Below are 144,179 nucleotides of genomic sequence, written 5' to 3'. Positions count from 1 at the left end.
GGTCAATCCAGGAGGAGACAGACTCAAGTTAGGGAGACCAGGTAGGAAGCCACTGTAATGATTGAGACTGGAGAGGATGATACTCTAGAAAATCAGGAGGAAATATTAAAAATTCCTCAACTCTCCTGTCTTCTCATGCCTCCAACAGAGTCAAGCAAAAGAACCTTGAGTCCCCAAGGACTTTTGCTCTTGGCAATGCAGTAAGGCCTAGCATCTGTTTCTCGAGCAGCCAGTGGCTAGAGTTTGCCAGCGTCCGAGCGTCCTCTCATTGGAGGACCCTGGGGCACAGGCCCTCACCTGTTTCAGAGTCCACTGCGGGATTCCATGTGCACCTCCATCATCTGCTAAGTAAGTCTCCCTTCTCCCCAGTACAAGCCATCTCCGCTCTGGCTGTTAGAAAGGGGCCATGCTCGCGGCCTGCTGGGCGCACTTTGGCAGAGCTGCAAACACTGCAGAAATTAGCGAAGATGTGGTCAAGGCAGTGGAGATGCAGGCTCCTTCTTCATTTGAAAGTGAGTGAAGACAAACTATGGCAGATACTTTTCCCAAAAGCCAGTAGACCTCACGAATCCTCAGGGGTTTGGTCGCATATTCATTTTTTATTCGTTGCTTTTGTCAACTGATACAGCTCAAAGAACTCAAGTTCCGCGACCAGGAGCAATAGTTCCTGCCGGACTACCGCCCTGTGGCTTCGCTGCCCTGGTTGGTGCTGAGGAGAGGCACCTGGTGGGTTGGTAAAGGGCATGGACTCCGTAGCACACAGATTTGGCTTTGAATCCTGGCTCCGTCACATACTATAATAAGATTTTAGTCAGTTACCTTACCTCTCCGTATCTGTTTCCCCTTTTGTAAAAATGGGCACAGCAGTACTCACTACAAAGGGCTGCTGTGAGGATTAAACATTATATTCTAGGGGGAGCACTTGTATACAGCCTGGAACACGGTCATCGCACTTGGCTGGTAGACACCTTTTGCAGGACCAGCCTGCACCAGGTCCACCCTGTGCCTCTGGGTACGTTACACCAAAGAAGCACACACACTAAGTGCCTGCTGCTGGTATGGCTGGAGGCTTGCGGCAGTGGTACACAATGATCAGAGGATGGAACTCAACTGCCAAGGTTTTGAATCCCAACTACTTCACTACCTAGTTCTGTGGGATCCAGCAATAACATATCCTCTCTGTGCTCACTTCCCTCATGTGCAAAATGAGAGTAATAATAAGTACCGCCTCATCAAGTTACAGTGAATAAATGAGATTCATCCAGTACTGCATGCAGTTGAGAGTTTATTCATCCTCGTTGCTATTCGGTAGTACAACGGTGAATACTCTATGATTTACTGATCCATTCTACTCTTCTAAGTTTATTTACTTATTTTGAGACAGAGACAGCATGAGTGGGGGTGGGAGGGGGGCAGAGAGAGAGAGAGAGAGAGAGAGAGAGAGAGAGAGAGAATCCCAAGTTCGATATGGGGCTCAAACTCACGAACCGTGAGATCATGATCGGAGCAGAAACCAAGAGTGGAGCTCCTAACCAACTGAGGGGATCCTTGGGACACTAACTTTGGAAAGTTCTGCCTAAACAGTTACAAGTTGGTTCCCCCAAGCTCGACTGAGTTAAGAGCCCTCACCACACGCAGGTTCATCCCAGGATGGTTGTTCCTTCTGCAGAACCCTTCTCACAGCTTCCGTATTCAGGCTTTTCCGATTTCATCCCTGCTTGATGCGCACACAGAGCTCAGTTCCTCCATGGGTTTCCACAAAACATTCACCTCGCACTATGTATTTAATGAATTAATCAGCTCACCCCAAAACTTTAAGGGGTCCCCCTGAACAGCCTTAAACCATCTCTTTGCCTGCTTAGCGTCCCTCTTTCCTTCTCTTCCCTGCAGCTTCTATTGTGGCCAGCAGTTTCGTTTTCTTGTCTTTTCTAGACTATTTCTGTCTCTTAAGCTCCTTAGGGGTAGGGGTCCCACATTTTATTCCACAGGGGATATACCAAGAAATTTCTTGACAAAGGTGGGTCTCATCAAGAGAAAATCTCAGCCTAGCTACACAGAGAATAAAATTGTATCTATTACATTACATAATAAATATTTTATACAAACATGGATGAAAATTTTTGACCTGGTTTGGGAAGTATTAAGCTGTCTGTCTTCTTTCTGTCTCTTTCCCAAGATCTTATAAGATGCAGGTCGACCCCCAATTACACATTTTTTTTTGTTGTTGTTCTTTTCTCCTACAGTTTATCAAGAAGGGCTAAGCTAACTGCCTTCTTGTTTTAGGGACATCATGGAATTTTCCTCAAAGGCACATGGCTTGATGCATTAACAAACCCCTCAAGAAACTGGCTTTGCAAGGGGAATTTTGTCTGCATCTTAAAAGTCAAGTGATGCATTTTTCCTAATGGGAAGCATTAAAGATTCAAGTCTGATTTGGACCAGACACCATAATAATGAGAAAGTCGTCAAAGCCATTTATCACGAAAGAGCTAGAGGGAGGTCAGGTCAGCTGGATGAGACTCTGGGTGACCTGGAGCCTCTCATTGAGGATCTTTTCTGTTCCTCTTGGAATGGGCACATCTGAGCAAAGGTGAGAACCTGTTTGGGGTGGAGGTCAGAAGTCGCACCTGGCTTTCAGTTCTTACTCAGCATGTCCGGACTCAGAGACAGTCAGGGAGTTTATTTATAGGGAAGTTAACAAGGAGAAGAGAGAGGTGTGGGGAAGAGCATACATGGGAGACAGAAGGTAGGCCAAGAGAGTATAAACTGTTTCGAAGCTTCTAGAAATCTGTCTGTGGACCCACTTGAAAAGTTATTCTTTGGTTGCCAGAGAATAATAATAATGATATGGCTAACATTTATTGCATACTTTCTATATACCAGACACAGTATTTAATGTATACATGATAAGGTATTCAACTTTATTAGGTCACCAGAGAAATACAAATTCAAACTACAATGTGATGGCACAAAAACAGACACACAGACCAATGGAATAGAATAGAAACCCCAGAACTAGACCCACAAACGTATGGCCAACTCATCTTTGACAAAGCAGGAAAGAACATCCAATGGAAAAAAGACAGTCTCTTTAACAAATGGTGCTGGGAGAACTGGACAGCAACATGCAGAAGGTTGAAACTAGACCACTTTCTCACACCATTTACAAAAATAAACTCAAAATGGATAAAGGACCTAAATGTGAGACAGGAAACCATCAAAACCTTAGAGGAGAAAGCAGGAAAAGACCTCTCTGACCTCAGCCGTAGCAATCTCTTACTCGACACATCCCCAAAGGCAAGGGAATTAAAAGCAAAAGTGAATTACTGGGATCTTATGAAGATAAAAAGCTTCTGAACAGCAAAGGAAACAACCAACAAAACTAAAAGGCAACCAACGGAATGGGAAAAGATATTTGCAAATGACATATCGGACAAAGGGCTAGTATCCAAAATCTATAAAGAGCTCACCAAACTCCACACCCGAAAAACGAATAACCCAGTGAAGAAATGGGCAGAAAACATGAATAGACACTTCTCTAAAGAAGACATCCAGATGGCCAACAGGCACATGAAAAGATGTTCAGCATCGCTCCTTATCAGGGAAATACAAATCAAAACCACACTCAGGTATCACCTCACACCAGTCAGAGTGGCCAAAATGAACAAATCAGGAGACTATAGATGCTGGAGAGGATGTGGAGAAACGGGAACCCTCTTGCACTGTTGGTGGGAATGCAAATTGGTGCAGCCGCTCTGGAAAGCAGTGTGGAGGTTCCTCAGAAAATTAAAAATAGACCTACCCTATGACCCAGCAACAGCACTGCTAGGAATTTATCCAAGGGATACAGGAGTACTGATGCATAGGGGCACTTGTACCCCAATGTTCATAGCAGCACTCTCAACAATAGCCAAATTATGGAAAGAGCCTAAATGTCCATCAACTGACGAATGGATAAAGAAATTGTGGTATATATACACAATGGAATACTACGTGGCAATGAGAAAAAATGAAATATGGCCTTTTGTAGCAACGTGGATGGAACTGGAGAGTGTAATGCTAAGTGAAATAAGCCATACAGAGAAAGACAGATACCATATGGTTTCACTTTTATGTGGATCCTGAGAAACTTAACAGGAACCCATGGGGGAGGGGAAGGAAAAAAAAAAAAAAAAGGTTAGAGTGGGAGAGAGCCAAAGCATAAGAGACTGTTAAAAACTGAGAACAAACTGAGGGTTGATGGGGGGTGGGAGGGAGGGGCGGGTGGGTGATGGGTATTGAGGAGGGCACCTTTTGGGATGAGCACTGGGTGTTGTATGGAAACCAATTTGTCAATAAATTTCATATATATATAAAAATAAATAAATAAATAAATAAATAAATAAATAAATAAATAAATAAGAGAAAAAAAAATAAATAAAATAAAAGGAAAAAAAAAAAAAAAACTACAATGTGATAATGCTACAAGCCCATTAGAATGGCCAAAACGAAAACATCAAAAACACCAAGAGTTGGTGAGGATATGGAGCAACTGCTAGTAGGGATTTAACTCGGAACAACCACTTTGGGAAACTGGTTGGTGGTGCCTACTCAAGCTGATATCCCCTGAGAAATTCTACTTGACCCAGAAATTGTATCCATAGTTTCACCAAAAGATGATGTATGAGAAATTTCAAAGCGGTACTACTTGTAAAAGCCCCAAACTGGAAACAACTGAAATCTCCACCAAGAGTAGAATGGATATGGGCACCTGGGTGGCTCAGTTGGTTAGGAGCAAATAAAAATGCTTCCTGACAAATTAAATCCCCCTTCTGATCAATAATTTAAGTTTTTTACCACAGTTTACTTAAGAGCTTGCTTTCCTTTGTGCATTAAGGAAGATCCACAGCTTTGCCTCAGCTCCTGTTTAAGCCCTTGAAATCAGCTGCCTTTCCACTCGAAGATATTCATTTTGCACCTGTACTTTTGGGAGGGAGAGAAAAAGCAGCAGTGCAAGAGGCTCACTTCTGGGACAACACTTGTCCCCGTTTTCCTTCTCCTTACCGATGTGCACGCTAGAAGGAAGCACTGATCTCAGGAGGACTGGAGTGCTTGCAAAATCTGGGCCCACTGATCTCTCAGCTAAGATTAAATTGAATATCTTTTCAATAAATTTAACTCAGCCTTTCTATTTTTCTTAATCTTAAAAACCAGTAGAAACAAATATATTATGAACATGCTCTCGTCTCCAAACATTCACTCAGTCTATGGTCTCCTAAATTAGAGCGCAAATTCCAAGCATCAGATCAGAATCACCTTTCATGCTAGTAGGATTAGAATAACACAGTGTAGGGGCGCCTGGGTGGCTCAGTCAGTTGAGCGTCAGACTTCGGCTCAGGTCATGATCTCATGGTTTGTGAGATCGAGCCCTGCGTTGGGCTCTGTGCTGACCGCTTAGGGCCTGGAGCCTGCTTTGGATTCTGTGTCTCCCTCTTTCTCTGCTCCTCTTCCACTCACGCTCTGTCTCTCTCTCAACAATATATAAAGACTTAAAAAAAAATTTTTTTTTAGAATAACGCAGTATAATCCAGGTTTGTTTAGAACAAGATGAGCCTGGATTTTAATTTGAAATCTGGTTGGAAAGTCACACAAAGGCCTTGGTAATAGCCCCTGTGAATGAGGGTGTGAAAGAAGAATCAAGGATCCGGGCCTGAAAAAGTAAAAGGGTGCAGTAGTTACAACTGAGACGGTGGAGGCTGCAGGGAGAGCAGGCTTTGGAAGAAATAGCCAGAGTTAGGAATAGGGTATGTTAAGGAGAGAGTTCTACAATGAAATAAAGTTTGGAAGTCAATGACACAGATGATATTTGAAACTGTGACCAGATGAGATTACTAAGGGGTAATGGCAGGGAGAGAAACGTCTTGTATGTCCGTGGGTGTGCCACATTAACATGAAGTTGGCTGGCCATTAATCTCCCCACACTCCCTCTCCCCAACCTAGGCTCAGTCAATCCATCACAGTGGAAGTTTCGGTGCTACCCCATGAAAAGCTAAAGCTGTGTAGGACAAAGTGCAGGAATTTCAGGCTCCTAGATAAGAGGGACTTGGGCTCAGCTCAGTCACTTCCAAGTGTATTACCTTGGGCAAATCTCTTAATCTCAATGAACCCTCATTTTTCATCTGTGAATTGGAGATCATTACTTCCCTCTAGCATATCTGTGTTAAATAAGTAGAATAAAAATACTTTGTAAAATACTTTATCCTTTACAAATCATTATCATTCATCTCATTATAATCTCTGATAGTTGAGGGGAGAAAATGCTATGCTTCTCTTAGTGATTAGATATAAAATTTAGGAGAATACCTATCAATGTTTAAAATGCACATATCCTTTGATGAAGCAATTCCAATCATCCTACAAATACAGTTGCAGACGTATAAAGATAAATGTGTTAGGCACTGTTAAAAATGAGAAATCTGAAAAAATATGGATCAGTAAAGAAATCATGGTACATTCATACTTTGGAATGCCAGTTGTTAAATATAATGAGAAATTTTACGCGTGTTGATATGAAAACATGCCCATGATACGTATGTAAAATAATAAATTGCAAATAATATATAGAGTATGATCCAATTTCTGTTTTAAATTTCTGTATGTTCATATTGCACATTTTGATATGCACATAGCATAAAGACTAGAACTACTGACAGTGGTCAGTGTGTGTGGCTGAGGGGTTCATGTCCCCTGAGGAATATGACTGATGTTGGAGAGAATGGTATGCACTTGCTCCTTTTTACACCTTGAAATTCTTTGAAGTTTTACAACAAACAAAAGGTATTTTAAAGACATACCCCAAACTAATCCCTGTGCTCCAAGATTCTTAAGAAGGTGGGCGCCCTAGGAACACAGAGCACACACCCAAGTTCAGAAAGAAGGTCTCTACCAGGTTCCTGGTTATATTTCAGTTTTATAAGCCACAGCTTTCTTTCCTCCAGTCCATGTGGTAACATGGAGACAGTTCACTCTTGAGGGGCCCCAAAGGAGGGCCATTTTGGGAAGGAAAAAGGAAATGCAAATGTATTCTGAAAACAGATGGTATCTGGAAGAGAAAGTGTGTTTGGCAGCAAGAAGGAAAATCACAGGAAGAGGAGAGAAAAGCAGTAAAAGAGAAACAGCCAAAGAAGGTGGTAATTAAGTGTGAAGCTGGTGACTTCCAAGGGACTTCTCAGTTTTGGCAAGAGTCAGGCCTCTGGACAATTCTGCTGAAGTGTGTAGACATTGTTTTACATTTCTTTTTTTTATTAAAATTATTCCATTAGAGCTATAGCTTGGAACCATGATATCCTGACACTGTTTGTTACCAAGATTCCAAGTATTTAAGTTCCTGAATAATTTACTTAATTTCATAGTTCCAGGTTAGCCCTCTCATTCATTTTGATATGTTTCCTGAAGTGGAAGATGAAGGGGAGAGTCACTGCTGATGGTGAGAAAGTTGTATACATGCCTCACCACCTCCTAATGCTTCTTCTCTGGGCTCTGGAGCCCTCCGTGGGTCACTGCCCGAGTAGGCAGGACAACGATGATGTTGTGAGATGCCTGTGACAATCAAGAGTCATGCCACTTCCCACTTCATTTATAGTATGAACCAAGATACAAGTGTCTGAAGTGTCCAATAACAAAGAGATTAACTGATGGATTATTTTTGCACTAAATTGCTTGCTGTTACAGCTGCTGAGGATGTCAAAGAGCACCTAGGAACTATGACCATTCCAGCAGGGAACAATTTCAGGGGTTAGAGACCAGCTATCCTACTCAATGAAGGACAGAAGTCCTTATGTCTGTATCAATCTTCCTGTTATACCAGTGACAGTTCACAGACAAGATTACAAAGGACAGGCTTTATATTTGGTCCTAAATAACCTCTTAATTTGAGAAAAACTGAACCAAAACCAAGAATATGTTGTGATTTCTCAAATTATCAGTTCTATCTTTGGTTTAAGATGCATAAAAACCACCAAAATGATGGTCAGGAAATAAGTCTTCTCCTCTAGACATACTCAAAACCTTTCTGGGTCTCATAAACAAAGCTTGTGATACAAATTTGTTTTAACAGGGAACTTTTGGATTACATGAGCTCCAGACATTGTATATAAAAGGGCTGAGGTTCTAGATACTTAATTACCAAGTTATGTTATATGTGTGTGTATATGTACACGTATATATGTATGTATATATATATACAGTACATGTATATGTGAGTATATACATATACATACACAGTACATGGAATAGGAAGTTATTTACATAGTCCTTTCTACCTATATTATTATCTCATTTAACCACCATAAAGGAAGGTAGAGTTCACCTGTGAGTATGTCAGTTGGCTCAGACAAAGATCTTTTTTTAACATAATCACAATGTCTTTATCACACATAACAAAGTTAACAAGTCCTTTATATCATTTAAATTCCCAGATCCTATAAAGTTTCCCCAATTGTCTCAAAATGTCTTTTTATAACTAGTTCATCTGAATCTAAATACAAACAAGGTCTACACATTGCATCACACACACACACACACACACACACACACACACACACACACACACACAGACTCCCCAGCTCTATCCACTAGTAGGGTGAAAGGCTAGGGGCAATGGTATCCAACAGCAATAACACCTGATTTTGGTTTCTAAGTATTACTCTCCACTAAAAGGAAGCAGGGGGAAATGGCTGATCCAAGGGTTAGAGCAAGGAAAGTATAAGATGTGCTCAGGACCTCTTGTGCTAGAAAGTAAGGAAGTAGTCAAAGAATAACGGGTCAGGCACAAAGGTCAGATTGATGGGGCTCAAAATAAATAATGATAGTAACAGATTACAACCCATTAAATAAAATGAGAATCCATTGATTTGCTGATATAAATAAGTGAATACAATAAATGTTGGATGAAGAACAGGATATTTACATATTTTCAAAGTACCTCCTCAAAAAATACTTAATGATTACAAAGGAAAAAGAGTAACTTCACAGTGAAGAAATCCAATAGACTCCACCTGAATAAACTAATCAAAATGAGCATCATCAGTAATGGGACAAATAAAAATCAGATACTACTTGACACAAACGTACAAAAGGACTCTTGCTACAAAGGATGTTATTAATACAAGTGAGCATTTATGTTAATTTCTGAAATTTGATGACTGTAGTGTGGTTATCTAAGAGAGTGTCCTTATTTATGGAAAATGCAAAGTATTTCAGGTATTCAGTATTCAGGGATGAAGGGGCATCAGCTTGGTAACTTCCTCTCAAATGGCTGAAAAAAGTAATTCATTGTGCTATACTTGACATCCTTGGTAAATTTGAGATTATTTCAATAAGAAAAAATTATACAATTAACAAAATACCTTATCTATAGAGAGGATCATATGGTTCTTATCCTTTCTTTTATTAATGTGGTATATCACATTGATTGATTTGTGAATACTGAACCACCCTTGTATTCAGTGACTGATGAATGGATAAAGAAGATGTGGGATATATACATGGTGGAATATTACTTAGCCATCAAAAAGAAAGAAATCTTGCCATTTGCAACGACATGGATGGAGCTAGAGTGTATTATGCTAAGTGAAATAAGTTAGTCTGAGAAAGACAAATACCAAATGATTTCACTCATGTGGAATTTAAGAAACAAATGAACATAGGGGAAAGAATAAGGGGGGTGCAAACCATAAGAGATTATTAACTATAGAGAACAAACTGAGGGGAGGTGGGGTGGGGGATGAGCTAAATGGGTGATGGGCATCAAGTAGGCCACTTGTGATGAGCACAAATGTTATATGTAAGTGGTGAATCACTAAACATTAAATTCTACTCCTAAAACTAATATTACATTATATGTTAACTGGAATCTAAAATAAAAAATTTTCAACATTTATTTTTTTTTTAATTTTTTTTTTCAACGTTTATTTATTTTTGGGACAGAGAGAGACAGAGCATGAAGGGGGGAGGGGCAGAGAGAGAGGGAGACACAGAATCGGAAACAGGCTCCAGGCTCTGAGCGGTCAGCACAGAGCCCGACGCGGGGCTCGAACTCACGGACCGCGAGATCGTGACCTGGCTGAAGTCGTAACATTTATTTATTTTTAAGAGAGAGAGAAACAGTGCAAGCAGAGGAGGGGCACAGATGGAGGGAGACACAGGATCGGAAACAGGCTCCAGGCTCTGAGCTGTCAGCACAGATCCCGATGCAGGGCTCAAACTCACGAACCATGAGATCATGACCTGAGCCAAAGTCAGAAGCTTAACCAACTAAGCCACCCAGGTGCCCCACTAGAATTTAAATAAAAACTTGAAACAAAGAAAAAACAAAAAACCACCTTCCCTCATCAGCTATCTTTTCCTGAACACAGTTCCTACAGGAAAGACAGAATACTTAATTATGTACCTTTATTAATTTTAATTAGCATAGACTCAGGTGTGGTTGAAAGGGCCTTATTATGAATGAGAATCAATGTTCCTGTCACCCCTATCACTTAGGAAATTCCAATTTTAGGAGCTCTGTGCCAGGTACAAGAGCAGATCAAATATATGTATTTATTATTATGTCACAATATCACAATGATATTGACAGATAAGTGACAGATCTGGGAGTCCACTTGTTTTATTCACAAGTGTTTATTTCTCTAATAGAAACATTTAAAAGTAATAAGCACTTCAATTTCTAGAAGCACCTTACCCTAAAGCTAGAGTTGTCAATGTAGTATCATTCACTCTAGTCTCCTAACATTCAAATTTTATTTTTTTCTGATGTAAGAAAGGCTAACCCAAAAACCACTCACCAATGCCAGAGGGAGCTCACACATCCATGCAACAAATTTTATTGAGTGCCTACTATGGGCCAAACACTGTTCTTGGCACTGATGGGAGAACAGTGAGCACTACAGCAATAAACTGCTTTTGTGGAGTTTACTTTCAAGTGGGAAGAACCACAACAAAATAAATATGTAAACTACAGAGTACAAGAAAAACAAAGCAGGAAAGGTCAATACAGAGGGAGATACAATTTTAAATAAACGGTTGCAGGGTGGACCCTACTGAGAGGATGACATTTGAGTAAACACTTGAAGAGAACAAGCCATGTGCTTTTCTGGAGGAAGAGATTTCAGGCAGAGGAAACAGCTTGTGTGAAAATCCTGAGGTACAAATGTGCTTTGAATGTTTATGAAATAGTAAGGGAGCCACTGTGGCTGGAGAGGAATAAGCAAAGCAAAGAGAGAAGAGAGAAAGGAGGTAATGTGAAGGTCAGAGGGGACAGAGCACCACTACAGGCCATTTTAAGGACTTGGGCTTTTACTCATTATGTGGGAAATCATCTGTGATTTTTTGGAAAGAGAAATGACTTTATCCAACTTGCATTTTAACAAGATTGCATCTCTCTGCCTGCTGTGTTGAGTACAGAATGAGGAGGAGCAAGCATAGAGACATGGAGAGACCAGTTAGGAAGCTACTGTAATAACCTAGACGGGAGATGATGGTGACGAAGACAAGGGTGATAGCAAGAAGGAAGGTAAAAAGTGGCCACATTATGGTAGCTTTAAAAGTAGAGCCACCAGGGGCACCTGGGTGGCTCAGTTAGTTAAACATCTGACTCTTGATTTGGGCTCTGGTCACGTTCCCAGGGTTGTGGGACTGAGTCCCCTGTCAGGCTCCACATTGAGTGTAGAGCCTGCTTAGGATTCTCTTCTCTTCTCTTCTCTTCTCTTCTCTTCTCTTCTCTTCTCTTCTCTTCTCTTCTCCTCTCCTCTCCTCTCCTCTCCTCTCCTCTCCTCTCCTCTCCTCTCCTCTCTTCCTCCCTTGCCCTGGCTTTCTCTCCCTCTCAAAAAAAAAACAAAAAACAAAAAAACAAAAAACAGGTAAAGCCACCAGGATTTGCCTGAAGAACTAGAAATAGGTGAGAAAGAGACAACACACCTGTGAAGTCAAAAATCATCCTTAGGTTTTGACTTAAGCAACTAGAAGGGTTGATCCATCAAATGTCATGATGAAGACTGAGAGAAGCGGGTTTGGTGGAAGTTGTTCAAAAGCTCAGTTTTGGACAAATTAGGTTTAAGATGTTTATAAAACATTCAAATGGAGAAGTCGAGTAGGTAATTGAACTTATGGTTCTGGAGTTTGGGAGAATGGTCTAGGCTGGAGACATATAATGGGGCATTGTGGTAGGCAGAACAATGTCTACCCTCCCCAAAATGGCCATGACCTAATCTTCAGAACATATGAATATATTACCTTACCATGGCAAAAAAAAAAAAAAAAAAATCTTCACAGATGTGATTAAGAGTACGGACTTTGAGATGGGGGTGATTATCCTGGATTATATGATTGAGGCAAACTGACTCAGATGGGTCATTAAATGGTGAAAGAGAGAGAGGTGATGAAAGAAAAAGATCAAAAAGATAAGATATTGATGGCTTTGAAGACAAAGGAAACCAGAAGCTAAGGAAAGTAGGCTTCTAGAAGCTGCAAAAGCAAAGAAATGGATTGTTCACTAGAGCCTCCAGAAAGGAAATTGGCCTTATTTTAGCCCAGAGAGACTGTCAAACCTCTAGACTAAAGAACTGTAATATAATAAGTCAGTGTTGCTTTAAGCCACTAAATTTGTGGTCTTTGTTACAGTAGCAATGGAAAATTAATGCAAGCATCATCAATACATAGATAGTGTTTACATTCATAAAGGTGGGATATTAGTGACAGAAAAGAGAAGTCGTAGGACTGACCTTGAGCATATTTGAATATTAAGTCAGGGAAATGAGGAAGATCCAGCAGAGATGACTGAGAAGGAATGGACACAAGCGAGAAGAAAACAGAAGAAAGCAGTGTTCTAGAAGCCAAATGAGGAGTCTGTGTCACAGGCTGCTGAAGGGTCAACAAAGCAGAGGACAGAATAAGGAACCAAAAACAGGCAGCGTAGGGACAGCGTGCATATTCAGGCCAGCTGATACACAAAGAAAGGACATACACAGAAGGAAAACAGTAGACCTTGGTCCTCACCACTCCAGCAGCAGAGATGGGAGAGACACCTGAATGAAAGCTCCCTCCCCACCCCGCGGAGTGCCAATATTTCCACACACAGGGATTCTAGAGTCTCTAGACAACTTGGCCCAACTAGAACCTTGGAAGGTTTCAAATCAGACCAGCACTCTTTCACCTTGGGGGGAGGGAAGGAGTGAAGGTCAACAGCAAGAGGAGGAGAGCAGAAATGAAAAGAACAGAAAGACTTTCAGCTTTCTCTTATAGATCTGCACTACTGTCTCTCCTTTTACCATACAATAGGGTCTGAAGCCCTCCAAGGCCCTAAATTGTTAAAAGGAATAAACCCTGGGGCGGCTGGGTGGCTCAGTCAGTTAAGTAGCTGACTTCGGCTCAGGTCATGATCTCTCGGCTCGTGAGTTCGAGCCCCACGTCAGGCTCCGTGCTGACTGCTCAGAGCCTGGAGCCTGTTTCAGATTCTGTGTCTCCCTCTCTCTGACCCTCCCCCGTTCATGCTCTGTCTCTCTCTGTCTCAAAGTTAAATAAACGTTTAAAAAAAAATTAAAAAAAAAAAAAGGAATAAACCCTAAACCAGGATAATTAACATATTAGCTCAAGACCTGGAACTAGTTTTTTTCTTGGGAAAAAAAAAAAAAAACATGACCTCATCAAAAAACAAACACAGAAACAAAAACACCACATGACCTTCCAGGACCCTGACATTTCATGGCAGCCACAGCTTCAGAAGACCTTCTGTATTTTTCCTTCCTTCACCTCAAAACTCAATTGTCACGTGACCACCCATAATGGTGAAGTCACGCCTGCAGGATTCCTGAAGCCTGAGACAAATATAGCCTGTTTCACACTGCCTCACACTGACTTGTAAATATTTGTTTACCTGTTTATCTTTCCATTAGACACAGAAGTCATCAAAAAGGTGAGGCTATGCCCTTTCATCACTGAAACCTACAAACAGTAATTCATTAACTTCTCATTCACTGAACTAGTAATATGTGTCAGACATGGTACTGTTTTCAGACATCTACTCTTCACAGATCCTGTGAGACAGGCATTATTTATTCCTCTTCCCAGATAAAAAGATTGAGATTCAGAAAGGTTAAGAAACTTAACAGTCATGTTAAGCTGAGTGTGGCAGGCCTGGCCAATGCCAAATTCTGGGCTAAATAATGGCCCCTGCAAATATGCCACATCCTAATTCCGGGAACCTGTGAATGTTACTGCGTATGGAAAATGGGACTTTATAGGTGTGATTAAATTACGGGTTTTGAGGTGGGGTGATTATACTGAATCACCCAGAATGGACCCAATGTAATCACAAGAATCCTTACAAGAGGGAGGCAGGAAATGATATTGAGTAGCAGCAGATGTGGCAACAGAAGCAGGAGTTGAAGTGATTTAAGGAAGGGACCATGAGCCAAGGAAAGCAGGCAGCCTTTAGAAGCTGGAAAAGGCAAAGACACATTCTCCCTTAGAGCCTCAAGAAGGAACACAGACCTGCCAATAAATACCTTGATTTTAGATTTCCGAACTTCAGAACAGAGAGACAATAAATCTGTGTTGCTTTAAACCACTAAGTTTGTGGTAATTTGTTAATGGTAGCAATAGGGAACTGACATGGTGCTCTTTGCCTCTAATCTCCTATGGCCTTTACATCCCCAGGACCTGAGGTAGTCCATGGATATTTGCTAATTACTGAAGGAGGAAGAGTGTCTCTTCCAGGGTGTCTCTTATCTGGCCCAATCTGAACTGACAGGGAGAGTCTAGCCTTCCTCAGGGAGAGGGAGGTTCACCCAGGTACATCTGGGGTGGTATGTGTTTTCCTAATTGGTAAGTTGAATGGATGTGCTAGTAATAATCTGAAGCTCGTTCTATGTCAGTCAGTATCCTTGGAAGACATGACAAAATGCAATTCCAACTTACAGCTGTGATTTAGAGCCACGGCAGTGCTGGAGGGAGGTAGGAAGAGAAGAGGAATTGGCTATTTTTAGGACATCAATTTAGGCTCTTTTTTCCATTTCCTATAATAGTGCATTAAATATCACAAATGATGCTGTGGAAATTATAAGCAGCAAAAAGATGAGCTGAGATCACATTTTATAATCTAATTCCCTAAATTATTTCATGACAAATTGGAGCAAATGCACCAACTCTACCTTCCTCTTTCTCTGAGACCCTCATGGCCCATTCTTTAAAAAAGGAAGATGATATCAATAAGGAAACAGTTTTCCAAATTAATGAATTCAATACACCTCATAGCTTAGCTGCTCAAGAAATAAAGAGCTGGAAATCTGAACACTGCTTTGATTTTGCAGATGGCTCGCCATGCCATGAAGAGTTACTTCCCCCTTCTGCATCCCAGTTTCTCCAGCAGGTTAAAATCCCACACTTTGAGGGTGCCTGGGTGGCTCAATCAGTTAAAGCAACTGGATCTTGATTTCGGCTCAGGTCATGATCTCATGGTTCGTGAGGTTGAGCCCTACATCCGCCTCGGCACAGGCATGGAGCGTGCTTGGGATTCTCTCTCCCTCTCTCTGTCCTTCCCCAGCTCATGCTCACTCACAGACTCTCTCCCTCTCTCACAAAATAAAGAAATAAACATTTTAAAATACAAAATATAAATCCTACTCTTTGAAAGTAAAAACTTCAAAACAGCTTTTGATCTTTCAAGAACAAGCACTGCATAAGCATAAAGATGGTTACAATTTGGGGCACCTGGGTGGCTCAGTCGGTTAAGTGTCTGACTTCAGCTCAGGTCATGATCTCACGGTTCCTGAGTTCAAGCCCCACTTCAGGCTCTGTGCTGACAGCTGGGAGCCTGGAGCCTGCTTCGGATTCTGTGTCTCCCTCTCTCTCTGCCCCTCCCCCCTTCATGCTCTGTCTCTGTCTCTCTCCCTCTCTCTCTCAAATAAATAAAACATTAAAAATACATATATATATATATATATATATATATATATATATATATATGGTTACAATTCCAGCTAAAAGCAAGCATTTAGAACCGAATCTCAAATTCACATATGCTTGTATCCCATAATCTACCTGTAGTTGAGGTAGAAGGTAAAATAAATTGAGTAGACCTAAGGTAAAATCAGTCACTGCCCTCGGTCTAGACCTTATGATTACACTGGCAAACCCCACATTCCCAGCTTGCCTGGTTTTGCAGCCAAAGTTCCCAAGGTTTCTGAATAGCTTTGGAATCTGAATAAATCACACACTAGGGGGCCATTGAGACCACCAGAAACTCAATTTATTTGCAACCTGAGACAGGATTTTATTGCTTCTCAGATTAACAGTTAAAAATGTTTTGCTTTTCTGTCTCAGGGGTGTTAGTTTGATGTATGAGGCAGGAAGATTATTAAATCTTCGGTGCTTCCAAAGATGTAAATTAAACCACAGCACCTCCTTAGCCACCTTCCCTGGATGAGCTGGAGATTTATTATTAACTTGTCACTCTTACATGCTCATCAAAACAAGCAGCACCATGATTAATTACACCTATTTCTTTAAGGATACCTGTCGTTTCAACTTCTTGTGGACAGGATATGACAAAGTCTTCTGATTTCCTTGCAGAGCTAAGCAGGAGGATTTTTAGAGGGGAGAAGAGAATCACCATCCTCTCCTCATCATTTCCATGAATATATTTGAAAGAAATGTGGCAGGTATGTAACTGAATATTGTTCTTTTAGTTTTAAATGAAATTGCCCTTGTCCCTTTTTAAAATTTTGATTATGGAAATTGATAAAAATAAGAAAAGATGAGATAATAAAATAATTAATCCCCACATACACATCATCTAACTTCAGTAATTACCATTTTCTCATTTTTGTCTTTAACACATTTCTTTCCCCTTCACCCTTTTTTTTTATTTTAAATATTTTAAAATAAACTCCCACTGTCATACCATTTTACCTTGAAATACATTAGAATTTATCTCTGACAAACAAGATTTTAAAAAATATATCTGTAATATCATTATACTACTTAACAAAATCACAATAATTCTTTAATACTTCTTCTTTTTTAAATGTTTATTTATTTTTGAGGGAGAGAGAGAGAAGAGCATGAGTGGGGAGGGGCAGAAAGAGAGGGAGACAACAGAATCAAGAGCAGGCTGGAGGCTCTGGCCTGAAAGCCCAGAGCTCGACACAGGGCTCGAACCCATGAACTGTGAGATCATGCCCTGAGCCAAAGTCAGATGCTTAACCGACTGAGCCATCTAGGTGCCCCATAAGTCCTTAACACTTCTTTTTTTTTTATGTTTATTTTATTATTTTTGAGAGAGAGAGAGAGGGACAGAGCATGAGCGGGGGAGAGGCAGAGAGTAAGAGGCAGGCACAAAGTCCAGAGCAGACTCTAGGCTCTGAGCTGTTAGCACAGAGCCCGACACCGGGCTTGAACTCATGAACCGCGAGATCATGACCTGAGCCAAAGTCAGACACTTAACCGACTGAGCCACCTAGGCACCCCCTTAACACTTCTAATATATAGCCCATGTTCTAACGTTCCTGATTGCCTACCAAAAATCCTTCTGGTGTAAAACAAGATCCAAAGTCTACACATTGGATTTGGTTGATGTGTCTTTCACTAACACCTTTTCTCCCATATCCTTTAGAATATCACCAAAATGATCAATATTCTTTCTCCAGGATAAACAAATCCATCCAAACTTAACATAAGCTCCTGGTGAAAGCTCATTCATGTAATATTTTTGAGGACAGGATGATCATTTCTCATTCAAACGAAGAAACTCTGGAGTGAAGGGAGATGCTGTTTATACCAGTGTAAACCAGGACAAAAAGTCACCCTGCCAGTAGTGAGATCAGGAATAAAACAGGAAGATCCGATTTCTAGTTTCTAGATGGGTATAGAGAGCTGGAAAAGAGGTAGAAAGAGTGTCCCTCCCATCCTGATAATTAAAAAAAAAGTTGGCAAACTGTAAGTGAACAACTTTTCCTGCATCCATCAGAGTTGAAGTTGAGGAAATGCCAACTAGTTCCACATCTGAGTTGAGACAAGTGTCTACAGGGAGACAGAGTACAAGCACTTGTTTACTTGGGGCGGTTGAACACTGGGAGGAAGAATTCACTTAGAATTGTTAACAAAATAGTGGAGGCTAAGAATTGGCTGGTGGCACAATATGGAGCCCTGAAGGCTACAGATAAAGGGGAGTTAACACCACTTGCAGGCTTCTCTCTCTATGGATGCCAACATACTCACAAAAAACAATGGCAAGAGTCCGAGAAAGCATCCCTCAGGCTTCAGGGTCAGGCTTCAGGGTGAGGAATAGCAGCTGCTGCAGGAAGGCCATGGAGCCCAGCCCGGATCCTTCTTCTCTCTCTCCCTTATGACAACAAAAACAAACACAAACAAACAATCACTGGTGATGTGGTGTAAAAAACAAAACAAACAAACAAACAAAAAAACGAGAAATAAGTTCTTAATGCCAAGAGACGAAACAATCAACAGAACCAAACTCATATATAACACAGATGTCAGAGCTATCAGCATTTAATTTAAAATAACTTTGGGGGCCCCTGGCTGGCTCAGTCTGTGGAGCATGTGACTCTTGATTTCAGAGTTGTGAGTTTGAGCCATACATTGGTTATAGAGACTACTTAAAAACAAAACCTTAAAAAAAATTTTTTTAATAAAATAACTATGAAAAATATGTCAAAGCCTCCAATGGAAAAAATAGAGAACATTCATTGTCAGATGAGTAATTTTAGCAGAGAGATGCTTACTGTAAGAAAAAATCAAATGAAAATGCTGGAAATGAAAAACATAGTATTGGAGATCAAGATGGTCACTGACAGGTTCATCAGTAGAAGAATTCGTGAAATATTCAAACTGAAAGAGAGAAATGAGTAAAAAATAAAAAGAGAATATAGCATCCAGGAAATACAGGACAACATCAAATGATCTAATGGATATACAATTAGAATTCCAGAAGGAAAAAAAGACAGGGAATTGGGTAGAATAAATACTTGAAGGGATAACGGCTAAGAATTTTCAAAATTAATAACATTTATCAAACTACAGATCAAACCACCTACCAAGATAAATATCTGAGCCAGAGACAGACATATCATATCCAACTTCTAAAAACAAAAAAACAAAGAGAAAATCTTGAAGGCAGGCAAAGGGGAAAACTTTTTAAAGAGAAATAAATATAAGAATTATAACAGCCATCTTGTTAGAAGCCAGGGAAGCTAGAAGACAGTAGAGTGACATTTTTAAAGGGCTGAATGAGAGAGTAACATCATCAAGATAGAGGAGTAGGAGCCTCCATTCCCCACCCCACCCCCAAAAAACAAGTAGACACCTATCTGTGAACAAAAAATAACTCTGTGAGAGTTTAAAAGTCCACTTAAGAGCTTCAGCAACACAACAGAGCAAAAGACCTGAGAATAACCATACAAAAAGGGTAGGAAGAAGTTTCATTCTGCCTGCATCACCCCATCGCCCCAGGCTGGCATTGTTCCGTGCCAAGAGGGCTCAAGAGAATTCCCCTCACTGGTAAAAGGAAGGAAGGGTGAGCTACAAGCTTCCCCAGACTTTGGGAGCACTGCACAAAGAACCCACTTCAGTTGCACCCTGCCCAGAGACCAGCAAAGCTAAGACATCTAGAAATGGCTAGGAACAGAGAACAAGGGCAGGGGCTACGAGTGTCAGCCACACGGTGTGAGCAGCTGTGGTTCCCAGTGGCCTGCTCTGCAGAGCATCACAAAAATCTTCACTTCTGAGGACCTCAACAGCCCTTGCAGATGCTACACACCCCATCCCCAGCTTTCACCACTGCGAATCACATTACAGACTCCAGCAGACTGCTTCACAAAGGACCCCAGCAGCTTTTTGCTACCGAGAATCCAACAGCCAGCACAGCCCCTGCAGACCTCCTGCAGTTTTGCCAGTGAGATTTTCATGCTCACAGATACCAGCTACCACTCACCAGCTCAAGCTCACGCTCTCTCAAAATAAATAAATAAACTTAAAAAAATGTATTAAAATAAATAAAAATTAAATAAAAGATTAAAAATGGGCAGAGGATCTGAACAGACATTTTTCCAAAGACAGAAAGATGGCAAACAGGTACATGAAAAGATGCTCAACATCATTTATCATTGGGAAAACGCAAATCAAAACCACAATGAGCTATTACTCCATACTTGTTAGGATGGCTGTTATCAAAAAGACAAGAAATAGGTGTTGGTGAGGATGTGGAAAGGGAACACTAGTGCATTGTTAGTGGGGATGTAAATTGGTGCAGCCTCTATGTTTTATTCCACTGAAACAGTATGGAAGTTCTTCAAAACACTAAAAATAAAACTACCATATGATTCAGCAATTCCACTTGAGTATTTACCTGAAGGAAATGAAAACACTAAATTGAAAAGATGAGGGGCACCTGGTGGCTCACTCGGTTGAGCGCCAGACTTCCACTCAGGTCATGATCTCACGGTCCGTGAGTTCAAGCCCTGTGTCGGGCTCTGTGTTGACAGCTCAGAGCCTGAAGCCTGCTTCAGATTCTGTGTCTCCCTCTTTCTCTGCCCCTCCCGCACTCATGCTCTCTCTCTCTCTCTCTCTCTCAATAATATAATAAATAAACGTTAAAAATTAAAAAAAAAAAGATGTATGCACTGCCATGTTCATTGCAGCATTACATTACTCACAATAGCCAAAACATGGAAACAGCCTAAGAGTCCAGTGATGGATAAATGGATAAAGAAGATGAAGTATTATTCAGCCATTAAAAAAAAAAAAAAAAAAAAAAAAAAAGGACATCCTGCCATTTGCAACAACAGGATGGACCTTAAGGGCTTTATGCTAAATGAAATAAGTCAGACAGAAAAAGATAAATACCATATGATCTCATTTATATGTATAATCTAAAACAATTTTTTTAATGAGTTCATGAATATAGAGAATAGATTGGTGGTTGCCAGAGGCAGGAAGGTTTTATATATATACAGTTAATAATACTGTTATATTTGAAAGTTGCTAAGAGAGTAGATCTTTCTCATCAGAGGAAAAATATTATAACTACATTGATGAATGTTAACTAAACTTATTGTGGTGATCATTTCACAATACATACATATATTGAATCATTATGTGGTACACCTGAAACTGTTATCATGTTATGTCAATTATATCTCAATTTTTAAAAATAAAGCAGAAATTGATTAGTTAGAAAAAAAAAAGTGAGTAAATCACAACAGCTGGTTCTTTGAAACCTAGTCAACAAAACAGAAATAGTTAACTTGATTTTTAAACGATCAGGAGAAAGCACAAGCACAAAATAGAAACAAGGTCAGAAGAGGAATTTTTTTTAATCATGAGACTACTTTGCACAACTCTATGAAATAAAAAATTTTTAAAGAAAATATAGATGAAATACACAACATTCTAAACAAACGAACTGTGTAAAAAGAAATATGGAAATAGAAAGTCATAAAAGAGCTCCCCCACAAAAAGGCACTAGGCTCAGCCAGTTTCACAAAGAAGTCTACCAAATCTGTCTAGATCAGATGATGTAAATGCTACTTAAACTATTTCACAGCATTGAAAACAAAATGTCTATTTTTATAAAACAAATTTAATATTAATTCCAAAAGCAGACAAACATTGCTCAATAAAATACAACTATAGGGGCGCCTGGGTGGCGCAGTCGGTTAAGCGTCCGACTTCAGCCAGGTCACGATCTCGCGGTCCGTGAGTTCGAGCCCCGCATCAGGCTCTGGGCTGATGGCTCAGAGCCTGGAGCCTGTTTCCGATTCTGTGTCTCCCTCTCTCTCTGCCCCTCCCCCGTTCATGCTCTGTCTCTCTCTGTCTCAAAAATAAATAAAACGTTGAAAAAAAAATTAAAAAAAAAAATAAAATACAACTATAAACCAATCTTACTTATTAATGTTAATGCAAAAATTGTAAATAAAATAGTAGCACATAGGATCCAAAAATCATCATGATCAAGTAGTGTTTGTTCAATATCTGCAAATACAATTAATTATATTAATAGAACTAATGACAAATATATACTGATCTCCACAGATTTTAGCAATGGAAAAACTACACATTTATGTTTTTAAAAAGTCTCAAAAATAGGAATATCTCATTGATATAAATAATAAACTTTAAAAAATCAGCAGCCAATATAATGGGAATACACTAGGACAGCAGTTCTCAAACTATGGTCTTATTTATTTCCCCTTTACACCATGTTAATAGTTTCACTGATGATGCAGAAGCACTGATGGGCAAAATTGTTGGTGCCTTAGCACAAATCAAGGTAGCGGCACCAAACTTCTCTACGTGGTCATTGTATGAACATCAGACATGTTCATTATGGTGGAAAAGAGCTATTTTTAATTAAGAATATCCTTAATAAGGTGGTTAAAAATAATTAACTGGATTAAGTTTTGACCTTTGAGTAGGTGGCTTTAACATTCTAGGTGAAGAAGTGGAAAGTAGGCAGAAAGCACTTCTCCCGCATCCTGAAGTAGGATGGCTGTCACCAGGAAAAGCATTTCTGTGATTGAGTTGCAAACTGAGGATGAGCATTTTTCATGGAACACATTTACTTGGAAGAACTGGCAGACAAACTATACTTATTATATAGTTTATAGTTACAGTTTATAGTTTTAGATATGGATATTTGACAGATATTTCCTACATAATTAATACAGTGAGCTCTCATTTCAAGGAAAACGACAATATTCATTGCTATGAGAAAATGTAAGCATCCAAGCAAAAATTAAAAGTTTAGATTTTTTTCTGATGAGATCAGCAGTGATGTTTAAAAATATGACTTTTTGGATACCGTATAAATCAAATGCATTCAACATTTGCAAGATCTGCATAACTCCATGAACTCATTTTCCAAATAACAAATTCGTGGTGTTACAAAACCACATGTGGGTAAGCAATCCATTCAAAGTGCAAGACAGACCAATGGATTTTAAGAGTACAAAAAGTTCACTAATATAGTTTAAGATTCTTCTTTGCAATCAACTGTTAAGAAACTATCACCTGTCAAATTTTGGATTAGCATCAAAGAATATCCATAAGTACCTGAGAAGGTTATTAAAATACTCCTCCCTTTCCTAATTGCCAATATATTTGAGTCCAAATTTTTTTAAGTACTTCAACCAAAACAACGTATCGCAACAGATTGAATGTAAAAACAAATATAAGAATTTAGCTGTCTTCTATTATAAAGACAAAGAAGACCTACAAAAATGGAAACACTGCCATGCTTCTTTTGTTTTAAATGTTATTTTTCATAAAATGTATTTATGTGAACACATAATAGTTTTATCTTTGTCATTTTTCAATTAGTTAATAAAACGTAAAATGTTTATGAACTTTAGCTTCCGATACAGAATATCTCAACAGACATAACTCTAATGAACAAAAGCTTTTTGGATTCTTCAATAATTGTTAAGAGAGTAAAGGGGTCCGGAGACCAAAAAGTTTGAGAACAACTGCACTATAGACATTCCCATCAAGGTCAGGATGATGTCGAGTCTGGGCAGAAAATATACAAGATGAAACAGGCATATGTTGTGCCAGAAAGTATTGAAGCTATTGAAGACTTTTTGAATTATATAAAAAATATCATAGGTATCAACCTAAAGGAGCCCTTTCCCTCACCCACCCAAGCCAAAATAGGATAATTTGAGCATCGGATGAGAACACTATTTGTAATTTAGTTTAAAAACTACAAAAGTAAGTTAGTTTAAAAACTACAAACAAAAAAAAAAAAAAATCCATTGGTCACCTTTGAAGGTTGCTAAAACATCACCTTATGGTTCTGAAAACTGAGAATGTTTTAAAACATTAAGCACTTTCCCTGAATAACCTACTTCAGGAAAAACAAATAGTGGATAACTTCAAGTACATATTATAAAGCCCAATGAATACTGAAGAAATGTGGTTAGAAAATCACTAAATGGTGGGGGCTGGGCGGCTCTGTCAGTTAATTATCTGACTCTTGTTTTTGACTCAGGTCATAATCTCAGGATTGTGAGGTGAGGCTCCATGCTGGGGGTGGAGCCTGCTTAAATCTCTTTCTCTCCGTTTACCCCTCCCCACTCCTGGCTTCTGTGCTTCCTCTCTCTCTCTCTCTCTGTCAAAAAAATAAAAAAAAGAAAAAGAAAAATTCACTAATTTGCAACCTCTAATAGAGCTAAGTATCAATATTCAATAAATGCTAAAACTATTAAATGAAAGATCAATAGAAAATTAGTAGCATATAAATAAGGTTGACATTTGAATCTGATTAACCTTAATGTCAAGGAGGGAGGCAACTAGCCATTTTGTCCTTTGTGATGTGATAAAAAAGGAAGTACACAATACCACTTGGAATGTTTTCTTGCCAAAAGTAATCAGTCCTCTAGATCTAGCTACCAACTCATAGGAAATATGTGGCTTGGAGATACAAATCAAAAGATGAAATAGCCAAATCCAGCCTGTGGAAACTACAGGACAGTTAACATGGCATGGAAAAGAAAATGTTGGACTGCAGAGTGGGGTGAGGGACTTTAAACAGATAGACTTCAGAGGCACACAAAGCAAATGCAATGTGTCAACCTCATTTGGATCCTTATTTGAACCAACTGTAAAAGGCATTTTTGAGACAACCTGAAAATTTTGAACATGGACTAAGTATTCGGTGATATTAATTTTGTCACATGTGATAAAGTCCTTATCTGTTAAGAGAGATTTCATGAATTTGTTTTAAAGTACTAAAAAAAAAAAAAAAGTGTAGGAGGATAATTCAAGTTCAGCAAAATGTTCGTAGTTATGGAACCTGGCTCAGGGTATGTGAAGGGGTTGTTAACCTGATTTTAATTTTGTGTGTGTTTGAAAGTTTCCTATAATTAAAAAATCAAGTAGTATTCTGGTATTCTGTAGACACCTATACCGACAATATGAAATACAAAATAAGTATATGCCATAGCACCCTGCCCTTAAATTTATAATTCAAGCAGGAAAATGAAAGAATGGAGGAAAAAAAAGAAAGAACAATGTAAGGTTGTTTAGGGTAATGCTCAGATTGAATTATTCAAGCAGTAAGCACAATCACTGTAGGAAGAGATTAATATTACTTGAATTATCTAATAGTTACAGGAATGATGTTTACTCCAATTAAAAAAAAATTCACTAGGATATGTTTATGCTTCTTTTGTATCTTCTCAGCCAGTCTAGTATGAAGACTAATTTTTCAATCTGAAATTCACTGGAAACAACAGAAATTCTCAAAGGCCTAGAGAGTAAAAGCACATCTGTCTTGGCCAGTAAAATAATTTGGTGTTGAATGAAGCACAAGCTTAAATAGCAAAAAGATGTAGATATACATGTAAATAAAATATGTTTACCCACAAAGATCTACAGAATCATTTCAATAAAATGTTCAGCAGAAGGTATAGGAATAATTTAGAGGAAAAGAACAATCTCTACAAATGTTTTCCTTAATTATATCGTGACAAATTTAACCTACAAATCAGCAATGTGGCTGCAATATTAAATAAACGTAATACTAAATGTCTGATAACAGCCTACACTGATGCTGCTGCACCTGGCATACGGAAACACAGAATTACACCTAGTGGGTCTATAAAGATACTCTGGAAAGACAGAAAGATCAACACTATTATGGGTGCAACTTGTAAATGAGTATACAACCTATAAGTCACCATCAGCAGATTAGACTTTTAAATAAAATTTTCACTTGAGTAAAATTAAATGCTAACCTAAGCTCAGTGACAGATAATTTCTAAATATTTTCACTAATAAAGAACAGCTGGCATCTTCACCATATCTGTGGTCATAAAGCAGCTTCACCTCTTCCTAAAACATTCCAGTGTACACTTGTCCTTATCCAAAGGTAAGTTATTTTTTTCTTCTGTGTTGGTCAAAACTAAGAAAATAAAAATAACAGATTGGGGGTGGGAGGCAGAATTCTTTATTCCAAGATTGCTACTTTATACCAAGAATGCATTGATTAGAAGTGCAAAATAAGCAAGAACTCATTATAAATGTCCAGGATTATTGCTTTAATTACATGCCCTAAAACATACCTACATATCATGACTTACTATATGTTGTATCAAGCTTTTAGTTTACTTGCTACATGGCCATTAGGCCAGCTCTAAAAAATGTTTACCATCCAAATAGAAATTCATTAGGGAATACTGAAAGGTTTGTTTTATGGTTAGTTCTGCTCCTAAGATCAACCTGAAGGGTTTTAATCCAGTAAAAAAAAAAAAAAAAAAAAAGAAAAAAAAGGAAAAAGTTGGGGTGACCTATTATCAAATAATAATAGAGTCTCTAGTCTCAATAGTAACTATTCAGTAAACAAATTTTCTGCCAGGCCTTGCACATCTATGTATAATAATTTTTCATCATTTTAACAGAAGATAATATTTTTACATTAAGTCTAAGTTGTGTTCAAAATGTATTAAACAGATAACTAAGGACATTTAAATAAGGCCTAATTATACCAGTTTAATAAATGTTCTTACTTTTTAGAACATAAAAATTAACAAAAAAAACCTCTTATGCTTTAAAATCTTTGTAAGTATGTAAGGCTTTTATAAAAAATGATAACCATTTATTGTTTAAAACAATTTTAAAAACTGAAACTCAGCTCATAGATTTAAGCCACATGTCTAGCTCAGAGCTGGCAATGCAGATCCTGCTCGGGATTCTGTCTCCCTCTCTCTGCCCCTCCCCTACTTGGGCTCTCTCACTCACACAAAATAAATAAACATTCTTTAAAATATAAAAATGTGCTATTTCTTACTTTCACCTTAGAAAGGAAAAATACACTAAATATCAGTGTTACCCTTTTGTTTTCAAATCAATTTAAATATGGAAAAGTATTTAAACAAAGAAAAAAGATTTTGGTTGGGTTTATAAACATTTTCATTTCTAAAAATGTGAAAATGTAAGGGATTAACTGATTTCATTTGCCCGCCACAGCAATATAATTATAATGACCTCAAGTGCAAATGAAAAATAAGGCCTACATATTTTTAAATATCTGGTATATTCTCATCAAAAATATGTAAAACAACAAGGGGTGCCTGGGTAGTTCAGTTGGTTGAGCGTCCGCTCTGTCCCTCACTCTCTGACCCTCCCCAACTTGTGCTCCCTCAAAAATAAAACATTAAAAAAAAAAAGCTAAAATTAAAAATAAAAAAAAAAACAAGTATAACAACAAAAGCATCAATCAACATTTTTTTTCACCTCTCCCTAATATTTTAAACTTGCTTCTCTCATTCCACTCCAAGATCTTTGGAGTAGAAAAAATTTGAATACAAATTTTAATTTTTTTCAATGTTTATTTATTTTTGAGAGACAGAGACAGAGCATGACCAGGGGAGGGGCAGACAGGGACACACAGAACCTGAAGCGGGCTCCAGGCTTTGAACTGTCAGCACAGAGCTCAAAGCGGGGCTCAAACTCACAAGCCATGAGATCATGACCTGTGCTCAAGTCTGATGCCCAACCAACTGAGCCACCCAGGCGCGCCTTTAATACAAATATTTTTAAACAAAATAAAGTATACAAATTCAGATTTTTAATTTATTCCAGAAAATATATTTTCAATGCATTTAAATATTTAAGTAATATTAGGATAATATATAAAAGCCCTCACTAGAATATAAAACTGACTTTTTTCTTAGGGAGGACAAAAATTAATACTGAAGAAATTACATTTATAAGACCTCTTTCTGATCTAAGTCTTTTAGGAAACACATTTTGTGAAGTTTAAATTTTCTGGCTGTTTAGATCTATAAAAAAAAATTTTTTTTTTTTAAAGAACAGTAACTACCTTGATATACAAACCATCCCTCACCTTACTGTCTTCTTGTCATTCATTTTTTGGACAGCATTTTTCCTCCCCTTTTTCTCAAAGAGAAATTCCTCTAAATCATTGGTACCTGTCAGCCACATCAAGTTCAGTTTGAACCTTCAACTCCTATCTCACCTATATAGAGCAAATCTGAATCCAACCAATCAGATGAACAGCAACTGATTCCAAGAGCCAAGTTAAATACCAAAATATATTCTAATAAACACCAGTATGCTATACATCCCGACAGTGATTAGTGTTTAAAAAAGCAAAACAAAATACACACACACACACAACAACAACAACTAAGCATTCAGTACTTATTTGAGACGCTTAAAACAAAGTTTTAATACCAGAACCTGTACCTAGGCTTTCAACTTCATTCAAACGAACTGGTTAAAAAAAAAAACAAAAATAAACTGTGTCATTATATTAGACCAAACCAACCAAGGCATAAAGACTATTAAGCACAAAATGGTTTTCCAAGAGTGATTTTTAATTCTCTCCTAGTAACCAATTTTCTGTCAGATTTTTATCATTATACAACTGGAACCGTTTCCATAAAGTCACCCACCAATAAGAAATTACAATTCTTTTGGAAATCTCCCTCCAGGCCTCCGTACCCCCTTTGGCAAGAACTCAATCTACCCCCTTCTCCTCCCTAAGTATTCAGTTTCTTTCCCGAAGTAGAAATTCCATAAATATTACAATATTAAGAATTAAATTTTAATGAATACATATCAGAGGAAATGAAAGAACATTAACTCCCATTCAAACCTTCCTTAAAAAAAAAATGTTTCCAAGTTATATTTTTAACTTCCCCCATGATTCTCTTTAAAAAAGACGAACACAAAATCTCTCTGCTAATGACTTTATTCATGAATCTATAATGTAGCTCAAAATAGCAAAGAACATTCTAAAAATTCAGATTAATATTTATCAACCAAATACATGAGAGAATACACCTAGTTTTTATATAACACAAATGTCTAAAATGCACATGTGAGAGTACACTCTCCACTTTGTGTAATTTCAAAGTAATGAAGATTTGCTTAATACAGTTTGCCAGAAAAGCTCATTTACGTGGTCGAATACATATAATTTAAAAGCAATCAGACATAACTGATAAAATAACCATCTTACGGTTAATCTTTTAATAAAGTGCTACTTTCATACTGAAAAAAGAAATAAAATCAAAAATTTTGAAATGTTGAATCATCATTATAGAAGTGTTAAAATTTTTCTTTAGGGTTCACTACGTTCATCACATTCATACATCTCCAATATGAGACCTTACACACTATTTTGCAATCTAAAAAAATCCTTTAGTTCACAGATTATTTCCTGGAAGTTAAAAATTATTGGGGCGCCTGGGTGGTGCAGTCGGTTAAGCGTCCGACTTCAGCCAGGTCACGATCTCGCGGTCCGGGAGTTCGAGCCCCGCGTCGGGCTCTGGGCTGATGGCTCAGAGCCTGGAGCCTGTTTCTGATTCTGTGTCTCCCTCTCTCTCTGCCCCTCCCCCGTTCATGCTCTGTCTCTCTCTGTCCCAAAAATAAATAAACGTTGAAAAAAAAAAATTAAAAAAAAAAAATTACTACGATTGCTAAATGAAGCTTTTCGTGATACATGTGTGTATTAGCCACAGTGATTTTTCATTGTTTTAAACATGATCTTTGGTTTGAAGTTGTCCTGGATGGACTAGCTGGATGGCTGTGGTTAGTGAAATATTTATAAAACAGCACACTAGCTTCATTTAAACCACACCAGTAAATTGGGTCAGTGGCCTAAAGGCAAGGAATGGCACATATTCAGCATCTGGCAAAAGGAGTTCCCCGAATCCATAAGTGACGTGGTCAGGAGTAAAGGAAACCGGTGCAGCTGAGGTTTTCACCTCCTTTCATCAAAGACGTCTATCAATTTATTAACAGCATTATCCACTGAGGAAATCAGTTGGGAAAAAATCTAATTTGAATGAAGGCACATGGGTGCAAATCTTAAACAGATAAGTACGACCAACAAAACTGCTTAAATAAGTATGGGTGTGTCCACCCCATCCACCCACACACATCTCACGTCGGAGGTTGAGTTTCATCACTGCATAGACTGCACCACATGGAAAACTCTATGCCTATGGGCATATATATGAGATCAGAACTAGCTGGTGGTTTTCCAGAAATAATGAGACTTTCAATGATGCAAAAGTTGGCCTTTCCCTCAAATGAAAGGTTTTAAATTAACAGCAAAAGACTACAATAACAATGGAAACTGTAAGAAGTCATAAAGTTAAATCTCAGAAAGTTTCAATTTCATAGCTGAAGGCTGCTGATGATTTCTTCTCTCTCTCCTTGAATAATCACATGCAAATGCCTTTTAGCAATGGCAGCATTCAAATCCCACAAAAAATCAAGCAGTGCCCCCTTAAGGAGCACCTCCATTGGCACAAACTGTAAAACCTGCTGGGGTGCATCAGAATTCAGCAAAGAGCTCAACAAGTCATTCACATTCTGCAGATACTGGAAAACTGGATTCGGAAGGTCCTGGTAACCCACACACAGCAGGACTGCACAGGTCTTCAGGGGCTCAGAGGAAGTGGGACAAGAAAATGTGATGAATCTAAAACAATTGTGGAGTACAAAAATCAAACCAGCCATAAATCTCGTAAAACAAGAAAGTACAGGCAAAATCATAGCATCTCCTGTCTGAAGCTGCTGCAACGCACGTAGAAAGCAGTCCAAAAACAGCTGCTGATAAATTGGGTCTCCATCATGAAGCAACGAACAGCTGCAAGTCATGAGTTCCGCTGGTTCCAAGAACTGAACTTCCAACGGTATATGCGTTTTGATGTCACTGAGGGTTGGAAAGCCCACAAGCAGGCACTTTATTCGGTTGCTGGGTTCTACGACCTCCTCATCCTGAAGGCACTTGGTAAGGCTAAACAACTCAGTAAATATCAGTTCTTCAGTAAAAATATGACAAGAACAATAATCCTGCTGTTTGGGCCAGAACTTGGAATCCAAATTCAAGGCTCCTCCTAATGACTTTTCAATTGCTTCATTAAGAGCCTTTAAAATTTCACCATCACAGAAAGGAGAACACTTTACCTTTGGCAGTTTCTTTCCCTCTAAAATATGCCATAAGTGACACTCAAGACTGGAAGCTGTCCCTTCTAAGAGAGAACTCTGCCCAGAATGATACACAGCATGTTCTTCCGCCCAACTATTAAAGTATCCTTTGGCCACCTTATCTTTCCATGAAAGGGTTTCCAGCATTTTCCTTTCATTATAGGTTTTAAAATATCTGTTCCTCTGCCCAAACCGTTTTGTATTTGTACTACAACCAATACTAGATTTTTTCACTAGCCAATTATTTCTGGAAAGAGGCTTCAACTGAAACTTTTCCATAAAATATTGAACAGCACAGTCCCTTAAAGTATTTAGTTTTGTTTGTTCCCCTTTTCCCATGCACTGAAACAGACGAATGTTCTCAGAAATAGTCTCTAGCTGGTATTTATGAAAGAACATACAACATTCTTCATGCCTTTTAAGAAAAGATTCGGGAATCACATGATGGGGAAAGAGAGCTTTCTGGGTCATTTCAGTCCCAAAGTTCAGCACCATCTTAGATAACAGAGGATGGATTGCCTCTCTTCCCTTATAACGGAGACATACCACATAGACTTCTGAGTTTCCTGCCTTGCTAGTAGCAGGTTTGAAAACATGGACTTGGTCAAAAGAACAGTTTAGCAGGTACATCAGGTTTATGGAACAATGTTCAAACAAAGTAAACATCTTCAGAACAAAAGAGCCACCATTTCCAAGGGTCATCAGAGCAGTGACAACTTCACAGTAATGCAAAGAAGAGACTAAAGCTTCTTGTTCACCTGGGTTTCCTTGGCAATCAAAACTCCCATCTGCAGTGATCAAGTGAATGGTAGCCATGTTGCTTATGAAATTCTGAAGTCCAGTCAGATATTTCAAGTTCATGATATCACCGGTGTTATCTGGACCAAAGTACCACCAATGCAAGGTATTTGCTATAAGTCGGTCATCCATAATCATCATAAGATTGTCATTTGCTTCATGGTATGGATTCAAAGTATTAGCTACCCAACTCCAATCACAGGGGAACCGATGGGATTTTAAGTAGTGATTGAGACTAGCTATAAAAGCTCCAGGAGCTTCACAAAGGTGTAGGGAATTCAGTTTTCCATTCTGAAAAGCTTCCTGTGGAATAAGTGGAAAGCTGCACAAAATTTCATGAAACTTACACCACGCTTGAGTACAAAGTTCAGCGTTGACAGATTTTTTCACATGAGAAATTATTTTTCCAGCTTTATTGGTAAAAGCAGTGTGTTCATGCCACTCATCCAATTTCTTGTCACTCAGTAGGTTTTTTACTTCATTTAGGGAGTTCTTCAAATCAAGCAATGCATTAAATTCCATGTGGTCACAAGTGAAAATCTCACCGGGATCTGGTAATTGCCACTCGTTATTAAGTGGCTTGCCATAAGAAAAGTTCTTGGCAAAGAGTTCAAAAATGTCAGCAACAACATCTGGGCTGAATGTCTCAGGACTTGAACCCAGGGGTGGTTTTCTGCACTTACTCATTTTCAAATTAAATTAAAATCTAGAAAAAGAAAACACACAATTAAATGAATCAAATTTATTAGAGAGTGAAATCTCATCCACAGCAAATCGGATCACACTCATGACAAACTACATAAAATGGGAAAGCTAATGTCAGCACATGCTGTTACATAATGAGACAATTTGGAATAAAGAAAAAGTAAAGGCTTTCATACCCAACAGATCTGAGCTCAATTTCCAACTCTGCAACTTAGAGCTACAAAGTAGCCTTGGGAAAATTACATCTTTGAGTCTGTTTCTTATTTAGGGTATCATTTTTTTTAGATAAGGATAGAACATGCTAGCATATAAAAAGCATATACCGAAGAATAATCATCAGTGATGGCAGCTCATATTGCCATATTAATCCATCTAGCTCCTCCCAAAGTTTTCCTCTACCCACATGGCCCCAAACACACTCTCAGACTAAGATTCAGCCCTGAACACGACCTTTGATCAAGCTTTAACAAGCAACTTTTAGCTCTTTTTTTTTTGTTTAAGTTTTTATTTATTTGAGAGACAGAGAGATAGAGAGAGAACATGCACACAAGCTGAGGAGAGGCAGAGAGAAGGAGAGACAGAATCCCAAGCAGGCTCCATGCCATCAGCACAGAGCCAAATATGGGGCTCAAACTCACAAACTGTGAGATCATGACCTGAGCCAAGCTCAAGAGTTGAATGCTTAACCAACTGCACCACACAGGTGCCCCAAGACTTCCAGTTTTTGAGTTCCTTCTGAATCTCACCTCCTTCCAGGAGAAGATTCTACACCTAAACCCAGTACTAATATTGCTACCAGACGTCTCTGCCACCACACATTTATTTACCTATAAGGACTGTCAAATACATCCTTCATCCAGATCTCACACTCTTGCTAAAACATGCACTTTGGTGGTGCCAAATCACTTTCATAAGCCACCTACTAACACTCATCATCATACTGCTTGTTGACTGTGGTGTACTTGACTGGTCAGTCTCTATTCAGTTCAATGCTGAAAGTGAACTATAGTTCAACCTGGCATGTCCATAAACTAGATTCTTGTCTCATCTGGTCAGACAGCTCCATACTTCGACTATATTTCTTCTTGCCATGTAACACACTTTGGGGCGCCTGGGTGGCTCAGTCAGTTAAGCATCCGACTTTGGCTCAGGTCACGATCTCATGGTTCATGAGTTTGAGCCCCACATCAGGCTCTGAACTGACAGGGCAGAGCCTGCTTGGGATTTTCTCTCTCCCTCTCTCTTTGTCCCTCCTCACTCACGCTTTGTCTCTCGCTCAAAATAATCTTAAAAAAAAAACAAGAAAAGTAACACACTTCAATAGAAGATCTTTAAATTGAAGAAATATTCGCAATGAATATACAAATTACAAATAGTCACCCTACATCTTGTGGTCTAACACTAAGAAACCAAAAACACTTGTCCAATGGAGAAGGAAAGAGATATAAGAGAAAGATACATGGCCTGATGGCATAGTGTTGGGTAAAGTCATAAATTCCAGCAGAGAGAGCTATGAGTATTACATAGTACTTGTCAGCTCAATGTTAATCAATAGGTGTTTTAGTTCATAAGTTCCACATTTCCCAGCATATTCAAAAAGAATCTAAATTTGTCAAACAAAAAATTCACAACCATTGTCCCACAAAAAGTCAACATTTGATGATTAAAATGGGAAATAAAGATGAGCTAATGCCACAATAAATACAATAATATCCAGAAGACTGTATTCTATTAGCATTTACTGTGTACTGTTCTTTTGGCAGTTCTTTTATATTTTGTTTAAATTATTTACAATCCTGTCTATTCTACTAGCTTGTAAGCTTCTTGAAGTAACAAGTATCTTCTTAGTCATGTTTGCCACAGTATATTTGCCATACATGTAAATTACAGCTAACAGTCACATGTGTCCATCAATATCTTTTTCTCAAAGCTTTTTTTTCACTGTTAGACGCTGTATTCAGACAAATTTCTGAAAGAAGGCAAAAATGGGGCATTGATACATTCACTAAAATCCTAAATGAAAGCAAATGAAAGTTTATTACAAGTTATTCTATCTTAATTTACACTGTGCTTACTGGAAACTACAACCATGTTTAGACTGCAACTATATTCTACTTTGGAAAAAGTCTGACTTCAGTCATTTACTTCACATATTAATTAATGGCATAAGGAAGCTCTGAAATGTTGCCTAAGATAATACATAATACTTTCACATGAGAAAAACTAAAGTGATTCAAACATTCCATTGTTCCTCCTGACTACACCAGTGGTACGCAAATCAAGATTATGTCTTATATATTTATATATAAAATACTTATCTTGAATACACACACACACACACACACACACACACACACACATAGAACTTGAAAAATATGTATATATGTAAATACTGAATTTTCAGGTCTATAACCCGAACTTTGTTTCCTCCTATCAAATTCCCAGAATCCAACCACTTCTCACCCACCTCCAGATACCAGCTTCCTGATTGTAGACAGTGTCAACTCTCTGCTGGTTTACTGCCATAGCCTTCTAACTGGTCTCTTCTATCTTTGCCTCCTTTGGCTCCCAAATAAATGCCACAGTCCTTACAGTAGTCTACAATGCTCTTGAAGATTTCTGCCTTCCAGCCCCAACCTATCTCTAACCTGATTGTCTACTATCCCTCCAATTCATTCTGCTCCAACCACATAAACTTTCTGTTCACTGAAACACGAGGCACACTGCAACCTGCAAATCCTTTGCACTGGTCAATCCCTCTGCCTGGAATGCTCTTTCTTCAGAGTACCTGCATAGCTAACTCCCTCACCTCCTTCAAGTATTTAATCAAGTGTAATTTTTCTATGAGACCTACCCTGACATCCTAATTGCATCTTGCACTAACAATGGTAAAGGTAAGGATCTTGCTGTACTTTTTTTCTTTCCGTGACACTCTTTTCTTTCTAACATTAAATCTGCTATTGTTTATTACTGTCTTCCCCAAACTAGAATCTAAGCTCCACAGGGCAAGGATCTTTTGTTTTGGTGACTCATGTATCACCCCGAGGTTAGAACAGTGCTTAAGGTACACAGTAAACCCTCTGTGAGTATCTAATAAACAAACGTATATTATACTTAGCACAAACAGCTCTCCTCTAGGTTCCGAATATGAGTCATAAGTTCAGCACTTCAATGCATGAGCAAAAACTTAAAAACAAACAAAACACGTGGTTTACAGACTACAGGAAAAAAGTTTCCAGTATGTGTTCCTCTGGCCCTTCCATTAAGCACTGCTTAGAACTTTCTGCCATCATAGTTCTGCTGAGGGTCAGTATTACCATTCTTAATTTACATATTCGAGTAGAAAGTCATGCCCGCCCCCCCGCCCCGCCCCGCCCCGCCCGAAGCCACAAAGGAAAATACCTGCCTGACACAAACCCCACAAGATCTTATCAACAGGCTCTCTTCAATTAACGCTTACAAAGTAGTTTTACAACTGTTTCTGGCAACTCCTCTTCCCAGCAACCGTGAAAATAATAGAGTGTATCTAGCGCTTTACTTTGGGCCAGGGGCAGCCAAGATCTCGTTTCACCTGATGGGACTATATTCAAGCTATATTCAAGCGGCCCGAGCCCTCCTGACGTGGAAGAACCTCAGTCCCAGGCCCTGCCTCATCCTCTGGAAAGTCGAAGGAAGACCCGGGCTCGGAAGCCGGGTCTTACTCCTTCGCTTACGCCCACCTTGGCTCCCCGACTCTAGAGAGGCAGCGCTTCACTCACTCTCCCCACTCCAGGAAACCATCCTCCACTTCCGCTCCCGGAGCTGCTTCCCGGAACGGTCGCTCGTAGGGTATACGGCGCCCCCCGCCGCAGCGAAGGCAGGTGGTGCGCCAGAAGACAAGGAAGGAAGCCCGGACCCGCCCTCTCGACACCAGGACCCGGAACCCACCTCCAGGCCGCGCCGCCGCGCGTCGCCGGCCGACGACGGCCCGAGAGCCCTGAGAGACGCACTGCGCACGCGCTTCACAGCCGAGTGGGGCTAGCGTCACGCGTCAACGTTACGTACGCCGGCAGCTCTAGCAGTGCCCGGGCCCAGGCTCTCTATAGGTTTCTTTTCTCGCCAAGTCCGGAGGAGAAAAGGCGTCTATGGCAACGGAAACCGCTCGAGGAGGCGGGGCGTCCTTTGGCCCCGCCCCTTCGGTGGAGATGTGGGCGGGGCAAACCCGTCCGAGACACTCCGGCTCCGCCCACCCGGACCCTGAGTCGGGAAGGTTTTCCAAAGTTATTAGGCAGAAGTTGGTTCCTAGTACACTGGCTGAGTTAAAACAGACTCGAAAGACAATATGAGGTTAAAAGCCAAACTAGGCCAACTGCGACGTAATACTCTGTTATAACATATATATGTTTATAAACCAGAAAGGAAAAAACAATCTCAAAGGAAAATTAGACAAAAATTCAAACAGACCATCTAAAACCAGTAAAATAGCGACTAAGGATGTACAAAACTTTTTAGCCTATTATAAAAGAAAGACATGGAAATGAAAATAAGTTTCATTTTCACCTGATTTAGCAAAGATTAAAAAGATTCATAATGGCCACTATTGGTGAGAATAAGGAGAAACCGGTTTATATACCGGTTGTGCATGGGGTAAACATTGGCATAAACTTTACAGATGGCAAACTTTAAAATGGCCTTGCACCCCAGCTGGGCAATTCCCACTCCAAGAAATTTATCCTTAGGAAACGCAACATAACCAGCCCTCACTTTGGACAAAATATTCATCTCCTTAATATCAACAATAACAAAAACTCTAAATGTTGACCTTAAGGGAATTAATTAAATTCTTTGTGATACAGGGGTGCCTGGGTGGTTGAGTCGGTTAAGCGTCCAACTTTGGCTCAGGTCATAATCTCACTGTTGTGAGTTCGAGCCCCCCCACTGGGGCGCTGACAGCACTGAGCCTGGAGCCTGGAGCCTGCTTCGAATTCTGTGTCTCCTTCTCTCTCTGACCCTCCCCCGCTCGCACTCTGTCTCTCTCTCAAAAATAAATAAATAAAACATTTAAAAAAATTATTTGTGATACATCCATATAATGGGATACCATTCAGCCAATAATATGGTTATGTGTGGCAACACTATTGCATAAAAATAGAATATAGAGCTGTGTGTAAAGTTTGAGCCATTCATGTAAATTATGTAAAAAAAAAAAAAATATATATATATATACACACACACACACACACACACACACACTATTTTCTAATTCCTCCTGGATGTCCATCAATAAAGAAAATTGTCTTTTCCAGATACCATATGGTTTCACTCTTATGTGGATCCTGAGAAACTTAACAGGAACCCATGGGGGAGGGGAAGGAAAAAAAAAAAAAAAAGACGTTAGAGTGGGAGAGAGCCAAAGCATAAGAGACTGTTAAAAACTGAGAACAAACTGAGGGTTGATGGGGGGTGGGAGGGAGGGGCGGGTGGGTGATGGGTATTGAGGAGGGCACCTTTTGGGATGAGCACTGGGTGTTGTATGGAAACCAATTTGTCAATAAACTTCATATATAAAAAAATAAAATAAAATAAAATAAAATAAAATAAAAATTAAAATTAAAAAAAAAAAAAAAAAGAAAATTGTCTTTTCAAAAAATGAGTCTAGGACATTTGGATATTCATATGGAAAAATTTTATTTGGATTCTTACATTATAAAAATACATTTCATTTGGGATGCCAATCTATATTTTAAAAGTCAAAAAACTCTCAGGGCGCCTGGGTGGCTCAGTCAGTTAAGTGCCCACTCTTTATTTTGGCTCAGGTCATGCTCTCATGGTTCACGTAATCAAGCCCCATGTTGGGATCTGCACTGACAGCACAGAACCTGCTTGGGATCCTCCCTCCCCGATTCAAGTGGCTCGAGCCCCTCCCCCATGCACGCGTGCACGCACTCTCTCTCTCAAAATAGATAAAAAATAAACTTAAAAAAATTAAAAAGTCAAACAATTATTTTAGCAGAAAACATAAGAAAACAGCTTTGTGACCATGAAGTAGACAAAAGTATACAAGTCAGAAAAAGCACTAATCATAAAGGAAAATTATATAAACTGAACCATACTAAAATTAAGAATATCTATTCACCGTAAGATATCATTGGGAGTGAAAAGACAACATACAGAGTGGGAGAAGATATTTACAATATATACATATGACAAAGGACCTGTATCCAAAATATATCACTCTATATATGTTATATATATATACATATATATATATATATATATATATATATATATATATATATGAAATTAGGGGACAAAAAATGTTTTCCTTCTACCCTTCTAGGTTCTCTGCTGGGGCTCTGTAACAAAAGATATATTAACAAGAGAAAAGCATGTGAATTTACTAACATTTTATGTGACCAGGAGCCTCCACAAGGAAATGAAGATCTGAAGAAACCATTAAAACTCAGTGTTTTCATACTAAGTTTGATGAGGAGTGGAAAGTTGTGGGGAAATGTGACAAATGAGTATGAGCTAAGAGTAGTACACTGGGGGAAATTTAGGCAAGGCATGTTCATCCAGATTCCTCTTGGAGTCCTTCCAACTTCAGAAATAAGAATACTCCTTTCCTCCAGGTATAGGGAGGGCATATCTTCCATGAGGATCTTGTGAGCTGCTTCAGGGCAAGGTCAGAGAGTCCTTCCTACACCTGCCATTTCTCAAATTCCTTCAGCTTAAAATACTTAATATGGCAATCAACATATTTTGGGGCAGCATGTTCTGAACCCTGTCAATATTCACCCATGTTGTTTTATGTATCTGTAGTTCATTCCTTTTTATTGCTAAGTAGTATGCCATTGTATGGATAAACCACAATTTAGTTATCTTTTCTCTTATTGATGGACATTTGAGTTCTGTTTCCAGATTGAGGCTATTGTGAATAAACCTGCTACGAATATTCTAGTACAAGACATTTTTGTAAGTGTATGTTTTCTTTACTTTTAGGTGAATACCTAGGCATGGAATGAATGGCTGGGTCATAGAGTAGATCAGGGTTTCTCAGCTCAGCATTAATGTCATTTTGAGAATCATGGAAGCATATCTATGTGTAACTTTGAAGAAACCTCCAAAAAATTTGCCCAGAGTGCTTGAACGATTTTGCATCCCTACCTACAATACCTAAGAATTCTGGGCCTTACAGACACGGTCCAGCCGTGGTCAACCCACATTGTTCTTGGACGTTGCCATGGATGGTGAGCCCTTGGGCTGCATCCCCACTGAGCTGTTGGCAGACAAAGCTCCAAAGACAGCAGAAAACTTTCATGCTCTGAGCACTGGGGAGAAAGGATTTGGTTATAAAGTTTTCTGCTTGGACAGTATTATTCTGGGATTTATGTGCCATGGTGGTGCCTTAATACCATAATGGCACTGGCAGCAAGTCCATCTATGGGGAGAAATTTGATGAGAATTTCATCCTGAAGCATATCGATCCTGGCATCTTGCCCTTGGCAAATGTTGGACCCAACACAAATGGTTCCCAGTGTTTCATCTACACTGCCAAATCTGAGTGATTGGATAGCAAGCGTGTGGTCTTTGGCAAGGAGAAACAGGGCATGACTATTGTGGAAGCTATGTGGAACATCTTGGATCCAGGAATGGCAAAACCAGCAAGAAAATCAACACTGCCGGGGTGCCTGGGTGGCTCAGTTGGTTAAGCGACCGACTTCGGCTCAGGTCATGATCTTGCAGTTTATGAGTTCGAGCCCTGCATCAGGCTCTGTGCTGACATCTCAGAGCCTGGAGCCTACTTCAGATTCTATGTCTGCCCCTCTCTCTACCCCTCCCCTGCTCACATTCTGTGTCTGTCTCTCAATAATAAATAAATGTTAAAAAAAAATAATAAAAAAAAAAGAGAATCAACATTGCTGATGTGGACAAATCTAATAAATTTGACTTGTGTCATATCTTAACCGCCAGCTCATTCCTTCTGTAGCTTAGGAGAGCACCCCTTCACCTCATCTCCTCAAAATATCCCATAATCTTTGTGTTCCTTGGGGCAGTTCTATGGTTCACATATTTTTCTTATCCTCCCCTACATCAAGTTCGATTGCAGAGTTAAGTTTATGATTATGAAATAAAAACTAAACAACAACAAAGAATTCTGGTTACTTCACATCCTCACCAACTTTTGCTGTTGTGAGTCTTTGTCATTTTACCTATTGGTGGGAAGTGGTTGCTTTTTTACATCTGATTCTTAACAAACATTAATTAAAAATGAAGATCTGTGGATATTGTTCTTTTATGGGACTAGATACTAGATGAAGGATATATGGTCTCTTAAATACAATTACTATGTTCCCTGAGGTTTATAAATATTATCAGGAATATTCCAAACAACAAAACATATTGAACTTTACTAAAATAATCACAACATTAGATGAGCATTGAGGAGGGCACTTGTTGGGATGAGCACTTGGTGTTGTATGGAAGCCAATTTGTCAATAAATTATATTTTAAAAATTAATTAATTAAATTAACATTTGTTGAGTACATAAATTAACATTTGTTGAGTTCAGCGCTAAGCACTGAAAACTTCCCCCTTTTTAATCCTTTAATCCTCTCAACAACTCCATGAAGTAGATATGTGTATTGTCCCCCTTTTATAAACAGAGAAATCAAGGACCAAAGTGATTAAGCAATTTGCTAAAGATCATAGAGTCAGCAAGTAGCAGAGTCAGGGTTTGGAGCTAGATGTGCCTAACTCCAAGGCCAATCTGTTCTGCAGAGAATTCCTAGAAATTGCATCCAGTAATTTAAAAACAACTTTATTGTCCACATCCATGGCCAGAAATGTTTATATGAGGCCAGTGATTTTATTAAAAATGATCAGTTTTAGGGCACCTGGATTGCTCAGTCAGTTAAGCACTTTTAAGTCACTCTTGATTTTGGCTCAGGTCATTATCTCACAGTTCATGGGATTGAGCCCTGTGTCCCTGCTTCTCTCTCTCCCTCTCTCTCTCTCTCCCCAGCTCATACTCTCTCTCTCAAAAATAAGCATTAAAAAATATATATATATATAAATGATGAGTTTCATTTATTTTATCCTAAAAGCAGGAGGGTTTGCAAAAATTTTTGGAAAAGATTAAATGTTATAAATGGATGAAATTGGCATCTGAAACTTTAAAAAACTCAAGGAAATTAACCAAGCCCTGCAACTTTTAAATACATACATACATATATATGTATTTATCTGAGTGGAAGCTAGCTACAATTAGTTATTCTTTCCAATTCCTGAGCATTCTTTATACTCAACTGGCATGACAATGAGAATACAAGTAGCATACAAGAATTAAAACAACCAGCTCCCCATCCTCTGCTCTGATTATACTTCTCTGCCAAAGCAAACGGAAACTAAACTGCTTCTGTGGTCATTTATCACCAATCAACTTGCTGAGTCTGTAATTACATCTTCAGACAGATTCTGTGAGGTGACAGTGTATAAATCATGGTTCCAAATTCCCAGAGGGAGTTGTCTGAGATGATGGAAATGTTCTATAGCTTGATAAGAAGGTTTAGGGTAGTACATGCACCTGTCAAAATTTATCAAATGGTATAATTAAGATTTGAGGATTTCACTACACATAAATGTTACCTTAAAAAAAAGCCATAAACAAATATTGAACTGTAGTTACCCACATGCATGCTGAAGTGTTTAGAAAGAAGTGTACTGACATCTTACTTTGAAGTGCACCACACACAAGATGGATCGTAAACAGAGGGATGGATTGGTGGTGAAGTGAGTATAGTATGATGTTCACAACTGTAGAATCTAGATGGTGGACGCATGGCTGTGCACTAATTCCTTCAGCTTTCCTCTGGTGAAATTTTTTTCATAGTAAAACAGTGGGAGAAATAAACAGAGATTCACATCATAAAAGGTAGGAATGGCACCTCTTCTTACTAAAAAAATACATGCAAGAGTATCTAGTATTTCCCATTAGTACAGGAAACAGAAGCTCTGAATGAGCTTTAAGTGAACAGCACTGGATCTGGCAGCAACCAGGCCAATGTTCTTATGGTTCAGTCATTTGATCCACGTATCTGATTTGGTGAACACCATTCAGGCTTGGTTTTGACCATTACACGATCTTAAAGTGTTCCTATTCTTTGCCACAGAGTGTTCCAGTTCAATCTCTTCTTGCCACCTGGAATGGACCATTGTTTACTGGCAGCACACCAGGGCACCTGGGTGGCTAAGTTGGTTAAACGTTCGACTCTTGATTTTGGCTCAGGTCACAGTGTGTGGATTCGATCCCTGCATCTGGCTCCATAGTGACAGCGTGGAGGCTGCTTGGGATTCTCTGTCTCCCTCTCTCCCTGCCCCTCCCCTGCTCATGCTCTCTTTCTCTCTCTCAAAATAAATAAACATTTAAAAAAGTAAAATAAAGGGGTGCCTGGGTGGCTCAGTTGGTTGAGGGTCCGACTTTGGCTCAGGTCATGATCTCACAGCTAGTGAGTTCGAGCCCCATGTCAGGCTCTGTGCTGACAGCTCAGAGCCTGGAGCCTGCTTCAGATTCTGTGTCTCCCTCTCTCTCTGCCCCTAACCCACTCGCATTCTGTCTCTGTCTCTCATAAATAAATAAATAAATAAATAAATAAATAAATAAGTAAGTAAGTAAGTAAGTAAGTAAGTAAAATAAAGGCAGCAAACCAAGGAAGGGAACACTGACACTGAAATTCTACAAGTCAGCAAAGGTTATAAACCTGATCATAATTGCTCCAATTTCCCTCATGATTATCTTCACTAGGTCTTTAGATTGCATTCTGATCAAAATTCTCACACAGCACCTTAAGCTGTTGAAATACAATGTTAAAAAGAGAAAACATAGTAAAAGTTAAAAGCAATTTGTCTATTCAACTATCAAGTAGAGCATCTACATTGTGGTATTTGTGGGAAAGTGCTTGAAAATAGCCTGAAATCTCTTCTTTCTTACTGTTTAGGAACTAAACAAGATTATTAAAACAAATCAATTAATTTTTAGGCATAAACGCAAAATTGTAAACATCAGCTTATGAAAGCAGTTTTTGTCTATTTTTGGTGTTGTAATATGTAGTTAAACCTCATTCTGCATTTTAATAAACATTCAGGACTACGATGCAGAATGAAATGTCTTTCTCAAAACTTATTTTTTAGCAATTCATTCGTTTCCTTACATAGTTAAAGTTAACAGATTGAGTCTACTCAATTGAGTAGTAACTCGATTGAATTACAAAAGGGGGAAAAGTAAAAATGTGTTTTATGTTTTAGATGAACTTTAATATTCATAATACAATCATTAATAATATGCTGACCTAAAATACTTATTTACTTAAAATCATTTCTTTATTTTCTTCATGTAAAAATGACCAAAATGACTTTTTAAAAAATTCTTAAGGGGCGCCTGGGTGGCGCAGTCGGTTAAGCGTCCGACTTCAGCCAGGTCACGATCTCGCGGTCCGTGAGTTCGAGCCCCGCGTCAGGCTCTGGGCTGATGACTCAGAGCCTGGAGCCTGTTTCCGATTCTGTGTCTCCCTCTCTCTCTGCCCCTCCCCCGTTCATGCTCTGTCTCTCTCTGTCCCAAAAAAAAAAAAAAAAAAATTCTTAAGGGTTTAAGAAACAATATATATTACTGTGAGATGGGCACAGTTTAAAAAAAAAAAAGGTTGGTAAACACTGGCATATGGACTAGAACACAAAACGTGGCCTACCCTCGAAGGCTTAATCATTTCATTGCAGACACAAGATGTTTAAAAATAAATAACACTATATGACTAAGTGCTCTATTGTATGGTACAGATTAAGGGTTGTAGAAGTCTAAAGATGGGAGACATAGCAGGGAAAAGATGGGGGAAAGAGACTCTAATTTTTGTGTTAAAAGGTTGCTGTTATTTGGGTACAGGGAATGCCAGTCAAACTTATGAAAAATAATGTGCGTGAGAAGACAGACAAGAAGAAGGGAAAATGGACAAAAGGGATGGAAAGTTAAGACTGAAATGCTATATAGGTAGTGTCTCAGGTCAGGCTGCTATAAGAAAATACTATTAGACGGGGTGACTTAAAGAACAAACACTTGAAAAAAAAAAAAAAAAAAGAACAGAAACTTATTTCCCCCAGCTCTAGAAGCTGGGAAGTCCAAGATTAAAGTGCTGGATGATTTGGTTCCTGTTGAGGACTCTCTTCCTGGATTGCAGATAGCCACTTTCTCACTGTGTGCCCACATGGCAGGAAGAGAGAGCAAGCACTCTGGTCTCTTCTTATAAGGAGGACACTAACCCTATCACGAGGACCCCACCCTCATGAGCTCATCTAAACTTAATTACCTCCCAATGGCAAAGGCTGCATCTCCAAATACCATCACATTGGGGGCTAGAGTTTTAACATGTGAATTTTGTGGGGACACAATTCAATCCATAGCAAGTAGTGAAGAGCCAGAATATAGAGGACCATGGAAGCCAGACTAAGGTGCCAGAATCTGCTGCTATAGGAAATGGTTAAGAGGGGAAAAAATGACTAAGTTTGGTTTAAATAGAGTTAGGGATGATAGTGGACTAGTCAAGCAGAAATATCCAGGAGGGAGTTGGAAATCAACGGGTGGCTGAAGTTCAGGTAAGAAAACTAAAGGAACGTTCAGGGGTGCCTAGGTGGCTCAGTCTGTAAGGCGTCGAAATTCAGCTCAGGTCGTGATCTCGTAGTTCACGAGTTTGAGCCCTGTGTGGGGCTCTGTGCTGACAGCTCAGAGCCTGGAGCCTGCTTGGGATTCTGTGTCTCCCTCTCTCTCTGCCCCTCCCCCACTTGTGCTCTGTCTTCCTCTCTCTCTCTCAAAAATAAGTATTTAAAAGAGAAGAAAACTAAAGTAACATTCAACCCTGTGGATTCTTAAGTACCTGCTTTATTATTGTTTATTAACAACGATTATGATACTTAATTCAGAAGTGGAATCAATACCAAAAGTTGTTAAAGCACTAGCCCTGGGGGACTCTTTACTGTCAACAGCTAACCTAGCACTGTCCCTCCTTGGGATCAATATGGCTTCTCATCTTGAACCGTTAGGCACAACATCTCTGACTTTGGAGTACCTGGGTTAGAATATCCACCCACTGGCTACACGGCCTTGGGCAAGCAACACCTGCAAGGGTCACGGTGAGGATTACCAAACTAATGTAAAACACTTAGCACAGGCTCTCTCACTCAGCCAACATCTGATAGATGTTAGTTGCTCCTGAACAATGTCTGTTCTTTTCTGGAAGATGGGGTGCTAAATTCAGACTCTCCTTGCAAGGTTCTCCTTTTGCTGTTTCTTCTTATATTCCAAACCCTTAATAGAGGAGGAGAGGAAAAGGAGGGGGGTGGGGAGACCAAGGAGAAGAAAGGGAAAAAAGAGAAGACACTTGAGACCAAGTTATTTCATAGCTGTCATTGAGAAGCTGTCAGATGTATGTGCTTTCTGTTTTCAACAATTTGGGCCGGTTTCAAAGAACAGAAAGAAGACTGGCTGTAAAATGAATGAACACATGAACCAACATGGATGTGTTTCAAAAACATAATGCGGAAAGATAAAGGGAGGCTGCAGAACAGTTTTGCGTTGCCTACCATTTATGTAATGTTTGAAAACACATGAAACAATTCTGTTTCATGTTTATTGATACAAACAGTCAAAATATAAAAGCACAGATGATAAAAACACACTAACTTCCAGAGACTGGCAACTTCTGGGAAGCAAGAGGAGATGGGAAAGAAGCACAAAATGGGTATGAAGGGTATCTGTAAAGTTTTTATTCTTTTTACTAAACTCTGAAGCTATGGCAAGATCTTGGCATCTTTAAAATCTAGGTAGTGGCTACATGGGTGTTATACTATTCTCTTCACTTTTCTGAATGTTTGAAATATTTCCTAAAAATTTTAAACATAAAAAAGAAACCATTGGCCTCATTTCTAAATCCACTCAATGCACTTTAGAAACCCATCTGTTCAGCTAAATCACACGTATGCATGATTTTCAGGAATGATTATGCTTCTCAGATTCAATTCGAAAAGAGTATAATGAATCTATTACAAATGGGTTATGTTTTGTGTTAGGTTTACATTACCAAAATATATTCCAAATTCTGATATCTGGGTTGAAATACACATATTATCCTATTATTACATTTTAATGTCATTAACACCAGATTACATCTTGGGTACGTTTTGTGGTTAACAGATTGCTCGTGTGTACCATAAGATCCGCAGTGGGTTTCATCTCAGGGACAAACTCCAACTGAGCGATAGTGGCTGGCCACAGTGCTCTGTTTAGACAGTTGGGAAACCACATCTGAGCTCCACAGGAAGGGCAATGGTCAGGTAGGGAGCTGTGTCAAGAGCAGGGTGATGGAAGGTTTCCTATGTGTCCCAATAATATTCCTGACACTTTCCTGATTCTCCTTCCACCTCTCACTGCTCTGTCTCGATCTCCCATCACTTCCCCATTCTAACTTGGTGCTCCTAGAAGTCCCCTCCTTGACTCTCATTGATCTTTACTCATGCTGCAATAATCCCTGACTGGTTTCATACCACAGCAATCCTACACGCTGATGAGTCCCCCTCCTCTTTTATTTTTCTGTGAAGCCTTCCCAGCCCCATCCAGGCTAGGTGAGACACCTCCCTGTGGCACACACACAGCATTTATCTCTTGCTATCCCAACTATTTGTTTACCCATCTATCTCTGCTCTGGGCTTTGAAAGGACAAGACTGGATCTTATTGATCTGCACTCCCAGCTTCTGGCACATAGTAAGCAATCAATAAATGTTTGTTAAATGAAAGAACGATTTAATGAATGGTGTCCTTATTTTGCAGAAAAGGAAACAGACTCAGAGTTGAGATTTTTCTCCAGGTTATACTTCCTCAGAAACCTTCCCATCTTTCCTCCAGGACACAGACTGACAAATATTTTCTGTAGAAGGACCAGATAGTATATATTTTCAGTTTGTGGTCCAGAAGGCCTCTGTCACAACCACTCCACTCTGACGTTGTAGCTAAAAAGCAAATGGAGACATGGCCATGTTGCAATAAAACTGTATTACAGAAAAAGGCTAGATATGGCCCATGGACCAAAGCTTGTGGCCTTGCTGTAGAAGATGAAAAACAGACCCTCCTACATGTCTACTTGCTTCACTGAACATCTTCTTGGCCTCAACCCAAATTCCAGGGTCCTGATCCCAATGTTTCCACAGTGCTTGTTGGAGTTAGATCAATATCCCCTCATATTTCCAAGCCAAGGAATTAAGATAGGCTCGAGAAAAAACTGGCTGCAAAGATGAGACCAGACAGGACAAGAGGAGTTGGTTGAAAATGACCTTTAAGAGACCTTTAAGAGGAATTCAAGCCCAACTTACCCACATTCTCCTTGAACATCCATTTTGAACACTCAACATGTTAAAAAGAAAAGAGGTCCATTTCTTGGGTTCAGTAGACAAAGGAGAAAGGGGAATAAATAACTTTCTTCCATTCTTCTTCACACTCCCTTTTCTGTGTTTCCAAATAACAAGTCTCTTTTTATTTCCCAGAGGCTATTTTAAACTTCTTCCACTCTCATATTTCCTACCCTATTGTCCTTTCATGCATTATCAGGAGATGACCTAACCTCCTCCTTCACAAAGGAAATAAAAGTCATGAAAGAGAACTCCTTCAGAATTCTGCCACTCACCACTGATTCATCTGTATCTATCCTACTCTCTTATCCTTCCTGTCATAATAGAATAGGTGTCTAAGACCAGTCCCTTCTGTTCTCTGTGTCCCAGGTTTTTCTGCCTTCTCAGGGAAACTGATTCCATCAATTCTCTGTCTCTGTCTCTCACTCTCCCCCACCCCCAACTTCTCTTTCCTCTTCTCCCTCTTCCTCTCTCTCTCTCCCTATCTCCTGTATTTATCACTCTCCTTTCTGTGTCTCCCTCTCCTCAATTTCATCCCAAAGACACAGAGGAGCTTCTCCCCCTCCCCCCTGAGAAACTCTCCTTCAACATTCAGGCATGCATGTCCCCACCATCTTGAAACTAAGTTTCTGAAACCTGTATCTTCTTCCAATAATTTCCCTATCTCTCTCCTACCTCCTTTCTTAAAAGAGTTGTTCCAGATTTGTTAAAAGAGTTGTGTCCTCAAGGTTTCCACTTCATCATCTCCCAGTAAGTTTTCAACTCATGAAAAATGTGTTTCTCCTTCATTACACCCCTGAGTCTCTCATTGAAAGACCCCCAATAACCTCCTTTTGTTGCTACATCTAACCTAGAATTTTTTGCCCTTATCTTTACTGAATCCCTGGCATTATTTAACCTGGTGATTTTCCTTCTTGAAACATTCTCTTCTCATGACTTTGGTGCCAACATGATCTCCTCCTATGGTCATTCTCCTCCTTTTCCTCCTATGGTCATTCTTCCTTAGGCTTCTTTGTAGAATCCAATACCTCTGCCTAATTATTAAATAATTTACAGGTAATCTTAAATAAGTTGATGAATCTCAATTTACTTCACCAACCCAGAGCTCACTACTGAGGCTAGAGCCAGCCAGTCAATTGCCCCAATATAATTAGAAATCATCCCCACTTCCCCTTTATTCACTACATCCAGTTCCATGTTTAGAAAACATTATCTTGACCCATCATCCTAGCCAACTACCACCCCTTTTCTGTGTCCCATTCACAGCAAAAGTTCTTGAAAATTGTTTTTAAAGCCCCCCTCCAATCAGGCTCTGAACTATACAACTTCACTGAAACAGCTCTTGCCAAGTCACCCCATGATAAAGGCAAATGACAATTCTCAAGTCTCATTTTACTTTAATCTTTCAACAAGTAGCATTTGACACAGCTACTCACCTACTTCTCATGGATACCTACCCTTTCATTGGCTTTCCAGATCTCACTCTCTTCTAGTTTACTTCCTACATCACTGAGCTGTCTTCTCCTTATTTGCTTGTTTCTCCTTTCTCCATGATTCTTAATATTGGGGTAAGCCAAGGCTCATTCCTTGACCCCATTCTCTACATTCATTCCCTGAATGATCTCACCCAATCTCAAGCCTTAAATGTCATCTCTACATCTGTGATTCCCAAATGTATATCTTTATCCCAAACCTCTCTTTCAACATCTAGTCTCTTATATAATACTGCCTACTCAACGTCTCCATTGGGATGCCTCACAAGGTATCTCAAACTGAACTGAAATTGAGTTTTAGTCCCAAAGACCCCCTCTACCCACAGTTTCCCATGTCAATAGAAGGCAACTTATTCCTTGGTGTCATCATACCTAAGTTGATTCATCTAGAGTCCTTTTACCATTGTTTCTCCACTTAAATCATTTTTTACCATGGTTTTAAGAATTTTTTTTTAATTTTTTTTTAACGTTTATTTATTTTTGAGACAGAGGGAGACAGAGCATGAACGGGGGAGGGTCAGAGAGAGGGAGACACAGAATCTGAAACAGGCTCCAGGCTCTGAGTTGTCAGCACAGAGCCCGACATGGGGCTCGAACTAATGGACCGCGAGATCATGACCTGAGCCGAGGTCGCCGCTTAACCAACTGAGCCACCCAAGCGCCCCTTAAGAATTTATTTTTAAGAGGGCTTATAAGTGCCAAGTTTGAGCAAGTTTTAAATTGTCTCACACAGCCTTTATCCTCAAAGGACATTTATACTTTCTTTTCCTGATAAGTTTGTAGAATTTATTCCATGATCAACTGGAAATGAGTGTTGCATTAGTCTTTCTTTTCTTGACCTCCCATTCATTTTTTGGTTTGTTAAATTTCATCACTGAAATGAGGTTTTTGTTTTGTTTTTTTCCTCTTGTCTTATTGAATCCATGTTCTTATTAATTTCCTCTGTAACTCAAAGCAATTGCAGGCAACCTTTCCTACATCCCTTGGTGTTTTCTTGTCTGGATTTTTTTTCTTGCAGTCTCTCATCTGTTTTACACCTGCTATACTCATTTAAATCCTCCCTTCATTTTATTCACCTGCAGAATGCTTACTTAGTTACCATGTTGCTTCTTTTCATCTTGCTTAGGCTCTAGGGACAGCTCTACCCAGTTCTTCCTTTTGCTTTGATAGAAGATGAATTCTCAGGGCTGCCTGGGTGGCCCAAACAGTTAAGCTTCTCTCTGACTCGTGATTTCCACTCAGGTCATGATCTCAAGGTTAGAGAGATCGAACCCTGTGTTGAGATCCAGCCCTGTGTCAGGCTCTGCCCTGACAGCATGGAGCCTGCTTAGGGGTCTCTCTCACCCTCTCTCTCTCTGCCCTTCCCCTGCTTGTGCTCTAAATAAACAAACAAACATTTTAAAAAAGAAACTTTTTTTTAAACACATGAGACTTAGTGAAGTGGTACTGAAATATATTAGAGATAAATGTAAGTGAATATAGTGAAATGGGTGAAAATGTGTTTTGTTATAGGTCTTATTTAGAAAGATGAGGAATAGTGAAGTGAGCAGACATTTCTGAGGCAGAAAGAATGAAAAGGAAAGTTGAAACAGACATTCATTTTAATATGAATGAATGGTGAAAACTATATAAATGAAACTCAATAAAATAAATGCAATCAATACATAGTATTATAAGCCTAGCTTTAGTAGTCACACTTATAGAAGTGACTCAATATATAGAAGTCTCATTACTGTTAAGGTCTCCAGAGACTGGCTTACACACGTTAAGCATGTCATAAACCTAAATGTAATCATTTTCAGGGATAAAAAGAATGTAAAATAAATTAATTTACAGAAGAGAAAAAAAAGAAGGTGGATTCTCAGTGACAACTTCTGAACCTTATCTGGGACCTTCTTCCCTTCCAGCAACATTTTCGGGCCTGGGGATTGCGATCCACCCATTTTCTCATAGCCTGAGGGCAGGAACTTGGTAAGAACTTGGGAAATTTCCTGCGGTCTTTGGTATAGAACTAGACCTACCTTTTCTTCTAAGATTGTTAACATCCAGATTGAGGTACCGCTTCTTCTCACAGGGGTGGTACCCTTAGGTTTCAACTCAATCCCCTGATTTAGCATCAGATCCTGGCAGATGATGACACCCGGGGGTTTTTCCTGGCTCCACGGTGATACTGAGATCATAGGCGGGAACCTCTACTCTTGGAAGAGATTTCCTCGACTTTTCTCTAAGCTCCCTGCCCCACCTTTATCAGCTTCTATCTAAATCAGGGGCTTCTGGGGAGAATTCTCTAAGTTTTCTGAGTCCCCTACATCACTTCTTCCTCCCTTTGTTTCACTTCTCGGGGAAAGGGGGATTTAGGGGCTGCACAAAGTCACACCAAAGCCTTCTGTTTTTCTTCTTGTCACTTTTCGGTTTATAGCAGGAAAATAACCTCTTTCATTGTTTAGTTGTTGGTAGTAATTATTTTAACTAGTTTATTTCACTGAGTGACAGGGGATGGTGATTCTGGAAGCCAAAAGGTATTGTTGTTTTATAACTGCGAGGAGTCTGGCCATTTCACCCGACCATCCTCAGGGACAGGGTGGGAATGGGAAACAAGATGCAAGGGGATGACCCCAGCACACACCAGTCTCATGGTGGTGGCAGGCTCTACTCAGGGAGCCTGGTATTTTTTTGTGTGAAGTCTGTCTGGCTACCACACTTCCCATCTACTCTTTCTGCTGCCCTTTGTTCTCTCAGCAAGGAGTGGTGTCACCCTTAACACAAAGGGCTTTTGTTCAGCTTAACTTTAGTGTATTCTTCTTAATGTTTATTTTTATTTTTGAGAGACAGAGAGTGACAGAGCATGAGCTGGTGAGACGCAGAAAGAGGGAGACACAGAATGCAAAGCAGGCTCCAGGTTCTAATGTCAGCACAGTGCCATGAACCATGAGATCATGACCTGAGCTGAAGTGGGATGCTTAACCGACTGAGCCACCCAGGTGCCCCAAGGATGTCAATGAAAGTGAGGGAAGCTCAGGAAGCTACTCAACTCCGCAGCCAGGCTCAGGAAGCAAGCAGCTCAGCCGAGTGAATGAGTGGAGAAGAGGGGCAGACAGCCTGAGCCCCTGGCGGCTGCCAGAAAGTCACACTGTGGCAGGAGACAGGTAGGAAATCCGGGGCTGGGCAGTGGCCTTGGGATGCAGTGGTATGAAGAGGGAGGCGAGCAATACCTGGATGGCTCAGGCGGTTATGCATTCGACTCTTGGTTTGGGCTCAGGTCATGATCTCATGGTTTGTGAGCTCAATCCCCACATCAGGCTCTGAGCTGACAATGCAGAGCCTGCTTGGGATTCTCTCTCTCCCTCTCTCTCTCCTCCTTTCCTGCTCACACACACATACCCTCTCTCTCAATATAAACAAACAGACAAACAAACTTTAAAAAAAAAAAAAAGGGAGGTGAGGCAGGTGGGAAATCTGCAAATCCAACACCTCCCACACCACCCAAGCCCCACGGCTCCTAGTGGGAGAAAAACAGCATCCCTGAGAAGAAATGAAAACAAGATAGCTGAACATCCGAGCTTGGAATTAATGAGCAAATCCCATCAAACCTTTGACACCACGGGCTTTAGCCTCAGAAGGCAGAAACCTTTGAAGCAGCACTGATCACCCACGTGCTCTTCATCTTTGGGTTTCATCTCTGGGATAAACTGCCACCTGCGTAGTGCCCTGGCATTTCCACACACAAAATAATCGGCTGCAGACAGTCGTTGGATGCCTTTGTGTAAAGGAAACTGTGAAAACAAATTCTATTCCATCAACTCCAATATTTTTTGATATTTTGAATCTGAGACCATGAATTCTGTTACTTGACTTCTCTGTGACAGGAAATCATTCTTTACAATACAAACCAAAATAAGGGAAGTGGAAACAGTTCTTTATATTTAGTAGTTAAATTGCCATTTGCTTGAGAGATTTCTGGGTATTTTATGTTCCTCTCTATATCATTTCTGCAAGGGGCATAGAATTCTTTAGGCTTCTTTGATGAAGAAACTGAGGCACCAAAAATCCCAGCGTCTAAGGTTAGCAGAGCTGTGAAAGCTCAGTAACATAGCTAAGCTTTACTGATATCACTAATATTGATTATTAATATTAGTATAACTCGACTACATGGAAGCACTGGGTTTACTCATTTAGTCCCCATAACAACCACATTATTACTACTATCTCTATTTTACAGAAGAGAACATGACTTGAATAGGTAGAATAACTTGCACAAAACCACACAGCTGGTACACGGCGGAGTTAGGATGAGACACGGGTCATCTGACCTCATAAGGTGCCTGTATTCGTTATCTATTGTTATATAAAGAACTACCCCCAAATTTAGTAGTTTGGCAGGGGGTGGGGGAAGGTCTTCTGGAATGGTGGAGCAAAACTTAGTGCCTTTTTTTTTTAATGTTTATTTATTTTTGAGAGAGAGAGAGAGCACATGTGAGCAGGGAGGGGCAGAGAGAGAGAAGGGGACAGAGTATATGAAGTGGGCTCGGTGCTGACAGCAGAAAACCCAATGCAGGGCTTGAAGTCACAATCCATGGATCATGACCTGAGTCAAAGTTGAACACTTAACCGAGTGAGACACCCAGGTGCCCCAAAACTTAGTGGCTTAAAACATCATGTGTTATGGGGAGGGAGCCAAGATGGCGGAACAGCATGGAAGTTTTTTGCGTGTCTCGTGTCCATGAAATACAGCCAGACCAACACTAAACCATCCTGCACACCTAGAAAATTGATCTGAGGATTAACACAATAATCTGCACAACCTGAACCACAGAACTCAGCAGGCACGCAGTGCGGAGAGATGAACTTGGGGAGAGAGAAGCTACGGAGGGCAGGGAGCTGCTTTTGCTGGTAGAGAGAGGACAGAGATGGGGCAGGGAAGAATACAGGAAAAGCACCCCTCCCCAAAAGCAGCTGGAGAAAAAGTGGAAAATTGGAAACAGCCGCAGGGACTAAACTACAAAGGGAGAAAGGAGAAGGTTTAAATTCTATTAAGACTGTAAACAAGGGGAGCGCAGAGTCTGCAACTCTGCAGCTCAATACCTGGCGGTGCTCTGGTGGGAAGGGCGAATCCCCAGGAGCAGAGTGGGGTCCAGGAGGTTCTCAAGCCACATGGGGAAAAGCGGCTCCACTGCTGGAAGGACATTTGGTAGAGACTGTTGAAGCCACCTGGTCCCAGCAGACCCCAGAGAAGGGCCACATTCGCTGGTGCTGGAACAAGGTCATTAAGGGTGAAGCCTGGTGTCAAATGTGTGTTGTGATTTTCCATACTCCCTGAAAATGCTGCTGCTACACTATCTCGCAAACTTTTTCTGGGATGGGCTGGCACCTGGCCACAGTCTTTGGGCATCGGCAGCAGCATGGTCCTGCAAACATTCCTGGGTGCAGCCAGCATTCAGCCATTGCTCAGTGAGACCCTCCTGCAGAGGGGCAGAATGGGTCAAAGCTGCAGTCCCTCAGAAGTAAGGGGCCAGGGAAAACAGCTGCATCTGAGACAAAACTCAGGAGAGAGGTACTACCTGGGGCTTGGTCATGGAGAATGTAAAAGCAGGGAGTGGATGAAAGCTAAAGACGAAGGACAGGACGGGTGCATGATTGCTGATGGGGGAAAAGAGAGTTCCAATACCAGAGACTGGGTAGCTGGGTGATGCCATTTTCACAGCTCCTGTGCAGGCACATCCACACCTAGGAGCGCCACAACAATCCACCCCAGTATGCTAGCAGCACCATCTAGTGGAGAATGGAGCCATTACAATAAGCCCCGCCCAACTGAGCTAACCTCACTCTTCAAGAACACAATTCTCACCACCTGCTAAGTTTATGGACTACAAAGCTTCATAGACTGACTTCTAGGGTAAAAAATGAAGTAATTTCAGTCGTATTTCAATCTGTTAGCAGGTCCATCTACTCGATTGTCTTTCTTTTTTTTCCTCTTTTTCACTTCTTTTCTTTTTCTTGAATACAGAAAGAGAAAAATTCATTTATATTATCAATTTTTATTAAAAATATTTTTCTTTAAATTTTTTACTGCATTTTTTACTTTTGTGTAAATTTTTTCAAATTCTATTTTACTTCCATCATTTCATTTTAGTATACTTCAGTGTATTAATTTTTTCAAATTTTCAGATGATTTCCTTTTTTTTTTCTTTTTTTCCCCCCTTTCTTCTCTAATCTATCAAGCCACTTTCAACACCCAGACCAAAACACACCTAGGATCTAGCATCATTGATTCGATTTTGTGTGTGTTTTTATTTTTTAACTTAAATATTTTTTAATTTTAATTTTTTCTACATCATTAATTCCTTTTCTCCCTTCAAAATGATGAAATGAAGGAATTCACCCACAAGAAAGAGCACGAAGAAATGACAGCCAGGGATTTAACCAAAACAGATACAAGCAAGATGTCTGAACCAGAATTTAGAATCACGATAGTAAGAATACTAGCTGGAGTCAAAAATAGATTAGAATCCCTTTCTGTGGAGATAAAATAAGTAAAAACTAGTCAGGATGAAATAAAAGATGCTATAACTGAGCTGCAATCACGGATGGATGTCATGGCGGCAGGGATGGAGGAGGCAGAACAGAGAATCAGTGATACAGAGGACAAACTTATGGAGAATAATGAAGCAGAAAAAGGAAGATTAAGGCAAAAGAGCACGACTTAAGAATTAGAGATCAGTGACTCGTTAAAAAGGAACAACATCAGAATCATATGGGACCCAGAAGTGGAAGAGAGAGAAATGGGGGTAGAAGGGTTATGTGAGCAAATCATAGTGTAAAACTTTCCTAACCTGGGGAAAGACACAGACATCGAAATCCAGGAAGCACAGAGGACTCCCATTAGGTTCAACAAAAACCAACCATCAACAAGGCATATCAAAGTCAAATTCACAAAATACTCAGCCAAGGAGAGAATCACGAAAGCAGCAAGGGAAAAAAAGTCTTTAACCCACAAGAGAAGACAGATCAGGTTTGCAGCAGACCTATCCACAGAAACTTGGCAGGACAGAAAGGAGTGGCAGGATATATTCAATGTGCTGAATCAGAAAAGCATGCAGCCAATAATTCTTTATCCAGCAAGACTGTCATTCAAAATAGAAGGAGAGATAAAAAATTTCCCAGACAAACAAAAATTAAAGGAGTTTGTGAACACTAAACCAGCCCTGCAAAAAATTTTAAGGGAAACTCTCTCAGGGGAGAAAAGATGAATGAATGAATGAATGAATGAATGAATAAATAAATAAATAAATAAATGAATACCAAAAGCAACAAAGCTTAGAAAGGACCAGAGAACACCACCAGAAACTCCAACTCTACAAGCACCATAATGGCAATAAATTCATATCTTTCAGTACTCACTGTAAACGTCAATGGACTCAATGCTCCAATCAAAAGACATAGGGTAACAGAATGGATAAGAAAACAAGATCCATCCATATGCTGTTTACAAGAGACCCACTTTAGACCTAAAGACACCTTCAGATTGAAAGTAAGGGGATAGAGATAATCCGGGAAGATGGCAGCATAGGAGGACGCTGGGCTCACCTCATCATGCTGATCACTTAGATTCCACCCATATCTGCCTAAATAACCCAGAAAAACGCCAGAAGACTAGCAGAATGGACTCTCCAGAGCCAAGCGTAGACAAGACGCCCATGGAAGAGGGTAGGAAGGGGGAAGAGGCAGTGCATGCTACACGGACTGGCGGGAGGGAGCCGGAGAGGTGGAGGGGGAGCCCGCCCGTCAAGGCGGAATACCTGAGTCTGGCTTGCAAGAGCGGAGGGGCCAGACTGCATGAGTTCTGACAGCCAGCAGAACTTAACATCTGGAATGTTATAAGTCAACAGCTCTGCTCGGAGAGCAGGAGAGCGTGAGGACACCGGGAGGGAGAGGTGTTGAGCTCCAGAAGACAGAACTCAGCTCAGTGGGGAACAAAGGCGCTGGCCAGCGCCATCTCCCTCTCCCATCCCCCAGCCAAAATCCCAAAGGGAACCAGTTTCCAGCACCGAACTTGCTTCCACTGCGCAAACACCCAATGCTGTGCTTCTCTGGATCCATCCCTATGACGGATCTGCCTGCCTCCGTCCCTCCCTGTGCTGCAGGGTCTCTCCCGCAGGGGACCACTGATGGCAAAGCCAGCTAAGCCTGCCCCTCCTGCCCCTGTGCACCTTGCAGATCCACCCTGGCTAATACGCCAGATCCCATCGAAGCAGCACCACAAGCCTGGCAGTGTGCAATTAGCCCAGACAGGGGCCACACCACTCCACAGTGAGTCCTGCCCCTGGGAGAGGGGAAGATAAGGTACACACCAGTCTGACTGTGGCCCTAGCAGTGGGCTGGGGACAGACATCTGGTCCGACTGTGGCCCCGCCACCAACACAAGTTACTCCAGACAGCACAGGGGAAGAGCCCTCCAGTTCCACACCACCCCAGGGACTATTCAAAATGACAAAACAGAAGAACTCTCCTCAAAAGAAATTCTAGGAAGTAGCAACAGCTTACGAATTGATCAAAAACGATTTAAGCAATATAACGCAAGAAGCATTTAGGATAATAGTCATAAAATTAATCACTGGGCTTGAAAAAAGTATAGAGGACAGCAGAGAATCTCTTGCTACAGAGATCAAGGGACTAAGAAACAGTCAGAGGAGCTAAAAAAATGCTATAAATGAGGTGCAAAATAAAATGGAGGCAACCACAGCTTGGATTGAAGGGGCAGAAGAGATAGGTGAATTAGAAGATAAAATTATGGAAAAATAGGAAGCTGAGAAAAAGAGAGAGAAAAAAAATCCAGGAGTATGAGGGGAGAATTAGAGACCTAAGTGATGTAATCAAATGGAACAATATCCGTATCATAGGAATTCCAGAAGAAGAAGAAGAGAGAGAAAGGGGCTGAAGGTGTACTTGAACAAATCATAACTGAGAACTTCCCTGACCTGGGGAAGGAAAAAGGCATCGAAAGCCAAGAGGCACAAGAACTCCCTTCAGACGTAACTTGAATCGATCTTCTGCATGACATATCCTTGTGAAACTGGCAAAATACAAGGATAAAGAGAAAATTCTGAAAGCAGCTAGGGATAAACACGCTGTAACATATAAAAGGAGACCGATAAGACTAGTGGCAGACCTATCTTCTGAAACTTGGCAGGCCAGAAAGGAATGGCAGGAAATCTTCCATGTGATGAACAGAAAAAATATGCAGTCGAGAATCCTTTATCCAGCAAGTCTGTCATTCAGAATAGAAGGAGACATAAAGGTCTTCCCTAACAAACAGAAACTGAAGGAATTCATCACCACTAAACCAGCCCTACAAGAGATCCTAAGGGGGATTCCGTGAGTGAAATGTTGCACAAAGTACCAGAGACATCACTACAAGCATGAAACCTACAGACATCACAATGACTCTAAACCCATATCTTTCTATAATAACACTGAATGTAAATGGACTAAATGCTCTAACCAAAAGACATAGGGTATCAGAATGGAAAAAAAACAAGACCCATCTCTTTGCTGTCTATAAGAGACTCATTTTAGACCTGAGGACACCTTCAGATTCAAAGTGAGGGGATGGAGAACTATCTATCACGCTACTGGAAGTCAAAAGGAAGCTGGAGTAGCCATACTTATATCAGACAAACTAGACTTTAAATTAAAGGTTGTAACAAGAGATGAAGAAGGGCAGTATATAATAATCACAGGGTCTATCCATCAGGAAAAGCTAACAATTATAAATGTCTATGCACCGAATATGGAAGCCCCCAAATATATAAAACAATCATAAACATAAGCAACCTTATTGATAAGAATATGGTCATTGCAGGGGACTTTAATACCCCCACTTACAACAATGGATAGATCATCTAGACACACGGTCAATTAAGAAACAAGGGCCCTGAATGATACAATGGATCAGATGGACTTGACAGATATATTTAGAACTCTGCATCCCAAAGCAACAGAATATACTTTCTTCTCAAGTGCACATGGAACATTCTCCAAGATAGATCACATACTGGGACACAAAACAGCCCTTCATAAGTATACAAGAATTGAAATCATACCATGCATACTTTCAGACCACAATGCTATGAAGCTTGAAATCAACCACAGGAAAACGTCTGGAAAACCTCCAAAAGCATGGAGGTTAAAGAACACCCTACTAACGAATGAGTGGGTCAACCAGGCAATTAGAGAAGAAATTTAAAAATCTATGGAAACAAATGAAAATGAAAATACAACGATCCAAACGCTTTGGGACGCAGCGAAGGCAGTCCTGAGAGGAAAATACATTGCAATCCAGGCTTATCTCAAGAAACAAGAAAAATCCCAAACACAAAATCTAACGGTGCACCTAAAGGAAATAGAAGCAGAACAGCAAAGACACCCCAAACCCAGCAGAAGGAGAGAAATAATAAAGATCAGAGCAGAAATACACAATATAGAATCTAAAAAAAACTATAGAGCAGATCAATGAAACCAAGAGTTGTTTTTTTGAAAAAATAAACAAAATTGATAAACCTCTAGCCAGGTTTCTCAAAAAGAAAAGGGAGATGACCCAAATGGATAAAATCATGAATGAAAATGGAATTATTATAACCAATTCCTCATAAATACAAGCAATTATCAGGGAATACTATGAAACATTATATGCCAACAAACTAGACAACCTGGAAGAAATGGACAAATTCCTAAGCAGCCACACACTTCCAAACTCAAACAGGAAGAAATAGAAAACTTGAACAGACCCATAACTGGTGAAGAAATTGAATCAGTTATCAAAAATCTCCCAGCAAATAAGAGTCCAGGACCAGATGGCTTCCCAGGGGAATTCTACCAGACATTTAAAGCAGAGATAATACCTATCCTTCTCAAGCTGTTCCAAAAAATAGGAAGGGAAGGAAAACTTCCAGACTCATTCCAAGAACCAGCATTACATTGACTCCTAAACCAGACAGAGACCCAGCAAAAAGAGAACTACAGGCCAATATCCCTGATGAATTTGGATGCAAATATTCTCAATAAGATACTATCAAATCGAATTAAACAGTATATAAAAAGAATTATTCACCATGATCAAGTGGGATTCATTCCTGGGATGCAGGGCTGGTTCAACATTCGCAAATCAATCAATGTGATACATCACATTAATAAAAGAAAAGAAAAGAACCATATGATCCTGTCAATAGATGCAGAAAAAGCATTTGACAGAATTCAGCATCCTCTCTTAATAAAAACCCTCAAGAAAGTCAGGATAGAAGGAATGTACTTAAACACCATAAAAGCCATTTATGAAAAGCCCACAACTAATATCATCTTCAATGGGTAAAAACTGAGAGCTTTCCCCCTGAGGTCAGGAACACGACAGGGATGTCCACTCTCACTGCTGCTGTTTAACATAGTGTTGGAAGTGCTAGCATAAGCATTCAGACAACAAAAGGAACTCAAAGGCATCAAAATTGGCAAAGATGAAGTCAAGCTTTCACTTTTTGCAGATGACATGATATTATACGTGGAAATCCCGATAGACTCCACCAAAAGTCTGCTAGTACTGATCCATGAATTCAGCAAAGTCGCAGGATACAAAAGCAATGTACAAAAATCAGTTGCATTCTTATACACTAATAATGAAGCAACAGAAAGACAAATAAAGAAACTGATCCCATTCACAATTGCACCAAGAAGCATAAAATACCTAGGAATTAACCTAACCAAAAACGTAAAAGATCTGTATGCTGAAAACTATAGAAAGCTTAGGAAGGAAATTGAAGAAGATATAAAGAAATGGAAAAACATTCGTGCTCATGGGTTGGAAGAATAAATATTGTTAAAATGTCAATACTACCCAAAGCTATCTACACATTCAATGCAATCCCAATCAAAATTGCACCAGCATTTTTCTCGACGCTAGAACGAGCAGTCCTAAAATTTGTATGGAACCACAAAAGGCCCCGAATAGCCAAAGTAATCTTGAAGAAGACCAGAGCGGGAGGCATCACAATCCCAGACTTTAGCCTCTACTACAAAGCTGTAATCATCAAGACAGCATGGTATTGGCACAAAAACAGACACATAGACCAATGGAAGAGAATAGAAACACCAGAATTAGACCCACAAAAGTATGCCCAACTAATCTTTGACAAACTAGGAAAGAATATCCAATGGAAAAAAGACAGTCTCTTTAACAAATGGTGCTGGGAGAACTGGACAGCAACATGCAGAAGAATGAAACTGCACCTCTTTCTTACACCATTCACAAAACAAACTCAAAATGGATAAAGGACCTGAATGTGAGACAGGAAACCATCAAAACCCTAGAGGAGAAAGCAGGAAAAAACCTCTCTGACCTCAGCCGCAGCAATTTCTTACTTGACACATCCCCAAAGGCAAGGGAATTAAAAGCAAAAATGAACTCTTGGGACCTCATGAAGGTAAAAAGCTTCTGCACTGCCAAGGAAACAATCAACAAAACTAAAAGGCAACCCATGGAATGGGAAAAGATATTTGCAAATGAGATAGCAGACAAAGGGCTAGTATCCAAACTCTATAAAGGGCTCACGAAACTCCACACCCGAAAAACAAATAATCCGGTGAAGAAATGGGCAGAAAACATGAATAGAAGACATCTTCTATTCATCTAAGGAAGACATCTCTAAAGAAGACATCCAGATGGCCAACAGGCACATGAAAAGATGCTCAACGTCGCTCCTCATCAGGGAAATACAAATCAAAACCACACTCAGATACCACCTCACACCAGTCAGAGTGGCTAAAATGAACAAATCAGGAGACTATCGACACTGGTGAGGATGCAGAGAAACAGGAACCCTCTTGCACTGTTGGTGGGAATGCAAACTGGTGCAGCCGCTCTGGAAAACAGTGTGGAGGTTCCTCAAAAAACTACAATAGATCTACCCTATGACCCAGCAATAGCACTGCCAGGAATTTACCCAAGGGATACAGGAGTGCTGATGCATAGGGGCACTTGTATCCCAATGTTTATAGCAGCACTTTCAACAATAGCCAAATTATGGAAAGAGCCTAAATGTCCATTAACTGATGAATGGATAAAGAAACTGTGCTTTATATACACAATGGAATACTACGTGGCAATGAGAAAAAATGAAATATGGCCTTTTGTAGCAACGTGGATGGAACTGGACAGTGTTATGCTAAGTGAAATAAGTCATACAGAGAAAGACAGATACCATATGTTTTCATTCTTAGGTGGATCCTGAGAAACTTAACAGAAGACCACGGGGGAGAGGAAGGGGAAAAAAAGAAGGTGAGAGAGAGAGGGAGCCAAAACATAAGAGACTCTTAAAACCTGAGAACAAACTGAGGGTTGATGCAGGGTGGGAAGGAGGTGAGGGTGAGTGATGGGTATTGAGCAGGGCACCTGTTGGGATGAGCACTGGGTGTTGTATGGAAACCAATTTGACAATAAATTTCATATTAAAAAAAAAAAGTAAGGGGATAGAGAACCATCTATCATGCTAATGGCCAAAAAAGAAAGCCAGAGTAGCCATGCTTATATCAAACAATCTAGACTTTAAAATAAAGACTGTATCAAGAGATGCAGAAGGGCATTATATCATAATCAAGGGGTCTATCCACCGAGAAGACCTAACAATTGTAAACATTTATGAACCAAATGTGGAAGCACCCAAATATATAAGTCAATTAATCACAAAGAAACTCATCGATAGTAATACCATAATAGTAGGAGACTTCAACACCCCACTCACAGCAATGGACAGATCATGTAATCAAAAAATCAACAAGGAAACAATGGCTTTGAATGACACACTGGACCAGAGGGACTTAACAGTATATTCAGAACATTTCATCCTAAAGCAGCAGAATATACATTCTTCTCCAGTGCACATGGAATGTTCTCCAGAATAGACCACATACTAGGACACAAATCAGCCCTCAGCAAGTACAAAAGATGGAGATCATACCATGCATATTTTTAGACCACAACACTGTGAAACTCAAAATCAACCACAAGAAAAAAATTGGAAAGGTAACAAATACTTGGAGACTGAAGAACACCCTACTAAAGAATGAATGGGTCAACCAAGAAGTTAAAGAATAAATTAAAAAGTATACGGAAGCCAATGAAAATGATAACACCACAACCCAAAACCCCTGGGACGCAGCATAGGCGGTCATAAGAAGAAAGTATATAGCAACCAGGCCTTCCTAAAGAAGGAAGAAAGATCTCAGATACACAACCTAACCTTATGCCTTAAAGAGCTGGAAAAAGAACATCAAATAAAACCCAAAACCAGCAGAATACAGTAAATAATAAAGATTAGAGCAAAAATCAATGCAATTGAAACCAAAAAAAAAAAAAAAAAAACCAGTAGAACAGATCAATGAAACCAGAAGCTGGCTCTTTGAAAGAATTAACAAAATTGATAAACCACTAGCCAGTTTGATCAAAAAGAAAACTGAAAGGACCCAAATAAATAAAATCAAAAATGAAAGAGGAGAGATCACAACCAACAAAGCAGAAATAAAAACAATGATAAGAGAATATTATGAGCGATTATATGCCAATAAAATGGGCAATCTGGAAGAAATGGACAAATCCCTAGAAAAATATACACTACCAAAACTGAAACAGGAAGAAATAGGAAGTTTGAACAGCCCCATAGCCAGTAAGGAAATCGAATTAATAATCAAAAAGCTCCCCAAAAACAAGAGTCCAGGGCCAGACAGCTTTCCAGGGGAATTCTAACAAACATTTAAGGAAGAGTTAACACCTATTCTCTTGAAGCTGTTCCAAAAAATAGAAATGGAAAGAAAACTTCCAAACTCATTCTATGAAACCAGCATTACCTTGATTCCAAAACCAGACAGAGACCCCACTAAAAAGGAGAACTACAGACTAATTTCCCTGGTGAATATGGATGCAAAAATCCTCAACAAGATATTAGCCAACCAGATCCAACAATACATTAAAAAAATTATTCACCACGACCAAGTGGATTTATACCTGGGATGCAGGGCTGGTTCAATATCCACAAAACAATTAACGTGATTTATCATATCAATAAAAGAAAGGAACAAGAACCATATGATCTTCTCAATAGATGCAGAGAAAGCATTTGACAAAATACAGCATCCTTTCTTGATAAAAACCCTCAAGAAAGTAGGGATAGAAGGATCATACCTCAAGATAATAAAAGCCATATATGAATGACCCAACACTAATATCATCCTCAATGGGGAAAAACTGAGCTTTTCCCCTAAGGTCAGGAACAAGACAGGGATGTCCACTCTCGCCACTGTTATTAAACATAGTATTGGAAGTCTTAGCCTCTGCAATCAGACAGCACAAAGAAATAAAAGGCATCCAAATCGGCCAGGAGGAGGTCAAACTTTCACTCTTTGCAAATGACATGATACTCTACATGGGAAACCCTAAAGATTCCACCAAAAAACTGCTAGAACTGATTCATGAATTCAGCAAAGTCGCAGGATATAAAATCAACACACAGAAATCCGTTGCATTCTTATACACCAACAATGAAGCAACAGAAAGAGAAATCAAGGAATAGATCCCATTTACTTGCATCAAAAACCATAAAATACCTAGGAATAAATCTAACCAAAGAGCTAAAAAATCTATACACTGAAAACTATAGAAAGCTTATGAAAGAAATTGAAGAAGACAAAAAAAATGGAAAAAGAGTCCATGCTCCTGGATAGGAAGAACCAATATTGTTAAAATGTCAATACTACCCAAAGCAATCTACATATTCAATGCAACCCCTATCAAAATAACACCAGCATTCTTCACAGAGCTAAAACAAATAATCCTAAAATTTGTATGGAACTAGAAAAGACCCCGAATAGCCAAAGCAATCTTGAGAAAGAAAACCAAAGAAGGAGGGATCACAATCCCAGACTTCAAGGTACACTACAAAGCTGTAATTATCAAGACAGTATGGTACTGGCACAAGAACACTCAGATCAATGGAACAGAATAGAGAACCCAGAAATGAACCCACAAACGTATGGCCAACTAATCTTTGACAAAGCGGAAAAGAATATCCAATGGAATAAAGACAGTCTCTTCAGCAAGTGGTGCTGGGAAAACTGGACAGTGACATGCAGAAGAATGAACCTGGACCACTTTCTTACACCATACACAAAAATAAACTCAAAATGGATGAAAGACCTCAATGTAAGACAGGAAGCCATCAAAATCCTCAAGGAGAAAGCAGGCAAAAACCTCTTTGATCTTGGCCGCAGCAACTTCTTACTCAACACATCTCTGGAGGCAAGGGAAACAAAAGCAAAAATGAACTATTGGGACCTCATCAAAATGAAAAGCTTCTACACAGCAAAGGAAATAATCAGCAAAACTAAAAGGCAACTGACAGAATGGGAGAAGATATTTGCAAACGACATATCAGATAAAGGGTTAGTATCCAACATCTATAAAGAACTTATCAAACTCAACACCCAAAGAACAAATAATCCAGTAAAGAAATGGGCAAGAGACATGAATAGACACTTCTCCAAAGAAGACATCCAGATGGCCAATTGACACATTAAAAAATGCTCAACTTCACTCATCATCAGGGAAATACAAATCAAAACCGCAATGGGATACCACCTCACCCCTGTCAGAATGGCTAACGTTAACAACTCAGGCAACCACAGATGTTGGCGAGGATGCAGAGAAAGAGGATCTCTTTTGCACTGTTGGTGGGAATGCAAGCTGGTGCAGCCACTCTGGAAAACAGTACGGAGGTTCCTCAAAAAACTAAAAATAGAACTACTCTACGACCCAGCAATTGCACTACTAGGTATTTATCCAAGGGATACAGGTGTGCTGTTTTGAAGGGACATATGCACCCCCATGTTTATAGCAGCACTATCAACAATAGCCAAAGTATGCAAAGAGCTCAAATGTCCACCAATGGATGAACGGATAAAGAAAATGTGGTGTATATATATATACACATACATATATATATATATATATATATATATATATATATATATATATACACAATGGAGTATTACTTGGCAATCAAAAAGAATGAAATCTTGCCTTTTGCAACTATATGGATGGAACTGGAGGGTATTATACTAAGTGAAATTAGTCAGAGAAAGACAAAAATCATATGACTTCACTCAAAAGAGGACTTTAAGAGACAAAACAGATGAACATAAGGGAAGGGAAATAAAAATAATATAAAACAGGGAGGGGGACAAAGCTTAAGGGACTCATAAATATGGAGAACCAACAGAGGGTTACTGGAGTGGGTGTGGGAGGGGGATGGGCTAAATGGGTAAGGGGCACTAAGGAATCTACTCCTGAAATCATTGTTGCACTATACACTAACTAATTTGGATGTAAATTTAAAAAAATAATAATAAAATTTAAAAAAAATCATGTGTTACCCCACAGTTACTGTGGGTCAGGAATCCTGGCACAACTTAGCTGGTGCCTCTGCCTCTGGGTGTCTCATAAGGTGACATTCAGGAAGTCAGCCAGGGCCACAGTTAACTCAAGGCTCAACTGGCCAAGGATCCACTTCCAAACTCACTATCATGATTACTGGCAGGATTTAGTTCCTTGCTGGCACTTGGCCAGCTGCCACCCTCCTTTCCTCACCACATGGACTTCTCCTTAGGGCACAATATGGTAGCCTGCTTTATCAGAATAAGTACACAAGAAGAAACAGAAAAAAAGAGTTTGAGCAAGGTACAAGTCCCAGTCTTTCGTAACCTAATTTTGGCATAGTCTATTCATTAGAATCAAGAGTCACTACGTCCAGGCCACAGGCAAGGGGAGGAAATTACACAGAGTGTGAATGCTGGGAAGTAGTGATCACTGGGAACCATTTCAGAAGCTGCCTACCACAATGCCCTTCTCGGGTAACTGCCCCCTGCCTCACCACTCACTTGGGCAGGCTAAATGGTAACACGTGACCTGTGACACCCTCCCCCCCAGCCACAGCTGACTGGAGATGGGCACCTGACCCAAACCTGACCAACGAGATTCCTTCCCCCAAGAATTCCACATTGCAACCCAGAGACACTGATTATTTTCTGCTAGAGGCTTAAAATGAAATGATATTAGGAACTATGGGTCAACTATCTTGTGCTATGCTCAAAGATAGGTAGACAGTGCCAGATACGAAAAGAGAAAGGCACTATACTTCCTTCCCTGGATTTGCAGAAGTATAATAAAAACCATAGGTTTCTATCACTTACACCCAAGGGTGATGATAGTCATAATATTTAACAACCAATAAGACCCAAACATAGACCAATCCAGAGGGAACTCCCCATAAACATCTGGTGCAGCTCCATTTCTGGACACTGGGCACCCATCAGCTGTTTGCCACGTGGAAGCACACCCCCCTCTCACCTTGACCACCCTGCCACTCTCAGGGAGTGAAGCTGAGGGAAGGTCTGACCCAAAAACCTCAGGATCTCTTGAGTGGGAGTCCAGTGGCAGCCCAGCACAGAAACCGCCTTGTGATCACAGATTTTCTCTATAGCCCACTGGGGAGCCAGTATCTCTGCCAGACAGTTCACAGATGAATTTCTGTAATGTCAAGTGCATTCACTGTGATCCCTGGAAGAAAATACAGAGACGACACGCCTTCATCTGATCTGTGTGAGAAGGGGCTGGAAAGATCCATCACTGAGTAATGGGATTTGGGAAATTTGCCATTCCCTTTGAAACAGTACCATGCAGCTCCTTGATGCCCTTGAGGGACTGTGAATCCCTTGACTGCATACAGAGTATTGTGGGTCTTTCTACACATATAGCTAATATCGGATACCCCAATGACATGACCAAGACAAAACAAAACAAAAAAGGCTAAGAGCCAGTATTTAGGGAAACAGTCAAGTTTATTATTTTTATAATTAGATCAACTAAGAGTCAACAACATCAGTGAACGCCCACCCACTCTAATTCTGCTCAGGACCAGGAAGTTGCCACGGCATTCCTCTCTAGTCTGGGGAGAATTTCCACCCCCAACTCCTCATCTCCCTCATAACTGTCCTTCTCCACCAGGAATTTCAACTAGTGCATCTGAAAGCAGGTGAGAAATTGATCACCGAAGGGAAGTTTTGCCCTGAACATTAAATCTACATCTGATCTCCTTTTCAGATCTCCTGTCAAGTTAAATCTTTACATGAGAGCTATGTAGTCGGATTATTTTTTTCCGCCTTAGCTATGGTGGATAATTGCTGTTACCTTGCTCAACAAAATAGGAGGTAAGTTGTCACAACTTGCAAGAGAGAGAGATATATGCCCCTATCTCACAATTGAGCATGGTGTGCACATTTCCTTTCTAAGAAAATAGGGTCTGCCACAATGCACTGAAGTAGAGTTCAATATTCATAATTATAAGTCATGACTCACAATACGTATTTTCTTTGTATCAGGAATTTTGCCCTAGAAGAGACTTTGATTAAGGTATACAGTATAGGTTACTTTTATAATTAAAGAAAGGAGGAAAAACATACATGTAATTGCAATTCTCCTTTTATCGAAGCTTTAGAAGAATTCACTGCAAAATCCTGCCTGGATTACCAGTTGGACCTACAGCAACCATGTAGTTGTATGTAGAGATGTCCTTTGGAGGTTAAATTCATCATCAGTAAGAATGCTTAGCATTTATTCAGCACTTGCTACATGCTAGGCACCACACTAAATACGTACGTTATCCCATTTTATCCTCACAGCCTTCCCAGTAACTATTATTATCCCCATTTTACAGAAGAGGAATTGAGTCATAGAGAAATTTGACGTTTAGTAAGTAGAGCAGAGATTTGGAACCAGGTCTGTTTTATTCCAGTGTTTACTCTGAATCACCATGAACTGTCTCTGAACTTGAGAGAAATATCATACTAAAAATATCATACTGCTCTAAGTATTTAGTAACATAGTTAGTAATCTTCCAAAGAGTCCCACCCCAAATTACCCTCCTTTAATTAGCCTACCTAAAACTTGTCAGTGTATCAGTTATCTATAGCTGCATAGTAAACTCTCGTCAAAGTTAAGCAACATCAAACTATAAACTTGTTGCTGCTCATGAGTCTATATGCGTGAGTTGAGCAGTTCTGGTCCCAGCTATATGGGTGCCTGAGGTCAGCAGTGGGTCCAGCGGGCAGTCCCGCTGATCTTAGTTGGGCTCTATCACAAGATTGGGGGTCTATGGGTTGATAACACCCACTAGGACACCTGAGCTGTAGGTGTGGTTCTCATCCTCCAGCAGGCTAGCCCGGGTTTTTCATACAGGAGTGGCAGGGTTTCAAAGCCAGCAAGAGATTGCAAAAGAGTACAAGGCTCCTGGAGGCCCAGGCTTGAAACTAACAGATGCCCCATTCTGTTGGCCAAAGCAAGACACAAGGCCAGCTTGAAGTCAGAGAGGGCAGGGTCTAGAAATTGTCATGCCAAAGGATATGGATACAGGAAGTCATTAATTAGGCTCCTGATGTAATCAATCGTCCACAATGAGTAGCTATGAAAATAGTCAATCCCCTTTTTGACACCAGGAGCAATATTAGTTGAATTCAGAGTCTGTGCAGGCTCTATCATGACTGCTCTATTACAATTGGCCCTTATATGAGAAGAAGCAAAGTTTAAAGACATGAAGAAATTTGCTTACAGTCCAATGTTTCTGCACAAAGGGTGTGGCCTTAGCTTTCACTGGCTCAGTCCAACCAACTGGGCCCTGAGCCAGGGGGCCCCGGTCGGTGGCTTCTTTTCTTTCAAAAGCACAAAGATTATCTATACCCACCTGGTCCCGAGCATGTATTCAAAGGGTTTAGCTCTTTGGCTTTTCATCCTTTCAGTGGAGGCCCTCATGCAACTGACAGTTCCTCACAGCCCCACAACTCTGAACGAGCCCCTTCTCAGTTTATTGTTTCGGCGGTTTGTGCTCTAATTCCAAGGTGCATGTGGTGCACTGGTGGCATGATCGCCTTCTCCAGAATAAGAAACACGATAAGCCTCGACCTGGCTTGCATGTCCTGTAAGTATACTGGAGGGAAGAACAGGAGCTAGGGACCAGGCACCTCTATAGGCCTTTGTTTCTTCGTCTGTAAACGATAAATATTTAACCTGGCCCTGTCTCTCTCAAACAATACTTGGGAGGATGCCAGGAGGCAATGGGTATGAGCTCGCTTTACAAAGATAAAAGGTGAGACATAGGGATGTAAGGCGGAGCAAAGGATGCAGAATAGAACAGGAGACAAGAGGAAAGAGGAAAGAATGGGATCCTGGAGGAGAAAGAAGGTGGTGTTCTCTACCCAGAACCTGCCCAGATGGGTGCAGTTTCAGGCTGCATAAACTCTTCCTTGGACCCCTGTGCTAAAAGCAGACAACCCCTCACTCACAAGTAATACATTGGCTGCACTGCCCCCTGCTGACCATCATATGGAAGAGCACAGACACTGAGCAGTCCTGAAAACCATGAACTTGGGTTTCAGAGACCACCAGACCACACGTGTACCAGGAAACCTATGAGGACTTTCTGCTCTCCCAGCCCCAAGGCTGCCTATTAGGCCTAATACAGAATCCCCCTTCTCACCTCCACTTTTCCTTTTTCTCTGGAATCCAGAGAATGGACATCTATTCCTTTCCCTGAGGCATGGGTACAATCTACTCACTAAACCATGGCTATAACACCGGACCCAGTCTTCCCAGCTTCTCTGTCCTTTTCAAAGACAAAGCACATGGATCATATCTCTTTCCAGAGTTTTACTACTAACCACCATGGGAAGCAGCGGGGAGAGGGATGCAAGAGAGCAAAAATTTCAACCATATTACAAAAACTGAAGTGACTTGACCAAGGTCACAGAGTTAGTAAGCAAAAGAGCTAGACTTTGAACACAGGCAGTTTGGCTCCAACACCCACCTGCCTAACCACTGGGCGATACCACCTCTCACTACAAGTAATGAGACTGATCTTTGTGGCATATGGGCTCTGGGAGTTACTCTGGCATATGGGCTCTGTGTTTTAATCCTCACTCCACCTCTCTGTCATTTGCTGTCTGTGTGAACTTGGCCACTAAAGTTTTTGAAGCTTCCGTTTCTCTATTTGTAAAATAGAAGAATGAAACCTAACGTAGATAATTATGACAACTATTAGATAAATTGCTGCACATAAAGCATGTAGCACAGAGTCTGGCAACACTGAGCATTTAATAAATTTTAACTACTCTTTTATTTTTATATTTTTTCAAGTGAACTGAATCCACTTGTTGTTGGAAGAAACCTGGTATTTTTACCCCTGGCTCTGCCATTAACTCACTGTGTGCTTAAGGAGTTATCATTCACTTGGATCATAGAAGAAGCCTCTTCCCTATCCTCCGGGCTTATCCATTACCAGCTCCAATGGACTATTTCCCTTAAACAGGTAGAGTAGTCCTTTGAAAAATATTAAATCACTTTGCTTCCCTACTTAAAGCTTCCCCAGGTTTCCCACTGCACAAAGAGTGAAATCCAAACCATATGCCATGACTTACAAAGCTGTGCATGATATGACGGCTGCCCATCTCTCGCCACCCCCCTCCCTCACTGTGATCCAGTCACACTGGCCTTCTTTCTGTTCTTGAAGATAACGACTTATTCTCATCTTGTGGTATTTGCCAGAGAAGCAGCTGGAAATTCTTCACGTGGCACTTTGCAAGGCTGACTCCTTGTCATTTAGATACCAATTCAAATATTCATGTAGAGGCGTGCTCCCTTATTCTCATACCCAGCCCCTCTCTCAGTCACTGTCTCATCGCCTTGTTTTATCTCCCTCACAGGATTCACCACTATCTGAAACCATCATGCTCATTTACATCTTCACTTGGTTTTCTCTGTGTCATCAGAATAGACTACACAAAAGCAAAGAATGTAGTTAGGATGTTCCTGTTTCATTTACTACTGTGGCCCTGTAGAACATGAGCTCCATGCTTGGCATCTGGTAGATCTTCAAGACACAGAGGTTGAATCAGGGGTGTCTGGGTGGCTCAGTTAGGCATCCAGCTTCAGCTCAGGTCATGATCTCATGGTTCATGAGTTCAAACCCCACACTGGGCTCTGTGCTGACAGCTCAGAGCCTGGAGCCTGATTCAGATTCTGTGTCTCCCTCTCTCTCTGCGCCTCCCCCACTCACGCTTTCTCTCTCTCTCAAAAATAAACACTGGGGCGCCTAGGTGGCTAAGTCAGTTAAAGCGTCCAACTTCAGCCCAGGTCACGATCTCACGGTTCGTGAGATCCGCATCGGGACCTGTGCTGGCAGTTCGGAGCCTGGAGTCTGCTTCAGATTCTGTGTCTCCCTCTCTCTCTGCCCCTCCCCCGCTCACACTCTGTCTGTCTCTCTCTCTCTCTCTCTCAAAAATAAACATTAAAAATTTTTTTATATAAATAAACATTAAATTTTTTTAAAGACACAGAGGTTCAGTCAATGAATAAATTAAGGAATTCAATTAGCTTGAGACAGTTATGAAATAAGGTCATTTGGATCCAACGATATCAAAAGTTCTTTCTAAAATTCTAAGAAGCTTGGGGCATCTTGGAGTCCTGAGCCAGTGGAGAAAAGAGAAAGAGAGAGATGTGTCTAGATTGTGGAATTCTAGGAGATGCTATAGATAATTCCAACGATGGCAATCAGGCTTTAACCATCTTTCACAGAACTCAAAAAGACTTTTTGTGAAAATGTCCCCAAAACTTTTCTCACTGCAAAATTCAGGGCCCACTTCTAGGTTTAGCTTTTTTATCTCTTCTATACCTCCATAATCACGTCCCATGACAATCAAAAGGGCACTGTCAAAAAAGATGTAGTTAACCTTGGCCGGTGCGACCTTTGCCTCTAATCCAGAGATGTTTGTTGACTCTCAGAGTTTTCGCTTTATAAGTATTTTCTCTTGAGAATGTTCCATATCATACCACCTAGGAACAATGAAAACCATTTCTTGATGGACCTGGGATTTATTCAACATCTTGGCACTAAGACAATCACGTGGATACTTGCCTGTATCGTTTTCTAATTAATTCATTCAATAAACATGTATTCGGCACCTACCAAATGTAATCAAAAGGAGATCAAGAAAGATGCTGATACCTATGTTTATGGAGCATCAATACACCAAACACCAAATTTATGTATGTGCTCCTTGTTAACTATGATAAAAATGATGGCAAAATATTCTCAGGAATCCTGTACAGTAGGTAAGAGAATGAAGGTTGAGAGCAGAATACTTACTGATGAAGAACAAAGGATAGGAAATACTCATTCACGACATAAGCAGAGTTCAGAATAGCTTTCCACACTTAACCTCTTTGAAGCCACCCTCTTCCGAGTCTTCACTTGTTTATGGGGTTCAAATTACTATACTTGATTAGAAGTTGGGGAACCATGGGGAAGAGAGCCTATCATGTCTGCACAGGGAAAACTGGCTTTCTTAAAATCCTGATGTCACCCTGTGCGAGTCTCCGAGGCACACGTTAACTTGTGTTCATCTCTGGGGAGAGGAGGGAGGAGTTTGCAAAAACAGAACTGAGGAACTGAAAGAGACAGGTGATGCTTCGGGCAATGCACAAAGCCCTGTAATAGACAGCTGTGGAAGGGAGGACACTGCCTCACTTCAATAGCACATGAGCCTTGTCTTATTTTTCTTTGCTCACCTGACCAGGTACTCCATAAATGTCAGACAGAGGATGAGAAGAAGTAAACACGTTATTATGAAAAAAGAACGGAGGCATCTGGTTCACATCAGATGTCTGGGCTGTAAAATATTGCCATGCCTAGGTGACCTTGGGGAAGCTTGTACTGGTATAATATCGGCCATTTACATAGGTATACTGAACTCCCTGGTTTGAGCATATTTATGTGTATTTATGTGGATTGCAAATAGAGGCACCCTTTAAATATGTGTGCTCTCTTCCTGCTCTCTTGAGTTAGTTGTGTTCTCTTGGCTGAACTTGCTGTTAAGGGAACATACAGAGGCATGTGGAAAGTATGTTTTGCTTCAGGAGAGCCTGCTGGGTTTAGCAATTCCTCAAAACATAAAAGAAGCATTTCTCCAGATGGCAGGGTGCTTGGAGCTCAGAGGAATGTGTTTTTGGCCATAAGCAGGGCTTAGTCATCAGTTCGGCCAGTCACCCACACTGAATTATGCACTACGACAATCCGCCATGGCTCTGAGCCCCAGGGTGAGCACTGTTATTTGGACCTTCCGTAAAAAAAGTAAATATTATGCTGTGGAATTAATCTGAATTATTCAGATCCCATACCTACACCTCTTAAGGAGAAATTTTATTAAAAATCTTTGAAGTCAGAGAGGTCTGGATTTAAATCTCACCTCCACCTCTATGTAACTGTGGGACCCTGAGCAAGTTCTAAAATCTCCTTGAGAATCCACTTATTTATTTGAAAATGGAGATAAGAATTATGTCTACTTTTTTATGAATGGGGTTAGTACAAGGATTAAGAGAGAGAGACTGTGTGCAAAGTGCTCAGAACAGTGGCTGACTGCTAGCAAGGACTGTTGTCATTCCACACAGTTCTGCATTGATACATACAGCCCTGTGGTCAGAGAATGTTTTTCAAGGTAGGAAAGAAGAGAAACCAAGCATAAAAGTGCATCTTCTGTTGGCTAACTCAAGAGGTTTTAGGATGCTTTTTCTTATATAACAAGTCAATTCAGTAGGCAGGAATCAACAATGTGGACAGCTCTACGAAGAGGAAATAGGGCAGAAGTGGTTGGCTTTGAACTTGGACCATCTATATCAGGGTTTTTAAAATTATGGATCTGTGCGAAATCAATACTAGAGGGTTTTGACTAGCATTTTAAAGAGAAAAGAATGGAATAAAAAATGCACCATATATTGGCACATAGGGTAAGTACTGTTTTGTAAATTTTGTGCTTCTCTGTGTGTGTGTGTGTATGCTGAAATTTAAAATATATATGTCAGAAGTCGGAAAACAACTGATCCATAAGATCACTTTTCTCCAAAAAACCTACTCTCAAACTATTTCTGGCTTGACTGACACTTGGTGTCTCCCTCTGATTAAAGTTACACATGCCATTTCTCGTGACACAGCCACAATGAATAAGGCAGGCCCAATGGCCCAGCAAGCCCTCCTTAAGGGTACTTAAGGTAGCACCCTAAATATCAAAAATATTGACTCAAAAATTCAGCCAGATATTTGGGGTTTGATCTACTTGATGTCAAATAATTAACTGAACTATTTCCCCCCACAAGGCTGACAAATTGCAGAGTACTACCTAAAAGTTAATTAATTTTGAGGCACGAATTAAAGTGCTTATGAATTGGGGAAGGCCTCCATAGACTCATCTGCCTTAGAATTCTGATCTGGGTAATATCAACCCAGGAGAGACACTAGGAGGTTTCACTTGGCCTCGGACCACAGAAAAGTTTCCTAGGAAGCATCTTGCCAAAGATCTCACAGGTTACTCAGCGAAAGGGGCTGGGGCTCAAAGACAAATGCTCTATTCACATATTCATTAAATCCCACAGTGGTGGGGTTTTGTTTTTGGCATTTTACACATATTAAGCTCTAATGAATGTCAATTCAATGAATGAATTAATGAACTAACATCTTCCTAGAAAGAGATGTATGAGAATGGTGTACTTAGCCCATCACCTATGTATAATCCACAGCTAGGCATTCACATCTTTCCTCACAGAAGGACTTAACCCTCATGCATTCCACTAATGGCACGTAAGATAAATAACTAACATGAGGATTAAACCTTTACAAAACTGTAGCGGCTACGTAACTTAGCACACCTTATCGTTACCTTCTGTTTGTGGCAAGTGATCATGGTTTTGGATGAACAGTGGCGAGATACATTTTCCTTATAGAATAAATTCTTTAAGCAAAAATATGAGTCAACTGTTTTAAACTGTATAAATAAGAGCAGAGGTGGTACAAAGATGTGGTAAGAATCAAAATGGCAACATAAGAATTCCTGGATATTTAGGAAATGCTCTATCACACACTGTAGGCAAATAACCTAAATTCAAGATCACAACTTGAAGCTTGGCTTCTTGTTGGGCTTGTTACACATAGCAGCCCATCCCCCCTCTAGCTCAGTCTCTACAGCTCCTGAGCAGGGAATCAGTGCTGGCAGTGTTCATGTATTTGTTATGAAGGGTGGTACCTAAGCACAGCCACAAAGTGGTAGAGAAAACCCAAACACCATAGCAAATTGAGATCCCGAGTCTCTCACACACGGTCCACTAGGCAGCTGTTGATGCTTACATGTTTTAGACAGTTTTGCCTTGGGCTGGATGCAATTCAGTGACCTTGACAGGAAAGGCTGTCTGTGTCCCAGTTATAGATTCTGAGTTGTATTGCCCTGTCCCTCTGCTCTTATAACTCATATCAAAGTGGGGTCTAAAAGACAAAGTGTATTCCTTAAACCACCTTAAATAAGGTGGCTTTTAAAATCATAATGACACTAGGCATCTGCGTGGCTCAGTTGGTTGAGCATCTGATTTTGGCTCAGGTCATGATCTCACGGTTCACGGGTTCTAGCCCTGCGTTGGGCTCTGTGCTAACAGCTCAGAGTCTGGAGCCAGCTTTGGATTTTGTGTCTCTGTCTCTCTCTGTCCCTCCCCCACTCATGCTCTGTCTCTGTCTCTGTCTCTGTCTCTCTCTCTTAAAAATAAATATACATTAAAAAAATTTTTTTAATAAAATTAAAGCATAATGCCCATATAGCTAAGTGCATGTTTATGGATGCATCCCCTAGGTACACCTCACTAATCTTGCTAGTCAGAAGGCATATTTCAGAGAAATTATTCCTAAGGGGTGATAGTTGTAGGGCTAGAGTGCCAATCTTGAATTTTTAAAAAGATAAAACAGTAGCAAAGATGAAATAGTATCTATTAAATGGGGAGTGCCACTGTTATGTAATATACTTGGTTGTTATAAAGCAAAAATTGCAAACCAACAGCCCACAGATTGAATCAGACTTGTATGGCGGTGGGGGGGGGGGGGGAGGCAGGGAGTGTGTTTGCCTGGGGAAACACAAGGGAATATTTATTAGAACGAATTGCTCATATCTTAAAATTGGGAACTCTCTCATAAAAATGTAAATAACCACCTTCCTTTGACAAAATACAAATATCTAACAACACTGGGCCTCAGGACCACATTCAGCTGAAATTCAGGACTGGTTGTCCCCCTTATGTGGGCCCTGAACTTTCCAGCTAACCAGAGTCTCCACTTATCTCTATTGTACTACACCCAACTCCTTTGCCTTCCTTATATTACCTACCTGAGTAGGTATAGGTATATGAGTAGGACAGTAGAAGGTCACACTCACTGCCCATCATAGAATTGGCTTTCTCTGTCCAAAGGTACTCAGAAAGGAGGTGGTAAGTTTCATGAGGGCAGGCATTCACTGTGTCCATTTTATTTTCTATTGTGTCCCTAGCATCTAACATATTCAGAATACCAGTATATTTCTGGGATGGATGGGTAGGTGAGTGGGTGGATGGATGGATAGATGGATGGATGGATGGATGGATGGATGGATGGATGGATGGAAAGCTTGGACCTCATTTGAGAAGAGAAACATGTGGAGCACCTCAAAGCCATCAGAGACTATTGCCTTGTTAATATGGTTTATGAGAAGTATTGTGGCTCCATTGTCCAACCACACAAAGAGTTATCAGCCCACACTCTACCCATTACTTGAAAAACTATTTCTCTGAAGAGGATAGAGGTAAATGAAGGAAAGAAAAGAGAGAATTCCCCAAAGATTTCTTTTTTAGGTACATTGGCTAAGACCATGGACTTTGGTATCAGAAGAACTTGGATTTGAGTCTTGGATTTCCCACTCACTAGGTTTGACTTTAGCTAAGTTGCTTGACCTCCCTGGTCCTCAGTTTCCTAATATTTAAAAGGAAGATGATGTTTACCTTGTAAGGTTTTTGTGAGTATTTAAAAAGGTAATTCAAGTATAGCATTTAGCAAACAGTAAGATGTTAATATATAATTCTAGTTATTGTACCCTCTTTACTGAATCATCAGGGTTTTTTTCTTTTCCACTGGATTATTTCCATAAGCATAAAACATACTGTAATTGCTCCTAATTTTTTTACTGATAAATTAAAAATTCTTCTCTTCATACATATCCCTCTTCTGCTACTGCCCCATTTCTTTGCTCCCTTCAGAGCAAATCTTTAAAAAGCTATCCAAACAGGGGCACATGGGTAGCTCAGTCAGGTAAGTGTCCAACTTCAGCTCAGGTCACAATCTCATGGTTCGTGGGTTCGAGCCCTGCATCTGGCTCTGTGCTGACAGTCCAGAGCCTAGAGCCTGCTTCAGATTCTGTGTCTCTCTCTCCCTCTGCCACTCCCCTGCTCGCGATCTCTCTCTGTCTGTCTCTCAAAAGTGAATAGGCATAAAAAAAAAAAGCTACCCAAACACAATGTGTCTGGGTCCTCTCTTCCCATTCTCTCTCTTTTTTTTAATTTTCTTAAATTTTTATTTATTTTTGACAGAGAGAGAGAGAGAGAGAGAGAGAGAGACAGAGCATGAGCGGGGGAGGGGCAGAGAAAGAGGCACACACAGAATCTGAAGCAGGCTTCAGGCTCTGAGCTGAGAGCACAGATGCGGGGCTCAAACTCACAGAATGCAAGATCATGACCCCAGCCGAGGTCGGACACTCAACCAACTGAGCCACGCAAGCGCCCCTCTTCCCATTCTCTTCTGGGGCTGTCAGATTTTTATTGCCACCACTTCCCTAATAAGAGCCCTGGTTAGGATTACATGGCTAAATCCCCTGATGAATTCTCAGTTCTCATTTCACTCGACCATTTCATCAACACTTGACATAACTGATCCCCATCCTTTCTTGAAAACATTTCTTCATTTGACTTGTGAATGCTACTTCCTCTCTCTCACTGGCTAGTCCTCACCTTTGCTCACTCCTCATTTCTCCATTGTTAGCTGTTTTTTGCTTACAAGGAAGTCTCATCCAGCCTTATAACTTTATTACCACTTCCATTATGATGACTCTTGAATGTGCATCTCCTCCAGTCAACACCCTTCCCAGAACTCCAGGCCGCTATATAAAACTGCCATTTGGGTATACGTCTCTACTTGAATGTCCAGTGAGAGGCTTGAACCTAGTATTACTGAAATTGAGCCCCTGGACTAGAAGCAACAACATTCCAGTAGCAGCAAGCACGTGTCTCCTAGATGTTGGTAGTACCATTCTGCAATAAAAGGAACCAGGGCTCCTTGGAGATTAGCTGATTCTGGAACTAGGGCAAAAAAATACACAAGACAAGCCTGGAGCATGCTGTAGTGCTAGGAGGTAATGAAATGCTCAAAGAAAAAACAATAATAATGATGGGGATATGTCAAAAAAACAAACAAACAAACATAGGAGCGAAATAAAAGAATTCCCAGGGGCCAAATTTGGAACGACTTAAGCAACAAAATAAAGTAGCACTGGATTATAGCCCAAAGTGTAAAATAAAGATCCATGAGTCCATACAGATACAAATGATTGAATAAATAATAAGTAAATGGAGGAGACTAGCTAAATATAGAAGAATTTCAAATAATTTCTATAGAGATTCTGCCCTCAAGGAGGTGGATGGAGCACAACATGCCCTAAATGTAGGCTGTGCAAAATGACTTCCTTTCAAAAGAGTACAGCAGGGAAAGAGGGTAAAAGAGTAACTTCAAAGAAATTTTTAAAAACACTATCTTATCCAGACTATCAAGTTCAACATCAACATGGTAAGTCATTTCATATGATATGATGAGAAGAGTACTCTATTTCTGAGGTCTGCCTCCAAAAAAAGAAAAAGAAAAAGAAAAAAAGAAAAGCAAAAAACCATAACCCTAATTGTGAGAAGGGGAAAAAACAGACACATCCTAATGGAGAGATATTCTACAAAATATCTGACCTTCACTCTTCAACACTGTCAAGTTCATCAAAACCAAGGAAAGTCTGAAAAACTGTCACAGCCAAGAGGAGCCTGAGGAGACATGACAATTAATGTAATATGGTAACCTGGAAGGGATCCCAGAACAGAAAAAGAACATTAGGTAACAACTAAGGAAGTCTGAATAATGATGAATGGACTTTCATTAACAATAACGTATCAATATCGGTTCGTTAACTGTGACAAATGTATACTAACATATGTTAAGAATAGGGGAGGCTGGATGTGGGGTGTATGGGGACTCTGTATTATCTTCACAATTTTTCTGTGTATCTAAACTATTCTAGCATAAAAAGTTTATTAAAAAATTAAATCTCTCCCACAATAAAATACAGTATTTCTCATCTTAATAAATGGAAACTTCATTCTTCCAGTTGTTCAGGCCAAAACTCATGGAGTCACCATTGACTTTATTCTCTTTTCCACAGGCCACACCCAACATCAAAGCACATTCCCATCTCAGGGTCTTTCAGTTGCTAATCCCTCTGCCTACCACACACTTTCCTCTGCCCACGCAACCTCCTCCTTCATATCCTTCTGGTTTCTGCTCAAATGTCAACTTCATCAGTGAGGCCTTCCCTGAAGAGACCTATAAAATGAAAGCACACCTTGCCACACTACACCTTATCCCCACCCCAACCCCCAAAACTGTCTTACTTTTCTTCACAGAATTCATCACCAGGAGAAAGAGAAAAGCAGCCCTAACAGCCAAGAACTTGCCATTGGGTGGGCCATGGTGTTTTCCTATTGAACACGAAAATTTTTAAGGAACAACATCAGACAAAGCCAATCTGTGTCCATGATGGATCAAGACAAAAACAAGACTACTCCCTAATCACATTCAAACAAACCAAAAAATATGAACATTGTCCAAAACGCAAAAGTGACCAAACGTCTCCATATTCTGGCTAATGTAAGTGATTACTGTGGCTTTACCAGTTACATAGTTGGCCTTGCCCCATCCCTCTTCCCTTCTAGATGAGAATTATTAAAATACTGTGGTAGACTGAATATTGCCTCCCAAAGATGTTCACATCCTAGTCCCAAGAACTTGTGAAAATGTCACTTTATATGGCAAAAGGGAATTTGTAGATGTGATTAGGGTGAAGATTTTTAGTTGGGAAGGCGATCTTGAATTATCCAGGTGGATCCAATACAATTACAATGGTGCCAACAGGAGGGAGGCGGAGGAGACGTGGTAACGCTGCAGTGAAGCTGGAGGAGTGCAGGCAGCCTCTGGAAGCTGGGAAAGGCAGGAAGACAGATTCTCCCCTGAAGCCTCCACAAGGAACCATCCCTGCAGACACCTTGACTTTTAACCCAATGTGAATGATTTCAAACCTAGAAACCTGATCTCCAAAACTATAAGCATAAATTTTTGTTGTGTTAAGTTTAGTTTATGGTGCTCCGTTACAGCAGCGACAGGAAACTAATGCAGAGTTATCCCTATTTCTTTACGGCATCCAATCCGGATCAAAGCCCCACCTCCTGGAATTCTCTTCCAAAATACCCAACACAACCCCAAGTCCTATAATCAGTCCTTTCTCACATCTTCCTGAGAAACCCCATGGTCCTCTGGTATACATTCTCCCTCACTGCCAACAGCCAATAAACCAGTTTTGGTCAACTACAGGTCTACCCTCGGTGGTCTTGGCTGTGGGGCACCAACACCCATCTGATGTTCCAAATGTTTAAATGTTTATTGTCTGTCTGATCCAACACTGTATCCCTGGTGCCAGGATGCTAGTAGGCATGTGATAAATACATAAACAAGCCCTCCATGAATAATGTTATTTTTAAGCATCCTCAGACAAATATGATGAAAGAGAAGCATTCTAGAGCTGTACATCAGATAAGCAAAGCCAGCCAAACCAATTCTTTGGTAGGCAAACATTTATTTGCTTAATTTTTTATTTTTAGACACTAAAAGGGTTAATCAACACTTCTTTTCTTAGTGAAGTTCCCCTAGAAAACTTCTGGCCTTGGAAAAATGGAGCAGGGTAAGGTCTATACTGAAGCCAGGAGAACCTGGCTGGGTTAGGGGTGAGGGTGGGCAAAAGAGTGACCCAGAGACCTACCATGGTAGTGATGTCACGGTAACCATTACTAGTTTTTTACCATCTTACTAGGTGCCAGGCACTCTTTGAGAACATTGTCTAGGGAGATCCTATAAATAGTCCAAGAGTTAGGTACAACTATTGCCCTGTTCTACTGATGAGAAGAGTGAATCTCAAAAAGATGAAGTGATTTGCCTGAGGTCATGTATCTAACAGGTGACAAACGCTGGATTTGAACCCAAATCTGTTGGATGTTGAAGTTCATGATCTTCACTATGTTATAGTCACCAGTCTAAGAAACCTGCCTGTGTTGAGGCAAGGGATCAAGTAACAGGTCACTGCTCAGTGAGGAAAGTTCCAGGTACACACTAAGATGCTGGTTTCTTGGGCTCACACTCCTCTTGAGTCCTGTACAGCTAATGACTAAACATGAGTCCTCAGCACTCCTCACAGACCTTCCACGTTCAAAAGTCATTAGTTACAGGGGCCATTTATTCCTGTATTCATCCATTCAGTGTTTATTCATTGAGTGCCTAGGATATGTCAGGCGCTGAAGCAGGTTACAAGACCATCTGCTGAATTATTTCCAACTGGAAAATATTCCCAGGAGGTCTGGCTGGCCACAGTTTGGCCTGGAGATCCAGAAGTAGACAAGATAACCATAGCATTCCCTTCCAGCTTTGGGTGTGCTGATCCTGGCTGCTTCTGAAACTGTTCAGAGGGATTAACAGGACAACGCAGTGGCCCATGCATCCCAAATGCCTGGCTGGCCACAGTGTTCAGCCCTTGAACAAGCTGGGAAGTCTTGAAATAGCCCCAAGGTGCTCCCTGTGGGATCTCCAGGAAGCTTTGCTAGGGTCTATTGGTATTTTCTATAAAGATCTCTTAAATCCAGGCCTTCGTCCTACAGCTAAGACTCTGGGACAATGCCTGCCACGTGGTGGGGAAGAGATGTGGAAGTCACAGCACAGGTTGGCAGGATAGAGCCATCTGATGCCTGCTTTTCCACAGGGGAAGCAGCAGGGGCCATCCTGAGGGAATCACAGTGCTGGAGGACTGGAGACCACAGCAAGTTCAAGAACTACCTCACGCAGGGCATGGCAGGGAAAGGCTTTGGTGGATCTAACCAATTTACTCCTATTGATTTTTAGATCAAAGAGGTTCAGCTCACAATTCAAAAGATCCTTATTGCTCCCTCCTGCTGTGTCTGCTGCCTCTCCCAGACACCTCACAAATCCCCCTTTGGCCTTGATTTGCCTCTGTTGGAAGCAAGGGGGAGGGGCAGGGATCCTAGGTGTAATTCTGGGCCACATCAGTCCATTTGACCTGGGCAGTGCTCAGAGGTCCTGGGCAATGGGACCATGTAGCTCAATGGTGAGAGGGCTGGGAGCTTGGGTCCTGATGTTGGCATCACCACCCACTTGGTTTATAACCTTTCACAAGCCACTTTAACCCTCTCTGGGTTTCTTTTGCTCAACTCTCAAACAAGAATAAGAGCTACCCTAGCCTTATAGTTAAGGAGCAGGGCCTTCAGAATTAGACACAACCAGATTCAAACTCCAATTATATCCTCTGTGGTCTCAGACAAGTCAGTTCACCTCTCAGAGCCTCCATTTCTTCATGTGAAAAATGGGCTTCCAGCAGTTCTGGCCCCTTGGGTCATTGTGAGAATGAAGCGTATAAAAGTGCTCAGCATTTCCTTGACATATGGCAAGACCCATAAACACCCCCTATTACTAGCAAACCGGGCTTTGGTGAAAATAAAGCAGAGCTGTGTGTATAAAAGACTTTGAAGCGTATAGGGTACTAAAACACAAACAACGAGCAAACTCTAAATGTTTCTGGGAATCACGCCAGTGCACCTCAGAGTTGGGGTTCAGGAGGATGTCCTTCAAAAAGGGGTCAAAAGAAGGACACACGAGACAAAGAAGATGTAGGAGGCCCGAGGGAACCACTGCTGTGCAGGACAGGCGACTTTCTAGGACCCCAGGGCATTTCTATGTGATTGTGACATTAATGCGCCCCACCTCAGCCCACTGTTACCCCCAGAAATACTTGTTCTGTGCCCACTCTCCTTACAGGTAAGAGCCATTCAGGTAACACTGCCTGTTGGCAGAGTCTTCTAGCAGAGGCAGAGGCTGCTTGGTGCTTCTCCCAACAAACCATTCTCTCCTTCCTTCTTTATAACAGGATGCCAGTTATATTCAGGCAGCAATATTTCCCAGACTCCCTTGAGTTTAGGTATGGCCAGGTGACCAAGTTCTAACCAATGAGATGTAAATGGAAATGTTGTATGGGACTCATGGAAAAACTCTTTTTATTTTTTTTTTTAATTTTTTTTTCAACGTTTTTATTTATTTTGGGACAGAGAGAGACAGAGCATGAACGGGGGAGGGGCAGAGAGAGAGGGAGACACAGAATCAGAAACAGGCTCCAGGCTCTGAGCCATCAGCCCAGAGCCCGACGCGGGGCTCGAACTCACGGACCGCGAGATCGTGACCTGGCTGAAGTCGGACGCTTAACCGACTGCGCCACCCAGGCGCCCCGGAAAAACTCTTTTTAAAGGAAGACATGCCCCCCTTTTATCTCCCTTTATTACCGGACCCTATAGTCTGGCCTGGATATCTAATGGCTAGTGCACTGGCAGTCATTTTAGACCTTGTGGTGACTTATGGATGGCTGTGCCCTGGAGGTGAAAAGCAGAGAGATGAGAGCTGGCCTCATGAAACTGTGGAGCCTCCATGACAAGGCACAGGCCACCCACCTCTGGATTTTTTCTACATGATGGCACAAAATCAGACACTCAGATCAATGGAGCAGAACAGAGAACCCAGAAATGGACCCACAAACATATGACCAACTAATCTTTGACAAAGCAGGAAAGAATATCCAATAGAAAAAGTACAGTCTCTTCAGCAAGTGGTGCTGGGAAAACTGAACAGCGACATGCAGAAGAATGAACCTGGACCACTTTCTTACGCCATACACAAAAATAAACTCAAAATGGATGAAAGACCTCAATGTAAGACAGGAAGCCATCAAAATCCTAGAGGAGAAAGCAGGCAAAAACCTCTTTGATCTTGGCCGCAGCAACTTCTTACTCAACACGTCTCCAGAGGCAAGGGAAACAAAATGGGAAACAAAAATGAACTATTGGGACTTCATCAAAATAAAAATCTTCTGCACAGAGAAGGAAACAATCAGCAAAACTAAAAGGCAACCGACAGAATAGGAGAAGATATTTGCAAATGCCATATCAGATAAAGGGTTAGTACCCCAAATCTATAAAGAACTTATCAAACTCAACACCCAAAAAACAAATAATCCAGTGAAGAAACGGGCAAAAGACATGAATGGATTTTTTCTACATGAGAAAAAGTCTCTTCTATGTTTGAGGCTGCAATCTTTTTCAGCTTTTCCATGGTGAGGACTCATTCTAGCTTGTACTGTTTAAGATTCTGTTCAAGGCCCTAGCATCTGGGTAGATTGTCCCCACCCTAAGTTCTAACATGAGATTTATTTCCAGTGGCTTTCAAATCAGCAGAAGGCAATTTGGGGACCTGTTCATCGCCCTTATAGGTAAACGCTGACTAAGGTTCCACTAAGGAGATGGTGTGGGCTTCCATATACAGGAATATGGAATATGGAATATACATATTCCATAATATATATAAACTAGATATACATATGCTTTTTAAAAAATTGGAATGAACTAAAATAACTAACACTGAAAGTTCTGGGTTTCTTCATGAATTATTTAATTCAATCCCCGTGACAACCCTCCTGAGCAGGTACTGTTATGATCCCTTACTCTGCAGTTGAGAATTTCTGTCACTTGTCCAGGTTCTCACATCTAGCATGTGGCAAGGCCAACATCTAAACCTTGCCGGGTCAGTTTAATTTCAAAGCATACATCTTAACTATCAACCTCCCATTCCTTCTAAAGTGATTCACACCACAATGTCAACTTCTAGGTAGAGTGATCATTGGTGACTTTTTCTATTTTGTACTTTTTCCCATTTTCCTATTTTTCTACAGGCAAAGTGTACTGTTTCTATATTTACATTGTGAAACATAACACGTTTAGAGGGACATGCATAAAACATAAATTTGCAGCTTCGTAAACTGGAAGACAAACACCCACATAACCACCACCAATATCAGACCCCAGAAGCACCACCTGTGTCTCTTCTGATCCTAGCTCCTTCCATCCCCCTAAAGATAACCATTCTCCCCACTGTCTTGTTCACATCCTTCTGTTTCCTTAAAATCACCACCTAATCATTAATTCTGCTCTTTGAGTTTTACATAAAAGAAATAATATAGTCTGTATTCTTTCATATCCGACTCCTTTTACACATTATGGTTTCTTGTAATACTTAATAGCATATCTTATTAAGACCACGTTATTTTCGTAATCTGAAAAAAAAAGCATTAGCATTATTAAAATACTTTGTGGTATCATACAAGTGCCTCCAGAGCCTGACTCAGTTGATACCTTTCCAGTATTCCCTTGTCGGGAATCACTTCTGGGTTAAGCTTCTGGGTGGCTCAGACCGTTAAGCTTCTGACTTTGGGTCAGGTCATGATCTCCTGGTCTGTGAGTTCAAGCCCTGCATCAGGGCCTAGTGCCTGCTTTGTATTATGTGTCTCCCTCTCTCTCTGCCCCTCTCCTGCTCGCTCTCTCTCTCTCTCAAAAATAAACATCTAAAAATTTTTTAAAAATGAGAAGAAGAAGAAGTAGGATTTGTTCCCTTTACAAGCCCAGGGCCCCATGGCTCCTGGTTCCCCAGTTCCCTCTACCTGTGCCAGGCTCCCGGCTGCTCTTCCACCAGGCCAGCTCAGCCAGCTGCCTCTAAATGGATTATCCAATTCACTGCTGTGATTTCCAAATCACTGTCTAGGTCACCGATCATGTGTCTCTCTGCCCAGTAGGCACTGGGACCTTTAGGGCAGAGAGAAGTGGCCATGCTCCCTAGAGACCTAGGCTTCTTTCTCTCTTTGAGGACAACCTAAGATTCCTTTAACTTGGGACATCTGTGGGATGCCCCCTACTCTTCCTTCTCCTCCTCCTGCGCTTTCTTTTCCTCTTATTTAAAAAAAAAATTTAATTTTTTTAATGTTTATTTATTATTGAGAGACAGAGAGAGACAGAGCATGAGGAGGGGAGGGGGAGAGAGGAGGAGACACAGAATCGGAAGCAGGCTCCAGGCTCTGAGCTGTCAGCACAGAGCCCGACACGGGGCTCGAACTCACAAACTGCAAGATCATGACCTGAACCAAAGTCGGACGCTTAACCAACTGAGCCACCCAGGCAGCCCCCCCCACCGAAAAAAATTTTTAATGGAGATTTTTCAAACATATACAAAAGTACAGAGAAAAGAACAAACCCCCATGTCACCAATGACCAACACATGCCCCATCTTTTTTCTTCTAACCTCCACCTGCTTTCTCCCCTATTCCTACTGGATTATTTTGAAGCAAAACCAAGAGCTGTCATCTGTGAAAACTTCAGTACATATCTTAAAAAGGTAAGACCTCTTCTTAAAAACAGAGCCAAAATACAATTATCATAATTCCTTAGTTCCATCAGGTATTTCCTAACCGTCTTCTTGATCATTTTATAAATGTTTCTTTACAGTTATTCTGTTCAAATCAGGATCTAAACAGGTTCTATACAGTGCCTTTTTAAAAAAATTTTAAAGATATTTATTTATTTTTGAGAGACAGAGACAGAATACAAGTGAGGGAGGGGCAGAGAGAGAAAGAGAGAGAGAGAGGGACACACAGAATCTGAAGCAAGCTCCAGGCTCTGAGCTGTCTGCACAGAGCCCAACCCGGGGCTCGAACTCACAAGCCATGAGATCATCACCTGAGTCAAAGTTGGACACTTAAACGACTGAGGCACCCAAATGCCCCTATTCACTGCCTTTTGATGAACTATCCCCCCTTCTAGTGGGGAATGGTTTGGATACCTTGAACTGGGCCCTGAGCTTTTCACTGCTATTGAGTGGGTGGTCACTGGTCAAGGCTTTCAGGGTACACAGATATAGGAAATACAAATGTGTGTGTGTGTGTTTCCAAAAAGAAAGTGTATCTTACATTTAAAATGATATTTGGAATTCAAAATTTAAATTACAGAAGTTTTCCTGAAGCCCTTAATTTTATGTTTGCATCTCTTCCTCTCATGTTGAAAATCCTAGTTTCTAATAACATCATTACTTATTTGGTTTATTTTACTATGTGTGTGTGAAATAGTTTTGAATAATGATATCAATATTATTTCTAATTATAATTTTGGTGAAAACACTTTAAGATCTATTTTTCATTTCTTTTGCCCTTAGGATATATTCTACTAAGTGTGTACAGTTAAAATAATGTTATATGAAATAAAGTTGTATGAAATAATTTTTCTTTGTGTACCTCCAACCAGAAACACAATTAGGTTCACATGTTTTGTGTTTCTTTCCTTGTTCAAAGACTGTTATTTCCATTTTTGAGTTAACTTTGTTTTGTAATCACAAAAAACATTTACACTGTTCCAATGTCAAATCTACAGCCTATGTACATCCTGCCAAGTTCAGTTTTGGTCCTTGTCCCCTCCACCTGTTCCCTCTCTTCCTTTAGCTACCTAATTTTATGATTATTATTTTATCTGTTATCACTAAAGAATGAATTTATAAGTGACAAAGCCTCCCTCTTTAAACAGTAATCATGGATTGTTTTTTACTGACTAACACTGCTATTCTTTTAAGATCTGTTTGAAAAATTTCTAAGTGTTTGGAATCACAGAGAGGGAAATTGCTCATTTTTATAAATAACCAAGAAAAAAAGGAAGACGCTTCTCCCAAGCACCCAGAAAATCCAGCTAAGAAAGGGTCTCACTGGCTACTTTTTAGGCACTGATCTAGCCAATGGAGTACACGGGCCAGCCCCCCCTGAGATATTGTGATTCTCTAGGTCTAAGGGCACATCCGTGTGTTTTCACAAGCTCCCCAGGTGAGGCTAAGAAGCAGGACTGGTGGATAACCACTATGTAAACCATGATGGAGAGTCAGGCTCCTTTCTGAGAATCTCAGAGCAATGTGTTGTGGGAATAAATCTTGCATCCAAGACTCAGGACTGACTGCAAGAAACATTACCTTATCTATCTTTAATGCCACTTAATCTCTATTCTCACCTCTCATCCCACTAGAAAACAGACACTAAGTCTGGGCCAAACTGAGGACCCCCTAATCCCATTACATCTAGGTTCCCAGGACCATTGAGGAGTGGGGGAAGAGGGGGATGTGATCCTTGCAATCCCTGTCCATTGGGGCCTCGTGATTCAGCCACCACCTGTCCACCCTGACCGTTGATCAACACAGTAGGCTGCTCAGTCATGGCCCATCCTGGCCATGGGATCACTCATGTTCAGCAGCTCTCTGGCTGGATCTGATGCTGTGCCCTAGACACTGAAATCATCCCACTGCTCTTCACCCTTGGAGGCCCTGCCTGCCCAGATCTACCTACCACGCAGCCTTTTCTTTTCTGGAGCCCCACCTGGGAAATGGGGCACAAGTCTCTGTGAGTCTTGGATTCAGCAAACTGACAAGGTTTTTTGCCACACCCGCTGCCCTGACCTGGACTTGGCCCAGGGTACAGAGTTCAGGGTCTTCTTCTCAATGAGCCAGGACCTCTCTTCTCCCCTGATACTTGAAGGAATCTTTCTTTATTTAGACTGGGGCTGAAGAAAACCTTGTTCTTGGTTATGCAACATTCTCTCATCCTTTTATCTATACTTAGAGTTCATTTCATTCCCCCAAGGCTAAGGGTTTTGAATGCAAAATCCCTGAAGCATCTCCCTTTTCTTTTGTTAGCTCCCTTCTCAGGGCTACCACACTGCACAATTCAGGGAGCATCATGCACACAGTCTGGATGGATTTACACAGTGCACAACCTGAACAGCTGTATGCATATGTACAGCTGTATGTGTTGCAAAAACACTGACCACAGTACAGTCTGAAAGGGAAGAAAAAATGCTATGGGGGAAAAATATTAGCTAATGTTTCAAAAACATTGTCCTACCACTTGAGAAAGTTCCAGGAGGAGGAGGAGGTGCCCATGAGCCTGGATTGTTACTTGCAAGTCTGACTGGAACAGAATAGCAAAGGTGAGAGTGACCTTCCTCTCCCTGCTTTACTATGTCCTTCCCCAGTCTTATCACCTCAGTGTACCAAGAAAAATCTCAGTCTTCCTCCTCTGAGCTCCAACAACCTAGGATCCAAGAGGATAAGCTGAAGATACTACAAATATGGCCAGTGAAGCCCCTGAAGATCCTTTCCCAGACAGAAGGAAGCACTGAGTGTCGGCATTGAGGGGCACCTGGGCAGAGTCAGTTCTCACTGGTGAGCTTCCACACACCAGCACACAAAAAAGAGCCTTCTGAAAGCTACCTGGTCTCTGGTCTGTTCCCAGTCCCCAAGTTCTAAGATTCAGCCAGTTACCATGGCAGCTGCTGCCCAATTGAAATGTTCACATTTATAGAAACTGGCTGAAGCATTTGAATCTGACAGGACTGGGACACCAAGCAGAGAATGTCACTTCCCCAGACACATAAGGATGCTTTCTCCAAAAAAACCGTGGAAGTGCCTGGCCCGAGACAGACCCCGGGACTCCAGGCCCCTGGCACAATTCACCACACGACTGTGAGCAGGTGTCCCACACAGAAGATGTCCCCCCAACCCCGACACCTACAGTGTGCCTATTTCATCATTATTAATTCATTCACTCAACAATATCGAGCGCCTTCTCTGTGTCAGGCAAGGCACTGAGGATAAACGGTGAGTGTTGTGGAGTCCCTGTGTTCACCTGGGCCATTTAGTCGGGAGGCCAGTGAGAAAACAGGGAATTACAACACAGTATGAGAAAAACAACGTGGGGGCTGTGAAGGCACCAGACTGGGGTGAGGGGTCATGGGCACTTCTCAGGTGAAAGCTGAGCTGAGCCTTTGAAGGATGGGCAAGAGTTAGTGGGATGCAGTAGGGGAGTGGATGGAAAGCCACTCCCTGCAGAGAGAACAGCATATGAAAAGGCCTGTGGGGCAGAGCATTCCAAGCAATTCTAGGCTGTTGCAGCAGAAAATGAGAGTAAATGAGAGAGGAAATGCAACCTAAGAAGACAGTGAGCTCAGGACAAGGAAGGGTTTCCAGTGCCTGGCTCCCCTTCAAAATCTAACAGCCCAGGGCTTCTGGGTGGCTCAGTTGGTTATAAGCATCCAACTCTTGGGTCTCCACTCAGATCATGATCTCATGGGTTTGCAAGTTCGAGCTGACAGCACGGAGCCTGCTTGCGATTCTCTCTCTCTCTCTGCCCCCCCCCCACTCGCTCTCTCTCTCTCTCAAAATAGGTAAATAAACTTTAAAAAAATCAAACAGCCCCAGGAAAGATGGAGAGATTATTGAGATGAGGCCCTGTATTTGGGGCAGGAAGGGCAATGTCCCTGAGAAGGGAGCTTAGAGGTGTGGCCACACCTCCCCAGTGCCCATCAGCCTCAACCCCCATTCAACCGAGATCTAGAGGAGCTGTCCAATAGGACATCCCTCCCACCTCCCACCTCTTGTCCCCTCAGTGCCACGGCTGCTGGCAGAAAACACCATTTCAACCTCCCAGCCATTCCATTCAGCTCTTCTAGTAGGTGAATAACAATTTATTGTGCACCAGCCTGGGCTTGGCCCCATGCTCAGTGCTTCACGTGAAAAATCCATCCAAGCCAAAAATTATGTTCAAGCACCTTCTATGTGATAGGCAATATAATTTAGAACTTGGGGGCATAGCCATGAACAAAAATAACAAACTCTCTGCCCTCAAGGAACCTCTATTCTCGGGGCAGGGGGAAATAGATGCGTTATACATCAGGAGGTCATGGTGGTTTAAGAAGAATAGAACCCAGGGAAGTGACAGAGAATGATGGTCAAAAAGGGGGTCATCTCAGTTAAGATCAGAGGGAAGTGAGGAAGTGAACCATGCGGCAATCCGGAGAAAGAATGTATCTTACTGAAAGGACAGTAAGTGCAGAGTGCAAATGTTCCCTCTGTGGGGTTGGGGGGCAGGACCAAGGGCAAAAGCAGGAGGGAACCCTGCCAGAGCAGTGGCAGGAACTCAGATCATTTTCCCAATAGCACGACAGAGTTGGATATTATTGTTGGTCCAACATTACAGATGAACTGAGGTTAAGCGATACACCCCAGGGTCTCAAAACCTTTTTTAGACAGAGCTGGGATTCAAACCCAGCTGCTCAAGCTGTAGAATATGTGCCCTTAACCGCTCCCCTAGAATGTCTTGGCAATGGGGCCCCTCAGTGGCTCAGTCTGTTAAGTGATGGACTCTCAATTTCAGCTCAGGTCATGACCTCACAGTTTGTAAATTCGAGCCTTACATTGGGCTCTGTCCGTGCTGACAGCGCAGAGCCTGCTTGGGATTCTCTGTCTTCCTCTCTCTGCTCCTCCCCCACTCGTGTGCTCTCTCTCAAAAATAAATAAACATTGAAAAAAAAAGAGTGTCTTGTCAAGAAACTGCTGATAACTTATAACAGATCAATAAGATTCCAACCTCCCCAAAGGTTACCCCAAGCTTCAGTGATTCCACACCTAAAAATTTAAGGGGATTATCAAGGACTCAAAGACTTAGCTACTTTGTTTATAACAGTACAATGACTGGCAATGATGCCTTTTCCCTGATAATAGGGAATTGGTAAGTATATATGTTTCATGCACACGAAGAGTATATTACACGTAGCCATTTCAAAAGACACCATAGAAAAGTAGGGGTTGTGGGTGGAGGGGTGGGCTAAATGGGTAAGGGGCATTAAGGAATCTACTCCTGAAATCATTGTTGCACTAAATGCTAACTAATTTGAATGTAAATTAAAAAAAAACTAAAAAATAATTTTAAAAAAGGAAAAGTATACAACAGCATGGAAAGACGGTCAAAATATGTCACTGACACTAAGCCATACACACAGTAGGATCCCATTTTTGTAATAAATAAATAATATATAAATATAGGCACAGACAAAAGACTGGAAGGAATTAAACCAAACTGTTGATAAATCGCTCACCCAGGATGTGGGATTGTTGGGTGGGTTTCCTGCTTTTTGTTTAGCAGAATTTACTACAATGAATATAAATGATTTTTGTGCTTCCTGGGTTGGCCAGTCCCTGGGTGGGGTGGACCTGGGCTCCTCTCACCCCACCCCACTCCCTGACAGGGGCGGAAAGAGGGTTCTGCCGCCTCCCTGCTAGAATCCCATTCAGGTTGGCCCATCCTTATAATGAAGCAGCTCCCTGGCCTGAGAGAAAATTCAGCCTCACCTCACTTCTCTACAAAGACTTCACGATTCAGGGTGCCGGGAGGGCTCCAAGTCTACACTGTGGCAGCACATCAGCTGGGGTGCCAGAGCATCAGGGTAATTAGCCCTCATCTTGTCAAAGGGCTTGGTGCTATTTTTAAAATCTTTCCAACACGTAGATTTCACTAAGGATTCCAGGAGTCCCGCTCAGTCCACTCAGTGCTTTAGGAAGGGCAAATGAACTGATTGAAAATTTAGTGGGGATCACCTAGAACTTTTAGGGAGATGCATCCCTGCAACCCCACCCCAGGCACACATTTGCCAGTCTTCCTACTGGAGGTGGAAGGGAGTTAAGCCAACTGGAACTTTGTCCCCTGCCGCCCCTTTTTCTCACCTGCCTGAAAGACACCTGGAGCCATTCACTTACTAGACCTCTGTTGCAAGACCACTTTAGCACAGAGGCTTCAGAACCAGTCTACAGGCCCTGCTACACACCTGCATGTGACCTTGGGCAGGCTACTTAACTTCTCTGTACCTCAGTTTCCTCATCTATAGGAACGATGAGGGGACAAAGCACCAAACTTCTAGGGCTGTTGTCGTGACCAAAGGTCAGCAAGCCATGGTCTCCCAGACTAAATCCGGCCCACCTCCTCTTTCTGTAAATACAGTTTTATTGGAACACAGCCATGCATATTCATTGATGTATTGTCCAGCGTTGCTTTCTTGCTACAATAGCAGAACTGGGTAGTTATGACAGAGCCTGTACGGGTCACAAAGCCTAAACTATTTATTAAATGTTTATTATCTGGCCCTTTGCAGGACAAGTTTGCCAACTCTGTCTTACATCAGACTCTCCCAGAAGCAGAACGTGAGACAAAGATCTGGGGGCAAGTGATTTATCAAGGAAATGCTGCCAGGAGGAACCAGTAAGGGGGTGGAGGTGACATCAGGTAAAGTCTCAGCCTCTGCCTGACCAGCTATGAGCACTTCCGGTCCCCCTGCAGGTGAAGTGGTTCAGGGGGTCCCTGAAGAAGGGAGCAGGTGACAGAAGCTGCCACATGCCCATGCCATCGTGCTGAGCACTTTAGGTACATTATAATACTGCTCATGGCAGAATTAGGAGGTGGAAAATGTATGATGCCCACTTTACAGCTGGGAGGTAAATGAGATGATACAGATGAAGTCTCAGCCCAGCACTGGCCTCACACAAGGCACCCACCAAGAGGAACCACACATACCACGCTTCTGGCTGTGTGCTGAGTGCTGGGGCCACACAGATCCGTGAGGCGCAGTCTTTGTCCTCCAGGAGCAACTGGACTGGTTGTTGGGGGATCCAGTGTGTAACATCCACCACAGCCCTCCTTGGCATTCCCATTAGGGAATTCAGAAGAGGAGGACGTGCACTGGGAAGGAATCTTGAGGGAGGGAGGGAATTGCCAGGTTGGGGAAAGAGCTTTCCAACACAGGACACAGCATGTGCAAAAGCTTGGTGCTGGGGAACGAGTCACACTCCGGAGACTGCAAGGAGTTTGGGGTGGGTGGATGAAGGCGCAGAGCGAGGGGTGGTGGGAAATGAGGCCACGGGCATAGAGGAGTCACACCCAGCGCAGACCTAAGGTGTTGGAGTCAAGGATTTCAGATAGGGAGTTTAGCTGGTGTATGTTTTCCAGGGCTGGCCCAAGCTGCATGGCTTCAACAACAGGGATTTATTTCCGCAGGATCCAGAGGCTGGAAGTCCAAGATCAAGGTGTCAGCAGGCTTGGCTTCACCCTGACACCTCTCTTGGGGTTGCAGGTGGTCACCCTCTCATTCTGTGTGTGCACCACCAGCGTCTCTCCATGTGCCCATATTTCCTTTTCTCGGGACACCAGACTGGACTAGGGCTCACTCTAACAGCCTCATTTTAACTTAATGACCTCTTTATTTTTTTTTTTTCAACGTTTTTTATTTTTATTTTTGGGACAGAGAGAGACAGAGCATGAACGGGGGAGGGGCAGACAGAGAGGGAGACACAGAATCGGAAACAGGCTCCAGGCTCTGAGCCATCAGCCCAGAGCCCGACGCGGGGCTCGAACTCACGGACCGCGAGATCGTGACCTGGCTGAAGTCGGACGCTTAACCGACTGCGCCACCCAGGCGCCCCTTAATGACCTCTTTAAAGGGCCTATCCCCAAACACAGTCCTGCCTAAGGCACTGGCAGGTTACGGCTTCAGCATATGAATTTGGTGGGGGGCACAATCCAGCCCATAACAGCTGGCATTTCAGAAAGCTCACCATGGGGGCGCCTGGGTGGCGCAGTCGGTTAAGCGTCCGACTTCAGCCAGGTCACGATCTCGCGGTCCGTGAGTTCGAGCCCCGCGTCAGGCTCTGGGCTGATGGCTCGGAGCCTGGAGCCTGTTTCCGATTCTGTGTCTCCCTCTCTCTCTGCCCCTCCCCCGTTCATGCTCTGTCTCTCTCTGTCCCAAAAATAAAAATAAATGTTGAAAAAGAAAGAAAAAAAAAAAAAAGAAAGAAAGCTCACCCTGGTTCCAGTAGGGAGGGCACCTTGGAGAACAGACGCCAGGGGAGGCAGGCTGTGCAGAGCCCCACTGCAGCTGGCCAGCCAATGAGAGCCTGCAGTCGGGGGGCTGAGGCCGCAGTCTGTGGGATGGCCGAGCAGCAGTGGCCACGCAGAACAGGGCCCACTCCCCAGCTGTGACTGACCTTCAGATCCAGGCAGCAAGGAGAAAAGAAGGACAAAGGCACACCAAAGGCCCACAGAGCAAGTGTCAAGGCCAACAAGGGCAGAGAGCCAGCTATCACCTGTCCTTTGGCCAAGCCATGGAGGGTTGAATTGCTGGGCAGAGCCTTGGGGGTGACAGGTGATACCCTCAGTGTCCTGACTTGTTCACAGGTTCCATGTCCTCCTGGCTCCTCTAGCCGTCAAAGGAGCCAGGTTTAGAGCTCACATCAGAAGAGGCAGCACCTTCTCTCAGCTGTCCTCTGAGGTTCCAGGAGCCACTAAGGTGAGCTCATTCTGCTCATTCCCAGGTAGTTCGTTCCCAAAGAATCTATTTGTTCATTTCCTTTGGGCCACGACTCTGCAGTTTCCACCCTTGGTGATTACAAGTCTCTCTCTCTCCCTCTCTGTCTCTCTCATGAACTTACGTACACACATACACACATACACGGTCCACGGTTCCTAAAATTCCACCACTCAAAGATTTATTCCTTTAATCCAATCTCCTGGGAGAAAGAAGGTGCAATACATTAAGTCACCAACACCTTAGTGTGAGTTATTAATCAGATTCTCCCCTCTGCATTAGCCAGGCGTTAAGAAAGTACCAAGCACAGGAAGGGAAATGTTACTGAAGGAAGATGAAATAGCAAAGGAAAAACAAATGTCAGCAGGGGAGAATCAACTTGCTTTCTGCTTTTCTTACTTTTGGACCTTTCCTGGTCGGCCTGATGCTCTAAGTCAGGGGGTGGCAAACTTTTTCTGGAAAGGGCCAGAGAGCAAACATTTTCAGCTTTGCAGGCCATAGAGTCTCTGTTGGAATCACTCGATTCTGCCGTTGTAGCATGAAAACAGCCATAGACAGCGAGGCTGTGTCTCTGTAAAACTACTGTGGACAATGAAATGTGAATTTCATTTAATTTTCATTAAAATATTATTTTTCTCCTCACTGTTCCCAACCATTTACAAATGGAAAGGCCATCCTTAGTTTGCAGGCCATGCAGACACAGGAGGTGGCTAGATGCACCTGAGAGCCACACTTCACTGACCCCTGCCCCTCATGAAGGGTGGAACTTGCACCTTTCGCATCAAACCAAGGACAAGCCCTTGGTCACTCTCTGCTGTTCACCATCCTTACTTCCCCTCTAGCCCTAGAGAAAAAAAGCAGCTCTTTGTTCTGCGGGCTTTGCTCATGATCCCTGGGGATTTGCTCTCAAGTGTGGAGGAGATGACAGGGTGACAAATGGGCTGGCATGCAGGCAAGCCACTGGCAGCAGGCTGCTGTAGAACAGTGGCCTCGGGGTTCATGCTGGTTGACTGAGAAGTGAGCCAGGATGGGTTCCATCTGCCTACCCCTCCTTGGTCCACACCCCATGCATCAGGTCCCAAGGGTCCCATCTGCCACACTTCTGGGCCACCTTTTAAGCACTCCTCCCAAATTACCAAAGCTATTTATTATTATTATTACCAACTAATTTAGACATATACTCATTAACGAAAACAACACTCACTTCCTATTGAGTACTTAGTCTATGCAGGTACCATATAAACTTTCTACAGCTAGGTTTACTCAGGGGCCAGGATTTGTATTAACTGCTATACATGTATGTAATAGTCCCCTCAGGAACCTATGCCTTCAGTACTAGTATTATCCTAATCTTATGGATGAGAAAACAGAGACTAGAAAAGTTAACAACACATCCAAGGTCACACAGCTGGGCAGGTCTGTGTGACTCCAAGCCAGGTTCATTGTCACTGGCTCCCCTGGCTCTCCCTATCTTGCAGCCCCCCGGCAAGACCGTATTATGATCCCAATTCCTCAGGGGCAGAAATAGAAACTCTAAGAAGCCACAGTCTAGGTCCAAGTTCAAACAGCTGATAAGTGGTGGTGCTTACAGCGCTGTGTTAGAACCACCACCATGTGGAGATACCGGAAGTCACCCTGTCCTCATGTGAAAGCACACATGTTTCTAGATAACATCAGAACCTGGGGTCCTAAACTGCAGAGCTGGGCTTCCCGGCAAGTGGCAAGAGAGATTTTAGTCTGACACTATGTCTTATGACTGATCTGAAAGCAGAGCCTGAGACAAGGATTCTTGTGCAAGTGAGTTATTGAGGGAGCAGGCCAAGGAGAAATCTGGAAGGATCAGGGGAGATGAATGGGGCAGAGGAAGAAGGTGCAGGTTCAGCTGAAGTCTGGCCTCAGCCAGATCCCACAGGGAGTTCTGGAGCATGAATGGTACCACAGGGGTTCTCGCATCTTGAAGCAAGGGGCCAGGCCATGATGCCCTGTATCTGTCAGTCATTGGCTATGGGTTGTCCTACATGGGGCTGTGGGGAGCATCTCTGGACCAAGTAGCAATTTTCCAGAGAATGGTGCAACTTGGAGCTCTAGCGGTCAACACTCAAAGCAGCTGGGGGCTGTTGTCCCATTGTTAGAAGGACCTTGGCAGGGCACCACTGGCATCTACTATAAGTAAGTGACCCTGGAGGCCCAGACTTTACTAACTGGCTCTGCAACTCCTGGAAAACCGCGTCCCCTTCCCTTTTCTACCCTTCTCCCTGTCTTTCTCTCTTCCTTCTGGACCTCCTCCTTTGTCACCCTCCAGCACTGGCTGGGCTGGGCTTGGCCTGAGCTTCTGGCTCCTGTATCAGACCATCAGCAATAACAGCCAGAGTTGAAGATTCCAGGAAGTGCCCCACTGTGGCGTCTTCCGGCTTAGACCTGTTCCCCCTCAAGCCCCATCCTGTGGCCTGCCTCTGAGGGGATTCCCAGTGACGTGATCAGGAAGGCAGGGCAGGGAAAGAGCCAAGAGCCAGGCCTGGGGATTAGTGAATGAGGGGAGAGGCTGAGAGCCAGGCAGCTCCTCCCCACCAGCCGGTACCGCAGCCCCCAGCAGGGCGAGCAGCTGCCCTCCCAAGGGCCACCCAAATGGGCCCACTGCCTGATACCTGATTGCCAGGAGATGAGCTGGCCAGGTCAGTGCCTGGAGTCATTTTTAGAGCCTCCGGAGGGTCCTGATTCTATACACAGAAACATCCTCTTCCACTCTGCTGCCATTCATTCATTTATTCATTCATTCAACAATGACTGAGTCCATATGAAAGCTGGGAAAATCTGAACAAAACAGACGGATCCCTGCTTCCATTCCAGCAGGGGTGACAAAGAAATGAGTGTATCAGGGTCACAGAGCACTCAGAGAGATGCACAAGGAATATGCAGTTTCTTTGCTTCCCATAACCAATGCAATCATCGTCCCACCCTGCTAGGAGGCAGGGACAGGAATGGGGGAACACAATTTAAAATTGCCCATTTATGTCACCACCATGCGGTTTCACTTAAGAAGGGCAGTTTGGGAAGATTTGGTTTCTTTTGTCCAGAACAGTACCTGAGTGTGAGTGTAACTACTGGTGGAAGGTGGAGATCACTTGGAGAAACACTGAGTCCTCCCCGCTGGCCACTGGTCCAGAAGGGCTGGCCTTGTCTCTGCCTGCCTGGACTGCACAGTTGCACCTGGTCATATCTGGGGTGCAGCAGCTACTCTTGGGTGCCCCCCACCCCCTCCCTGGCCAGGGTTCCCACCTTGCAGCTGCTGCAGGTGTCGGCCACTCACTTGTCACACCTGTATCCTTCTCTAGGGGACTGCCCTTGGCGGAAGGGAGGTGCCCCTCACTTTGGGAGACGGACCCTGGCCGATGCCTACCTCTCCAGGGTCACCCCACCATACACTCCACCCACTTTATGCTCCAGTCCCGCTGACCTTCTTACACTTTCTCCACCACAGAACCCCTCTAGCCTTTGCGTGGTGGGATTTAAGTTTCAGGCATGCTCACTACCTCCCTTCACCTAATTCACTCTCAGGATGGATTTCCCATAAATGTCAGGTATTTACAGGACTTTTGTTACACACTCACTTTGCACTTCTGTGTTCAACCGTGTGGTTTGATCAATGTCTGCCTCCCTACCTTGACTTTAAACTCCTGAGGAAAGGAACTGTTTATGTTTTGCTAACCATTGAATCCCCAGGGCCTAGTACAGTGCCTGGCACAAAGTAAATGATTAGTCAATGTTTTTTTGTTTTTTTTTTTTTGATGGCATGAACGAATTAAATTTTAAATGAATCCATTAATAAAAGGAATGCAGCCCTTATCTTTGAGTATTTCATTCCGACATTTCTGCCGCATCCTGGGAAATCCTGGAAGTAGGACACTCCTCCTTCAGGGACCCTTTTCCCAGCCTTGGTGAAAGGTTCCAAATTCCTGGCCACCAGGAAGTCCCATGCTGGCAGGAAATGGAGTAGGTTTGTTTGCAAATTGAGCCCAGGGCTCCCTGCCAGGTCCCTGAGCAGAGGCCAAGGCAGCCTCACACGGAGGCCACAGGGCATCCAGATTTGGATTCATCTGCAGCTATCCTTCCCTTTGCCCTCCTAGCCAGAGTATTGCCTTTCTCTAGTTCCTCAAACCCTCTCTCTAGGAATCCTGTCCCACCTTCTGAAAAGAGGGACTACCAGCTCCTAGCTCAGCTCAGAGAATATGAAGGGACTCTTCTAGATTTGCAAAGCAAATTGGTGGATCCAGAATCCAGTTATTCTGAGATCCCACCCAATGATAAAGAGAAGAAAAGCAGCCAATATCTACCACTCTGTGCCAGCCACTGTACTGAGTAATTTACATACGTTATTTTACCGACATGTTACAGCAGTCCTTCTACATGGGTTCTATTACAGTCTCTATTTCATAGAAAGCGAAACTGAAGCTTGGAGAGGTCAGAGAGAGCCTAGAACTCATTCTACTAGATCAGAGGTCAGTAAACTATGTCCCATAGGCCAAATCCAGCTCACCACATGTTTTTGTAAATAAAGTTTTATAGCACAAAAACAGACACATCGACCAATGGAATAGAATAGAAACCCCAGAACTAGACCCCACAAAAGTATGCCCAACTAATCTTTGACAAACCAGGAAAGAATATCCAATGGAAAAAAGACAGTCTCTTTAACAAATGGTGCTGAGAACTGGACAGCAACATGCAGAAGGATGAAACTAGACCACTTTCTCACACCATTCACAAAAACAAACTCAAAATGGATAAAGGACCTGAATGTCAGACAGGAAACCATCAAAACCCTAGAGGAGAAAGCAGAGAAAAACCTCTCTGACCTCAGCCGCAGCAATTTCTTACTTGACACATCCCCAAAGGCAAGGGAATTAAAAGCAAAAATGAACTACTGGGACCTTATGAAGATAAAAAGCTTCTGCACAGCAAAGGAAACAATCAACAAAACTAAAAGGCAACCCACGGAATGGGAAAAGATGCTTGCAAATGACATAGCGGACAAAGGGCTAGTATCCAAAATCTATAAAGAGCTCACCAAACTCCACACCCGAAAAACAAATAATCCAGTGAAGAAATGGGCAGAAAACATGAATAGACACTTCTCTAAAGAAGACGTCCGGATGGCCAACAGGCACATGAAAAGATGCTCAACGTCACTCCTTATCAGGGAAATACAAATCAAAACCACACTCAGATATCACCTCACGCCAGTCAGAGTGGCCAAAATGAACAAATCAGGAGACTATCGATGCTGGAGAGGATGTGGAGAAACGGGAACCCTCTTGCACTGTTGGTGGGAATGCAAACTGGTGCAGCCGCTCTGGAAAACAGTGTGGAGGTTCCTCACAAAATTAAAAATAGACCTACCCTATGACCCAGCAGTAGCACTGCTAGGAATTTACCCAAGGGATACAGGAGTACTGATGCATAGGGGCACTTGGACCCCAATGTTTATAGCAGCACTCTCAACAATAGCCAAATTATGGAAAGAGTGTAAATGTCCATCAACTGACAAATGGATAAAGAAATTGTGGTTTATATATGCAATGGAATACTACGTGGCAATGAGAAAGAATGAAATAAGGCCTTTTGTAGCAACATGGATGGAACTGGACAGTGTTATGCTAAGTGAAATAAGTCATACAGAGAAAGACAGATTCGATATGTTTTCACTCCTATGTGGATCTGAGAAACTTAACAGAAGACCATGGGGGAGGGGAAGGAAAAAAAATGGTTAGAACGGGAGAGAGCCAAAACATAAGAGACTCCTAAAAACTGAGAACAAACTGAGGGTTGATGGGGGGTGGGAGGGAGGGTGGGGCGGGTGATGGGTATTGAGGAGGGCACCTGTTGGGATGAGCAGTGGGTGTTGTATGGAAACCAATTTGACAACAAATTTCATAATAAAAAAATAAAAATAAAAATAACATAAATAAAGTTTTATTGAAACAGAGTCATGTTCATTTGTTTGCATATTGTCTGTAGCTGCTTTTGTGCCATAGTGGCAGAGTTGAGCAGTTGAGACAGAGACCCTCTGGCCTGCAAAGCCGCCCAGAATTTACTAATGGCCTTAAAAAAAGAGTTTACAAAACAAAAACAAAAACATTGTCAACCCCTGTTCTAGATGACACTCCTCACGCATCCCGCTCTGTGTTTTACGTGTGGATTCATTGGTCAGAGTGTTTTTTACTCAGTTTTACAGCAAACATGTCCCACTGCCTGTTTGAGTTTTCCACCTTGAGCACCCAATTAATGCCACCATGCCCCCACCTCTAAGAGAAAAATCCCCCTCCCTGTCCTGCCGCCGCTTCCTGCCCCCAGCTGGACAATGGGACAGCAACCTACGATCTGAACAGGCCAACAGAAAAAGATGGGCTAGACCAATCACATTCTTCTCTTGGGAATTTGGTATAGGGAAAAAGAGAGGCTATCAGGAGAAATGGTAGCTATGACTCTTGAGGACAAATTGACGCTTGGGTGGCTACGATAGGCGAGGAGGAGGCAAGGTTGGGAAGATGCTTGGTGTGGAAGAGAAGAAACTGTGCAAATGGAGACAAAATCTATGAAAGAGTGGCCCTGCTACCCTAAGAAAACAAGAAAGAGAGAAGCCTCTGTTCTTAAAGTTTCCCCAAGTTCAGCTTCCATTAGAACAATTGCCCTCTTCTTGGATTAGGAGTTAGAACTTTTTGGTTGCAAATGAAACAAAATTCAAAATTCAACACAAATGGGCTTAAACATTAATAGGGGTATATCGATTCATACAACTGAGGAAGTCTAACAATACTTCAGACTCAGCCTGATCCAACAGTTCAAATGATGTCACATGGGACCCTGATGTGAAGAACAAAGGCAAAAGAAATGTTAAAAAAAAAAAAAAAAGAAAGAAATGAAATCTCCTTACAACTTGCAACCCAGTGACAAACACTTGAGGCAGGCAGAGTGACCTTCCTCCAGGAACTCAACTACCTAAATGCGAATACTTTGCTGGAGGCAAAAAGCAACTGTAGCTTGACATTAGCCAGACCTCCAGGATCCTGTAAGTCTTCTTTAAAAACCCCTTTGGAAAGTTCCTTTATGTCTATCACCCCCACAATATATGTTAGCAATCATCCTTCAAACGTATGGCCCACTGGTATACATCTGAAGGGTCTCATTAACCTTATCTTAACAGCAGCTAGCCCCTTAAGATCCTGGAAGCCTTGCTCCAAATTCCTTAGAGACTCATGCTACTCCTAAACCCCACTAACTAAAATATACATAATCAGTCACCCCTCACAATCCCAGTGCAACTTTCTGCACATAGGTCCTGTCGCCATGCTTTAATAAAACCACCTTTTTCGCACTGAAAAGGTCTCAAGAATTCTTTCTCGACCGTTCGCTCCCAGACCCCAACATCACATCAACCCAATTTCTAACAGTCTTTTTGTCCTGCCTTTTGCAATATGGGCTTCATCCTCAATCTCCACTCTATGCCCTTCCCCATTTTAGGCCACTCTAGATTCTTCACTCATGGTGTCAAGATGACTGCAGCAATTCCAGACCTCACTGCTTCACACCAAAACATCTGCAAGTGGAGAGGGTATCCTTTCTGTAGCTCCTTCACATTCTGAGATACAATCTCTCGTTGCCTATCCCTGAACCAATCACTTTGGTCAGGAGGATTGCTACACTCATTGGATTAGATTTACCAATTGCCTTCTACTTTCTCATCTATAATAACATTTGAGTGCTTATCATGTCCCAGGCCCTACATCACCCTTTACATGTATTACTATGTTTAACACTCACAAAAGCCATACAAGTAATTTACCAGAATTATCCTCATTTTACCAGTGAGAAAATGAAAGCTCAGAGAGGGTAGACACCTGGCCCAGGATCACACAGCCATCACCTGGCAAAACTGCGGATTAGCAGCAGAACCAAAAAAAAAAAAAAAGCTGGAAGGGACCTATGGGATTCTGGAGCCGGAGGTCTCGGCCCCCATACCCTGCCAGTTGGGGGAGGGTGTCCCTCAACAGCCTCCAGCTCTTTTTATTCCACATCCTGTTGCCATTATGGTGACCCAAACCCCCTCCTCGGAGGGAAATGTTTTATCCATAGAATCTCAGGCTTCAGACCGAATTTACTCAAAAGTCCTGCTCCCACCTCTGGGTTCCTCCGGACTCTATTCTCCTCCACCTGATCCGTTTCCATGGAAACTGCTGGGCTCCTGCATCCCTTTTATCCTCCTTTCTGGGAAGCAAGGCCAGCTTTCCAGCGCCCAGGTAGCCAGGCCTAACCATTATAAAGACCAAAGAAGCAATATCTGGAAGAAATATTTCTAGGCAGAGGGAGGAACCATATCGGGCTTGTGGTTTTCTCTTTGATGTGCTCCAAACTAACACCAGGTGCTCTGAGGAGCTCAGCCAATTACCTGGGCCCAGTGGGTGCTGGCTGCGAGTCTGTCATCTGTTCCCCAGCATCTCAGCACCTCTCAGTCAGCAGGCCTCTCTCCCTTCGGAAAGTGATTCTGGGGTCTGAGCAGAGGGCAAGTCCGGCAGGTCGTCTTGCCAATCCTTGGCATTAGGTTGCAGTACTCAGGGCACAGCTGGTGGGCTGGGGCTGCAAAAAGGAGAATGTTACCAGATTTTCCCCTTCTGGAGAAGGGAGGATCCAGCCATCACCTTGAACCCATGGGCATCCTGGAAACAGCAGACATGGCATCACTCCTTGCTGCAGGGAGGCGCCCTGTGGCCAGGGTCTAGGAAGCACATTGCACACACTAGCCAGGGGCTTGGCACCTGGTCCCCAAGGACTCCGTATGCCCTGGAAACAGGAAACTGAAAGAGCCAGAGCTTTTCAGGGTCCCACCCTGGCTGGGTCTCGGTTGGGTGTTAATCTCCCCGAGCTTTGGTTTCCTTACCTTTAAAATGGACCTAATTCTCGCACTGCACATCTGCTAGGCTAGTTGCAAGGCCCAAACCAAACAAGACATACCAAAACCCTCTATAAAAGCATCTAAAGTAGCAAAACCTCAGACATCTAAAATGAATTACAAGAGTCTCAATTCATTGAGATATAAGCATCATCACTGCTTTCAAACACGCTCCTCGAATCTCTCTTCCCCAACCCTTAGCGATTTCCTGTTCTGAGTTCATGGTTTTCTGCTCAAGTTCAGTTACATAAACGTGGTCCAGTCTAGCCTAAAACTCCAGTCTTCTCCGATTCAAAGTTTCCCATCTGCCCCAATGCAGACTGGATGAGGGCTCTGGCTCCACCTGGGCTAAGCATGACGTGGCGAGGAGGGGGTGCTCTGAAACATCTCCTTGCCCGGAGAAGTTGGGGAGGAACTCTCCTCACCCATCTGGTCCCCGTGTGCTGGAACAGCTACTGCTGCTGGTGTCTGGGGAGTCAGAGGGTCTAGCACAGTAGAAAGAAGCTTTTCCTAGAGCGGCCTTCAGCTCCGCCCTGACTTCCTTCAACACCAAGGACTAACCGGCAGGTATCTGGCTTCTGCTCCTTCCTTAAACTCCATGCACCTTTCTCAGGAGGCACAGCACCCTCCAAAGGCTGCACAAAACAGGAATGGGTTGCAATCCTTCCAGGCACAGGACAGGACAGTGCGGGCCTTCAGACAACCCTGAGTCAAAAACGGCACCGCTTCTGTCTTCACATGGGTCCCAGGCTCCAGAATTCTACTCCGGGACCAGCTGGGCATGCCAGCATCCTCTTACTGCAGATGTCCCTCCATGACCTGGAGAGGTCTTCTGAAGACCCCCCAAAACACTTGGCCCCAGAGGAGCCACAAATGCTGCACTGCCCAAAGGCTAAGGCTCCACCCACAAGCCCCCCCATCCCACAGTCATGTCTTCGAACAGCCCATGGCCTTGGGTGGAAGTGAAGGACAGGCTTAGCGAGTCCAGCAGACAGGAGGTGCCTGGATTCTGTGGGGTAACTTTACAAGTGGGGTACTTAGCCCCTTTTCAGAACAAGAAAAATTCCTCCCAACACCCTATGTTAATATAATAACTACCTTCTGATTAAGCACATACCACCGCCAGGATTCTTGCTAGCTAATGCCTTGACTACATTATTTTTGGTCTTTACGCTGACTTTGTGTGGCCAGTATCACTTTTATTACCTCTATTTTTCCTAAGGTTCGAAGAGGTTAAATGGCCTGCTCAAGGCCCTCAAAGTGGGTTTGACCCCACAGCTTTCTGACCCCAGAGCAGAGCTTATAAGTCCTAAACATGACTGCTCCTGCAGTACTTGGCTGGGGACAAAGGACAAAGGGACTTCCTTGGGTTTTACAGCCCTCTCTGTCTGAGATGGCCCAGGAATGGGCCTCTCAGAAAGACTCTAACCATGCATCTAAAATGAATGATGCAGGCTGTCCCAATGCAGAGCTGGAGGTCACCGGGGCCACACTACAGTCATACCCAGGACCTCCCCCATCAAGCCAAAGTACCCCCCTCATAGCCAACCCCCATCTAAGCAGCTCTGAAAAGTACAAAGCAGGAGATCCACTCTCTCTTCCTCACCAGGAAAACCAAAGCAACAAGGAGGTACCAGGGATGAGTTCTCTGACCCCACACATCTGGGAAAGGGGAGGAGCAGGTGGTGAGACAGAGGAGCCCAAGTGACAGCATCAAAGCTGGAAGGGGCTGAGCCTGGCCCCTGTGGGGCTGTACAGCACAGTGAAGAGCTCCTGCTTAGCCTTCCCCTTGGCCTCCCTCTGGGGTTAGCCCCTTCAGGAGCCGTTCACTACTCCAGAAGATGGATGCTGGCCAAAGAATATCTTGCCAAGCTAATCACAGCTGATCTCTGGCTTCATGAAGGGCAGTGGGAACATCAAGTCATTTAAATCTCAGAGCAATTCTAAGAAGTAAATACATTCCCATTTTGCAGAAGAGAAAATTTGAGACACAGATAGGTTACATAATTTGCCCAAGGTCACACAGCTTATTCTAGGATTCAAACCCTGGGCACCCAGATTCTAGAGTGTCTGCTCTTAACCACTGAACAATCCTGCCTCCCGGGGGCAGTACAAAAGAGACCCACGGGCTTTGGTGAATTTCTCAGCTCAGGACTCTCCTCTGGCACAAAGGCGAGGGGAATGCATACAGTCCTCAAAAGCTGGGTTTTTCTGATTCCTCTCTCCCAGTCTGCTCCTGCAAGAAACTCTGAACACATTTGCTCTGAGCAAAATCAAGTGTTGTGGGAACCTTCACTCTGTATCTCTCCTTCAGTCTCGCTCTAGGCTTGTCCCTCCCTCCAAGGGACAACCTTCCCCCTCAGTCTCCTCCTGGCTCCTCTGCCCCAGCGACCTCCTTTTGATTCTCACTTACCTCCTTCTCTTTCGCTCTCCCTTCGGAAGGCAGTTCAGCTAACACTCATTAGTACGTGTTAATGAGCATCAATCCATTTCTCAGTCGCTCAGCAGGAGAGGGGAGAAAGGAGGGACTAGCAGCTGCTCCAGGGGTAATGGGTGCACAGGCCTGGGGGCTCAGGAGCTCAGGCTACTGGAGAGAGTGGGGAGGGAGCCTAGTGCCCAGCTTGGGGAGTCCTGTCTGCTGTTCTCAGGACTCTGCCCTCAGCAGCTGCTTCTGTTTTCTCTGAGACCAGCACAGAACATTCCTAGGTCAGCAATGGATATTCTCTGCCCACTGGCCTAAGCAAATTCCCATCATGTCCTTAGGTGGGTGCGGTTAAGACCCGGCACCAGGAGGTAGTTCTGCCACTCCTTGAAGAACTGTCTAGAAGCCCCCAGAGCCTGTCCAGGAGGAGGCAGGTAACCAGGGCACAGAGGGACTTGGGGAGGGCAACAACCAAGACCCCAGGGGGACAGTGGAAGCCCCTCCTCCACTCCATCTGGATCTTCCCTGGGTGTCCCTGATTCCAGCCGCTCCCCTACCTCCAGAGCCTTGAAAATCCTTGGCTTCTCCCCAATATGCGCCCCATTTAGGGACCATGAGAGTGTGGGGAAAGAGCTGGGTTCAAATTCTAGCTCGGGCCCCTCTTTGCTGTACAAGTCATGTAACAGTCATTTGAAGTCTCAAGTCCCCTCCTCAGAAAATTGGTCCCTGTTCTTCCTGTTGTGTAAGGGTCAGACGGGAGCAGGCATGAGAGACACCCAGTGAACCGTGAAGTGCCGATGCTATTTGTCAAGCTTACATTATTATTACTATTAGTTGTGCTGTGGCTACTACCCTTATTACTATTGCTACTGATAGTAACAATACCTGGTAGCTGTACTGAAGAAGGTCAGAGAGAGGCAAGAGCAGCCTCTCCCCGCTCTTTGCACCGAAGGGCCCCTGCTTCCCTGGCCTGGCGGCGAGCGGTCTCAGCGCCCACGTGCGCGTCCCCGGCGCTCCCCGCGCCGCGCGCCCACTGGCGGAACCGCTGCGCGGCCGCCGCCCGCCGAGACCCGGGCTGATTCTCTGAGCGCGCGCGCCCCCTGCTGGCGGCCGGGCGCGGGCGCAGCCTCCGGACTGTATATAAAGGCAGCGTGGAGCGCAGGACTTGGCCGAGTGCGGGAGCGGAGCCGGGCGCAGGGACAGCGCTGTGCGCCTGAGGTCTCCGAGCCGCTCGCCATGGCTAGCCCGCAGCAGCAGCCTCCTTACCTGCACCTGGCCGAGCTGACGGCGTCCCAGTTCCTGGAAATCTGGAAGCACTTTGACGCAGACGGTCAGTAGATCTCTCAACTTCTGTGCCCATTGGCCCCCAGGGAGCCTGCGGTGGAGGGGAAGGGGACTTTGCTGATGCTGGCAGGTGTACGTTGGTCCCTGGGGGTGTTTGGGCAGCAAAACCTGCTGAGGTCGGGGTCTGGAGTTTGGGAAACACCTGGCTGCTCTGGTGACAACTGTCAGCAACTTTTCTTCCCTAACACAGACGGCAGAGAGCCCACCAGCTTCTGCAGCCTCATTCTGGGCAAGTTGGAGCTTTCCCAGGGAGGAGGCCTGGGCCAGCAAGGCTCCCCATGATTCCCCCTGCCATCTTACCTTCCCCGCCTTTCTCTTCAAGGTAATGGCCTGCCTTCAGCTGCTGCAGCCACAGGTCTCAAAAGCCCACTCGTTTCTTTCTTGAGGTTCCCCTTTTGTTTAATACTAGGTTACCCCCCCTCCCCGTCACTGTCCTGGAGGCTGAGGCGAGCTGGGGGATACCGAAGGGAAACCCCTGGCCTCCCCAGAGTGATTGGCTAGGAGCGGGAGTGGAGAGTGACATCGGGGCCCTGAACACCCCTTGGGCTTCCTTTGCCCATTTCCCATCCTCCCTGGGCAGATGGGTCCCATACACAGCAGCAGTAGGTGTGGTGGGGGCAGGGGTAAGGTACAAACCTGACATTCCCTCATGGTGATAATCCTGGGTGCTTTGGGTGACACCATCTCTGGGTGGGGGAGGCACAATCTTAAATGCAACTGAGACATCGACTTACCCAGAAATCGAGGGCTGGACTGAATGACCTTTGGAGGTGGCTCTCAGTGCTGGCATTCTAAGAGTCTATGAATGGTCTGACTCCGGCATAAAGTGAGGCCCCCCTTCAGGAGCTTCTGATATCACTAGAAATGTTTTCTCCACCACTCCAAAAAATATTAAGTGATCTGATTCCCTTCTCTGAATTCCTGGCTGGGGTTGGCATCCAAAATGTTCTGGCATCTCAGACCATTGGCAGGGTGGTGGCTCAGGGTGTTTATCCTGGGATTGACAGTGAGGGGGATGGGAACCAGAGAGAGGATCAGTCCCTGGTTCACTTAATTCTTCCCTCCTCCTTTCCTCACCTCCCTAGAGCATGAAAATGACAAAACAGAGGCCCTCCGCCCAGAGCACTGGGAGAGGCAAAGGTTAATGTCCAGGGATGCTCATTAGTAAAGTTTTGTTTTCTTGGAGCCAAGCAAAGGACTGGGTGAGCAATACCTGGGCTAGGACAGTGATCTGCCTGTGAATTACTGAAGGAGGTGGGTAGACTGTTACATCTGTAAAATGGGGCTAAGGAGGGGTTGTACTTGCAATCCCCAGCTTGTGCCATAAAACTCCCTTGGTGAAAAGGGCTGTAAGGTGCAGCCTCTTAGTATTCCAGATGACGTGCACCTTCCCTAAGGATGCTTCTGCCAGTTTATCTGCACCAGAGACTTTCAGGATTCAAGGAAAGTTACCAAGTGGCCAAGGTTACACCACCGGCCTCCTGCCAGATGAGTCAGCTATAATAAACAGAGGACTCCATAGATCTACTTCCCCCCTATGCTCGGGGGGACAGCCAATAGCACTCCCAATAATCAGGCGAATCCTTACATTTATCTGAGACCTCGTACTGTTCAATATACAATCACACCTTCTTGAGTCCCACACTGTGAGACTGCTGGGCAGGTCGCGGTTCTCCTTGTGCAGACAAGGAACCAGACACAATGGGTGAGTTCTCTGAGGTTGTATAGCAAGGTAGTAGTGGGGCTGGTTCCTGGCCAGTGTTTATGCCCTACGTTTTGGACATGTGTTTGGGTTGGAAGAGGGGTTTTTCCATGATGATAGGTACAAGTTGCCCTCTCATTTGCCCACAGAAGAGCCTCCACAATCCGCAGGCTTGGAGGTGATGGACAGTTCCTTTAATCTCAGAAATGGATCCTTGTCTGGGCTGGAGCATAGCTAAGGTAGCACTGGACACAATAGTCTTGAAAGGCCCCCAAAGCCACTGTGCCTCTGGCTGTCTCTTCCGAAATGAAAGGGGAGCTAAATGCTTGCTTCTTGGTTCCTTGTCCACCAGACACCCCGTTGCCCTCTCTGGTCATGGCCTCAGGGAATTCCCAAGAAAGGGCTGCAGACCTAACAGAGAAAGAAGACAAAAGGGCTTAAAATGCCAGAGATGGCTCAGAGGTGCTTTAGAAAAATGAGGATACGGTCAAGTTAGCATTCTACTAAAGAACCCAGAATTATTAGGCTGTGGACTGCCTTGCTCCATACCTTCCTTACCCTACCTGTCCCACATACCCAAAGGCTACTGGGGAGACCCCAGTAGCTCCCTGCACTATCTGCTCCCCCACCACCACCCCGCTTACTAACTCTGGCTTCTATTTTCATCTGGGGGTTTCTTCCTGATACAGATTCCCCTGCCACTCACAAACTTAAAGAGCTCTGGCAGGACTCTCTTTTGCAGCTCACAGGTCCCTGGAGCCCAGTTAGGCACAGCCACCAGGGGCAGGGAGCCACTGCCCCACTCCTCCTGGACCCCCTAGGAAATAAAGACAAGGAGATCCTAGGAGAAGCTGAATGCCAAAGAGAGTGGAGATGGCGTGGGGGGCTCTGACCCTAACTCAGCCTATTCCTAACCAGGAGAAAGAGTCATCCTGGTGACTTTGCCCTAAGAGTTAGAGTCTTTTCAAAATCATCATCAGTCTCATGGTGGAGGAAGGAAGGAGTGGTGGCGGGGGGCGGGGGCCAGGAATCCTGTACCATCCCTGAACCCTTCCTCCTCAGTCACCCAAGTTCACGCATTTGGGGGAGATTCAGATGTCATCTCTCAAAGGCAGAGGTAGGAAAGACAGTAGCCAAGCACACCGTAAGGCCCACATGCCACTTCCATGCTCTGAGTGGCCGTTCCATGGCCCTGTATATCTGAGTCCACTGCCCTTTTGTTACCTGCTCACTTCTTTGTCAGGAATATCCTCACTCTGCAAGATCCAAGCAGCTGAGTGGTTCTGATCAGACGGGCCACCAGCCTCCTGTTCTGCTAGTGGGAATTTCCATGGAGAACCAAGGTGTGGCCCTAAAGGGAAACACCTTAGCTTTCAGAAGCAACTGAAATCATAGGGATAAGATGGATTCTCTCCCAGAGGCCAGCAGACATCCCAGATCCAAGTAGAGAATCCCACTCACCCTAGGAATCTATCTGACATAGGTACACTTGTACCTATGCAAAAAGTGGTATGAGAAGGAGTCTCTTACTGAGTTCTTTGGAATACTGAAAATTTGAGGGGGAATGTGCTTCATTAGTGAGGAGAAAAATGAATTGCGCCAGTCTTTAGAGCAGAATATTATACAACCAAGCAGAGTGAGGTGGGTCTTTTGTACTGCTGTGGGAAAATGTCCAAGATGTACTATTAAGATTTTTTTTTATGGGGCACGTGGGTGGCTCAGTTGGTAAGGTGTCCAACTTCAATTCAGATCATGATCTCATGGTGTGTGAGTTCGAGCCCCATGTCAGGCTGTGTGCTGACAACTCGAAGCCTGGAGCCTGCTTCAGATTCTGTGTCTCCCTCTCTCTCTGCTCTTCTCTCTCTCTCTCTCTCTCTCTCTCTCTCACACACACACACACACACACACACACACAGATAAACATTTTAAACATGTAAAAAGAAAGATTTTTTAAATGGTAGCTGGATATTATAGTATGACCCCATTTTCATTATTCATGAGGCAAATTGCTGAAAGATACTTGACAGAATATAACATAGACAATAGAGAACAGTGGTTCTCTCTACAGACTGGCTGAGATAAAATTAAAAGGCATTTGCTTTTGCTAATTTCTGTCATGTTTGAAAACTGTATAAGAGCTTTTGTTTCTTGTGTTCATCTGCCAAACAGTAAAGATGTAAAAAGTTATTTATCTCCAGTTGTGGGAATCTGCCCAGACTCTCCTGGGCATTCGTCTGCCTCCAGATGGCCCTGGTGACACGGGGTGGTTCTCAAAGCCTCTTGCAGAGAGGAAGCTGTATTCCCTATCTGTGTGGGCCTGCAGACCTTTGAAAATTAGGGAGAGGGAGGCCCTGCCCTTTCTTCCCTGCTCTGCCCTCCTACACCCAATGGGAGTGACAGAAACATCCCTAAAACACACGCACCTCGAACACCCTCCAACCCGAGCGCCCAGACAGGCTCTGCCAGAGTGCGGGTCACTGCTAAGTTTGTGACCTGCAGGGAGCTAAGCCACAGGGCCTCACCCAGGTGGAGAGAGAGGACTGGGCCACTCACACTGAAATACTAAATGAAGCCTCCTGGAACAGTGAAAAAAGATACTTTTTTTTCCCAAACAGGGTTACAGAATATCCAGTATATATTATTTACACAAATACTACAACATTTACAATGCACTATAACTGTGCTATTCATGAGGTGACTATAGGACTCATAAAAACGACCACTTCTTGGCACAAAAAAGTCAGAGGCATCTGGTGCAGGGAGCCAAGTTCAGAGTTATCTGAGGGAGGCTTTCTTTCACCCGTCAAGCGAATCTCTGTCAGGTCCATGTGTCCATCTGGGAGAGCAGAGCATAGATTTGGGGTTTGTGATGGCAGGATGTGGGGTTCTTTGGAAGTAGCCTCCTGTCCCATCCAGAGTAAGCCCTAGGAATCAGTCCCCCGCTCTGCTTCACCCCTAAACCCCCAAATGCTTTGCTAACAGTGCCCTTTGGTATGGAGTGTTCACGGCGTGCTGGGCGGCCCTGCGCTGGTGGCCTCCATGTGTGCCCCAGGCCCAGCAGCCTGCCTCTGGGGGGTGATTGCACCAGCCAGGGAGGCACTGGGGCTCCCCAGGGAGGCAGCCCTGAGACCCGTTTTGACAAACAAAACACTTGAGCCCGCCTCGCCAGGGCAGCCACCAGCCCAGGGAGCCTCCGTCCCTGCCCGCTCACCCTGTTTATTCCCCTCTAGACTCCAGTGGCTGCACTCGCTGAGCCCCTGAGGGAGGTTTCCAGGGCTAAGAATACCCCTCCGGGAAATCTCTTCTAACACCTGGGGAGCCAGAATTACTAGAGCAGGCGCGCGAGGCTCTTCAAAAACAGTGCCTCTCCCTGGTGGCTCACCTGGCCAATGGCACCCCATGCCCTCCTTTGCCCAGCCAGGCCCATCTGGGGCCTCTGGCCTCAGCCCTCCCCCGCTCCTCCCTGGCTCTCTACTGTCCTCCCTCCTCTCTCGCCCAATCTGCCCATCCTTCTGGCCTCCCCCATGCCTGGGAATCGGCCCAGCGTTAGGCTGCCAGATGTCCACAGGTTCAGGGGACCCAGCCCAGCCCCAGAACCACTGTTCCAAAAGTGGCACAGCCCAGAAACAGATTCAAAGTCGTGTCTGAACATTCATCCAGTAGCTGTTTGCACTGTGTTTTTTCACCCCTAGAAGTCACTGAGGTGACTGACAGAGAAGCCAAGACAAATGCAGGTTTGGACAGAGGTCGTCCCTGGGATGAATAGGACACCAGGCTGTAGGCTGTGACTCATCTCTTTCCCTCTCTCTAGCATCCTTACCTGTCTGCTTACCTGGCCGAGTCCTGAAGACCAACCAGCAGGGGTGGAGAGTAGGACCCTCTTTGTAAATGGTTCACACCATGAAAAGTAATATTAGTATCAGGGCAGGATCTCAGGAAGCCAATTTCTAGCCCCAAAGGGTGGTGTTTGACTGTCTCAAAGGGTGCTTAGGCTGGGAGGTACAGGGCTATTTGCCTTGCCATAAATTTGAACCCCAGACAAACAACCAAGTGGCTTGGCCTCATGAACACTTTCTTAACGAGGAGTCTGAAACTTCGTAACTCCTGTCCTCAATTTCTCTAACCTGTGCATCGCAGAGAGACACAGACTGCTCCCACATCTAGGCCAGTAGTTCTCAAACTTGAGTGTGTAGGAGGGCTTGTTAAAACACAGATGTCTGGACCTCACTCCGAATGCTTCCGCCTCAGTGGGTCTTGGATAGTGCCTGGGATTCTGCATTTCTAACAAGCTCCCAGGCAATTCCAATGCTACTGTTCCACAGACCACAATTTGAACAGCAGGCCCTTATACTCCAGACCTACTAAATTGGACTCTCCATTTTAATAAGATCCCCAGGTAATTCTTGCACACCTTAACATTTGAGACTCACTGCTCTAAAGCAGTCCTTAACCCTGACTGCACGTTCAGATCACGGAGAGAGCTTTGAAAACATGCCCACAAGAAGTCCCCATCCCATCAATTAAATCAGAAGCTTGGGGAGGGGAGGGGAGGGGAGAATCAGGCAATGGTGTTGTTTTAAAAGCTTCCCAGGTGACTCTAATACACCGCCTGGGCTGAGAACCAATGCTCTAAACTCTGAGCTGAAGAGTTTACAGCCATGGACTGGTTCAGAAGTCAGAGTATAAAAATGATGCTTTCCATTTGTATGAGATTTTACATTTTCCAGAATGCTCTCACAACATTACCTTGTGTGGCTCTCACAACAGCTCTATAAAGTAGAAAGGGCATACATAGTTATACCAATTTTAGAGATCAAGAAATTGAGGCTCAGAGCCACAGAGCTGGTGGCTGTTACCTCTTACTCCAATTTCCCTTGCCTGTTCAGGTCTTAGAAAATCCGGATGTACACACAAGTCTCAGTGAGAAACAAGTCGGCCTCTTTCCAGCATGGGGCAGAGCAACCTTTGGTCAAGGCTTTCCAGTGTCTGTGATCCGCCTAATTGTAAAACAGTTTTGTCTCACTTTAAATTTGGGGAAATTGAGGTTAGGCATCCGACTTCAGCTCAGGTCATGATCTCGCAGTTCGGGAGTTCAAGCCCCACGTCGGGCTCTGTGCTGACAGCTCAGAGCCTGGAGCCTGCTTCAGATTCTGTGTCTCCCTCTCTCTCTGCCCTTCCTCTGCTCATGCTCTCTCTCTCTCTCTCTCTCTCTCTCTCACTCTCAGATATAAACATTAAAAATAAATAAATAAATAAATAAATAAATAAATAAATAAATAAATAAATTTGGGGAAATTGAGGCATGATGGTGAAGAATGGTAGCAAGAGTACAATAAGGAAAGAGGCAGTGTCCCTGACTCCCACCCAGCCCCTTCCTAACATTCACGGGAAGTGGTTTGATAGGAAGGTGAGGAGCAGCGGTTGCTATGGTAACCACATTCTTGTCAATTCCCATCCACATGAGATTTTTGAGATTTTTGTGGTGGCCGGTCACCCCATGCCCTGATAAGAGGGTCATAGAAAAAGCAATGCATTTGTCTAGTGCTAAAGTCCTCCCTGGAAGGATGTTGGCCAGCCCATCCTCCACACCAGACAGACAGTAGCTGCTGCCTGGGTGATGGACGGAGGCGGCTCTGAGGGAGACCAAGTAGCAAAGGCCTTTCCCCCCCAAAAATGGGGGATGCTCCTTCCAGGCCCACAGCCCCTGCCTCCCTATCCCATCTCTGCTCTTCTCCCTCCACCTTCAGCTGGTAGATCCTGGCCATTCTTGTTTGGCTGCCTCACCCCACTAGACCATTAAATGCTCCCTGGGAACGAGCCCACATCTAGAATTATCTACAGCTCCCTGAGCACCGGGCACAAAGTTGAACTGTTGTTTACCTCTGACAATATATGTTTGTTGAATTGAAGCACCTTTTGTCCCTTTGCTGGGGGCACAGAGAGGAAGCGGTGGTGGGATATTCAGCAGGGTGAGAGGGGCTTGCCAGCCTCTGGGACTGTCCTGCTGCCCACGCCGTGCAAGGTGGATCCAGGGAGGGGACTGGTTTCTACCGTGGCACTATCCTGGCTCCTCTCCGTGTCCGATTTTACGCCTCCCTTTGTCCTCCCTGCCCAGTAGCTGGGGCATCTCAGAGAGGCCTTCCCTGCCCACCCTATCAAGCAGCCCTGGCAGGTCCATCTCTGTTCTGTTGCCTCATCATTCCTTCTCCTTGCTGTCCATCTGCCCCTCCCTTATCCCCACCCAGTTAGAACATAAGCCCCATCACAGCCGACCTTGTCTACCTCACTTTTACATCCCTGGTGCCTAGCATACAGCAGGCACAAAGTGGATGCTCAATAAATGTTGAGTGAATGAATGAATGAGTAAAACCTAGATCAGGAATTAGGATACTCCAATTCTGGTCCTGCCTTGCTGTGTGTTCCTGAACAGATTGCTTACCTTCTCTGTGCCTCAAGTTTCTTTGTCACAAGAAGAGGATTCTGTTCTGCCCTGTTGTGATCCTGTGTGTCTGAAAGGATTGTGACAGCTTGGAAGACTGGAGCTAGATCTTGTACATCGTCATACCCCCACATGGTAACCTACAAAGGGCCTTACACATGGTGAGGCTTCAAATGATCTGCTGAAGCAAAGAGAGAAGCAGATGTGCTTTGATCAATTAAAAGTGTTGTATCTGTAAGGAGTAACTGATATTCACAAGTGTCCGTCCTCTCCTGCTGGGCTAGGCACTGGCTGATTATCTGGTTCTTAAGGTTGTTAACCCACCTTAAAACTTTTCTAGAACAAGAATAAACACAAATACATGTATGCTTTGTAAATTTCAGAGAAACCCCAAGGAAAAGGCGGGTCCCACAGGTCCGCACCTTGATGCTTTTCTTCTTCCCGTTCAGATTGCTCAGTGGGACATGGCTCAGTGCTGGCCTCATGTGCTTCGGCCTCCCTCTGCACCCCAAACTTTACTAGCCAAAGCAAGCAGCCCAAAGCCAAGGTGTTCCCCAGCCTGGGCAGCCAGCAGAAACACTGCCATGGTGGTAACGACCACTGGTATCTCGGAGGCTCATTGTGGGCCAACACATTCTGTGTGTTATTATCCCGTGGGTCTTCACTGCCAATCGTGTGAGGAAGGCACCCTCATTAGCCCCATTTTATAGGTGAGGAAACTGAGGTTCGGAGAGGCGACACCCCAGAGTGAACCGGTGAGTGGTAGAGCCAGGAAGATAACTGGGTGTGGGTGCCTCCACGAGAAGTGCGAATGACTGCCCCACCCCTCCACGGTAGGTTCGGGAGCCAGTGGAGAAATGACAGTGCGTTGTGCCACCATGCAAAGCAGGAGCAATGGTGGTGAGGGGTGCTCTTCAGAGCTCAATGGCAGCTGCTCCTTCAAATCCATTCTCCAGCATCTGGGGCTGACCCCTCCAAGTCCGCGTCCACCTCCTCCTAATACACTCACAAAACAGACTCACACTCCCTCCTTCATGCGTCTGTCCCATCCCGCCTCGAGGCCCACCTCTGGGGCCTCTGCCGGTTTGAACCCCAATACGTGCTCACAGTGCCGGCTCTGAGCCCCAGTCCAACCCAGCCCCAGGCTTCTGGAAGCTGTGCCTGGGCCCAGAATTCATCTCAGCTTTCTGCCTCAGAAATGGGAGAATAGCCAGACCACTGCAAGGAGTACCGAGGAAGAGAAAAATTGCTTGTTCCTTCAACTCAGAGTTCTCATCAACTAGACTGCCTTCTTGCCCAGAAAGCCCTTGGACCTTCCCTCATTCCCCCTCTCCAGCTGGCCTCACAAGCCATTAGACATGCACACTCATGAGATTCCAACTCTCCCAAGAACGATGACCACTGTATGCTCTGTGAAAAAAGGAAATTCAGGTCTTCCTTCCCCACACCCTAATTACAATCACATCTCCCCACCCCAGACAAAAGTACATCATTTATCTCCCCCCTGTTCTCTCCATGCAACGTTTATTGTGGCGTCTTCTCCACTAGAGGGCTCCTCTCTGGTTATTTACTGGGAATGGAAATTCTCAGGGGATGGGGGGAGGGGGGAAGTTAAGGGGGAGAAAGACCCTCCCCACACACACCCCATCCCCAAAAGCCAGGATAAATACTTTTTTTATGTTCTTTGTGCCGTTCGTAATTCCAATGCCCTTGAAGAAAAGCTACCAGTTGACTATTCTCTATAAGAACCGTGCTCAATTGTTTTAGATCAGATTTGAAACCTGACTTTAGGCCAGTGGTTTCCCAACATGACTGCACATGGAAATCACCTGGGAAGCTTTTTTCAGAAAAAATTATGCCTAGTTCATACCCCAAACCAATGACATCAGCATGTCTGAGGGTAGGAGCCAGATGTCCATGTATTTTTTTTTAAATCCCAGGAGAGTCCAGTTTGCAGGAGTGTGGGGAGCACTGCCCTAGACCTGTCTGATTTCCCAGCCACAAATGCCTCCTCTCAACCACAGCAGAGACTAATGACCTTGGCCATGGACTCAGCTAACCCGGTCTCTGGGCTATCTGGATTCAAGACTTGAGAGCCTAAAGGGTCTCTCACCTGTCCTGATCTTAGAAGTCAGGCCCTGACCTTGGGACCTGGTCCTGATAATTGCAGTTTTCACCCAGATTCTTATACACAGGTTCTAGTAATTGAACTCAAACAACAGCAGCATTTACCGTCCACTCAACGGGTTGGATGATGGGCTTTACATACAAAATCCCATTTAATTGTAATTACTCATTTTGCACATGAGGCAGGTGAAATGCCTTTCCACAGTCCTGCAGGTAGTAAGTGCAGAACAGGGCTTTGCTCTGTACTCACAGACCTCATGGCCTCCGCTCATTTGCCTTGCAGTGGGTTGTCTCCCCTACACGTAATCCCGGTGACCAAGGTGCCCCCAGCCCAAAGGACAGATGTCCTGCCTTTCTCCTCCCACTTTTCCTCTCTGTGTTAGTTTCCTGAAGCTGCTGTAACAAAGTACCACAAACTGGGTGGCTTACAACAACAGAATTTTTTTCCCCTTACAGTTCCAGAGGCTAGAAGTCCAAAATTAAGGTGTTGGCAGGATGGCTTCCTTCCAGAGGCTCTAAGGGACAGTCCTTCCGTGTCTGTCTCCTAGCTCTTGGTGGTCACCAGCAATCCATGGCATTCCTTAGCCTGGAGATACATCACTCCAGTCTTTGTCTCTGTCTTTACGTAGTCTTCTTCCCTGTGTGTCTCTTTGTGTCTTCACATGGCCTCCTATAAGGACACCAGTCATTGGATTAGGGCCTACCCTAATCTAGTATGACCTCATCTTAATTGGACATGGATTTGAGGGGAGGGGAGAACACTTTTTTTTTTTAATGTTTATTTACTTTTGAGAGACAGAGAGAGACAGACGCAGGGGAGGGGCAGAGAGAGAGGGAGACACAGAATCTGAAGCAGGCTCCATGCTCTCAGAGCCTGACATGGGGCTCAAACTCACAAACCATGAGATCATGACCTGAGCTCAAGTCAGATGCTTAACTGACTGACCAACCCAGGCGCCCCAGGGAGAACACTTTTTTTTGAGGGGGGTGGTACAAGTGAGCAAGGAGCGGAGAGAGAGAGGCTCGAGAGAGAATCCCACAAGGTACAGAGAGAGACAGAGACAGAGGGAGAAAGAGAAGCAAGGCTCACCCAAAGTGGGACTTGTGTTTTACCTGAAGTGGGGCTCATGCTCACCCGATGCAGGGCTCCAGCTCACCCAAAGCAGGACTTGAATTCACAAACTGCGAGATCATGACCTGAGCCGAGGTCAGATGCTTAACTAACTGAGCCCCCCAGGCACCCAGTGTGGAAACATTCTTCAACTCAGTACATCCTCCTACTCCAGAGACCCAAATTCTGCCTCGGACCTCACTCACCCTTGTGACCAGGGCCTACCACCTGCTGACAAACCCAGATGCTGATACCTTTTGTCCCCTGTTGGATTCTAGCTCCTGCTGCTTGCCCAGCCAGTTACGGACAGTTCCCAGCTCTGCTCACTTCTACCGGCTTGGCCCAGATGCTGGTCCCTCCCAGTGTTCTCTGACTACTGAATGTACACCCCCAAAGATACACAGCTATTAATCTTGCAGCTGTATCAGTTGCAAACACCCTGAGGGCAGGACCCACATCCCTAACACTACACAGTCCAAGGCTAACCCAGACACCTGCTTGTTGACCAGTGAGGAGAAGTTCTCCACGAAGCCCCTCACTTCCCCATCACCCCCACCCCCATCAGTTTCACTATTTAGCTCTGAGGTCAATTGCTTTGTCCTTTGCTTTCTTCACAGGAAATGGGTATATTGAAGGTAAAGAGCTAGAAAACTTTTTCCAAGAGCTGGAGAAGGCAAGAAAAGGCTCTGGAATGGTAAGACCAGTACTCTGTTCCATTGTTTGATTTTTCTATCATCTAGCCCATGGCTTTGAGCATTGTCTGTCCCAAGTTCTGTATCTCTTAAGCCGGCCTGACGTCTCTGGTTTTGACCTTCCAAGTTTTTCTTTTATTTGTAAGGATTTTTTTTTTTAACTGGAATCATCCCTTGAAAAGAAAGCCTTGCTTCAATATCTTTGGGTGTCTGGGATTGAGGGGTGTTCATGAATGGATACTAGGGGTTAATGAATCCCCTCAAAAAACTGCAAAGCTTTGTGTCTGTGTATGCGTATATAAAAACTTTATTTTCCCCTAAGGAATAGTCCAGAGTCTAAGATTCTCAGAGGGATCGTGACTCAAGGTTGGATGCCTCGGGGGTTTCGAGTGTCTTTATTCTAGACCAGAGTTTCTCAGCCTCAGTACTATTGACAGGGCTGGGTAATTCTTTGTTGGGAGGGTGGGGTTGTCCTGTGCATTGTAGGATATTTAGAAGTATCACTGTCTCTCCCTGTGAGGTGCCACTAGCATCGCCTCCAAGTTGTGACAATCAAAATTGCCTTCAGACATTATCAAATGTCCCTGCGGGGGGCACAGAATAATCCCCACTAGAGAACCACTGTTCTAGACCAGTCTACAATCCTCAGCAAGGATCTAGGGGCAAACAGAGGATTGCTCCAAACCAGTATCTGAACCAGATAGTACTGACCAGCCTCATTCACGGAGGTGTCAGACTGCCTTTCTCAGCCTGCCTGAAGCAACTCCAAATCGCATCCCCACCCCTTAGTGGCAGGGTCATTATTTCCCGCAGTACCAAGCTGGCACTATTAAATTCACTAAGGCCTTTGGAGGACTGTCTGAAATACTGAAAAGCTAAGGTAGTTGGGACTAGTCTGTTGTGGTTCCCACGTCTAGTTCTCAAATATACATAATCAGATCCATTCCCTACCCCAGGTCCCACTGGTCCTTTGGCGGTCTCTCTGCTTTCCCCTGCTGTGTGTCTGTTGGCCAATCCGTTGCTTATTAGCAAGTCTTCATGGCACAGTTTGGGAGATGAGTCACAAACCCAGCAAAGAGCTCCTGGTCCAGAATTCAACAGAGCGCCCAGTGAGGAGGAGGTCCAGGCGATGGGCTTAGGCGATGGAGGTGATTCATGGGTTTGTTTATCAACTGTTCTCCCATCACCCCTCATTACTAGGATAATGAAGCCTGGAGCACAGAAAATACAGGCTTCAAAACAGATTCTGGGATCATGGGGTAGGCGGAGGAATGTGTTTTTATGAAGTGCTTCTAGTCTGAAATCTTAGTCATTCCCTTCCTCAGAAGCCATCAGGGGTGATTCTCAAGTCTGTCAACAACAGTCTCAACTGACACCACCCAGGACTGATATTCAGAGCAGCTGTTCTATGCTAGAAGGAATACTGGCCTTAGAATCCAGAGCCACAAGTTCCAATTCTAGCTACACCAGCTGGTGACCTCGGGAGAAGTCACTTCACCTCAGCCTCCATGTGTGTGTAAAATGGACGGGCCTCTCACCTCACTGAGGCTGTTGTTAAAGCTAAATCAGATGACCACATCTGTGATAAGAGCCTCGGATCATTCTGTGCACACTTGTAAGTGTAAAGCAATACATATTGTTGAATAAATAGTGATAAATTGAAGCCAGTTCCAAAGGTAGAAAGCAATTGAAGGGATACAGAAAAGACTCTAAAGTGAAGAATTAGTAGGATTCTCCTGGGCCCAGTTCAAGGAAGCACACAGAGCACCCAGAGTCGTCATAGAGGCCGAGAGGCATCAGCTGCCCAAGCAGATTCACCATTGGTTAGGGATGACGAAGAGCTCATTAGTGCATATAATTAAATCTGCAGCACCCAAACCAGGGTAAGATTTGAGAATTTCGGAGAGCCTTAGATTTAAGATAGACAACAATGGGCTAAAGAAGCTTTTGAAGTTCTCTGCCTTTGTAATGGTCACAATAATCTAACGGATGATTTAAATTACCTTGGCTATCTGAAGAATTTCTCCTCACATTCCTCCTGGGATGGAGTCCAAGTAAAAAATATCGTGAATTGCTGTTAGATCTGAAAGAAGAAAATGCACAATTCACCTTTCTCGGTGCAGTGCTTAGTACCTACTGGGGGGCACTGGAATAAGTTGGGTTATATTACAAGCTGCCTTGGTAAAATGTTGGGGCCTTAGTTCTCACATCTGAGTGATGGGAATGAGTCCTCAGCCTTCTGATAGAGCTGTGGTTTAATCCCATCTCAAAGGCAGAGGGAGGGGCATGCTTAATTACACAAATTACATGATACAGGGGCATATGTCCTGTCCCTCTTTGAACATCATGTGACTGAGCCTCGAAGAAGAGACTACTTAGATTTGGAGGGACCTTGGCAAGGAGAAGAGTGCAGCCCTGAGCACTCAGGGCATTGGCCCAGCTTGGTTCTGTGCCTGTATAGCTGGGGCGCAAAATGATTTGCAATGGTGCTGCACCCAGCAGGTGAGAGATCCACGGTTCACATGGGGCCCGGCAGCACAATCAGCCCCATTTGTTTTTCTCCAGATGTCAAAGAGTGACAACTTTGGGGAGAAGATGAAGGAGTTCATGCAGAAATATGACAAGAACTCGGATGGGAAAATCGAAATGGCAGAGGTGAGTCCTATTGTCCAGGCTAAGAGCTGTGGCCGGGGGGGGGGGGGGGGGGGGAGAGGGGAGCGTCCTGTGCCGTGGGCAAGCATCCTTTCTAGACTTCCCAGTGAGGTGGTGGTCTAGGAGCCCCCACCCCACCTCCGACACTTAGGCTGACCAAAGAGAACAGGTGGGACTTTTTCTGTGTCTCACAAGGAAAGAAGCAACAAACACTGGTTTAAGACAGGGATGGAGACCTTAAATGCTCTCAGTGTCCCCACAGCTATTGAAAATGTGTGATGAGCCCAGCTTAAGAGAGAAAGGAGGGAGACGACTGGAGAACAAGAGAGTTCATGCCCCACCTAAAGGCATCCAAAGGCAAAATTTTTAATCAATTAATTATTGCAACACATAATTTACATATATAGCAGGTATAATTTATATATTTATATATACACACATACATTTATACATGCACAGATATATACATATTGTTAAAATAGAAACTGAGGCCTATTAAAAATTTAAAGAATGGGGTACCTGGATGGCTCAATAGGTTAAGCATACGACTTTGGCTCAGGTCACGATCTCACAACTCTTGAGTTTGAGCCCCACGTCAGGCTCTGTGCTGACAGCTCAGAGCCTGGAGCCTGCTTCGGATTCTATGTCTCCCTCCCTCTGCCCCTCCCCTGCTCACACTCTCTCTCTTAAAAATAAACATTAATTTTTTTAATTTAAAAAAAGAGTTCATTTGAGCAAAAATTGATTTGAATGAGGCAGCACCAAACCAGAAGTGGCTAGGAACACTCCACCAACAGTAGCTCGGAGAAAGACTTCTATAGAGAAGAAGTGGGAGCAGGGCAAGGAAGTTATTTGATTGGCTATAGCTTAAATGGTTATTTGGGAAAGCCTAGTTGGCTGTTTTGGCTGCTTGTTTCAGCTTTGGATTGCTCACAAAGGCCACTGAGGCATTAAGGCCACCTCGTTTAATGGCTTCCTGGTTTAATGAAACAACTTATGTATACACACACATACATTCATACATACATACATACTTACACATACAAATATGCATGTGTGTGCGTGCCTAACCGAACAGCTCTGGCAGTTAGTTGGTGACCTGTGTTCTAGAGGTCAAGAATAATGATGGCAGCACATGAACCTGGGCATAGCTCCTCCCAGGGTGGACTGGTTGGGAAGCTGCCTAAGGTCAGTGCCCAGGAAGTAGAGACTGAGACAGAGAGTCAAGCCAATGGGACTTACTAAGAGACAACTCCCAAAAGAAGGGAAGAGTGCAGCAGGAGAGGGCAGAGGAAAGAGCTTAGGAAGGATGTGGTCTCAGTTGGATCCTGGTCATGGCCTGATCTCACAAGGAGCTCTGCAGTGTAGATTGTGCCACAGAGTTGGTCTCACCTTGAGGCAAAGCATGGGGTGGCCCTTTGTACTCCCATTTCAGTCAGTCATTGGTACAGGCAGCTCCCTCCCCCTGTGGGGGGGGGCGGTGGGGGGGGGGGAGGAGGGTGACTGGGGCAATGGCAGTTTGGTGGAGGGCAGCTCTCCTGCAGGGGACAGCTATGAGCCACTACAGTCATCCTTCACATCATGAGGGATGGCCCACCAGCCTAAGCTAAAGGGGATCTAGAAAACGCACCAAGGGCACAGGTTCCTAAAGCTGCAAGTCTCAAAATATCTGGACTCAAATGGGCTTCAGCCAGGGGTCACCAGACTTTTTTTCTGTAAAGAGCCAGATTATGGTTAATGTTTTAGGGTTTGTGGGCCATACATTGTTACAATTCTTTTTTTTTTATTTTTTTATTTTTTTTATAAAAAAAATTTTTTCAACGTTTATTTATTTTTGGGACAGAGAGAGACAGAGCATGAACAGGGGAGGGGCAGAGAGAGAGGGAGACACAGAATCGGAAACAGGCTCCAGGCTCTGAGCCATCAGCCCAGAGCCCGACGCGGGGCTCGAACTCACGGACCGCGAGATCGTGACCTGGCTGAAGTCGGACGCTTAACCGACTGCGCCACCCAGGCACCCCTGTTACAATTCTTTCAATTCAGCCACTGTGGCACAAAAGCAGCCATAGACAATATGTAAATACATGGGCGTGGCCATGTTCCAGTATATGTTCATTTACAGAAACAGGCATTGGGCCAGACTTGGTTCATGGGTCATTGTTTACTGACTCCTGCTTTAAACTATGAGAGGGTCCTAATGAGAAAAGCCATGGGAAAGGTTGGCTCCGGATGAAGGAGTCCAGGTCCCCAGCCCTGCTTCTCTGCAGTTCTTTTTTTTTTTTTTAAAAACAACTAGCCTGTCAAACAGGTTTTGCTTTTTTTTTTTTTTTTAGTTCATTTATTTGAGAGAGAGAGAGAGACAGAGACAGAGACAGAGAAAGTGGGGTAGTGGCAGAGAGAAGGAGAGACAGAATCCCAAGCAGGCTCCACACCGTCAGCACAGAGCCCGATGCAGGGCTTGAACTCACGAACTGTGAGATCGTGACCTGAGATGAGATCGCGTTGGATGCTTAACCAACTGTGCCACCCAGATTCCCCATTGCCTCTCTTGGTTCTGTTCTCTGCCCCCAAAACAGCTTCATCCTCAGGCTGGTAAACAGGATGGCTGCAGCAGTTCCAGGCAGCACATCCACACACAACCACAAAGGATCCACCTCATTTGGCCCCTCACAGGTACAAGGAAACCTTTCCCAGAAGTACCCTTAGCACACCTCCCCTCACACTTCACTGGGCAGAGCGAGATCACATGCCTACCCATAAGCCAATCACTGACAAGAGAAACAAGAGCACATTTAGCTGACTCAGCCCAATCAGAATGTGCCCGTGACCAGGGGAAGCCCAGAGCGAAGTAAGTGGGGGACTGGGGGATGGCCAGCAGTGTGTGCTGAACAAAGGTATCTGCATTTTCTAAAAATCAGATTTGCTGAGGTAAATTTACATACAATAAACTGCATCGATTTGAAGTGTACACTTCCGTGAGTTGAGGCAGTTGTGTACAACCATGTAATTACCATCCACGATCAAGATACAGCATTTTTATCACTGTCAAAATGTTCCTCCACCTGGTGCGGGCCATCCTATCCTAGGCAACCGCTAAGCTAGGATTAGGTTGCATTTTTTAGAATTTTATATAGATGGAATGAATGCTCTACTAAGTATTCTTTTGAGACTGGATACTTGCCTTTTAAAGTGGCACCAGTTTCCTGTCCCTCCAGCTGCTCATACTCTTAAGATCTGGGGTGACCCAGATGCACTTCTCAGAACATCCTTCTTCCCTTTTGAAGGACGAATCTCAGAAAGCAAACTGCAGCTCCCACGCTGCCTTGCCACTGGCCATTTCACCATCCTCCCCACAGGAAAGGCTACTCGCCCACTCTCCTGGCAGGGCCCTCCGTAATGTCTCTGTTGCTCTCTGGCCCCCACAGCTGGCGCAGATCCTACCAACGGAGGAGAACTTCCTTCTGTGCTTCAGGCAGCACGTGGGCTCCAGCACCGAGTTTATGGAGGTGAGGCCAAGGCGCTGCCTTTTCCCTGCACACTCTTCTGCCTTTCTCCCATGTTCAGAGCCAGGCCCACCCAGATGCCAGGGAATGGTCCCTTGGGAGATGGTAAAGCCCTCCGAGCCCTACTCACCAAGTGGGGTCCGTGGACCAGCGGCATCAGCATCACCATCCCCTGGATGCTTGTGAGCAATGCAGAGTCCCCGGCCCACTGAATCAGAAACTACATTTTAACAAAATCCCCAAATGATATGTGCACGTCAAAGTGTGGAGAGTATGGTGAGAATTAAGTGTGGGTCAAGTACCTTTGGGAAATGCCATGTACACACTTATCTCCCCTTTGGGAATTGGTCATAGACATTTGCATCTTATGGTCTCTGAGAAATCCTGCAATGAAGAGGCCTGTTTCACATTATTTGGCTCCAAGATCTCACATGATTTGTTCTCAGTAACATTAGTGTCCCTTGAAGTCAGGGTTCTAAAGAGCATGCGTGGGGAGCATGGATTTATGTGCCATCCTGAAGATGGAAAAACCCAGGGAGAATTCCAGCTTGTGGTATCTTCCAGTCCTGATTTTTAACTGTAGTCTGCGCTTCACTCCCCCCCCCCTTTAAAATAGATCTTGGCAACAGAAATTCTTTGAAATCTTCATGTGAAATAGAACATCCTTACTCACATGTCTTTTGAGTAATATTCAAATGATTGAACCATGTGAAATTGTTGCTATTTGACCATTTTTGATTTACAAAAATTCCAAATTCCATATGGCTCAACTAGATATATTACTAATCCTGATACCTGGAAAACTACCAATTATTTCTTGGTATTTTTCTGGGACTCCGCACCCTAGCCATTCAATGTATGTGTCCCTCACAGTGAAACTCAACCCATACCCCACACACACTGCCTGCTATGATAATGACTGGCCTTCAGCTTGACTCGAGTTGCCATTCCTCGTGTTAAATCCCTTTCCAGACACCGGTAATCCCCTCTCCGTGACTTACTGCCCAGAACCCCACATGGCATTGAGTTCCCCTCATGGATAAAGAGTTGGTTGGAAATAACCGATTCTAAGGGCAGAAAAGTCATTTTTTAAGTGGCACCTTGCCTAAGCATCAGATATGGATTTCACTGTATGGTGCTTTAAAGGATTTTCTCCAGTTTTTTTTTTTGTTTTCAAGATGGCAAGATTCCATAGCTAGTAATTGACACTCTGGATTTTGTTCTTAGTCCCTTCTCTTGCCTATGGGGGTGGGGGTGAGGAGTCTGCATATACTTGTAAGAATGCTGCTTTTGTGGGTGTCGATTTTGCTGTGTAGGAAAGGGAGAGTTATGCCTGATGGCTCCTTCTCTGATAGGAAGGCAGCCAAAGACTGGCTTCTATTCTACCTCTGATCTGGAAAATGGGGATGACGATAGCTTGCTTAAAATGCTTAAAGAGAAGCAAAAAATATCTTTCTCTGTCTCTGTCTCTGTGTGTCAAAATCATTAGTGGCTTCTCTCTGTGTAGCTGACATAATTCCATATTCTTATCTGTCTTCATCCTTTAATCCACAGTATAACTGCTGAGCCAACACCCCCACCAAGTTTCCTGAGACCCCACCATCCCACAGTACCACCCCCCTGGGTTGTTCATTTGCTCCATTTTTATCAGCTGGAAACATGAATTGGTCCCTCTGCCGCTCTGAAAGCCTTGTGCTGTCAGATAGCTCTGTCCCACTGCTAAGCACAACATTGTAATTTCTAATTTTAGTGATGCCTCAGGATTTCTTTGAGATTTCACAAAGCCCAGGTCTCTTGAACTCTTTTCCTTGAATGGGAAGAGAATGGCCCACTCACTGATGGACGAGCACAAAGTACTGGTGGGGAGAGAAGTGAGCCGAGAGCATGGGGGTGGAGAGCGTGGGGGTAGGGGAGGATCCAGGGAGGGAGGGAGGTCAGACCCAGTGGGAGGATCTCCCCAAAAAAGAGCGAAAAGCAAAGTGATGCTTTGCTCTGAGTGAGGACTAGGGTCCCTTCAGGTTACCCTCCTTTTAGGCAACTTAGGGGGTGTCTGCCTTTTTTCCCAGTCAAGACTCAGATGAACTAAATTCTAACGTACTAAGTATATGCAGGTGGATGGTGAAGTCATACTTGTAAACCTGCACATATTTCTTAGTACTTTCTCAAAGGCAGGCTTTCTGGGCATGAGAAAGAATATTTTGATGGAACCAGAGCATTTTTTCCCCCAGAGAAAAGACACTCCACAGTCAGATACCATCTATCCAAGTTGTCTCTGATATAAGGCTGCCCTTTTGTTGAGATTTGCTTGTGTCTCATAACTTTTTAAAAAATCAGGATAAAAAGAAAACTGCCAGATATCCTGATCCACAACTATACCAGGAGAATTACACAGCCTTGTTTGCTGGTATGGAAGAAAGATCCTGGGATATCCATAAACTCACACTCCTGGCAATAAAAGGGAGAGATGGCATGGGAAAGGGAAGGGAGGCAGGAGATCCAAATTTGGCAAAATAATTTGTGCTTGCTGACTCCCAAGTGTCACTGATGTCCAGTGTGCAGTCTGGAGCTGAGGGAGAAGAGAGGAAAAGCCAAGGCAAGACCACTGGAAAGAAAATATAAGAAATATGATCAGGCACCAACATAGATCAAAGATTTGGGGAAACGGGTTCTCTGGATTGAGCAGGGAGAGGGGTGGTTTCCTTAAAAACAAAAAAAAGGAATGCTTTTTTATCACACAGATGGGGAGTGGCCTTGGGATACTCCAAACAAGCGGACTGTACTACAGTCCTGCTCTCATGCAGACATGGCTGCCATGTGCACCATGATGGGGGTACAGTGAGGTCCCCCACCCAGAGAATGAGAAGATTTGAGAGCAGTGAAAGGACACGCTATATACCCACAGCAAAAATTGGATCCATCAGATGTTAGTGCTAGAAGTTGCTTGGTTAGCACCTTAGAAAACCATAAACCATTCAAAAAAACAAAACAAAACATAACCCTAGTTACAAAATTATCCAAAAAGAGACCCAGGCTTGTAGCCAGATAGAGTAGGGAGACCTTGTCCGAGCATTTTTTTTTTCCTTCTCTATGTGACCTTGGCCATGACACTTTCCCCCATTTCTTCTGTGACTTGAAAGGGACTGGGCTAGCCCATCTCCATGCCCCCATCCCACTGCAATATTCTTGAACATCAAGACCCAGCCCAGTCCATTAAAGGAAATTGGAAGGAGGCTTATAGATACTGACAGGTCTTTGCAACTGGGTTGGCATTCCCATTGCAGGCTTGGCGGAAGTATGACACAGACAGAAGTGGCTACATTGAAGCCAACGAGCTCAAGGTAGGATGGGCCTGGGGGAGGGCATGGAAGGCGTGGAGAAAGGGACTGAGGCCACAGTTGGTGGTAGGTGTAAGGAACCTGGGGAGGGGGGAGACGTTGGGTGACGAACAAGGGTTCGTGTTCTGCCTAGGAACACTTAAGCCTGGCTCTGAATTGGTGAACATGTTCAGGACAGCCATGTGAAATCAGTAACATGGAGCTGCAGGGCCACGGAGTTCAACCCGACTACACTCGTTTGCACGTCAGTGCCCAGGACAGGCACCTCCAAGGCAATCCTATCAGATTGGCCTTCTGACTTCTACATATACCCCTACATTCCTCTGGAACTAGTGATCCCCAGGCACTGCTTAGCCCTGTGTCCTGGGCCCTCTGAGAAGCCTATCTTATGGGGTGAAGTTGCATCCAGGAGCTACCTCCAGGCCTTCATGGTCATTCCACAAGCATTAGGGATTAGAGGATTATGAAGGATGGAAACCATACAAATGGTAGACGTCAGAAAACAACGTTGACTAACTGAACAAGTTATGAGGGAAGAACTACTGAATGAGTCAGGAGCTCTGAAGAGACCTTTTGTATTCTAGGGATTTCTGTCTGACCTGCTGAAGAAGGCAAACCGGCCATATGATGAGCCCAAGCTCCAAGAATATACCCAAACCATAGTAAGTGGGCAGAAGTGTCCCTTACCCCTCCAGGGGCATAGGACTGGGGCCCCAAGCCAGTGGGATTCTGGGTTTTCAGGCTGAGTCTCCAGGCCCAGGTGAAGGGACTCCAGTGGCAACTGGCAAAAGGGATGCTAGTTCATGGCCCCACACACCCTCTCTCTGAGATCCTCACTGGGCTAGTGGGAGACTGGGAGTATCTGTTTCCATGACAACCTCCACAGCTCCAGGAGAGGATGGGCTTGGGGAGGGTGGGCCTTTGGTGCTGGCTGGCTGTGTTTCTGTGGCCCTTGCCCCGAGAAGGGGAGGGAGGAGCAGTGATCAATTTAGACCATGCTGGTCCCTGACCTCCAGGTGACCTCAGAAGAGGCAGGAGGCCACCCCACCCATCCTCCTTCCTCTCCAGTAGAAGGGGATGGCAGGTCAAGGTCCCACATGAGAGGTCAAAGCAAATAACCCAGGCACCTCTGTCTGTCCTAAACAGCTACGGATGTTTGACCTGAACGGGGATGGCAAATTGGGCCTCTCGGAGATGTCCCGGTAAGTGCCTGACCTCACCCCCACGATCACTTTTACCAGGACCTGTGCAGACCATTCCTGTGCCACCCGCCCTGGCTCTAAGACCAATCAGCAGGGAGAGTGACAGTTCAGGGGTCCTGAAGCTCAAGACCAAGCTAGATAGAGTGTCAGTACCTCAGTGTGTCTGCCTCCCTCTTTTTAGAACTTGCCACTAATTTCTAAGTGCTCACAGATGGTTCCAGAAGTACAGGCACTGCTTCTGCATCCCCCCATGTGCAAGTTGTTCTTGCCTCTACCCTGTCTCCTAAGCTCTGCTCTAACACTTTCTTTCCAGACTGTTGCCTGTACAGGAAAACTTCCTGCTTAAATTTCAGGTAAAAGAACCACTCTGCTTTTCTTCACTTCCTCCCTTCCCTCATCCCTGTGTGCTTCACTCTGCCACCCTCCTGTCCACCCTCCACACACATGTGCATGCACATATATACATGCACACTCAGACACATGCACTTGCTCACTCGTGCACACATACACATGTGTGCACACACACATACAGGTGCACAGTGAGACATGTACTCGCTCACTCATGCACATACGCACATACGTGTGCACACACAGACACATGTGCTCGCTTACTCATGCACATACTCACATGCACACATACACGTGCACACACAAATGCACTCACTTGTACACACATACACATATACATGCAGACACGTGCACTCACTTGTGCACAAGTGCACACGCACGTGTGTGCATGCACACATACATGTGCACACATGTGCATACCCACATATACGTGCAAACACACACATGCGCTCGTTCACTCATGCACACATGCGTGCACACACATACATACACATGCACAGACACACACAAGCTCGCTCACTTGTGCACATATGCACATGTGCACATGCAAACATACATACACTTGTGCACATGCATACCATGCACGCATACACGTGCACACACAAATGCACTCACTGATGCACATGCACACACACGCATGCACAAAGACACATGCCCTCACTAGCACGCACACACTCTCCAGGGCTTTTGCTTCTCTCTTTAATACATTGGACCTTACAGGGCATGAAACTGACCTCTGAGGAGTTCAATGCGATCTTCACATTTTACGACAAGGTAAGAGGGAGGACAGCATGCGACGGAAAAGCAGAGGGCCCCATCGGCAGGGGAGCCCCTGGCCAAATGGCTCAACCCTGTCCTTCGGAATCAGGAGGCGCTCAGTACTGCGCCCTTGGTGCCAGGTCATAATTGTGCACTGGAGCCGATTGTTTTGCTAAGAAGTTGGGAGTGAGAAGGCCTCCTGACCACGTACCAGCCCTTCCTTTACTGCCCCCACCCGTGTGACTCCTGTAGTCCCCCTCATAACCGAAGGGTGGGGGATAAACTTCAGATAGCCCCTGTATTCATCCTGACATCGCAGGGAGTTAGCTAAATGCTTCTTGAACCTCATTTATATTTTCAATGCAAATGAAAAACACCAGAATGCAAATTTGCCCCAAAATGTCCTGTTCCTACCTTGACTGGTAAAGTCAGCAGTTAGGTGTCATCCTGGCACCGCACGGTGTGAACACCTTCTGCACAGAGTAAAGGGAAGGTTAGACTCTGCAAGCTCCCGGGAAGAGTTGGGGGAATGGGGAGGCAAGGTCAGGGGTGGCGGGGCCTGAGTTCTAGAGCTCTGTGCTGCCTCTCCTCTGCTCCCCATCACCAGGACGGGAGTGGCTACATTGATGAGAATGAGCTGGATGCCCTGCTGAAGGACCTGTATGAGAAAAACAAGAAGGTAAACAACGGATTCTGGAGGCCTAGGAAGGTGGTTCTGGGGCAGGAGAGAGGCTTCTCAGGGAGGGTGGAAAAGGAATGTGGGGTGCATTTTGCTCTTCTGATCACCCATAACTTAAGCAATGGCAGTTTTGGGGTTATTGTTTTGTTTTTCTGGTTGGATGATTGGCTGGTTGGTTTATGTTTTTTTTTAATGTAGTAAAATAGACTTAACACAAAGTTTACCATCATAACCATTCAGCAGTATTAAATAATCCACACTGTTGGGCAACCATCACTACCACCGTGCCCAGGGCTCTCTGCATCTTTTTTAAAAGTTTTTTTTAATGTTTATTTATTTTTGACAGAGAGAGAGAGAGAGACAGAGCATGAGTGGGGGAGGGTCAGAGAGAGGGGAGACACAGAATCCGAAGCAGGCTCCAGGCTCTGAGCTGTCAGCACAGAGCCTGACGTGGGGCTCAAACTCAAGAGTTGTGAGATCGTGACCTGAGCTGAAGTTGGACACTTAACCGACTGAGCTACCCAGGCACCCCCCAGAGCTCTCGGCATCTTGGAAAACTGAAACTCCATCCTCATTAAACAACTGCTCTCTGCTCCTCCCTCCCCTCCCAGTCCCTGCTCCCCACTGCCCGCTGGCACCCACCATTCCACTTTGTCTCGAATTTTACTTCTTTTGGTGCATTCTAGAAATGGACTCATGCAGTATTTGTCTATGATCGGCTTACCTCATTAGCATAATGTCCTCCAGGTTCATCCATGTTGTAGCATGTGTTGGAATTTCCTTCCTTTTTAAGGCTGAGTAATACTCCATTGCGTGTCTATACCATCTTTTTTTCTGCTCATCCGTCAACAGCCACTTGGGTTGTTTCCACCTGTTGGCAGTTTTGAATGATGCTATGATGGGGCACTGGCAGCCTGACTAGCACAGCTCATGGAGTGTCAGCCAAATTGCCATCAGAAAAGTCTTTTTGCACAAGGAGAGATTTGAGATAGAAGGGTCCAGTGGGAGGTGAAGATATTCCAAATCAATTAACTGCAGAGTCTGGGGCTGAGCAAGAGGCTCATAGGAGCCACAGAAGCATTTGTTGCTCAGAGAAAAGGTGGACAACTATTACTTTGCTGCCAGGGACAGACCCCACGTGGCCCTCCACGGGCTCATCCAGGTGCCTGGGGAGCAGGGAGGGGGCGGGGCGGCAGGTGGACCAGGATCCAGCAGCTCTTTTTGTAGCCATTTTCCTTCACCTCCAGGAAAATGCCTTTCTCTGAGCAAACAGTTTTGCGGTTTTCTTTAATTAGATGAACACTCTATAATTTCTTGTGGTGTCTAACTGCCTCTGCTGCCAGGCAAGAACTAAATTTACTGCTCGATTTCAGGGGGAAAAAAAATTCATCGCAGCCTCTGAGTCTGTCTCCCCTTCCAATTGCTTTCTGACTTCTTCATCTTTGTCCTGAATATCATTCTTCATTCCTTTCACCCTATATTTATTTTGTTTTTGTTATCTTCAGGTGCTTTTTGAAAGAGGCAGAAAATAAATTATAAACAAATACTACTTAGGAAGAAGGACATATTCACCAGGTGTTTGAACTCGGCAGACTTTTTCCTGGCATCAAATTCTAGAAGAAAATTATTTATGCACCCTTATGTGTCCAAGGAATGTTGGGCATCCTAATGGGAAATATCTTTAACTGTAATTGTATTAATGAGGCATAATTATTCTCCATAGGGCCCTGCTGGACACCTGAGGGTGATCAGCCCCGAGGCCAAGCATTAAATCTTGAAAGTGACCTAAGTAGGCTCTTTCTTAATTACCACAAAATACAGCTGAGATGGCTGCACAGGTTCACTTGAGGTGGGGAAACAAAAACAGAGTCAGGGGTTGGGTTTAGGAAGCACCCCTGAAGGTTAGAGTACAAAGATATCAATACAGTTGTTTACCTGGGAGCCTGCTACCTGTACAAAGCTCAAGACGTGGCCCCCGGGGCTGGACAGGATGAGTCCATAGAGCCCCAGGACCGTAAACAGCAGCACCTGAGCTGGGAAGGGAGAGGCCGTTCTTGTGAACCCACCTGGCAGACTCACATTCCCTTTTGATGGTGCAGGACTGAGATACGGTTTCTGAGCAGATGCGTGTTTGATGTTCCTGAGGAACAGACTGGTGAGACCCAACCTCAGTATTTCTCACCACTCCTGAGACAACTGCAGCTCGCTAAAGCCGTCCTCGGCTCCAAGCAGAACTTCTAGACCTGGAAACCGTGCAGCCCGTCCCTTCACACTGCTAAGATTCTTGATGCCACATTGAATCGGCAGTGGGGCAGGGGGGAGGGGAGGAGGGGTCTCGAGCTCCAGGTTGATATATGGGGTTCCTTCCTTGGCTCCTAATTTGAATGGTAGATAGTATTATGACTAGGTAATATTTCCACGGACTTCACAACTTGAGGGAAGATGCTTCCCAAAGCTAGAGACGCTCGCAAAGGGCCCTTGGGGTGGGTAGTGGCACAAAACCAAGAACCGGTCACATAAGGGGATGTCCTGAAAACCAAATGACAAAAGACTGACCTTTGAGCACCAAAAAAAGAGGTGACTGAGCACAGGTGAGCCAGGTAAATATTAGATAGACCTTGGAACCCAGGAGACTGAGGATATTTATCGCTGTAGAGTTGGTCCAGCCCTTTAGCAAATACCTTAGTCTTTATACTCAGGTTTCTCATTAGTTGAATAGGGATAAAGACCGTCAGCCTGAAAGGGGAGGTATTAAAAAAAAAAAAAAAAAAGAAAAGAAAGAAAATCTGCCAACATTTTCAAGATTAAAAAAAGGTGGGAGGGGGAGGAGTAGGAGGGAGGGTGTGTCTAAGCCAGGGAGAAAGGAAAAGAAAAAGATAGTATAAGCCATGGATGACCTTGCTATATTTCAGACCTAATGGTTATTTGTGTTCAAATCAATTACTGTAAAGTAGGTATTCAACACAAGGCATATCAGGTATTAATGTTCTGTTTAATGTTGGCCTCTATTTTACCTGAGACAATGGACATATGTCCGTGGGTCACCTGTCTTAGTGGGCCCTGAAGGTCACAGAAGCCAGTGAACAAGAAGTAGGAGGTGAGCTTTGCTGCTGGAGGAGGCAGGAGTTAGAATTCCTTGTTTAAATGGGTGAGGTTTAGAAAAGGATGGTCCATGGGGCCTGCAGACAAGACCAGGGCACTTTCCCAGCATTCCCTTCCTCACATGCAAGGACCCAGACGGAGGGACTGGAGGCCTAGTTAAGTAAAGGACCGGATTCAAATTATGCAGAGATAATGGCTGCCCTCACAATAGCTACCGATTTGGGGGTGCATGCTTTATGTCAGGTGCTGTGCTATGTGTTCACGCCCATTCCCTCCGCTAACCATCCTAACACCTCAATGAGGCAGACACTGTGGTTCGTGTACCCATCTTACAGATGAGGCAGCTGAGCTGAGACTCAGAAAGGTTCAATACTCTCCCCAAAGCAATGCAGCAAGTGAGAGTTGAACCAGAGCTTTCTGACTCCAAAGCCCATGCTTTGCTGAAGAGAAAGGCTGTGGCCCAAGTGTTTGCGAGTGAGTAGGTGAGACGTTCTGGTGGGGCCGTCCACTGAGGGGCTCTTACTCATTCCTTCTGTCTCCTAGGAAATGAATATCCAACAGCTCACCAACTACAGAAAGAGCGTCATGTCCTTGGCTGAGGCGGGGAAGCTCTACCGCAAGGACCTGGAGATTGTCCTCTGCAGCGAGCCCCCCATGTAAAGGGGGGCCAGGGGCTGCTTCTCCACCGTCCCCAAACCCTGCCCCGGCTGCCCTGCCACTTCTACCCGGACCCAGAGATCGTGAGCGCCCCTCCTCCGCCCCTGCAACCTGCACACACCAGCCCGCAGAACAGAAAAGGAGAGACGGAGGGAGGGTTGCTGACGGGCCTTCCGGAGCCCCCTCCACCCTCCCCCTGACCTGACCCGGCAAACTGCTCAGCCTGCAGTAGGGCACCAACCGCATGGGAGGTGGGCGGGGCATGGGCGGAGCTTCCCTGCCCCTCTCCGCTGCGATGCATGAGCTCCTCCGCTGTACGATTTAGGCTTCTGTGTCCCACGGAGTGGACCCTCCCCTCCCGCTCTGCTCCCCTCCTTCCCATGCCACCACCCACCCAAACTCCCAAGTTCCATCCACCACCTTGCTAAAAGCATAGCTGTCTTCTCGAAGTCCCTGTTCGTGGAGGGTGCCGGCCCTTTGTCCTCTTGACTCAGCGTGCTCCTTTTCTCTGTGGGTTCCTTGTCTCCTTGTTTACCAAAGAAGAGTTTACAGACAATAAAGGGAAGCGTTCTGTGTGGAAGCTCACCCAGTTCTGGTCAAGTGGTTGACTTCTGTCTACAGTTAGCAGCGCTTACTGACCAAGAGGGAGCCAGTGCAGGGCAGAGCCTGGAGATGGATCCCACAGATTGGATCCACATTCCTTCTAGTAGGGGCACCAACTGGGTGTGGCAACAGTGGGACCAGGTAGCCCCCCAACCCCAGCAGGGGTACCTCCAACCAGCAGTTCTGGACCCCCCACATTGAACCACTCCTCCTCAAAGTGTAATTTACCCCACAACTCATCTGATGCCTCACATGGATCTACAGAGCTAAGATCCTAAAATAGAGAACTAATTTTTTCAAATGCTGTCATTCACTGTCTACAGGATGCATTTGGACATTACTTCATTTAATGCCGCAGCAATCCTATGGGATGGATCCCATTTTCAGAAGTAGAACCTGGAGCTGAGACATTAACTTGTTCAGGGTGATACAACTCCCACGTTGTATACCAGCGTGGCTAGGCACTTGGTCACCAACTTGACTGAGGCAGTATACCACCGAGGTGGGGGCAGGGAGGGCTATACGGGATCGGGATCGGGGATTGTAAAGAAGCCTCATTTCTTTCGCAGCCACACCCTCCCCTGAGGGAGCCCATCCTGTTCCCCACCTGCATGATACAGCCCAGGAGGTCACCTGACCTCCGCCCACCTACCCTCAGCTGACTGGGCCAGTTAGTGTCTCCTGGGACCCGAGGTGGACATCCAGGGCCATCAGAGTGTGTGGCATTGAAGCTAGGTGATGATACAGCTTTGGAGGCAAGAGGTGGCAATCCCAAACCAAGCCCGAACTAATGCTGGAGAGAGTAGAACCCAGCGACTAGGACAGGGAGTCGGCCAGAGAGCAGTGGAGAACACGTGCAGAGAAAAACACAGGAAAGAAGGAATAGAATACAAAACAGAAACAAAGAGAGTGCAGGGCAGGTGGGCCAGCTAGCAGCTCCCATGAGGCCCTGCTACACTTGTGGATTCCGATTTCCCTGCCCTCCCTAGGCATCAGACAAGGGCACTTCCTGCCCACCAGGTGCATCTCTGTAGGATGCAGTCTCACAGCTGCTCCACTTGCCTGTGCTTTCCCTCCGAGCACCCCAGACAAGAGGGGGAGGAGCAGCTGTCATGGTTTGGGACCCTAGCTTGCAGCTCTTAGATGGGGTTTGCTGGAGTCCCCTCTCCCAGGCCCGCTTTCTGCTCAGCCGAAGGGGAAGCTCACGCTCTCCAGGAGACCTAACCAGGCTGGTTAGTTGATTCTGAACACAGATACCCGTTGATCAAGGACAGAGGGAAGGAGGAGAAGGAGGCCGAGGCCATGACAGTGGGTGCCATGGGGGGTGCCATCATGAATGAGGTCCTGACTTTTCTGTGTTGGGAGTCTGCACTGAGTGATCCCCAACAGAGAGTGTGGGGTGGCATCGCAATTTCCCTCCACAGCTTCTTTCTCTCCCATCAGCTCCAGACCCATGGCTGCCTGACTGGCAGATGCATCAGGGGCCAGCGTGCTCCCAACAGGACTCCTCCCTGCGAGGAAGAACCCGGCCCAGCCCCTCACTGGCTGAGTGGAATTTCCCATTCCAGATAGGGGCTTCCCAGGCCTGCAAGAGGCTGATACATACACAGACTTCAACCTTGAAGGCATTTGGGGCGCATTCTGTCATCACACACAGTTCCCTTTGGAACAAACCCACGTAACCACATTTTGGAGGGAGCGTCTACATTCCCCTGTTCTCCCAGGCGCACCCCAGGCCCACATTTCCCTTGACCCGTGTTTCTCCAGCTGACTCCATCAACTCCCTGGCTCCTAATACAAGGTCAGCAGAAACGTCTACTAAGAGAAGGAAAATGCCCAGGGGCACCAAGTCCACCCAGCAAGTCCGGAGGCAGAGGGCAGGACTCACAACCTGAACTCAGTGAGCTGGAAGGGCCAACACGAGGTGGTTCCCAGAGCAGGCTGGTCAAACCCACAAGATGCCAGGTCACTGGGAAGAAGCTTTTAGGGTTTGGACCACTGCAGTTCTCCTCTCCAGGAAAGTGCTAATAACATTTTCCTGACAGCTACTTTCCACCACACTTGCATGGGGAGACAACAAGAAGACAAAGATGTGGGAGATAGGTGTGGTGCCACTGAGAGGCTGTGGCTCTCTGACAGCTCAGGGAACATGTGATCCCACAGCCACCTTGACTGTATGGCCCACAAACCTGATTGGCAGCAGTAACGGAGTAACTGTCCCTTCCCCTGGGAATCCCTCCCTGGCTTCCCAGTGTTTAGCTTGGGTGCCACTCACATGGGCACCTTGCATTTATTTGCTCCATTTTCTTCTTTCAATAACAAGTATTTACTAAGTACTTCCATGGGAGCTTATCCTCTCAGGTGAAACACAATAAACATAAAGGTATCAAAATGTAAAGTAGGGATAAGTACTCTCAAGAAAAAGTTCAACAAGGGAAAGGGACAGAAAAGGCGGAAGTGCCATTTTAAGTTCTCTGAAAAGGTGGTAGTCCAGCAGAGACTGAAGTAAGGAAGTGAAACTTGCTGCCATCTTAAGAGAGTCCAGACTGAGGAAACAGCAAATGCAAAGGCCCTGAGGTAGAAGAGTTCCTCGCACACTTAGAAAGAAGTTCCCTGAGGCCAGAGAAGAATGAAGGTCAGGGGTGAACAGATGAGGTGGGGAAATAGGCGAGACCAGGTCAGGTGCTGTGTCAGGAAACCATGATAAAAAGGACTTGATCTCATCATGGGAAGGGAAGCCATCGGGGGCTACATCAGAGAAGTTCCATAATTTATTTTAAAGGTCAGTCTGGCTCCTCTATGAACACTAAACTATAGGAGGCAAGAGGAAAAGCAGAGGCACCATTTAGGAGGATTCAGTAGTGCGGCTGAGAAATGCTGATGACTTGGACAGAAGTGGGCGTGGGTGTGGAATTAAGTATCAGATCCCAACCTGCCTCTGAGACTAAAACAAAGGGGCTTGCTGAGGGCTGGGTAAGTACTACGAGAGAGAAACAAATCAAGAATGACCCCGAGGCTGCTGGCTTGAGTAACTGGATGCATTGCTGACAGATGCCAGGAACCCAGGTGGAAGAGGAACAGGTTGGGGGAAGGGTGCGGAGGAATTAGGATCTGGGACAGGCGGTGAGATACCAACAGAAAACAGACAGCACGTTCACAGTGCTGGGTGTTCAATAACTATCGTGAGATGGATGCTGCATGCTGGAGACACAGTAGTGAGGAGGACAGTCCCTGGCTGCCCTGGCGAGAGCTTAAAGATGCCTGGGCCTGTGAGGTGAGGAAGCTGCCAACTCAGTGTGGTAGGCAGTGGATCCGGGGAAGGCAACCAAAGAGGCCCTTAGCTTAGACTGGCAGTGGGGGGTGCAGGGAGGGTGGGAATTCCCAGGTGAGAATTCCTACCAGGGAAAAAAAACAAAAACAAAAAAGCATAAAGGATGGTACCAAAGCCCAAGGTAGCCAGGCTCACCTGGGGGAAGCACGGAGAGCTGAAGCACAGAGAGAGAAGTGAGAAATAAAGCTCAAGGGCCAGACAGGACCAGCTCCAGAGGGGCCCTGATGCCTCACTTCCCCAGGCTGCTCTGTGCCTCCTTCCTTCCTCTTCTCCTTCTAGTCTCCATCAAATGTCACCTCCTCAGAGAGGCCTACTCTGATTAACCTGTACCCCACGGCACCCCAGCACTCCATAGCTCCTCCCTGGCAGTATCTTTTCCCCAGGGCACCAGGAGCACCTGACCTGGTATGTGTTCTGGCTGTTCCCCCGGCCAGAGCGGGAGCCCCTGAGGGCGGGCAAGCTCATCCTGCATGGGTCCTGCCCAGGCCTGCTCAACCCACACACCTAGGGGCACCATTCCTTCCAGCTTCCCCACCTAGGACCCCTCAACTCCCCAGAATCATGGCTCCCCCAAAGATGTCCGGACGTAGTCAATACATTATCTTACTTGGCAAAGGGGAATTGAGGTGGTAGAAGGAATTAGGGTTGCTAATCAGCTCACTTTAGGGACATTACCCCAGCAGGCCCGAAGTAATCACAAGGGTCCTTAGATGCGAAAGAGGGAGGCAGAAGTCAGAGTAATGCAATATGAGAAAGACTCAGCCAGCCATTGCTGGCTTTCAAGGTAGAAGCAGGAGGCATCCAGAAACCAGGAAAAGCAGGAAAACAGATTCTCCCTTGGAGGCTGCAGAAGTCCACGATACTTTGATTTTAGCCCATTTCAGACTTTTGACCGCCAGAGCCATAAGACAGCATGTGTAGTTTTAAGGCACCAAGTCCATGGTAACTGGTTGCAGCAGTGATTACACGGGCAAAGGCCCAGTCCACCTCCTCATTAGTATCTGTGTTCCCATCACATGATGAACTGTGGGCAAGAATGGATCTTCCTGGATAATCCTAGTTGCACACACACACCAGGCACAGTGCCTGGTGCCATGATATCTCTACATGGCAGCTATGGGATCCTATCTACTGTGGTGGCTAGGGCTGAAGGGCCAGAAGCTTGCTCTGCCTCCAGCTGGGAGTTCTGTGGCTGCCCCAGGATTCACAGGGACTCAATTGGTTCTGAATTTGGGAAGGTGCACCTGGTGCACTGCCTCCTCCTTCAGAGATGTGAGTCCTCCAATGTGGCCGACCCCTCAAGGGAACAGATCTGTCTGCCCTGGCGGAGGAGCTGACCCAACAGACACATGGATCCCCTGGCAGAGGCAGGGAAGACGCTAAGGAGTGCACATGAGTGGCCAATATACACAGACACACAGAAGACTGATATCCAACCTGAAGATTTAGAGGGCATTTATGAGAGCAGCAATCCAGTTAAAAGGCACCTGGATGGAAGCCAGAAGATCAAACTTCCAATAAATGTTTATAATAGCCATAAAAAAATAAGTAAAAGAGGGACATCGCCAGCCATCAGGGAAATGCAAATGAAAACCATTACACACCAGTGAAAACCGAGTACCATTTTTAAAAGCCTTATTTCTGTTTACAAAAGCAGAGTCTGCTAAATTGTGGGGGTTACAGGGAGCCGAGGAAGAGAAAAGGCTTCCTCAGAGAACCAGAAAATAGAGCAATAAAATAGTACCAATCATTTAAAATAACCACAATAAGATTTATACACACAATGGAATACTACGTGGCAATGAGAAAGAATGAAATCTGGCCCTTTGTAGCAACGTGGATGGAACTGGAGAGTGTGATGCTAAGTGAAATAAGTCATACAGAAAAAGACAGATACCGTATGGTTTCACTCTTATGTGGATCCTGAGAAACTTAACGGAAGACCATGAGGGAGGGGAAGGGAAAAAAAAAAAGAGAGATTAGAGAGGGAGGGAGCCAAAACATAAGAGACTCTTAAAAAGTGAGAACAAACTGAGGGTTGATGGGGGGTGGGAGGGAGGGGAGGGTGGGTGACAGGTATTGAGGAGGGCACCTGTTGGGATGAGCACTGGGTGTTGTATGGAAACCAATTAGACAATAAATTTCATATTAAGGAAGGAAGGAAGGAAGGAAGGAAGGAAGGAAGGAAGGAAGAAAAAAGAAAAGGAAAAAAAATAAATAACCACAATAAAATTCCCTCATCATTCCGTGCAGTCCTATGTAATTCACTCTTGCTCCCCTGGACCTTGGATTAGCAGTCTGCTTTCACAAAGCTGTCTTAGAGCTTCTGGAATGGAAAGAGTCCTGGAATTCCTGACT

At 43.7% G+C, this 144,179-nt stretch overlaps 2 protein-coding genes and 1 pseudogene across 4 annotated transcripts; 2 read left to right on the top strand and 1 right to left on the bottom strand.

Annotated features, from left to right (window-relative positions):
• Positions 1–29,416: 29,416 nt before the first annotated feature.
• On the bottom strand, positions 29,417–36,517 carry CMTR2 (cap methyltransferase 2). 3 transcript variants are annotated; one of them, XM_047078727.1, is made up of 2 exons: positions 36,448–36,517; positions 29,417–32,521 (listed from the first exon to the last, which is right to left on the bottom strand). In XM_047078727.1, the coding sequence occupies exon 2, from the start codon at positions 32,500–32,502 to the stop codon at positions 30,202–30,204; it is 2,301 nt and encodes a 766-aa protein (XP_046934683.1). In that variant the 5' UTR covers positions 32,503–32,521; positions 36,448–36,517; the 3' UTR covers positions 29,417–30,201. The 3 variants fall into 3 exon arrangements, with proteins under 3 accessions (XP_046934683.1, XP_046934682.1, XP_046934685.1); XM_047078726.1 differs by lacking the exon at positions 36,448–36,517 and adding an exon at positions 36,240–36,410; XM_047078729.1 differs by lacking the exon at positions 36,448–36,517 and adding an exon at positions 36,279–36,410.
• Positions 36,518–37,089: 572 nt separating this feature from the next.
• Positions 37,090–94,775, top strand: LOC124510766 (peptidyl-prolyl cis-trans isomerase A-like; annotated as a pseudogene).
• A 14,696-nt stretch (positions 94,776–109,471) lies between these two features.
• On the top strand, positions 109,472–137,890 carry CALB2 (calbindin 2). The gene is made up of 11 exons (XM_047079340.1): positions 109,472–109,565; positions 121,576–121,652; positions 124,216–124,305; positions 127,728–127,808; positions 131,087–131,143; positions 131,725–131,802; positions 132,287–132,342; positions 132,656–132,695; positions 133,411–133,464; positions 134,057–134,128; positions 137,774–137,890. The coding sequence occupies exons 1-11, from the start codon at positions 109,472–109,474 to the stop codon at positions 137,888–137,890; spliced, it is 816 nt and encodes a 271-aa protein (XP_046935296.1).
• The last annotated feature ends 6,289 nt before the right edge of the window (positions 137,891–144,179 follow it).

The sequence above is a fragment of the Lynx rufus genome, unplaced genomic scaffold, assembly GCF_022079265.1.
Source record: "Lynx rufus isolate CCGP_SWC_20201006 ecotype Redwood Valley unplaced genomic scaffold, mLynRuf1.p SCAF_16, whole genome shotgun sequence".
Taxonomy (NCBI): Eukaryota; Metazoa; Chordata; class Mammalia; order Carnivora; family Felidae; genus Lynx; species Lynx rufus.
The sequence above is the reverse complement of the archived record's forward strand: the minus strand, read 5'-3'. Positions and strand labels throughout refer to the sequence as shown.

Bases quoted from the DNA above. Each gene is read 5' to 3' on its own strand.
- CMTR2 (XM_047078727.1), bottom strand. From the start codon at position 32,502: ATGAGTAAGTGCAGAAAACCACCCCTGGGTTCAAGTCCTGAGACATTC.
- CALB2 (XM_047079340.1), top strand. From the start codon at position 109,472: ATGGCTAGCCCGCAGCAGCAGCCTCCTTACCTGCACCTGGCCGAGCTG. The intron at 131,803-132,286 runs GTAAGTGGGCAG...TGTCCTAAACAG, and splicing joins AAGAATATACCCAAACCATA to CTACGGATGTTTGACCTGAA. The intron at 132,343-132,655 runs GTAAGTGCCTGA...CTTTCTTTCCAG, and splicing joins GGCCTCTCGGAGATGTCCCG to ACTGTTGCCTGTACAGGAAA.